Source organism: Misgurnus anguillicaudatus, chromosome 19 (genome assembly GCF_027580225.2).
Source record: "Misgurnus anguillicaudatus chromosome 19, ASM2758022v2, whole genome shotgun sequence".
Taxonomy (NCBI): Eukaryota; Metazoa; Chordata; class Actinopteri; order Cypriniformes; family Cobitidae; genus Misgurnus; species Misgurnus anguillicaudatus.
The window spans coordinates 40,894,721-41,028,680 of NC_073355.2; the positions used below are offsets into that span (position 1 = coordinate 40,894,721).

General features: G+C 39.5%; 5 protein-coding genes across 5 annotated transcripts; 1 reads left to right on the forward strand and 4 right to left on the reverse strand.

The window, feature by feature from the left end:
* Window positions 1-10,479: 10,479 nt before the first annotated feature.
* On the reverse strand, window positions 10,480-11,465 carry LOC129421525 (GTPase IMAP family member 7-like). The gene has a single exon (XM_055177140.2). The coding sequence runs from the start codon at window positions 11,425-11,427 to the stop codon at window positions 10,480-10,482; it is 948 nt and encodes a 315-aa protein (XP_055033115.2). The 5' UTR covers window positions 11,428-11,465.
* Window positions 11,466-12,347: 882 nt separating this feature from the next.
* LOC129425858 (GTPase IMAP family member 7-like) lies at window positions 12,348-13,375 on the forward strand. Its single transcript, XM_073856686.1, has 2 exons — window positions 12,348-12,366; window positions 12,453-13,375. Exons 1-2 carry the CDS (start codon window positions 12,348-12,350, stop codon window positions 13,373-13,375), a joined length of 942 nt encoding a protein of 313 aa, XP_073712787.1.
* A 19,367-nt stretch (window positions 13,376-32,742) lies between these two features.
* LOC129425806 (uncharacterized) lies at window positions 32,743-72,631 on the reverse strand. The gene is made up of 11 exons (XM_073856687.1): window positions 72,305-72,631; window positions 68,204-68,338; window positions 60,851-60,966; window positions 59,272-59,861; window positions 58,093-58,319; window positions 41,194-41,625; window positions 40,694-41,109; window positions 40,521-40,597; window positions 38,867-39,070; window positions 33,467-33,804; window positions 32,743-33,393 (listed from the first exon to the last, which is right to left on the reverse strand). Exons 1-11 carry the CDS (start codon window positions 72,629-72,631, stop codon window positions 33,199-33,201), a joined length of 3,057 nt encoding a protein of 1,018 aa, XP_073712788.1. The 3' UTR covers window positions 32,743-33,198.
* Window positions 72,632-75,526: 2,895 nt separating this feature from the next.
* LOC129436610 (NXPE family member 3-like) lies at window positions 75,527-93,169 on the reverse strand. Its single transcript, XM_073857650.1, has 8 exons — window positions 93,025-93,169; window positions 84,604-84,668; window positions 84,010-84,441; window positions 83,510-83,925; window positions 83,335-83,403; window positions 80,560-80,765; window positions 78,286-78,623; window positions 75,527-77,233 (listed from the first exon to the last, which is right to left on the reverse strand). Exons 2-8 carry the CDS (start codon window positions 84,640-84,642, stop codon window positions 77,039-77,041), a joined length of 1,695 nt encoding a protein of 564 aa, XP_073713751.1. The 5' UTR covers window positions 84,643-84,668; window positions 93,025-93,169; the 3' UTR covers window positions 75,527-77,038.
* A 26,861-nt stretch (window positions 93,170-120,030) lies between these two features.
* LOC141350915 (serine/threonine-protein kinase/endoribonuclease ire-1-like) lies at window positions 120,031-124,610 on the reverse strand. Its single transcript, XM_073856760.1, has 4 exons — window positions 124,166-124,610; window positions 123,897-124,060; window positions 123,461-123,687; window positions 120,031-120,270 (listed from the first exon to the last, which is right to left on the reverse strand). Exons 1-4 carry the CDS (start codon window positions 124,305-124,307, stop codon window positions 120,099-120,101), a joined length of 705 nt encoding a protein of 234 aa, XP_073712861.1. The 5' UTR covers window positions 124,308-124,610; the 3' UTR covers window positions 120,031-120,098.
* Window positions 124,611-133,960: the final 9,350 nt, after the last annotated feature.

Below are 133,960 nucleotides of genomic sequence, written 5' to 3' on the forward strand. Positions count from 1 at the left end.
GACAGATAAAGGACTGCACAATTTTGACAAAAAATTATCATAATCAGTGCCGCTGCTCTCATAACACGCATCACACGCTGTACATAGGGCACCAAGTGCTGAGGGAGCACCAAAAATAATAGCCTAATGAAAAAATATATAATTTTATTGCTCTAGTCTAGAAAGTATGCAACCTCGCCTTGGATAGTCTGCGGCGGTTGATTGTGTGGGCGCCTGATGAAGTTTGACAGACAATAGGCAACTTTTATGAAAATCCAGTGATCTTTTGCTTGTATACAGTGGATGTTTCCGCTGAACAGGTCTTGGTTATTCGATCTGTGTGGGCTGCAGTTTGAAACAGGTTACGACCCAGAAGAGTGTTTTCTGATGAACTCTCTCCTGCTCCTTGCTTACCCAACAAAACAATTCTCACCTCATCCATTGTAGCTCTCAGCTGAAAAATTTTAAAGTAAAAAAAAGGTGAAATTGTAGACAACGAGAGAAATTCTACAAAATTTAATCACACATAGATTTAACTAATAGTTTTATTGAAACATATTTTTTAATGCTATCAAAATATGTAATTCAGTAACACAACATTTTCTAATTTCTCTTTTTAAGAGCGCAATAAATTAGTAATCAGAGTACCTGTTTAGTTTCAGTGCAGTCTGTCTTTCTGGTTCTGCTAAAATGACAAACCGCTTTATTCTCAAGTTCAACGCTCAAAAAATGCTCCTCTTTTTTGTGTGATGTCACACGTGCTGTAAATCAAGAGCACCATTTGCTGGAGCTCATCCTAAAATGTATGATTCTGTATTTCACTTTACTGAAGCATGACTATTAAAATATCCTAGAATTAAAGTATTGTTGTATCTTTGTCCTTAGACAAAGAGTTGGAGTCTTTAGAGTTGGGACGACCAATGCGAAAGGGTGTTAATCGAACGGGAAGACAAGTCTTTGTTCTCCCAAGACTTAATCTGCATAGTTTGTTTAATGGAGAGATGTTGTTTCAATAATAACTTGGATTAACCTTAAAAGAATTTGATATCACTTAGAATAACATGAAGCATATCATTGATCAGGAAAGGAAAAAGGGGATTATTTAGAGTGTAGACAAGATATTATTTAAACACACATCAAATAATAATTTCATAATTTCATGTGAATTATGAGACATGCTAAGAAAAATATAACATCCCTATAGTGTTACAAGTAAAAATGGTACATTACAGATACAAACATGCAATACGAGGATATAAAATATACAATTTAAACCGCTTATTTTGGTGTTTAGCTGTGATCTCTGATGAAAGTGTCATGAGCAGACCTTATTGGTGACCTGGTGTTAAAACTCAATCTAGGGTCTCAGCATTACTTTGGTAACTACCAAGACCCAAGACCTCCAGCTGACGTCCAGCCATATGTTACACCCCTAAGCTCACAAGATCCAATCACTACCAAAGTCCTGTTATTATAACAATGCTTTGTTCTCTCTGGATTTTAAGGAAAATGGGTTCAGTGGGATTTTCTTTATTTAGAAATGAACCCCATGATGTTGTCTCCTTAAAATGTATTTTATTCAGAATCATTAACCATGCTGACTGGTTTTTCAACATTTGAGCCAACGGGTGTTTTTTCTCCCTACAATTAGTAAAAACAAAACATGGCTAATTCGCCTCAAGGTTACGTTGACAGTGACAACAATGACAGCCTATGAGGCAAAGTATATTTTCTGACATTTTTTAATCAAAACATTGACATCTACTCAATCTACGATATTTTTATTTCACATAAACACAGCCAACGTCAGTGTTAAAACTACACAGGTTTGAATAGTCTGACATAAACAATTTAAATCTGTCAGAAAAATATAACCACAGTCAAGCTTTAATTTCTTTATATCCAGGTGGCTCCTCTAGGTAAACTAATTAGTAGCTTGACAAACACTTTGAATATGCAAATAAGAAATATTGTTGGTAACCTAATGATACATTTAAACATGAAATTAAACCGCCAGTAGGTGGGGCCATATGGCCATCTTAAGGTCCTTAAAAAAGACTTTGGCAAAACATGGGGGAAGTGCCTGAAACAAATATAAAAACTTTGGTAGTATAGTCATTTTGATAGAATTTACCTGGCCAATTAATGAAATAGGGAAAGATTTCCACCAACTAAATCCCCTTCTACTCTTTTAAGCAAAGGAATGGAACATAGTTTAAGTTATATAACTGAGATAGATCTCTGGATATTTGTAGTCCTAGATATGTTAATTTATCCATATTCCAGGTGAAGGGAAAATTTCTAAGAGGCAATTGAGTAGCAGCTATATTAAGGGGCATGGAGATACTCTTATTTACATAAATTTTATAACCAGATACTGTATAATTCCATAATCTTGTAGTAGAGTTGTCAGTGCTGGTATAGAGGAGTTTACATTGATCAAATACAACATGATATCATCTGCGTATAAAGAAATTACATTTCGAGATTGAAGGGTTGTAAAACTCCTAATGACATCGTGCGAGCCGATTGCAATAGCTAAAGGCTCTATTGCTAGGGCAAATAAAAGGGGAGACAGTGGGCAACCCTGTCTCGTGCCCCGATCCAAGGAAAATAGGGTCGAGATTTGACTATTGGTCTCAAGGACTGCTGTTGGGTGGTTATAAAGCATCTTAACCATATTAATACATTTAGCACATTCTGCTTCTTTAGTGGACAGCATATCATATTCGAGCCGCAATGTATTTAGTTTCTGAAACATATTTTCATCTCCATAGCCAGAACAGTTATGTTCCATTTTTTATGTCTTTAAAAAAGTAAATTCAGTTGACACTGATGTTTTTTTTTTCTTTTTACCAGATGAGTATGATATAATTATTCCCCTTAAATAGGCCTTTAATGACTCCCAAACCACCTCGGAGAAACAGAACCCACATTAAAGTAAAAAAACTTTCTATATTGTCATTCAAAAAAGCAATAAAATTAAGGTCATTGAGGAGATACTTACTGAACCGCCATCTTCTAAGATGTGTTCTGGTAGTAGGAGCATTGACTGTAAGAACTAAAGGGGAGTGGTCAGATAGGGTTCGTGGAAGGTATTCACTTGAGTCAACTAAGTATTCCTGTGTTTAGTCAATTCTGTCAATTCTGGAAAAACTTTTATGTGGCCGAGAGGAAAAAGAGAAATCTTGTTGGGTCTTATGTAAAACCTTCCAAATATCTACCAGCTCTATTTCAGCCATCACAGCTCTTGCTGATGATGTCAAGGTAGAACATTTAACAGGCGATCTATCTGTTGGATCTAGGACCAAGTTAAAGTCACCTCCAATGATTGTACAAGGCAAAAAAAGTTTAAAAAGTAAATTATTGAAAAATTGAGGTTCATCTTGATTAGGGGCATAGACATTTGCTATTGTGATATTTTCAGATGCAATATATCCTTTAAGTACAACATATCTACTCAAGATATCTGAAATCCTTAAGACAAGCTTTAAATGACATTTATAGACACAAATTATTAAATAACAGATATGAGATCAAATTCAACCTCCATTGTTAACTTACGCATGCTTCATTTTGTTGCACAGAGCAGACCATGCAAGTCCTCTGGGAGCTTTTTGCTAGTGTTATTCCATATCTTTGAAAGCTGTGAAGAAACAAACAACCTCAGTCATTTAAAGATGTTAACCAACCTTCTGGTGTCTATCGTGAAGCCAACAAAGAAGTGACTTAAACTGCAATTCATTGACTAGAAGTGTAAGGATGGTGTCAAATCCTAACTAAAGGTAGCTGTAAAAAGCCTCCAAATGGCTGAATCCAGAGGGAAAAGTTTTTTAAAAACATTTAATCCTGTTGAATCAACATAAAACAAAAATATTTCTTAAAGAATTCACATCTACCTCCAAGACAACCACCCCACTTTGCAGAGACACACCTCACATCTGGGCCGGGTGTCCCAAAAGCATTGGCCAAGTAGATCGTAAAACGATCGTACGAATCATCTCAGAATTACAGGCCATTTCCCAAAGCTTCCTAGCTTAAGTAGCACTTGAAAATTATCGTAGATCTATGAGTGCTCTGGAGTAATCATTAATTTATTAGTGCATCTTAAGACAACAGAGTTACAAGGACACCTGCAGGACAACCAGCAAATTGCACTCCTGCAATGTATTTTAAATGTATATTTATTTGGGTTCTTCTTTGTTTCTTGATTAAATTACTTTAATATAATATATTTAAAATTCAAATGAGAAAACAAATTTAAATGACTAAACATAAATTAATAAAGAAGGAAAACGTATTTGGAACAATTTTGGTAAAAGTTGGTACAAGCAATTATATAAAATGGTTCCTACCAATTGCTTCTTTAATTCATTTACAGTAAAAAAAATTTTTTGAAGATAAATAGCCTCTGATTAAAGAAAACAAATAAATATGCAATAATCCATAATAATAAATAAACATAGATAATAAACAACAAATAATAATAATAATCTAAACTATAGTATAAAACGCAGAAGGCATTTTGCAGTGGGATGAGTCCTAACTAAATACGGAAAATAATATTTTATTATGCACAAATTATTAAAACATTTAAAAAGTCATTGAACAATAATGAAAAATATTATAAAAAATATTAGTGCACATCAGCTGAAGATCATTAGCCTAAACAAGCTTCTGGTACAAATTCAAGTCATTCTATTGGTGACACATCAGCACTTGACAAACGGATAGCAACTCATAAGTAGCACTTAAAACCCAGCTGCGAGCAATCTTTTTACGTTCATCTTTGGGAAACACACGTAAATAAACAGCAAATGTTCGTTAAGTAGCTTGTGGAAAGCGCTCTTAAGTGCTAAGTTCAATCGTTATCGGGAAACCCAGCCCTGTTTCTTGCATCCCCCTCTCCTCATTGTTTCAGCCCAGAGCACCTTAAAGGGACACTCCACTTTAAAAAAAATATGCTCATTTTCCAGCTCCCCTAGAGCTAAACATTTGATTCTTACAGTTTTGTAATTCATTCAGCTGATCTCTGGGTCTGGCGCTAGCACTTTTAGCATAGCTTAGCACAATCCATTGAATCTGATTAGACCATTAGCATCGTGCTAAAAATAACCAAAGAATTTCAATATTTTCTCTATTTAAAACTTGACTCTTCTGTAGTTACATAGTAAAAGTGGTACAGTGGTCTCACTCCTATAACAACAGAATTCAATTATAGAATGTAACAATAAATTAAGCCAACTTTAATCAATGTTGAGAGACATCTCTCACCTTAAACACATAAGCGCATGGGTTACAAGATCCAATCACTACCAAATTTCTATCATTATTTCAATGCTTTGTTCTCTCTATATATTTGTGCTTAAGACTCAGGTTCATGTATTTTATTCTACTTGAGGAATCTGTAGTCAGATGTCACGGTGTATTGACCTTTTGCCACGTATCCAATACCTTTGTTTGATTACAACTGTTTATGGATTTATGTTTTATATTTGAATTGAACTGTGAATTGGCTTTTGAATTATGATTTTCCTAACTGGCTTATAAATTGTTATGTTTGGTTTTATGCTGTGTTGCTCGGTAAATTGTTGACACTGCATGGATAGGATTGGCCTAAAACCCAGTTAGGCAATGCATAGTGGTGCATCAGCTGAGGATTTAAGAGATACGACTAGCACTTGGCGTTAGTTTAAGTGCACTTAGAAGCGTGGAGACTAACATTGTGTATTTCTGTTTAGAGTAACATTGAAATGCTGTCTGACCACTCTAAATAGGGGAAGTCTCAATCTCTGATTATTTCATCTAAGTGTTTAAGTGTATCTAAGTACATAGGAAACTATTAGCCTGACTACGTCAGACTTCGTACTTCCGCTAAATTTCATTACGCTTCTGTACTCAGTCTGAGATACCTCCCATTCAAACAGTTTTCCCCCGGTCTCAAAACGACCGTCCAATCAATGAACAGAGGGCGGGCTGAGAGCCGTGACGTAGACGCTAAACGTCGAGTCACGGTTGTAGTTTGTTGTGGACATGGAGACACAGAAAGCTATTTGCTCTGTTGTGGAGAACCGGCACTTGCCAACTAAAACCCGAACAAGAAAAGTGTTTGTTAAACATTTGAATGGAGATTATGTTGTTGCCCTGCTCCCGACAAGTTTTTGGAAAAGTTTAATTTATCAACTTTACCGATCGCCAGCGAGAAACTGTGTGCAGCACAGCTTGACGTGCACAACGATCGAGAAATCATGGAATGGAATTATATTGTTCACAGTTAATGGTGGAGGACGCGTGGGCAAGCATTCTTTGGTGACATTCCTGATTAACCAGAAAATAAGGTAGGAAGATTTAATTTACATATGGTTATGGTTGTCTGGTGGAAGAGTTTGAGAGGAGAGAGGGGCTTTCCTCCCGTTAGACGTGAGCAGGGGCGGAGTGGGACCAAAATATCTACCGGGACATTTCGTAGACCACCAGCCCTCCATGGTAGAAAAAAAGAGAAGGAAATGACTGCACAACATGAAATACCAAGTGTTATAATAATTATTATTTTTAAAAGATCTTTAAGTCAACAACAGTCCCTAGTTTTACGTAAGCTAAAGTTTAATTTGGTTGCCAAGCAGTTGCTTATAAAATGATTAAGCCTATTAGGAGAGAGGGATGTTTAATGTAACAAAATGTCAGTCATCGTGTGATAACGAAAATATAACGAGGCCTAGACTACTTGTTCTGAGCATGTTGTCAGTGAACAGGCTGTATGCTGGCTAAGTTGCAGACACTCTGTAACAAAAACGTTTTCACGAAAACCTAGGTTATGGCAAAAATTCTTCGTACAAGAAGGCCATTCCCAAATAACGAATCTTTGAAACCACATTATATGTGTGTACATACTCCATCAACCTGTACAAAATCATACTGATTGCACTGATGTACACTTACTGACAACAATACGGAAGCAATACAAATATAAAACAAAAATAGAAATCATGGTTGTTTAAAAATGCTTTTCAAATGTTGTAATTCTTAACTAAGTGCAACTCCAGCTACAGAAAAACTAAAACAAGATAATATCAAAACAAAACATACTGTGACATCTCTTCACAAATCTTGTCATTGCAACCGCCAATAAACACTTATAAACACACAATAAAGACTTTAAAATGATGTGATAAAGCACACGTAGTTAACCAACTAAGACTATAACACTAGTAAGTAAAACAGGGCTAAATGCAAAAACAAGTCTTACCTTTTGTAGTCGTGCAGTTTTCATTCCACAAGTGGCCATTCAAAAATGCGCGCAAATAATACAATTCACTTCGACTTCGCTACAATTTCCCGGTGAAAGAGAACATGTATATTTATTCACAGAGAACAAATCATATTACTTCTGGAATAATGTATGCAATATGCATGGCGCGAGTGTGGGGGAGAACCGAGTCTGTTTGAATTTTAAAACAAAAAAGGAATTTACTTGCGAAAATAAAGATTACAACAGCAGCGGTCATCATGAGACCTCCTGCAGGGAAAGGTTTGGGAACCCCACTGTTCAACTTCAAGCTGCGCTGCAGGAACGACAGGCTGATGACATCAAAGTACCGCGAGGGTGAGTCGAGAGATCATCGGAAGAGTCTGCATTCGAACCGCTCTCGCGGCACGTTGATGTCATCTGCCCGCTGGCTCCTATGTTATAGCATAAAGTCGAACACACGTGTAAATTATCCCTATTAGTGATGTACCAATGTTCAGATATGTTCTACTAAAAATATTTTAAATTATATTTAATGAGCATCATTATAGCCTGTTGATTTCTGGAGTTTTGTCTTCTCTGTGGGTGAACGAGGATAAGCTTTTTTATTGGTTGTTGCGTTAATATGTACCCAGATACAACAGTGCTATTTTCTGATTGGCTATCGTGTAGCCTCTTTCTTTCTTTTTGATTGGCTGTTAAGCTGCACTCTCGAATGGAACTCCGCTCAGGGGAGACGGCTTCTTGATAGAGCGATGCGGCCAGATAAATTTTGGGCGCTGCGGCATATTAAATATGATTAATAGTTTTTCTGCGTGAGACCGGCCCTCAAAACACTACCGGCCCACCGGGAAAAGTCCCGACTCTCCCGATTGCCACTCCGCTACTGGACGTGAGTGGAAAGCCACCGTAAGGATAGTGTTCAACTAGCTATGGCCCGATTTACTTTACATAATCTGCAAAAGTCGTTCATAGCCATGTTAACTCAGGTATTTCGCTCGATGGGTTTGTTTTCACATCATACGTGTATTTTACAGCAGAGATTCGATCGATGCGGCTGATCCGGCGCATAAAGCACATCATATCCAAATGTTATGTGTGATTGGCTTATGTTTAGACCAATGATTTTAAACTTCAGACAAGCCCCTCCCACGAGAAGGAAAACGATTGTCAATTGTGCCCAGCCAGACTCTGTCTATGAAGCGAAGCAAAATAGCAGAGGATGGTATTACCAGGCTAGGAAACTATGGCATGATTATACAAAGCTGTTTATTCTTGCTGTTTATTCTTGCAGTTTATTCTTGTAATAGTGTTCATGGCCTTGGTTAGAAATAATAGTAATTATTGACTCTGTAGATTTTTAAAAGTAAAAATTAATCTGATTTGTATTATACACAGCAACATTTTATCTGTTGGAGTCAAACAAAACGTCATCACCAGAAAAGACCAAACGTGCAAGAATTCTTTATCATGTCAATTGGTTTGCCGACATTTGGGCTAATGGGTGTTTTTTTCCCCTACAAATTTAAGTAAAAGAAAGCAGATAATTCTCCTCAGGGTCACATTGACAGTGACAACAATGACAGACAGCTTATGAGGCAAAGGATTTTTTATTACATTTTTTAAATCTACAATATTTTTATTTCACATAAACCCAGCCAAAGTCAGTTTTAAAGCTACACAGGTTTGAATAGTCAGTCAGAAACAAGTAAAATCTGTCAGAAAAAATAATAACCACAGTCAAGCTTCAATTTCTTTTTATCCAAGTGGCTCCTCTAGTTTAAATAATTAGTAGCTTGACACACACTTTGAATATGTAAATAAGAAATGTTGGTAGTAACATAACGATACCTTCAAACATGAAAATAAACTGCCAGTAGGTGGCGACATATGGTTGTCTCAATTATTGAGTCATTCATTCAAACAGCTGATGCCTGACAACAGTGTTTTATAATGGGATTAGCTCTTGATAGCCCCGATGCCCCAGACCAATTTAAAGGGATAGTTTGCCCAAAAATTAAAATTTGTACCATCATTTATTTACCCACATGTTGTTCTAAACCTGTATGAGTTTCTTTACTCTGTTGAATACACAAATATTTTGATAAATTAATTGTAAGCACACCGTATTGACTGCCATAGTATTTGTCTTTTCTACTTTGGAAACCATTGGGTACTGTCAACTGTGTGCCTACCACCATTTATTAAAATATATTTTCCAAGCAAAAGTAAACTTAAAAATTAACTTAAAAGTTACGTTTAAATATATACTCCAACCTGAAGATATTAAATAATGTATTTTAAGGATATGCTTTCTGTTCATTGTTACAATGATAACTTAAAGCATTAAGTTAAAATATACCTAAAATATATTTACAAATAAAGTTGAAAACCACCACTTCTTTACAAATATTGCACAGACATTTCATTTTGTAAACTATATTTTTTATACTAAATAATAAAAGTAGGTTTAAAATGTAGTTGTATTTATGTATTTTAAAATGCATCATTTAGAAATGTAACCTTTGACATTGCAAGCTTAAATAAACCATTGTGTTATTTGGCAACTTGAAAATGGAATTAAAAATGCAGTAATTGCAAACTGGAAAAGTTTGGAGCAAGATCAGTTTCCAGAAGTCACTGTGTGGCATTTTTTTAGTTCTTTTAATTTTAAAAGAAGTTTTATTCTTATAAAAATAAAAAGTTGAACTATAGCACTCATGTAAGAAACAAAATGTTTTTGTTTTCTGTGACTTTTATTTTTCCAAAGCTGCTACAAAACAATGTACATTGTAAAACATTGTAAAATGAAATTGAATAAAGATGTTTATTCTGCACCATCAAAAAATCTCCTTTGTACCATAATCAAATGTCATTCACAATCATTTTAATATATATTTTTTGTCTTTACAGTAAAATAAAACAACTTATGGTAGAAGCCCTCTATACTTAATGCAATTTAAGAAATACATTAATACTCAAAAAGACACAGCAAAAAGTCTAAAATGTTACCATTTACCATCTAGACACCCGATAATTAAGTATGTTATACATATCTTAGACTAAAGAAATACTTTAATATGTCTTTAATGTGAATTACACAATGTAGCTGATCAATTAAAGCAGAAATAAAGATACAAATTTAATGATTTATAGATTGCATAGATATTTTTCAAGCATGAGCTTTGTATTATGTTGATTGGCTGGAATTTTTACCTATTGAAGCAAATTTTGTAAATCTGACATAGTGCTTTTTATGAAATATTGCATCTTGCCCTTTCTTGGAGATATTGTCTTAACCATGCTTCCTTTTCAGCCTTTTCCATCTGCAACTGCCTTGACATTTGAACCATTTCTGCTTTCAACATTTCGTCTCGATTCATCATAGACATCATGGCAAAGCGGCCCATGCATTGTCTAAATCTTATTTCTTCCAGTAGTTCTGACTTCTCCCTTTGCTCATCTTCTTTGGCTTGCTTCTCTTTCTCTGCAGCTTGAATTTGCTCTTGTAATTTGGCTTCTCTTTCTTTGTATTTCTGCAATAGTTTGTATGTTGTGCTGGAAAAGCACAGACCATTGTTGTTTCTCACCATATCTTGGATCTTCTGAAGAAGTTTTGACACTTGGTGACGGCGTTTATCTCTGTTGTTGAAAACATGATATCTGCCTTCACACTGATCAACTAAAGCTTTGAGATCTGCTGTGGCTTCTCTTATATACCTATCAATACTTTTGTTCTCCATCTCCAGATCGTCTCCTCTTGTGAACAGAATCATTGTGTATTTGTTGGCATCTTCACCAAAAATCTCCTGTAATTTCTGAACTGTGTATCGCTCTTCTTTTGTAAAACGACCAATTTCCAGAACAAGCAGAAAGACATGAGGTCCAGGGTAGGATATGTCAATGCATTTCACTGTTTCTTCGGTCAACTCTTCTTCAGATAGTTCTGTGTCACACCATCCAGGAGTGTCCACCACTGTGATTTCTTTATCACCATTATTTTCTGAAGCCTTCTGACAGTGTCTAGTCACAGACTTGGAGGCTACATCTTTGTGAAAAACCTCCTTTCCAAGAATGGTATTTGCTGTAGTACTCTTCCCAGACCCTGTTTTCCCAACAAGGACAATTCGAATTTGTGCTCCTGAAAAAAATGTAACATTACTATATGTTTTTTCCATTTTGTCATGCATTGTCTTACCCATTGTTCATCTGTCTTAGCCACAGACCTGTAGGTTGTTGATCCATTTTCATTCAGTGTGACAGAGAATGAAAGAGAGAGAGAGAGTGGGTACACTATATGAAGGCAGGGTTTGTTCTATTCCGTTTCATGTGACTAGCTTGGCATTTTAAAACCTAAAACAGAAACTAAAAAACAAGTATATGTCAATTATATGTATCAATAAACAAGTCTTTTCCCAAACAGTTTTCTAACAGCTCTGTCTTGTTCTGTTTTATGGTTTTGTGTTGTTCTTGTGCTTTCAATCATCACAAGCATTTTTGTTCTTTTTGACTTGGTGTTAAATCTTTGCTTTTCTTTTTTCTTTCATTTTCATTGTCTTGTTGTCCAGGACAGAACACATTGATGCATTAGACAGTTTTCTAACTCAGTGACATATCTATTAAATATGTTGGATCAAAAAGGTGAGCCATATATCAGAATAAAGAATACAAGAATCAACTAAAGACAACAACAAACCATAATACAAATACTTTTATGATGGCTGGGAATTACATGGATATTAAGTACACAAACCGCCAATTTTTAGTGCCACTGATAGTAAAATTCTTTATCATATGCTTTTTCAATTTCGGAAACTGGTTGTGTAAGTCATTAAATTCAGCCTTATTTTAATGACGGTCTTGTTGCTTATAACTAAGCACCATTTTAAAACGTGCCAGAAACCTCTACCAACGGTAAGCCAGGCCTGAAAACATTTTTACTGTGTTAGAACTGAGGGTACAGTGCGAATGAAACAAGATATGTGCAGTAGAAATATAATTTGTTCTTGTTGTCTCTTAGTTTCGGTTTCATCTGTAAGCTTTAAAATGGCAAGTTATAGTCACATGAAATAGAACATGCCCAGCCTTCATAGACTCACTCTCTTTCTGATACACGCTGAAAATGGATCTAAAATTCAAAGGTATGTAACAACTTTGTTAATAATGCAGTACATTTGTGTAACACAATTTCACTAAAATTCAACTAATTTTTCTTTTGTGTAAGTAGATGAGATCAGGATTGTCCTAGTTGGGAAAACAGCAGTTGGGAAAAGTTCATCTGGAAACACCATTCTTGGAAAGGAGGTTTTTCACAAAGATGTAAGCTCTAAGTCTGTGACTAGACACTGTCAGAAGGCTACAGAAAATATTGATGATAAAGAAATCACAGTGGTGGACACTCCTGGATGGTGTGATACAGACCTATCTGAAGAAGAGTTGACTGAAGAAACGGCTAAATGCATTGACATATCCTACCCTGGACCTCATGTCTTTCTGCTTGTTCTGAGAATTGGTCGCTTCACAAAAGAAGAGAAAGAAACAGTGCAGAAATTACAGGAGATCTTTGGTGAAGATGCCATCAAATACACAATGATTCTGTTCACAAGAGGAGACGATCTGAAGAGCAAAAGTATTGATGAGTATGTAAGAGAAGCAACAGCAGATCTCAAAGCTTTAGTTGACATGTGTGAAGGCAGATATCATGTTTTTAACAATAAAGATAAAAGTCGTGACCAAGTGTCAACATTCCTTCAGAAGATCCAAGATATGGTGAGAAACAACAATTGTCAGTACTTTTCAAACACAACATCTAAAATGCTGGAGAATCATATAAAAAGAAAGGCAGATTTACAAAAGCACATGCAAGCTGCTGAGAAACAGAAAGAAAATAAAATGTCTGAGCCTCAACTACACAAGAAGGTGTTTGATCAAGACATACCACACCAAGAGCTGGAGGCTGAAAATCATAAGATGAGTTGTGCACCAATGGAGCTGATGGAACAAACACCTAAGCATTGTTTGAAGAAAGAGAAGCTGATGAGTGAAAGTGAAGAGCATAACAATAGAATGGAGATCCATAAGTTTCAACTGGAGAACCAAAAGTTGCAACTGGAGAACGTCTCGGTTACGGATGTAACCCTCGTTCCCTGAAGGAGGGAACGGAGACGTCACGTCGTGACCGACGAATTGGGAACTCGCTTAGAGAGACCAATCTGCTTCGTATACTACTAAAACGCCAATGAACTTGGCATTGAGATATTTGCATAATGCTGGCGTCGCCCCGCCAGGTGCGTATATAAGGCGCACGTGCAAATAGGGAAATCAGCTTCTGTTCGCTGAGAAAGCCGGAAGGTGACCGGCCTAAACAGCAGGTGGCAGCACCTGTGGCGACGGGACGTGACGTCTCCGTTCCCTCCTTCAGGGAACGAGGGTTACATCCGTAACCGAGACGTTCCCTTTCAGTCGGTCACTACGACGTCACGTCGTGACCGACGAATTGGGAATCCCTACCAAAACGCCACTAGGGGCTGACCTCTTCCAGTGTCTGCGTAAAGCCCTCCGGTTCCACTTAAGGATAAGGAGAATTAGGTTTTAAGGCAGAAGGCCGGGCACTAGATGTTCCTTTAACCCACAGTAGTGCCAGCGACTGGGAAGCGCCCTATCTGAGCGGTATAGGGACGCTGCGGAAGCCACCGCCCCGTTAAGGGCTAATGGTGGGCGAAAGTCAACCGTAGTTGAGGTATAAATGACAGCCGTGGCTGTGTAAGCAAAGCAGTGCTCTGCAAAGGGAAACGTGGGCTGGTAGGATTAACCCCACGGAATAATACTCACAAAGGAACCCGTTGGGACACAATGTGGGGCACTGGCCAAACACGTAGGTTCGTAAGAATACAGCTAGTGAAAGGCTGACAGCCAATGCTCCGCAACAAAGGCTGTCAAGGCAGTGGAGAGAGCAAATCAAACCATTACGCATTTTTGCTCTGTTAGCCTTCCATACTGAAACTCAATTTGGAGCCTCAGTCGGAGGCTGCAAGCCGACTTGCGAGTCTGCTCTCCGTGTCCTCCCTGGTGAGGACAGAACATGAGAGGATACAGGCTCGATACGAACATTGTAGAATCTAATGAACGTATTAGGTGTCGCCCAACCAGCAGCTCTACAGATGTCTGTTAGCGAGGAACCAGGAGCTAATGCCCAAGATGAGGCAACACTCCGAGTGGAGTGCGCTCTCAAATTAAGGGGCAAGGAATGCCCTGCAAATTATAAACCAGGGCGATAGTATCAACTATCCAATGAGACATCCTCTGCTTAGTGACAGCTTCCCCTTTCTGCTGGCCACCATAACAAACAAAGAGCTGGTCTGAGGTCCTGAAGCTTTGCGTGCGGACCACGTAGAATCGCAGTGCGCGTACGGGGCACAACAAAGCCTCGGTTGGGTTTGCCTGCTCCAAAGGCAACGCTTGCAAGCTCACCACCTTATCTCTGAAGGGAGTGGTGGGAACTTTGGGCACGTAGCCTGGTCTGGGTCTTCAGTGAGACAGCAGGACCAAACTAAAGGCACGAATCGTCAACAGAGAATGCATGTAAATCTCCTACTCTCTTCATGGAGGCCAATGCTAGCAGGGTCAGAGTTTTCATTGATAAAAACTTCAGACTCGCAAACTGCAAAGGCTAAATCGGAGACCTGAAGGCTTCAGCACCATGGACAGGTCTCAGGAAAAAAGAGGGAGGGCACGAGGGGTTTAGCCTGCGAGCGCCTCTTTAAAATGTAATAATTAAATCATGCTGGCCAACTGATCTGCCGTAGATAAGTGAGTGATGAGCAGAAATAGCGGCGATATCAATTTTAATGGCGGAGGGACAGCCTACCATCTAACCCATGTTAAAGATATAAAAGCATAATGTTAAAGGGCATTCTCTGGGTCCTCGCGTTGCGAAGAGCACCGGGTGACGAAAAGGTTTCATTAAGCGCGTAAGCCCGTCCTGTGGACGGTGCTCGAACCGCGTCGATGGTGTTAGATACCGCTTGCGATAAATCACCTAAACCTTGCGCGCGCTCAACGACCGTACATGGATATCCACAGGTCGGGGCGCGAGTGCCAAATGTGCCCCTTCCTAAGAAAGAAAGTCCTTCCTCAGGTGAATCCGCCAGGGAGGGCTGTCGCGAGGAGCATTAACTATGAAAACCAATTCTTGGTCGTCCAGTACGGACGATTAATAAAAGGCTCTCCTCGTCCTGCCTGACTTTGCACAGTGTCTGCGCAATAAAGCTCACTGGAAGGAATGCGTATTTACGCACCCCCCGCGGTCAGCTGTGTGCCAACCCATCCACGCCGAGGCTGCCCTCGGTTAGTGAGTAAAATAGGCGACAGTGGGTATCGTCCGGCGACGCAAACAGATCTATCTACGCACAACCGAACTTCTTCCAAATTAGCTGGACCGTCTGGGGGTGGAGTCGCCATTCGCCGGGGGCGCAGCTCGGAAGCGCGTACCACTGTATTGAGCGATCCCGGGATGTAAATGGCACGAAGGGACCTCAGATGCTTCTGACTCCAAAGGAGGAGATGACGAGCGAGATGCGACAGGTGACGAGAGCGCAAAACCGCCTTAACGGTAAATAACGCAACAGTCGCAAAGTTATCGGTGTCGACAAATACATCCTTCCCTCGCATCTCCAAAGCGGAGCGTACAAGTCCCAGATATACAGCGCACCGCTCGCGGCAGTTGGGGTGCTATGCACACCCCAGACTGCAGGCCCGTCATACGTGGCTGAACATCCCGTGCTTAGGGCATCGCATGCTACAGAATGCCAGGAGACCCCTCAGAGGCATATCTTGCTATCAGAAATGCTGGGTCTACTACGGGGAAATTTAAATGACACGCAGGTGTAGTGTTTACACAATGTATGCCGGTGCGCCACGCTCTCCTCGAGACTCGATCGTAAAGCCAACGCTGAAGCGGTCTCATATGACGCAGTGTCACGGCTGCAGCATGCTGTCATATGTCCAGGAGCTTCTGAAATTGTATCAGAGGGACCGCGTACTTCCCTCGAATTAAACCGAGGCAAGTCAGAACTGACTAGTTGCGCGCTCTTGTAAAACACGCCAATGAGTTGATCGAGTCTAATTCCATACTGAGAAAAAGGATCCTCTGCACGGGGCAAAGTTGCTCTTTCCCAGTCGACCTGATGACTTAAACGAGCGAGATGCCGAAGCATTAACTCTTTGTGTTCGCGCACGTCTGCCAAGAACGGGCTATTATAAGTCAACGTAAATAAAGCAGAATGTGAACAACGCTCTCTCTCTGATATTTTAATGCCGTGACTAGCACTTTCATGGAGACACGGAGAGAGAGAGACAGCTCGAATGGTGTACTTAATATTAATATGCCCACCCCATGACGCAGAGCGAAAAAACGGTCTAAGGCGAGGGGAGATGGACACAAAAGTACACGTCTTACAGGTCTAAAGCTGCAACCGATCTGAATATTGAAATACGAGCCTCGGCGTTATCATCCAAAAAAAGACCACCTTCGTAGAGCCGGGCGTAAATCAAATCGATCGTAACCCACCGCGTATTTTGGGTACTATGAGATAAAGGCTGGAAAACCCTATCATCATATCATCATCTCGGTAAGAGGGACCGGCTCGATAATCCTTCGCCAGCAGGACATCGACTTATGCACGCAGTACATGTGCATCGGATACTTTCACTATAGTGAAACGAAAGCCCGAGAATTTCGGGGTTGTGCCGGTAATTGTATTTCGTAACCGAGGCGGATCGTGCGTAAAACCCAACGAAACGGGCTGGGAACTGAAGCCAAGCACCCAGGCACCGTACGAGGAGAATTAACGACACTACCGGTGTACCCGCGGCGGGGCAGCGAGGCGGGACAGGCGGGACTGCCGGTGCGTCTGCCGTGACAGCATAAGCATCTACAGTATGTGTGTGTGTGACACTGACCTGAGCCCGCTGAGGGAAACGGTCGTCCGGTCTCCTCAGCTGAGGACGCAGACTCCGACGGGTTTGCTGGTGGTCCGGTCTCCTGAGTGGAGGGCTCGGACTCCTCAGAACACCCGCTGGCAATAGAGGAGAGGTAGGGTGAGCTGGTGTGTGCACGCTCACGGCTCTCTCGATCCTCTGGAGACCTGAAGAGGGAAGAGGAATGCACTCTGTGTGTGGTTAGTGGGCACCGGCTAAACAGCCGGTGGAACATATGCAAACCAAGAATTTTCCACCCGACCCTCTATCGGGGGAAGGAGCGAATCACCGTCTCCTGAAGAGTGATCCTCTGCCAATCCAGGTCGCCCGCTTACGGGCGGGGCGAGCTGCTGACGACCGGTTCCCCCGCGCTGCTGAGATGGGGTCCGAAGAGGGGAACGGAGGTGGTCGCCGCAGGACGCCGACGGCGAGAGGCAGACTGAGGAACCGGCGTGGTGGTTTTTACCAAGGGCAGCTCTCCTTCGCCGGGGCATGACCACAGAGATCGCCTCAGTCTGCGCAGCGGAGCTGTACGACTCCACGGCCTCGCCGAAGAGGCCGGTCTGTGAGACAGGAGCATTCAAGAAGATCTTGAACCACTGTCGTGAACATCGCACGACTGAAGGTCGCGGCCTCCCTCGTAAATCCTTGGTGAACCCGTAGCAACGTTATTGCGTGCAGGGCTGAAGCCGCCTCTCCGCATGCCTGACGGACAGCGCCCGTAACCGGACGACTATCTACAAACACGGGAGGGAAGGGTTGGGTGGTCCCTCCAGGAACGCAGCTGCATCGCAACCCCCCGCTCCACTGAAGGGTCCCTGCCCTTAGCAGCTCCATTGGTGAGGGAGGTGAGGGGTGAAAGCTGAAGCTGAACGGCCGGATGGCCGCAAACCACGTCAGCTCTTCGTGCCGTCGGGAAGAAAGGCACAGGAGCAGAGGACCGAGAGGCCCGAGCAGCTCCGAAATACCAATCACGTGGGCGGTACGGTTCGGGCGGAGAGGGGTTAACCCCTCCAACTCTACCGTTACCGCCGCTCGAGCGGGCACGGCCGCCATCTCCGGAACGACTCCACTTCGGAGGAAAATTGGACACCCCTCTGATGCTGCAGAAGTGAACGGGACCAGAAGGAGGTCCAATGGATTCGGCAGACATCGTAGAACACGACTCTGCCGTCTCCACCGGAACCTCAACCGGCTGAGGATGAAAGGCCGGTAGGTGGAGGACGCATCCTCCGTCCTCCTCAGCGTAGTGATGCGAAGAGCGTCATGCGAGCGCTTGACAGTCGCACCATGGTGGTGTCAGCACTGCAAAGACGCGGACAGCATTCCCGTAGAAACGTCAGTCGTCTCCGCAATCCAAGAGGGTTATGCTCTCACAGAGAGAACAAAAACTCTCCACGAGCGCAGCCTCAGAGTGCTTGATGCCCAAGCATGAAGACAGCGCTCGTGACCGTAACTGGAACCCTTATACCTCTCACATCCAAGATCGCACGGACGAAAAGCAATCCTGAAAAGGACGCTGATCTCCGAATATACGAGAGAGTGGCTGTCTTTAAAAAGACACAGAGCTGTCACGTATCACTCTTTTAGGGAAATCACTCTTTAGGTGCTCAGCTGATGATGCGCACAGGGAAAGGCAACGCACACACTAAACTCAAAACAAAAAATATGCAGAGCAGTGGAATACTGCGAGCGTCCGCTGTGTTAGTACTGCTTGTCAATCAACTTCAGCAACCGTTCCCAGAAGAGCAGATAGTAGCTTCTCAGTCAGATAAAGCCGGCTTTCGAAGCGAAAAAGCTGATTTCCCTATTTGCACGTGCGCCTTATATACGCACCTGGCGGGGCGGCGCCAGCATTATGCAAATATCTCAATGCCAAGTTCATTGGCGTTTTAGTAGTATACGAAGCAGATTGGTCTCTCTAAGCGAGTTCCCAATTCGTCGGTCACGACGTGACGTCGTAGTGACCGACTGAAAGGGAACCAGAAATTGTTGGAGAACCAGAAGTGGCAACTGGAGAATCAGAAGTTACAACTGTCAGAATCCTGCCGGATCCTGTTGGTATTTAGATCTAGTTTAGCATGGCAGGGTTCTGACAGTACATATGTTCTATGTGGGAAATGTGTGGTTGTAGTATTGGTTTATTCTGACCACGCATTTCCTGGGTCTCGTCACTTTTTCCCCGATCCCTTACTTGTGATTATTTTCCAGGTGTTTGTAATTTACTTTCTCCCTATTTAAGAGTCCTTGTGTTTGTTGTCCAGTGCGGGTTCGTCTGTTTTACTACGTTGGTCTTGCCAGTCAAGTGTTTCCAGTGTGTTCCTGTTTAAGTTAAGTGTAGTGTGTTCTAGTTTAAGTTTAGTGTTTTGTTTATATGTCATGTTTAGTGTAGTTCTGTATAGTTTAGTGTTTGCCCTGTTTGTTTGCCCCATCGTGGGTTTTGTTTTCAGTTTTGTTCAATAAATTATTATTTTGTCCTTATCCGTGTCTGCATTTGGGTTCTCTGTGTCCTGATTCCTGACAGAACGAACCCGCCACAACTGAACCCAGCGGACAATGTTTTCTGGAGACCCACAGTGGTGGGCTTGCATCTCTGCCGAATCACGTTCTGGTTTTGGAATGTTTCCGCACCAAAAGGGGCTCTCTCTGCGAGACTATGCCTTGAAGGTCGAGCAGAGAAAGGGTTGCTTCCCGGACCCCATGGTCAAGGCGTACTTCTTGGCTGGACTTAACGACCCTCCACCAGTTTCGGAACGATCTGACCTCATCTCTCTGCCCTATTGGGAGATCGTGGACCATCTCAGCCAACAGCAACGATCCCGGGATGAGAGGGTATCGGCCGGTCCGCGGTCGTCCGCTCCAAAGGGCCTCTTCATGGGGGCGATCACTCTGAGGGACCCGATTCTCGCCTCTCCGACCCCAGAGAACTCTTCCTCACCTGTCCTGCCCATCCCAGTGTCTGTTCTCCATGCTGCACTCCCCACATCGCGAACCAAGAAGAAAAGGAAAAAGGGAGCTTCTTCTCTTCAGTCTTCTGGGCCCAAGTTGGCTTCCCAGCCAGCTGAAGAACCCCATGGCATTGCACCCCAGCCGCAGCCAGAGTCTGTGCATCCGCCGATGCCCTCTGCGGATCCGCCTGCGCATCTGCCGACACAGCCTGCGGATCCGCCTGCGCATCTGCTGACACAGCCTGCGGATCCGCCTGCGCATCTGCCGACACAGCCTGCGCATCCGCCGCAGCCGCCACAGCAGCCTGCGCATCCGCCGCAGCCACCACAGCAGCCTGCGCATCCGCCGCAGCCGCCACAGCAGCCTGCGCATCCGCCACAGCAGCCTGCGCATCCGCCGCATCCGCCACAGCAGCCTGCGCAGCCGCCGCAGCCGCCTCAGCAGCCTGCGCAGCCGCCGCAGCCGCCACAGCAGCCGCCGCAGCCGCCACAGCAGCCGCCGCAGCCGCCACAGCAGCCTGCGCAGCCGCCGCAGTCGCCGCAGCAGCCTGCGCATCCGCCGCAGTCGCCACAGCAGCCTGCGCATCCGCCACAGCCGTCTGCCAGAACCAGAACTCATTACTCACCCAATCCCACCCAGTTTGGATCACCACCTGTCATGAACTTTGTTGTTCCCCCTCCCCCCCCTCCCTTGTTTGTTATTTTTGTTGTCTCACCCCAACCCATTTGTTATTTTTTCTTGTCTACCCTTGTTGTTATTTGTAATGTTTTCTTGGGTGTTGTCTGTTTGTCAGTCTCTCGTGTCTTGTGTTTAGTGTTCCCCCCTGAAGGCGTCGAGTAGCCGCCTTTTGGAGGGGGGCGTACTGTCAGAATCCTGCCGGATCCTGTTGGTATTTAGATCTAGTTTAGCATGGCAGGGTTCTGACAGTACATATGTTCTATGTGGGAAATGTGTGGTTGTAGTATTGGTTTATTCTGACCACGCATTTCCTGGGTCTCGTCACTTTTTCCCCGATCCCTTACTTGTGATTATTTTCCAGGTGTTTGTAATTTACTTTCTCCCTATTTAAGAGTCCTTGTGTTTGTTGTCCAGTGCGGGTTCGTCTGTTTTACTACGTTGGTCTTGCCAGTCAAGTGTTTCCAGTGTGTTCCTGTTTAAGTTAAGTGTAGTGTGTTCTAGTTTAAGTTTAGTGTTTTGTTTATATGTCATGTTTAGTGTAGTTCTGTATAGTTTAGTGTTTGCCCTGTTTGTTTGCCCCATCGTGGGTTTTGTTTTCAGTTTTGTTCAATAAATTATTATTTTGTCCTTATCCGTGTCTGCATTTGGGTTCTCTGTGTCCTGATTCCTGACAACAACTGGAGAATCAGAAGTTACAACTGGATAACCAGAAGTTGCAACTGGAGAACCAGAAGTTGTTGGAGAACCAGAAGTTGCAACTGGATTTCCAGAAGTTGCAACTGGAGAACGAGAAGTTGTTTGAGAACCAGAAGTTGTTCGAGACCCAGAAGTTGCAACTGGAGATCCAGACCAAGCAACAGCAACAACAACGTAGTTCTTGCATTATTTTATAAAAAGCTCTCTATCTAGACAATATTTCCAAGCTTTCAAAATTACATTTAAATATGAATTAAACATACGGTAATGTTATATATCTACACATATAATAGTAGGTACCCCCACCAAGCAAAATGTGACTTCTATCATTGATACATTTCTAAGGAAGTGTGATCTTTATTGTGATTATGAGAATATTAAGTTAAAGGCTATTCCATTTCTCTGCAAAATATGATATTATGTGTATTTGAAATCATTAAATACAGTTTCTAATAAAATTGACTTATAAACAAAAAATATGTACTAAAATATGGTATTTACCTCTAAAACCAGTATTTCTCAACTGTTGGGTCACAACCCATTTTGAGTGGGTTGAGAGAGTGCTATCAAAGGAACAACAAATTAGTATTATTTATGCTTTAACAGCAACTTTACACACCACCTAAAGTTTGAAAAATGGGAACAGAAAAAACCGGACCTTTAATTAAAAAAAAGTTTAGGACAGGCACTGCAGCGGGCTGTGAAGCCAAGAAAGGGATGGGGGCGCTGCAGCAGGCTGTGGAGCCGAGACAGGGATGGGGCACTGCAGCAGGCTGTGAAGCCGAGACAGGGGGCGCTGCAGCAGGCTGTGGAGCCGAGACAGGGATGGGGGCGCTGCAACAGGCTGTGAAGCCGAGACAGGGGGCACTGCAGCAGGCTGTGGAGCCGAGACAGGGGGCGCTGCAGCAGGCTGTGGAGCCGAGATAGGGATGGGGGCGCTGCAGCAGGCTGTGAAGCCGAGACAGGGGGTGCTGCAGCAGGCTGTGGAGCCGAGACAGGGGGCGCTGCAGCAGGCTGTGGAGCCGAGACAGGGATGGGGTGCTGCAGCAGGCTATGAAGCCGAGACAGGGGGCGCTGCAGCAGGCTGTGGAGCCGAGACAGGGATGGGGTGCTGCAGCAGGCTATGAAGCCGAGACAGGGGGCACTGCAGCAGGCTGTGGAGCCGAGACAGGGGGCGCTGCAGCAGGCGGTGGAGCCGAGACAGGGATGGGGGCACTGCAGCAGGCTGTGAAGCCGAGACAGGGGGCGCTGCAGCAGGCTGTGGAGCCGAGACAGGGATGGGGGCGCTGCAGCAGGCTGTGAAGCCGAGACAGGGGACGCTGCAGCAGGCTGTGGAGCCGAGACAGGGGGCGCTGCAGCAGGCTGTGGAGCCGAGACAGGAATGGGGTGCTGCAGCAGGCTATGAAGCCGAGACAGGGGGCGCTGCAGCAGGCTGTGGAGCCGAGACAGGGGGCGCTGCAGCAGGCTGTGGAGCCGAGACAGGGGGCGCTGCAGCAGGCGTATTATTTTTCCACTACAATTTGGCGACGAGGATGGGATCCCACTAACCCGAGGAAAGGGTCAACGGTTTGATCAACTCACCATAGATAGGAGAGGTGACCCAAACCCCCAGCTGAAGGGACGGTGGGCATTGACTATGATCCGAAGGTGATGGAATTGTACCCACCCGTAGATAATGGAAAACACGGGAAGTAGCGCTCCTCGTCCGAAATGGAACACGGAAAGTGGATTGTCTGTCAGAGATGAAACCGGTTTAATAAGAAAAAATAAGGGGAAATAAGTTTTAGTGTAATTAAAAATAAAGAGCTCAGAGACAAAATAATACAGAAAGATCATTCTACGAATAAAAGTAGATTGTTCATGTAATGGATATGTTCAGTAGAGAATCTAAAGTAAGATTGAATAAGCAGTATTTTAAAATAATGCCTTATAGTGACTCTTCTTCTTCCTCCTCCTGTGATGTATGTGACCTGAGTGGACCTGGCAATGTGGGTCGCACTTCCAGTCTCCTGTACACCCAAACCCTCTCCGAAAACAATCAATTACCTCCGAAGCCAACTACACCAATACCCCCTGCCGATCTCTATGACGACGCTGTGGCTGCACTGGACTCCTACGTGCAAACAACAAGACGGGGAGACCGTGAGTAGTTTCCTGGCAAGATAAAAAAAAAGACTTAACTGCATAACTGCAAAAATCCTCAATAATGAACCCCACACACCGTACAGTATGCACTTACCAATGTACTTCATGAGAAATCTAGATACTGAACTATCTGAACCTATCAAAGCTATATTGAACGGCTGGAGAATGGCCACATTGGAGGAAGTGGTGAGACATGCAGAACACAACGAGGAGACAAGTACGCCTCAAAAAGAACAGGGAGGCACAAGATATGAATCTCACCATGATGCAATGCACCCCTAACGATCGACAACAACAGGATCGTAACTCCAGTTTTCCAACACTTAACCTGCAGGGGAGAGGCGGCCACAGAGGAAGGGGCAGGGGCAGAGGCAGACAAAGAGGACGGGGGGCTCCACAAGGCTGTTGGGTGTGTGGATCGCTGGATCATTGGAAAGATCAATGCCACAAACCAAGAGTTCAATAACCTCATGCAGACTGAAATGTGCTAAATAGCGGGGAGGGGGCCGGTGGAGAGGAGACTGAAGTAAGTTCTTTTATGCTCTGTCGCAATGAAGAATGCTTGGCAGAGGTAAGAAGTGCTTTTCCTACTTTACTCTGTGATACTAAATAATCTTTCGCAAGGAAACCATTGGAAAGGTTACAATATGTTTTATTGTCTATCTCAGGCAAAAAGATTATTTTTATTGTAGATTCAGGGGCCACCACTTCAATACTGCGTGTTGATGATATGCCCAAATCTGTAAAGATGACAAATGTTAAAGAACGCTCCCTTAGTGCCACAGGGCATGTTGTTGAAGAAACTTTTTCTCAACCTTTACAATGTATATATGAACATAATCAAACTTAATTTTTTACCTCTTTTCTAATTAGCAGAACTTGCCCATATAACTTGCTCGGTAGAGACATCATGTGTAAACTGCACATGACGGTACCCACACAGCAAAAGGACTCCGTGGCGGATCAGTCGCGGAGGTATCGCGGCTTCCGGAACGGACCCGTGAAACGGACCCGTGTCGGCATCCACTTGCGCGCAGTGACGGATCCGCAATGAAGGCGGATCGCAGACCCGCCGTGGCCTCGGGCTGCATACGCTCCGCATCCGTGGTGCAAATTCATTCATATATCCGCCGCGGACCCGCAACTGACTCATTAAAAGTCTGAAATAAGCTCCGGGAGGGATCCGCAACGGATGCAGACCGGAGCTACTGACTCCGGAGCGGTTCCGTTACGAATCCGCTCCGGAGCTTATTGCTATCAGGACCGGGTCCGTTTTGGACCCGTTTATCTCACTTTCAAATTCAAAATCCCTTCTTACTGTAGGCTAAAATAGGATAAACTAAACTAAAGGATAACACCAAAACTATCACTAGGCCTGGCCACTGCAGCAATATAGAACCTTAAATCTGCATTGCCTTGTATTTTTAACCTAACAATATTGTAAATAGGTCTAACAGAAAAGTTTCACTAAAATATATCAATTTAATGTACAAAAGTAATTACTACTCAATGGAAATATAAAATTGCCATTTACATTTATGGACAGTTATAGCATATTCTGTTTTTGTTTAAAAATATTATTTTTGTGGTCAAAACCTAATTTAGTGCTTTATAGGCCCAGGTCAATGCAAACATAAAATACTTGATCTATTAGGCTACAACTTCAATGAAATGCTGCACTATGCACAGCTAAAATATCTGACAAATGAATAACTGGAGAAAGACAAGTTGTTCAACAAAAATGTTTTTTTATTATTTAATCATTTCTCCCATTACACGTCTCCTCGTTGCCCGATCTGTTGTCAGGTTGAACACAGCGCCTGTAATCAAACAGACAGATATGGTATGTAGCATCCAAAGTCAAGTATGCTTATCATAATAACACCACCGAATGAAGAAAAAGTACAGTTTTTTCACTAGAAATGTACTTGAATAAATGTATCCTTAAAAATCACTTTAAAAGTACTAGTTACCCAAAACTGTAAATGGAATTCGTTACACACCTCTGGTTAAATCACCCTGTTAACAGCCGCTCAAAATAACAGACGAGAAGATTGTCTTTACCAACCACACAGTCGCTTTGACTGACATCTGCATTCATTTAGTCACTGACTGACACCTGCATTCATTTAGTGTCACGACCGGGAACGGGAGCAAGGACACAAATGCAGGGTTCACACGAAAGGGTAACATTTAATATAAATAACATGAAAACAAACACGAGAAACAACATGGGACGGTAAGTACAACAACTGGAACACTGGAAACAAACATGACATAAGAGACAATCATCCGGCAAGTGCACATACAACAGGCAGGGGTATATATACAAACAGACTAACGATACACAGGTGGGATGAGGCAGGTAATTAATTAACAAGAGTCCAGGTGACGACAATCGGAACAGACACAAAACATGACACGGATTTCACCGTGACATTTAGTCACTGATTAGGTCACATGGCATCTTGCAGTGTGACCGTGAGTCTGAACCGAGTCAAACAATGAGTAAATTGCCAAAGATTAATTTTCATTATAAAGAAGATGGCAGATACACTACACCAAAATTGCCAACATGTAAACTTAATAATTCACAGCTAGGGCTAAACCATTATCCACGAGTGAACATGCTAAAGTTTTCCTAATATCAACGTCATTCCAATCATTAGTATAATTAAAAAACAATGTTTACTGGCACAATTATATCAATAAATCAATACTTACTCAAAAGAGGGTTCAGCTGAACCGTGTCCCAGCAAGAAAATCTTGATTGACAGGTGTGCATCGTTTAACCGTTCAGTAAAGGCGCGTCCGAGGATCCGACATGGGTCCGTTCAGGATCCGCTGTATGACAGTAGAATTTACAGCGCTGCCGGAGGCGGAGCTGATCCTCTGCGCGGCTCCAAAACGAATGTGACAGTCACGCGGGTTTGGCGACTTGAACGCGGATCCGCATAGGAGTCTCCTGCTGTGTGGGTATGGTGTGATGAAGAGACAGGGTTGAATGTGACACTGTTTAAGGAAGTGTGTTTGAGTGTATATGTGTGGGAGTGGCCTGAGAGTGACGTTTTGGTGAAAGCACACGAATGTACATGCCCATCCTCAGATTTTATGTCACCAGAAGATTTACACTGCACCGCTCATGTCACCTGGGAAATCGAAGCAGATTACCAAGCGGCATGGTCACAGCAGTCTGGCGATCAGTTGACCACAAATTGGTTGTACTGGAATGGGGCCTGGGCTGCATTGAGTGTGATGCTTCCTAAATGTGCTTCTGTGTTGTATGATGTTACAAATGCTGGTCCTCACATATCACTGGCCAAAGCTACAGATATGGAATGGAAGGACTTGGGCCCTTTAGTAAGTGCATGCACAAATGCCACAGATTGGTATATGCAAAATGATGACATGTCTTATTCTCCATCCTTAGGTGTGTGGAGAACCGCACACCAGAGCTATTCTCTACGAAAGCGCAGGGAATGGCAGCGACAGTTGGCAGCACACATGGGGTGGAATGGTCCACGGTGTCACTCCATCTGTGGGCCACAGATAGGTATAATGTGGGTCTCATTAAATCATGTGCGCCCGTACAGATCACACCAAAGAGTGATTTTCGCCCACGAAAACCACAATACCCTCTCAAAAAAGAAGCAGAGGACGGCATCAAGCCAGTTTTCGATTCGCTACTCGCAAGGGGAATTATTATTCCCTGTCCGTCGTCACCGGTTAACAGCCCAATTTTTCCGGTAAAGAAAATCAGAGACAAAGGTGAGCCCACTGAGTGGAGATTTGTGCAGGATCTACAAGCAGTAAATGCAGCTGTAGAAGCCAGGGCTCCGAACGTGCCCAACCCATATACAATCCTGTCACAAATACCACAGAACACCGCATTTTATACGACCGTGGACATTTCCAATGCGTTTTATTCAGTGCCAGTACATCTGGACAGCCAGTTTTGGGTTGTGTTTGTGTTCGCCAGCCGCAGATTCATGTTCAGTCACCTTTGCCGGGGCTATCGTGAGTCCTCCGATTTACCACGAAGCCCTGGCAAAAAGCCTGTCCACCCTAATCCTGCCAGATGGGTTGGCTTTGCTACAATATGTTGGTAAACATAAGTAGTGAATTGTTACTTTCGACCCCACCTGCAGGGACGGAAGTAACACACAGGTGTATAAAAAGTTACACTAAAAAAGATAGATTTTTGTGTTACATAACTGAAAATAAAACATTTACATGAATACTATATTAAAGATAGAACCTTAAAAGAATTTCAAACTTGTCATAGATGGGTCTCTATAGACGGTTTCAGCAGTAACAACATAAGCAAGCGGCTGTCGCGATCCGCACGTAACTTCCGGTAAACTCCGCTAAGAATAAATAACAACAAAGTTCTTTAAACTTTATAAGTAGTTTATTTATATAACAAGCAAAAAACAACACAAAGATTACCTAGGAAACCAAAACATTTGTTATTTTCGACGAGGCATTTGTTCAATAGATCAGTTTAGTAACTAGTCAGATCATTAAAAAACGAAACCAGAAGTAAGGTTCAGATCCAGACGTGTATCACGTGCGTCCGATGAAACCGTCTAAAGAACCTGCCGTTAAAGTTACCCAGCCTAAACCCAGCTAAGCTGTAGCGTTGGTATCGATAGTGGTTGAACAATCATTTTAAACCAGACTGTTTATACCTTACAAACCGTACTATTTCAACATGTTGTGTAAGTGTTTTATGTTTAATAGTAATCCTGAAATGACATGAAAGAGTTTAAAATGTGGAAAATAACTGGGCTGATACATGTTACAAGGCATTATAGGGATCTGTATGGTTCATCTATTAAGTTTTGGATGTACATATCTCTTTTGAATTGAAATGAAATTCTTTCTTTTTTATTTTTTTATTTTTTATTTATTATAGGGACAATGCATATTAATAGACATTTAAGCCAATATGCCAGAGTTAGCCAAATGGCTATTTTTCACCTGTAGTCACTAGACAGATGGTAATATTCACCCTAAAAACAAGAAAATTGATAAAAGTACATATTTAAATAACAATAAAACCACTTCAGTATATTTACACAAAATACTATTAAACTAAGAATGTTCATTAAAAACACAATCAACAATCAAACAAACATCAGCCAAATACTTGAACACACACACACAATAAGCAAGAAACCGTCAGCGGGCAACAAGAAAAGGTCATAATGTAAGCTAATGTTGACAGCTCTGGTTATTAAGTAACCATTTCTTTAACTGGATCTTAAATGTACTGTACGTGTTCAGGTTTCTGATGTTTATAGGAGTAAGGTTCCATTCAGTAGCAGCTGAATGCAGCTCTTTCTGTGTCAGCGTGGGTTTACTCCGGGTACTCTGGTTTCCTCCCACAGGCCAAAAACATGCAAGTTAGGCGGATTGGACATGCCAAATTGTCCCTCCCCGAACCTGTGTATGGATCAACTTGTCTGAACAAAACTTGTGTATGGATAAACTTGTTCTCGCCATGAATATAGCCATAGATGCTGGAATGTAGATGTCACCGGGTGACTATGATAGGGCGGAACCAAAAGTGGCGGAGAAAGGTTCCGCCTGAAGATGGTTTCCGCCCGGGCTCAATTTTTAACTGCACCATTTTACTTCCTGGTCTCCCTAGCGACACAGATTATGGACAAACGAGCAACAGGTGTGACAGATCAAGCTGGGAACTCATGATTGGAGGAGGGAATAGAGGCAACGCACATAAAAAGGCCCAAAGAAGCCCAAACGGCAGAAGTTGTTTCGGGCACGCGCTCCTTTATTGCCTAGGGCAGACCCAAACACACGCTCCGTCCTTGGAGGAGCCGGAGGGCGCCGTTGATCCACGGAAGCGTTTATAGCGCATGGAAAGAGTGCGGCAGCCAAGAGAGGCGAAAAGGACAGAGCTGTGACATTTAAAGGAGCACTACACCGGGGGTGCTTGTTGGTGTACTTTGTGCACGCTGTGTTGCTGCTGTGTAAACCGCCGTATTGATTTACGTCGATCCCTTGGGGAAGAAAAGAGGCAAAAGGTGACTAGGTGAAGAGAATTGGGCACGGATTTACTTGTGAATGTGATGATTCAGAACCAACGAGTGCAGTTAAACCCCAGGTTGTGAGATCGAACAACGAGTGAGTAACCGCTGTTGCATGTGTATGCTGTATTGACAAAAGGCTGCTAGTGTGTATTCTGAGTGTGTTAAAGGTACCTGGCCCCACTGTGAAGGGAAGCGTGGGTGAGCCGTGGGACAACCGGAAGTGCGAACCGGAACGACTTGGGAGCTGACGCTGTAGGTCGTCTGGCCCTGCGGATACAAGAAGCGTGGGTGAGCCAAACGGGTAGCAAACAACATACAGGGGTTGTGCTGACTGTGCTCTATTATATACTATACTGTCTCTCCTGCGGTGAGGGCGATGCCCAGCCAGCCTCACTGACCGGTCGAGGCCAGGTGGTCCAGTCCAGAAATTCACGTGAGAGTGTGTCGAGTGCTGTGGGGTGAGTGAATTTATTCTTTTGGTGTTTACACAAAGCTTGCCGTGTGTGCTGTGTCTGTAGCGACCAGAACCGACCCCGGCTCGGACGGCTCGTGAGGAAGGGATAACACATCGTGGCTCGCGCCCCATGTGAAGAAGAGCTCAGACCTTTCGGCCCCCTGTGTGTCAGCATTAACCACCTCACTTTCGAAAGCAGACAGTGGTGAAGCCCAGCGCTACGTTCAAGTGAGTAGCAAACTAGGTGCACTGTAAGGATTTTGGGTCGTAGTAGTATTCAGATTTATTCCACAGAAGCCCTTGGTGTGTGCGGAGCCTCATCGAGAGTTCGCCCCAGCTCGTGGCCCCCAGTTGTCCAAGCAAGGAGGGAGAGCCAGGGAAGCATTCGGCTCCGTAGCACTCGACCCAGCCGTCCCCACGACACCCCGAAGGCGTAAGCAGACGGGTGAAGGTATACAGTGCACGAACGTTGTGCGAAAGCCCACTGTCCAACGTACACGAGAAGTCCATACCTCGTGGGTAACTAAATTATGTGATGTTATAACCTACCTGTACTTACAGCAGCGCCCTGAGGAAGAAACGAACTGTGAAGCGAGAGTGACATACCTACCTTTGTCCTAGTGCACCGCCTTGAAGTGAACGAGACAGCCTAAGCCCCGTGAGTAACTTACCTGTGTGACGTGTTAACCTGTCTGTGCTTAAAGCAACGTCCAGAGGGAGAAACGAACTGTGAAGCGAGAGTGACATACCTACCTTTGTCCTAGTGCACCGCCTCGAAGTGAACGAGACAGCCTAAGCTCCGTGAGTAACTTACCTGTGTGACGTGTTAACCTGTCTGTGCTTAAAGCAACGTCCAGAGGGAGAAACGAACTGTGAAGAGAGAGTGACATACCTACCTTTGTCCTAGTGCACCGCCTCGAAGCGAACGAGACAGCCTATCCCCCTTCACGCCCGGAGGAAGAAACGAACTGTGGAGAGAGAGTGAAATACTTACCTTTGCCTTGTTACACCGTCCCGAAGAGAGCGAGGGGCCCCCACAGGAAAAACCTAAGAGTGCAGGAGATACGGATGAAAAAGCAGGCTAGTTGCTGTCCCGTATCGAAATCAAGTCACTAACAGTGTTTTACCTGTTTTGCCTCCAGGAGGAACGGAGGGCGCCACGGATTCAAGGACCAAGACGTAAAAGAGCCCCTGTCCCCATTCCTTGGTCCAAACTGCCCTGGAGGCGAGAAGAAGTCTTATTAGTTTTAATTGCCCTTTCCCCTTTCCCTTCTTCTTTTAACTATTTAAATAAAGCTATACTTTTAAACTGTAGTATACTTGTCTGTCTGGTCATTGGAGTGGTCTTGGGAACCTCCTCGAGGTGGAAGTTAGAGAGAGGCGTGGCCTCTTAGTCACCTTGGGTCCGCCCCCGGCCGTGACATAGAGAAGCGTAAAGAAATAAAGAAAGAAGAAGATAAATGGTAAAATAACCAAAATTATTGTTCAGTCTTACTTGTAATAGAGAAATCCTATTCAATCTGGTATCAATACTGTGCCAGTTATTGCAACCGTAAGATGCACAAAATATGGGCATAGTTGTTTGCCCTCCGTTGACTTCGATTAACTCTGGTGCTAGCTTATAGTGAGGAAACCCAACCAATATGGCGGTGACGCTGGATTAAGGCCGGGTATACCTTTTTAAGCGTCCGGCTCGCGCGTGCACATGTCCACGCAGCTTTCCAAGTAGACTCCCCGCAGCTACACACGGATGGCCGCAGAAATTAGGCTCTGTTTTTTGCACAGGCCTACTAAAGGGTTAATGGTGCCACATGGTGATCTACAGAAAAACTTACACATTTTACCTATTAACAAAAGGAAAAATCGCCAACAATCAAGAATGCATGATAATAAGGTGTCATTGCTTTGCAATCAAAAAATGTCATTATAATGGAAGTCAATGGGGCAAAAAAGCCACAAACAAATAATTGGGGAGAAAAAAATAAAAACTGATGCTGCAAAAAAACTAAAAATGCATTTTACTAATCTTTGGCATGCCCTAGACTGTGAAAAAGGTAAGTCCAAAATCACTTTTTATATTGAAAATCAGTAATTTTGTGTGTGTTTTTTTTTCATCAAATCATTAACACCACATATGAACTTGGCAATTAAAGAGTTAAAATCATGGAAATTTTGTGGGCATTTGGTGGTTTTGGTCGGTGCTGAGGGTGATTGACAGATTTATGAAAAAAAAATGAATCTAAATTAAATGGCTGTAAAAATGTATCAAAGGTTTTTTTGTACATGAACAACTCGAAATGGTAAATTTGCCCACGGTATATTGTTGAGTTTTTGAAAAAAATTTCAAAGCATTTTCTCAAAATATGTGAAAATATAAGATTTGTCATCAAAAATCATTCTATTTACTGAAACACAAAGAAAGTTGTAGCCAAATTAAGACATTAAAAAAAATGGCCTCAACAACTCATAAGGGTTAATCTTTGTTAATGTTAATACAATTATTTATCTTAGTTCATTGTGCATTAACAAATACAACCTTTTTGTGAAGTGTTACCAAATAATTAAAAGAAAGCCACACCCAGATGAGAGAATTAGGAAAGATTGTGCGATCCATGTGCCTCAAATACTGGACATTCCGAAATGTTCGTAGATGCAGAATCCACGGATGCAAAGGAGAACATTTGTGAGATGAAATAAAAGGAAAATGTTCCTATGTGTCTCCAATAAGTCAGAATGCTACAATGCTATATCATCTTCGATCAAACATCAAATTTAAAACTCATAACCTTTAATTGCACATTGTGGTGAACATGAAATTGAAAACAAAAATGAATGTAAAAATAAAATAAATGTGAAAATTTAATGAAATGGCAAAAACACTAAATCAAGTTTCTTGTTTCTTGAACTTTTTTCCTGGTTCTCAGGAGGATAGTGTATTACCATATTTAACACATTCAAGATATATAAAATAATATAAAAAGACTATTCCTTTTACCTCCTGATTGCTACTGATAAAATCATTCAGGGCAAATGAAAGAAAGGAAAATGTCTATCTCATTTTTGATGATGACAGGACCTGGATGAATGTTCTCTTTGTTGTAGTGACAGGCTGTCATTTGCCAAACATCCAAAATATAAACATTAACATCCTGAAAAGCCCACCGTATGATTCTGTCCAACTGCAGAGAATACCAATCACTGCCAAACACATCCTATTACAAAGACAGAAATACACCTTAGGCTAAATATACATATGATTTTGTTTGATATTATTGACTTACTTACCTTATAGCCGGTGTTGACAGTCTTGATTATAAAGGTAGTGTCTGGTGCCCGTTGTAACATATCTAGCACAGCTTTGCGGATCCTCAACACTCTGCGGGTGTAGTAATCGAGAGGGTATGTTGTGAAGTGTGGCCCCAGATTAAATACAATAACAGTGTGAGGTCCTCCAGTCAGATCGTCAATCTCATTACTGACGTAGTGCAGATTAGTCACTTCTGTTTTCAGACAGCGTAGAGGAAGACCGTGAGACCTCCAGTGTAAGTCAATGTTGTTCTCCACATCCACTGCTAGAAGAGGCCCTGCCTCATATTGAACATGCAGGTTCATCCGCTTTAAAGCTGCAGGGAAAAACACCAATAATGATGATACACAAATTTTTATTTGTCATTTGGTATCGACATATAAACCATTGGTGGGTGTAGTTACTAAGGAATTAGTTACTGTAATTATTTTTTCCTTGAAAAAGCAAAGTAAGGGATTACTCTTATGTTTCCAGTAATTTAATTACAGTTACTTCTAAAGTAAATAAACTAAATGTTGTCTATGGACTGTAGAACAATTACCTTATTTTCCGGACTATAAGTCACTTTGGAGTAGGTCGCATCAATCAAAAATGCATCATGAAGGTGAAAAAAACACATATAAGTCGCAGTGGACTATACGTTGCATTTATTTAGAAAATTGGGTCACAAAATCCAAGCCGAAGAACCGACATTTAATCTGGAAAGGCAAGTTATTCAACTAACAATGGCACACAGAACAGCAGGCTGAATAGATGTCCGTGCGTTAACGTAACACTATTAGTTACTTTTACACGATACACAGTACCATACAGAACATGGCTGAAAAGGCTAAATGAACACAACAAGCCAAACGCGCATCAAGTTCGCAGGCTCGTCATTTCACATCACTGAATTCATTGAATTTCATAAATACCATAGCGTATAGCAGCATATAGCGGACTCTCGCGGCTGTAGAGTGTAATGTTGTCTCTTGGTTCATATATGTCAAAATTAATTCATACTGACTTACAAGTCGCACCTGACTATAAGTGACAGGACCAGCCAAGTTTCGGTACTTTATATATAAAATATAAGAGTGGATTTAACATACAAATTTAAAGTATAAGTTTAAAATGCATGTTTTTATGAATCCTTCTATAATGGTAACACCTTTTACAATTCTCACTATTAACTTTGTTGGTTATTAGCATTACTGAAATATTGGCTGTTTATTACTACTTATAAAGCACATATTAATGCCTGATTCTGCAAAAGCTTTTTCTACATCCTTAATCCTACTAATACTTAAACTTAACAACTACTTTACTAAGTATCAATAATTGGACTACATTGAGGCAAAAGTAGTTAATAGTTAGTTAATATTGAGAATTGGACCATAAAAAGTATGACCACAATAATGAGCTCTTTCCCTGCCATTGACGAGTTATCTCATCAATTAAGAAAAAAACATTTCCCTGCCAATAACTCTTTCCTGACGAATTTTTACGGTAATTTGTAATTCCACTATTATCCTTTTATCTTACCCAATTTATAAAGAACTAAAGCAGAAACGAATGTAATAAATTCTAAACTTTGTATGTTTTTTGTATGTGTATGTTTTGATCTTCGTTCAGAATTGGATCTATAACAAAATTCCTTTACAAAAATGCAATTATTTTAGTTTTTGCTAAAATTTGGTATTTTTGAAGAAACCTACTGTAAGGTTTTGTCTTGTATTTTCTTGTATTTTGTGTATTTTTGTTATTTGTTCTTGTATTTTGATTCTCTGCTCTGTTTGGACTTTTATTTTGAAACTCATCATGCCATGTCACGCTTCCCACTTCCTGTTTGTTTTGTATATTAGTCACTTCCTGTACACCTGTTCCCGGCTGTATATTACATTCGTATGCCCAGCCCGCTACCTGTTTATCTGTTACCTGCTACCCTGTTTTTGTATCTGTATCTGTATCTGCCTGTTTTTGACCCACGCCTGTTTTATTGGATTTATCGCCTGTTTGCCGCCTGCCTTGATCTTTCGCCTGTTTGTTTGGATTTATGATTGTGTCTCTGCCTGCCTTGACCCCTCGCCTGTTATTTGGATTACGTGTATTGGATTTACCCTGTTTGGATTTGGTTGCTGGCCCTTTATTGGGATTTTACAATAAACACCTTTTGCACATGGATTCTCACTCACTTCATTTGAAGCATTCGTTACAGAATATACAGCCCAAAACCGGAATCCAGCAAAGGATAGTAACTTCCCACCAGCACCATGAAACCCATCTACACTCTGCTTGCACTTCGTCAAAACCACCGCCGCATTGAGGATTATGTTCAGGACTTTTTGGATTTAAGCTATCAGGTACATTTCGACAACACCACACTCAAAAGTCTGTTTTATAATGCCCTGGATGAACATTTACGTTTACTGATGCCACAGGATATGGATGCTTGGACACTTGAGGAGTATATTGACTTTGCACTATTGTTATGTGGTTCACCGTTCACTGTGGGTGTTGGGGATACACCTCCGGTGAGCACCCATAACATACATAGCCATGATCTGCCCGTTCAGCCCAAGTCAGTAAATACCATGCCTGTTCATAAAATGGCCGCCACCCTGCCTGTTCCCAAAATGGCCGCCATCCTGTCTGTGTCTACACCTGCACCCGTTTGTGAGAAAGCTATCACCATTCCTGCACCTGTTATTCAGAGGGCCATCGTCACCACCACACCTGCACCTCGGAGAGCTATTTTTCACCCTGCACCTGCCGTTAAGATGGCCGCCATGCCTGTAACTACAGCTGAGGTATGTCTCCTGGACTATAGACTTTCTGAGTTTGCCATAGCCCTGTGGTGCGTTTGGTCTGCCTGCTGCTCGTTTGTCTCTTGTGTTTCTCAAGGCCCTGAACCCGAACCCCTGGACTCACCTGACCGGCCTGATTCACCTGACCGGCCTGATTCACCTGATCTGCCTGATTCACCTGATCTGCCTGATTCTGCCTGATTCACCTGATCTGCCTGATTCACCTGATCTGCCTGATTCACCTGATCCGCCCGACTCCTCTGATTCTACTGATTCATCCAACTCATCTGATTCATCCGACTCATCTGATTCATCCGACTCATCTGATTCATCCGACTCATCTGATTCATCCGACTCATCTGATTCATCCGACTCATCTGATTCATCTGATTCATCTGATTCATCCGACTACTCTGATTCAATCGACTCCTATGATTCATCTGATCTGCCCGACTCATCTGATCTGCCCGACTCGTCTGTCCTGCCCGACTCATCTGATCTGCCTGATTCGCCTGATCTGCCCGATTCATCTGATCTGCTCGACTCATCTGATCTGCTCGACTCATCTGATCTGCTCGACTCATCTGATCTGCTCGACTTATCTGATCTGCTCGACTCATCTGATCTGCTCAACTCATCCGATCTGCCTGACTCATCTGATCTGCCCGATTCATCTGATCTGCTTGACTCATCTGATCTGCCTGACTCATCGGATTTGTCTGTCCGGCCTGATTCACCATCTGAGACATCGCCACCTGGGACAGTGGGAGCTTTCCCAAGTTTTTTTTGGGGGGGGTAGTACCCGGACACAGGGAGGAGGCAGAGGACACCAAGGCGGAGGCCGAAGTGTGCTCGGACCCTTCCTCTCCTTGTGTGCCAGGTCTATTCCTGCCCCATGACCCAGGTCCCAGCCTGCCCCATGACCCAGGTCCCAGCCTGCCCCATGACCCAGGTCCCAGCCTGCCCCATGACCCAGGTCCTAGCCTGCCCCATGACACAGGTCCTAGCCTGCCCCATGACCCAGGGCCTAGCCTGCCCCATGACCCAGGCCTACATCTGCCTCATGACCCAGGCCTACATCTGCCTCATGATCCGGGACCATGCTGGCCCCACGACCCTGGACCATCCTGGCCTCATGACCCAGGACCTCTTACGAACTGCCCTGCCTTGCCAAGAGGTCCTGGCCCGCCCGCCCACCCTCTATTTGGACTTTGTTTTGTGAATGTTGGGCTCCGAGAGTCGCCCTTTAGAGGGGGGATTCTGTAAGGTTTTGTCTTGTATTTTCTTGTATTTTGTGTATTTTTGTTATTTGTTCTTGTATTTTGATTCTCTGCTCTGTTTGGACTTTTATTTTGAAACTCATCATGCCATGTCACGCTTCCCACTTCCTGTTTGTTTTGTATATTAGTCACTTCCTGTACACCTGTTCCCGGCTGTATATTACTTTCGTATGCCCAGCCCGCTACCTGTTTATCTGTTACCTGCTACCCTGTTTTTGTATCTGTATCTGTATCTGCCTGTTTTTGACCCTCGCCTGTTTTATTGGATTTATCGCCTGTTTGCCGCCTACCTTGATCTTTCGCCTGTTTGTTTGGATTTATGATTGTGTCTCTGCCTGCCTTGACCCCTCGCCTGTTATTTGGATTACGTGTATTGGATTTACCCTGTTTGGATTTGGTTGCTGGCCCTTTATTGGGATTTTACAATAAACACCTTTTGCACATGGATTCTCACTCACTTCATTTGAAGCATTCGTTACACCTACCAAAATTCTGAGAGGTTATAAAAAGAGAACAAATAAATATGGGATGAAACGTTTTTTCCCCCATTTTTTGTTTGTTTGTTTGAAAGCAGAGGGTCTGTTATTTCATTTGATATATGTGTATGTTTATATATTTATAAGAGAACATTTTGTGAAAATCACAAAAAATGCTGGCGTGCAACTTTTTTTAAAAAAGGGCTGGTGGGTAATGAGTTAATCTACTTTTATATGATTTTTTCCAGCCATTTCAAACCTTATCTTTGTATAATTTACTAAATAGGATTAAGAAAGTAATTAGTGTGGGGGAAAGTTACTTTTAAAAGTAATGCATTACATTATTAAGTTACTCCCCAAAAAAGTAACTAATTGCGTTACTTAGTTTGCCTATTTATATGTGACTATGTTCAGTTTAATTATTAATAATCATTATATATATATATATATATATATATATATATATATATATATATCTTTTTTTTTTACTGAAAGTTAACTTGCATTACTTTTTTAAAAAGTAACTAAAATATTAATGTGTACATTTATAAAGTAATGCGTTACTTCAGAAAAGTAATATTATTACGAAATGCACGTTAATTGTAATACATTACCCCCAACACTGGTAATAAGTAATTAAATACTTTTTTGGAGAGAGTAATTTGTAAAGTAATCTAATGACATGATTGAAGATGTAATTAGTAGCTAATTACTTTTTTTGAGTAACTTACCCAACACTGACCATGACTGAGTCAAATTAACTAATTAAGCTCAAATCTTACTGAACCAGTAAACATTCAATGCTTTTAATTTATAGTTATTTAAGAGAATCTCACTTGGTTCTGCTTCCCGCAAGAAGTCAAACCACTGTCTCAAAGAAGAGTCTCCCATCAGGTGGATGTGTTTGTCTTTCAGGCACTGTGCTATTGTTCCAGCAGTAAAATGACGGGTCCTACACACAAAGGACTCCCAAACATCATCCAGGTAAAACCCAGCTGGAACTGGTGAGTGCAAACCAGGACGACATTTCTGTGTTACATCTGCAGACAAAAGTGAAACTGAAAGTTGAAATTGTATTTTCATAATGCCAAATTAAAAGTCCCGTTCTTCCTGTGTTTTGTTTCTTTGAATGTGTTTACAGTGCACAATATAACATGTGTTCATGTTTCATATGTAAAAAACGCATTATTTTAGCAGTTTAGCAGTGCAGAGCCGTTTTAGCCAAAGTTGGAGACTGATGTATTCCTGTGGGCGGAGTTTAGTCAAAAACTCTTATATTGACGCCATTCAACCAGGAAATAGAGGGCTGTTATCCAAACCGTCTGTTTGCTGTAGGCTTTGAAAAGGGACTTCTGTTAAATAAAATATATCGCCTGGCAGTGAACTTTGAGCTTTATCATTTTGCAGGTATTATTTATGCTCTAACAGCAACATTACACACTAACTGAAGCTAGTGAAAAATGGGATCAGGAAGAACATGACCTTTAATTAAATGGGTTAAGTAAACGAAATGCATTTCTACAAGTCACAACTGAAATTGATAAAGTAAAGCTATAGAAGCTAACAATAAAACTAGTTTTTTAGCTGCAGGGTTTTTACGTTAATTAAAACTAGTGCTTGGCAAAGATTAATCGCGATTAATCGCATACAAAATAAAAGTGATTTTTGGCATAATATATGAGTATGTGCTGTGTGTAATTATTATGTATAAATAAATACACACACATTCATGTATGTATTTAAGAAACATTTACATGTTTATATATATTTATTTATATTTTTATATATTCTATATTAAAAATAAATTAAAAACAATTATATATAAGTAAAACAATTCTGAAATGAATATATGAATGTGTGTGTGGTTAAATATACACAATTATTAGACACAGTACACGCACATATATTATGCAAAAAATCACTTTTATTTTGTATGTGATTAATCGCGATTAATCTTTGCCCAGCACTAACCTGAAAATGCAGTATGAAGGAATAAAAAAAGTCCATACTGGAAGAGTCAAATTATTTACTGTAGTGCTAGTGTAATGAGTCCTGTCTGTGTTTGCCCTGTGTTTCTGTCTGTTGTTTTCTCTCTTGTTCATTTGTAGCTCCGCCCCCTTGTTTGTGGCCATGGACATTTTTTGAACTCTTTCATACATTAGCCCTTTTGTGTTCTCATGGTGTCTGATTGTCTCTGTTTAGTCATTGGTTCTTGTCTCATATATACATATATAGCTCGTGTTTCCTGCCTGCCTTGTTTTCTTGTTTTTGTGTTTATTTAATAAATTGACAAAACTGCAATTGGATCCTCACCTTGTTTTAGCATTGACCGTAACAGCTAGCTCAGTCTCACAATATTTTATTTTATATATAGACAGCAATCACAAATGCATAGAAATCCATTGATCAATTCTTTACGTTGACTTTCTGACTCCAGTTGTGTTGCAGGCAGTGTAAATTTATCACATCAGGTCTAAAAGGTTGCCATACCAATTCGCACTGTTTCATTGGAAGGAAGAATCTTGATCGGTGTTCTTTGTCCATTGATGTCTTTGTTGGTTTCACTCCTGTCAAAAATAACATTACTGATTGGTTTTTCCCTTCAGTGTTCAAACTAAATGCTAAAAAAATGCTAAATAGGATGCAAAAAAATGTATTCTTACATAAACATTGCTTCTTTGTCAGTCACACGATTGTAATACCCGCCCATGGAGTGATAGACGTAAGCGCTGCATGGCAAGGAATTTGGTCTCTGACAGCGCCATTCTTCTCCACTGCGAGGATCTTTATAATCACAGCAGCAATCTCCAGTCCCCATCCTCTCCAGTCCATTCTTGTCCCACTTCACATTACACGTCACTGTTTCTTTCAACTTGTTTTCATTTGGTCCTAGTCCTTCAAAATATCCATTAAAGTAAACTCTGTCTGAATCCGTGTCTCTGTGATGCTTGAGGACCTGCACCCCTTCACTGGAGTGGATCAGACGCACAGCCACCTGTGCCTGTCCAACCCACGGCAGAAGAAAACGCACAGAGTAAGAGCCATTGAGCAAATCCACCACCTCCCCAAACACACTGGCCTGTGACAGAAAAACATTAGGTCAGATAAAGATCAGTACTCACTAAACATCACTGATACAGCAAACATGTAAGAGGTACAGTACCTTTTGGGGATTTTCGGATGAGAAAAGCTTTGCTTGAAAGAAATCTCCTCCATAACGTTTAGATTCATTGTTAAAGTCTCTGGCATGGATAGTAACAAAAAGCTCCTCTCCTATTTGGTAGCTGTCTTTCAGGTTCTGAATGATGAAAGTGGAGTGAGCAGAACTTGTACTCATAGACACATCTGTGATTGATCTGTCAGGTTCAGCCCAGAAGAGTTCCTGCTGTAAACTTGAGTAACTTTCTGAACTGATTCCAATTTCAGAGTAAAAGGAACTTGAACTTGACTCTGAGTCTTCTGAATTGATTTCTAGCAGAACATCAGCAGGAGTGGTGGAGAAGTTTCTGGAGTTGTTAAGTTTGGCAAAGTGCTGAAACAAAATGCTGGTTGGAGTTTGTTTCACTTCTTTACTTCCAAAGTAAGTCCATACAACCTACAAGGTTAATAATCATACTGCTATCAAATGTATGCAAAGTAGGCTATAGAGCCTTGCATGTCTGATCATGTACTGAATAAGATACACCTACAGTACATGATCAGACATGATTTTCATATCCAAAGTCGGATATTCAAAAGAATGATTTCTGGTCTTACCAAAAATCCTGTAATTCCGATGAACAGGCCAGTAAACAACAACTTTAAACATCTCTCTCTGCGAACTGTGAAATGAAAATTTGTCATTGACATAGTGTTCATTAATTAAATGTTTGTAATTCTTTTGAAATATCATAACACATGTTAAAATAAAAAAACATTCAATGATAATAAATCTGCAACTTTTCAAGAATAAGACAAGCAGGCATGTGCACAGATAGGGCTCAACCTGTGTATATATCGTCGCTGCCCGATGAAACTCACGTATGTCCAAAACGGTTACTTTTCAGGAAGTGAAAAAAACACCGTATATCAAAAGCAGTTGAATGTAGCAGTGTCATACTTGGTACGGCATATTTACATGTAACCATATTCTTGCCAGTGTAATGATATAATACACATTTGACCAAAATTGAGTTTAAATGGACATGCGTGCATATTTTACAGTAACTGTGATCGATACGCGTTCTTCCGATCATTAATTAGAATGGCCAAGTTGCGTTTCGTATTGACAGATGAATACGCTCAGTTTATTAAATAGCCTACGTCTTAGTTAAATACGCTTACTTTATTTAATATTAATTATAAGTGTATTAAATGTCTCTTGCAAGCTATGAAGGGACAATGAATCAATACACTGACAAAGTCCCTGCAACACCAGCTCAACCGAATATGCCAAAGCACCACAACGTAGAAAACAGCAGCGCGTTTAATAAATGATTACAATGAATTTCATTACATATGTACAAGAAAACACACCATCAGCATACAACGCAACATATGTGACCCTGGACCACAAAACCAGTCTTAAGCATCGCTTGATTTTTCAAAACATTTTAACCAAACGCCTTCAAAAAGCGGTGGGATGTCCCCAGCGTAAATAATAACACCAATGCTAGACAGATACTTTGTTTGCACAGTCCTACCGTAATTTAGTCACTCCTAGACGTACGTCTGGCATCAGGGGGAACGTTTACCTCGATGAAGGAAAGATATTGTCTCACATTCGTCTGTTTATTCGGCTATATCCATTGCTGCGCTTCAATGAAACTTTACGAGGCCGGCGAGACGCTTCACAGGCGGAAGATACGCGGCGTGATTGACAGCTTTGACACCAAATGGATATACGTTAAAATCAGATGACATGATTTCACAACTTTTCATTGGCCATTTAGGTATGTGACGCATACTGTATATGGAAATGAACCTGGACATTCAATCTGTCGAAAAATCTCAAAATCGGCAAAATGAACATACGTGAGTTTCATCGGACAGCGACGATATATATATTAGGGCCGGGACTTTAACGCGTTAATTAAGATTAATTAATTACACAAAAATAACGCGTTAAACATTTTTAACGCATTTTAATCGCACTTAATTTTGCACCGCGGAACATTTCTCACGAGTTTCGGCGGATCGATTATACTGGAGCACCAACTAGCGTTCATGACTTCACAACAAACCACAGTGAACATGAACCAAGAGGCTGATGAGATCGCTTTGGTTGGCCCCGTGGATGGGAATTTTTTTTATAAAAAACGAACGGATGTAAGCGTCGATAAAAGCATGGTTGTGTGAAAGCTATGCAACAAGGAATTCACATATCACCGCAGCACATCGAGCATCTCAATGCTAAACATACAGCAGCTAGCGTGGACATTAGCCCGACTCCGGGCACAACGACTTAGTCGGACGGGATTAGTTTTACATAGGGATGTGGGGTAAAGCAAGTTTTTATTAGAGCTTCTCGGTGATTTTAGTCCAGTCCGAATGCTCCATGTCAGTAATCATTACGGACAATGTCAGTAAAGATTGCGGCGTCTTTTACCTTCTGTAAAAAGGTCCGGAGAAATTACATCAGGTAATACAAATCCAGTGCGAATAGACCAGCTGTAAATATACACGTAAATCGCGTCATTTCCTTTTAATTTGCGGGTTTCTTTTAAATATAAAAGCGCTTAAAGAAGCATTTACTTGCGTTCTAGACGGAGAAACAAGTCAGTTACAAGTCAGTTTCTGAATAAAACACGACACAAACTTAAAAAAAAAAAGTCAAATTTACTTCTCAGAGGCATGGAACTGTTTATGAAACTGACGTTCTCCCCAAAATGAAATTAAACACAGTGTTTCACGTTTTCCATGTCTGTGTCATGTTGTTTGCACATCTGATATCTGGAAGCAAGGTAACGTGCATGTGAAGACGAGAGGTGACGCGCTGCGCCAACGAGTTACCCCTCCCACTTCTGAATGTTTTACAGAGATTTCTAATCCCGTCCGAATTGATCATTAATATTACCGACGTCCTGTGGTAAAATTACATTACGCCATCTACCCCTGTAAAACTAATCCCGTCCGAATAGGGCTCAATAAACAATATTTTGTTGCTTAAGCTTATGTATTCAGTCATTATTCATGGTACACTCTAAGAACGAATGTGTTAAAAACAACACATTAGTGTTGATTCTGGGACAACACACTAACTGCGTCGTCCTGGAATCCACCCATCTCTGTGTTATTATTGAAACAACACATTTTGTATTACTTTTAACACAACATGTGTTAAACTTGAACACAAAATCAAGACAAAATGACTCATAATGTGTTAAAATTACACATAATGTGTTAAAAGCTTACAGCACAATGATGTGTATAAAATTAACACATCCTTTCTAAGAGTGTATACTAAAATCCATGTAAAAAAATTACTTCTTAATGTTCTCAGGTCAAATATTTATATGCGATTAAAATGCGATTAATTTAGATTAATTAATTACAAAGCCTCTAATTAATTAGATTAATTTTTTTAATCGAGTCCCGGCCCTAATATATATATATATATGTGTATGTATATATATGTGTATGTATATATATATATATATGTATATATATGTATATATATGTATATGTATATATATGTATATGTATACACTGTAAAAAATAAATAGTTGGCTCAATGAATTATTTTTTAGTAACTAGTTCCACAGAAATTTTACGTTCACTCAATTTCTGACTCCAAAGTGTTACCTGGATTGATGTTCTTTAGTTGGCCCAAACTTGACTCAAATATAAAAAGTATGTTTGCTCAACTAGCTTTATAGTTCATTCAACAAAAATGTTTTAATCAGTTGAATCTTTAAAAACTTACAGCAAAGACTCTGCCAATCAAAACCCAAGCATTTACTCAATGTTGTATGTGTTACCTCAATCAACATCTATTATTTGGGAATTTTTAAGAAACTTTTTTAAATTATTTATCAAATAATTTATGCTGGTGTTGTTAACAAATAATTAACTTTAGTCACATAAAAACTTTATTCACTTATCATACAGACTGAACATACAGAATTAGGTCTTCTCTAAATAGAGGGCATAAAACAGTCCAAAAGGCACTCCAAAGTCAGTCAGAACATCTGCAGGGCCATTTAGGAGAACTTCTTTCGTCATGTATCCCTCTGGTCTCCCTCTCCACAACATCACCGCTCTGGTTTGATAAACTGAGGAATATAAATACACACACACACACACATACATAAATACATGTTTAATATAATAAAGCTTGACGGTGAAAGATTTTATACCCTAAAATTGCCAAATTTCCCTCAGACATCACACGTAATTGAATTAAACACTATTGGGCGGTTTTCTCGGACAAGAGTTATCACTGACTAAAATACTGACATCTCTTAACATATGAGTGCTATTGTTTTGTCTCAAAAAGCACCCCAGTATTGTATTTTATAAGGTTTGTTTGTAAAAAATGTCCCAATTATAATTAAGACAAAGTCCTAAACCCTGTCCGGTATTATCTTAACTAAAATAGCTCCACTTTAACTCGGACACATAACATAACACACACTTTAACTCGGACACATAACATAACACACCTTTATGTAACTTATATGTTTACAAAAACGTCGAGTATTTGCGTCTTTGCCAATTAATATAGTCTAAAATTAACATTTATTTACAAACACTTACCTGACGTGACCTTGAGGAAACGGCTGATGACTTGTGTCGTTGTGGGAAAGAGTAAGTCCAGCTGTTACATGCGGAATGATCTCAGATGAAATGACCTGTGATTCAGATCCTTCCGAGTTAAGACATTTTAAATTAAAAACTCACGCACATACTGTACATACACACGCGCGCGCGCACACGGGTACACACACGGTAGTTTTATTTAAGATTGTTATGATATTGGGACTATTTCTCCACCCGCTCCTTCAGCTCTGAAGTTCAAATTCGCATGCAGTCCGGTTATAACAAATGTAAAAGTTATGAAACATCACTCAACAGCGATATCAATTAAGTGCAATCCTAAAATATGATTTAAAACATAACCATTTCATTGTTAAGTATGAGAAATTAAAATGAATTAAATCGCATGTTTAAACGCCACAGAGATATGCAGTCTGATGGGCTTGCCGAGGCGAGGCTGCGCTGGGCGGGGTGTGAGCGCTTAAGTGTCTGTGATTTTCTGGAGCTCATCTGGAGCTCATCTACGTCCCAAAGTGTCCGAGCACATTTTTAAATAGGCGCTATCTTTATTAACCGACCGCATATTTAAACTTTAAGTACATACATTCACGCTTGAACAACTCTTACAATTACATTTTGTGACCAAATAACAGTAATATTATGAGCATTTTGTTGTCAGGAAACATAGCTGTCATAAGTCCACATATTGACCAGATTTGTCTTAATTAGTTCAGTCAACACTAGCCATTCTGAATGTTGACTGGATTTGAAAATAACCATTCATTTAATATTTTAAACACAGATTTATCTAGACTTAAAATAATATGTCTTCTCAACTAGCTCAAACAAAAAAATTGGTTTAACTTATATATTTTTGAATCTGATTGGCTAAGAGCTATGCGATATTGTGCTGATAACGGCACTGTAACCGCTTCACCTTTCGTATCATTCCGCCACCTAGTGAATGGAGGTCCTAAGCAGGCTCATCTCTGAATGGAAAAACACAGACGCCCTGATCCATTACGCATATGCGCAAGGTATACAGTAGGTGGCAGTAATACTCCCAAGGAGTGAGCAGCCATTAAACGAAAAGAAGAAGAAGCAGACGCCCTGTTTTGAATCACTCTCCGTGTGTCTCATTATTTTACTAGCTCATAAATCAGTCTGTGAATACCCAATCGGAAGTTATTATTCCGTCAAAGATCAGCGCTCTTGGATGTTACGTTAAAGTTAATGGGAGAAATGTCTTGTCACATCGTGTGGACGATTAACACTTGGAAAGAGGAATATAAACACTCATTTTTTTCAGGACCTATTATCTCTTATCAGAACGCGAAAACACCGTGGAACTGCAGGTAAGCACCGCAGCTTTTAAATGTGGACATTGATCATTTACTTTATCGTGACGTGACTATTAAAACATCTTATGAGATATCGCCACTGGTATATTTATAAACAGCATGCAAAAACATCTCTCTGACACTTATAAAAAAACGTTTTATATAGTACTGACAAGAACAAAGTTAAATAATAATAATCGAGTGCTCGTATCGCGTTAAGAATAAATGAGAAAGCAATAGTAACGTTATACAAGTATAGTTTTATTCACTTTTACCTCGCGGCAAAACAATAACAACACAAAAGACACTAAATATGAATAAAAAACAAGTAATAGTTTGATCATGACACCAAATACTGCTGATTTGATCTCATTTTGACGATCATAAACAAACCAGGCCAACATGAGAGCCGGGGAATCCCTGTCAGAGATGTAGCCCAGAGAGGGCGGTGGTCAGCGGGGCGAGTGAACACTGACGTCCGCTCATGCTTTGGTTCTCATTCGTACCGAATCTCACTAAGCAAACGTTCAAACAGGCGCTATCTTTACTAATCGACTGCAGATTTAAATATAATACATATACATTCTCGACTGAACTAATCTTAAAACTACACTTTGTGACCAAGAAACGGTAATATAAAGTAACGGCTTTTCCGTCCATTGAGTTGTTATGAGCTTCAAAGCAGCCGAAAGTGTTTCCTGTCATTCTGGCCAACCTCCAAATCCGTGGCGGAAGAAGTAGTTCTCAAACAAAGAGGCTTTTAATATAACTCCGTTGTTGTTTTCTAATTTTCGTTTTTCAAACGTGTGCCGTCGAACTGTTGTATAAAAGCAATATCGCTCTCGGAGTCGTGTGATATAGCTCTATATCATCACGGCTGTGATTGCCTCCGGCACGAGGCCTACGGCCTCGTGCCTCTGGCCTAATCACAGCCGTGATGATATAGAGCTATATCACACTCCTACTCGAGCGATATATATAAATTAATGCTATTGGTAACCATTTACGTCTGTCTGTCTGTTTTACAAGTACATTTATAAAAAAAATGTATTAAAAAAAACAAAATCTTTTTGGATCCGCTCAAACTGTCAGTCAAGCCTCTTAACTCTGCCCCCTGAGTGCAGCGAGCTTCAAGTTCCACAGCAGTCAGAGCAGCTGAACGTCTTGCAACGGTAAATAAATATCTTGTTGTTTGAGTACAATGCTGTCTCATTAAGAAAGTAACACTAGTGTGTCTATAACGATGTTTTATAAATTTGAGCAGAGCCGAATTACCCATAGACGGGATTGGGCAAGAGGGCAATCATGGGGCACCAAGGGCTCCAAACTGCGACCAAATGGAATTTTTGACAGTGCGAGCAGTTTTTTTAACAAGTGTTCATGCATGTGAAGGGCACCCGTGACAACAATACAGAATGCAGGGTCGGGTTTTTACCGCTTTTTTGCATGGCGCGTCTGAATCGTTTAACTACGCAGCCCGGGAAGTCAAAACATCTCACTCAGAACCGCGAGAAGACGCACCCGCGCAGGTTTAAAACACTGCAGAGATGAGAGATAGAGAGAACTTCTCTAGCCTACACTAACACCAAAAACATTACAGATTAGAAAGGTCTTAGACATTAGATGCCCAGTTCAGGAAAACTGTATATAAGACGAGAAGCGTGTAAAGGATACAAGTATGTACAGTATTATATTGCCCTGCCACTCATTACAATATGCTATCTGGATATAACTTATTGTCTTATGCCTTGAATTAATCAAGGGAGTTGCATGATTATTTGGTTCATAACTTTTTATTCTGAAATCAACTGCATAGAGTTAAGTCTATTTAGTATTTAGTATATTTTTCAGTTATGCAGTTATTTGTACCTTCTAAAGACCAAGGTCTGGTCCTCAGCACAGTTTTTGCCAGGTAGGCAGATACATGTTGGATATGCTAATGGCTCTGGCTAGTATAATCTCCTATTTTGATCTTTAATCTCCTATTTTCCCCTTTTCTCAATGACATACATAAAGATGTTACCCAAATAATAAATATTACCTTATAAAACCAAACAGAATAGCTTTTTTTCTTCAAACATATTTTTATTAAACTTTATGTATGTAAGCAGAGGAAAAAAATTTAAATTAATATATTCTACAATTAAATAAGAGCGAGTACAGTACACAAGAGCACTTCACAAACACATGACTACAAATAGGCCTAATACAGACAACCACCCCACTAAACACAGGACGTCGAATAGACGTGCAGATCGTGTCTATATTGGGTCCGTCGGTCCATGACCAATTCTGGACATCTATTCGACGTCCAAACTAGGTCCACTATTTGGACGTCCAACCATGACCCTACTTGGACGTCATATTTACGGCCAACATTTGACGTTTAAACTGGGTAATTTTTTGGACGTCATTTGGACGTCATATTTACGGGCAACATTTGACGTTTGAACTGGGTAATTCTTTGGAGGTCATTTGGACGTCTATGACAGGCCTATGTCTGTATTACATGATTAGGCCTATAAAAAATTTTTTATTTACAAATATCAGCATTATTGTACCAACATGATTAATACTTACGAATAGTCTATATTATTTTATACAGTACTGTGTTTTCTGCTTTCTTTATTTATATACAAATTCATCTAAATGTACAATTAAAAATCTGTAATTAAATGCGTAGTTCGCTATATTACAATATATGATCATACTAACAATTTAACATGAAAATATTCTCACCTGTTCTCATAATGTTGCGTTCGTGTTATGAATGCAATAAGTGTGCCTTATATACAAAATTAACATATGGCCTTGTGGCTGAGTGGTTAGCGAGATTGGCTTGTAATCTAGAGATCGGTGGTTTGAAACCCGCGGCCGGCAGGAAATGACTGAAGCGTTCGGTGTTGCAATGGATGGGTGAAGTGCAGAGACAATAATTTCTTTTCGCTTTTTTCATGTCTTTTTTCCTTACACGGAGGTCCTACGGATGTAAACATTTAGACGTGCAGAAGACGTCGCAAAAAAGACGTCGCCTGGCGTTACAAAACAACCCCTTTTATGTACCGAATTCGGACGTCCAAAAATTCCATGAAAAAGACGTCATTCTGACGTCACTTTGCGCAGTGGGACCCAGGATGTAAATTGTTAAAGCCAACTTACATGTCCAGATATCCATTGCACTGTATAATGTCAAGCTATCATAAAATGTCATTTTTCATTCATTTATAGTGATTTTTTTATATAGCTTTTAAACTGACTAACTGCTCTACAGAGAGCATTTGTCACTATGTTGTCTCAGACAATGACATGTTTGTCCTGTGACGGCTACCGTAGCTTCTCTATATCCTTCGAAAGGGAGGGTTGCAAGTCGCAACCTCACCACTAAATGCTGCTAAAATATACACACTGCACCTTTAACTTAACTCAAACCATTTGAGGAAACCGATTGCCTCAAACCATGTGTTTTTAAACTTAAAGATCGTATTTTTCAAACTTAAGTTAGTTTGTAATGTTGCTGGTTGAGCATAAGTAATAACTGCAAAATGATAAAATAACTCAAAGTTCAATGCTAAGTGGTATATTTTCTTTAACAGTAGGGGTGTCACGATTCTCCAAATCCTCGATTAAATTACATTTTCGATTCTAAGGTCACAGTTCGATTCTCAATGTTTACTTTTTTTGAAGGAACAGGTTGCTATGCCATTTTTAGACTAGACTTTTATGAAATATAATATCTGACCTTGAACCTGGAGATGCCCTGCCATGTTAGTCGTGCTGCCAGTGGAAAAATTTGATACACGCACACCTAATAAAACAAAACTTTCTGTCAGTACTTTGCAGCTTAAATACGCTGTTTTCATAACTCTTATGTAACTGAAATAAGTTGTTGTGAAACCGAAACAGATCTCAGTTCAGAGAACGACTGGTCCTGTCACAGACATTCATTTCACTATAATTTCAATCTATGACATGACATTACTCAGACAATATTAAAAAAATTAAGGTAATTTTTTCACAAAACGTTCTTAGATTAGGCTGATTTTATGTCGATAACAGTAAATCTAGAAAAAAAATATGCTGGGTTTTTACAGACAGGGTCACAATTGATCCCTAAAAACAAAGGGCACCAATCATTTGATTAGAATAAAAGCACCTAACATCACTAGGAATTTGTATTAGAATGTTAAAATATTAAAATATTAAATATTATTTAAATAAGTAATATACAAATTAGCATTTGTGTTATTCTTGAGGTCAGTTTACTGTTACTCTATAATGTGGACAAAATAGCCTACTTACACTTCTTCTTCTTTGTATGTAATCACAAACCATTCGCACAGTCATTCAGGTGATCCATGGTTCATGTATCAGCTGTTCATTGGACATTAGTTACTAAATGAAAATTGGGATGCACCCATAGAAATAGTTTTCTGGCTGGATCATTCAAAGGACAGAGACTTTGAAGGCGAGGACGAGTTTTTGATAGATGCAACAGCCGAAGTCCACCAAGCAAACCGAAATGAAACGTAGATTTAAATGCATCCTTTTAAACAATCAGGTAGCAGCCGTCCTCACCATCCTACATTTGGAGTATTGCTTTCGTGATATACTGTTTGCACTGTGCAATGAACGGGTGATACATAGGCAAAGCAAACAATTTCTATTATGCATTTGGTAAATTGTTTCCCAGATACGCTGTTTGTTTAAATCCCTTTTATTGAAAGTAATCCATAAACAGCGGCAATGAGTGATATGTGCACTGAGAAAACAATAAGCTTAGCTTCCATGACAATAGAAAAGAACAGGGCCGTGTAGAGACCATTGGAGGGGCAGGTGCTCAAAGAATAAAAAGGGCACTTTGCTCGCTGATACGCAAGCACACAACTGAAACAAATAATAAAGTAATACAGAATAGAAAGATGATTTTAAGTCTAACGTTTTTCTTTATTTTCCTTGCAAATAGAGTGAGAAAGAAAAATCTATATAGACTGAGTTTTATATCTATATATTTATGCATTTGGCAGCCACTTTTATCCAAAACGACTTACAGTGCATTTCATTTTGTGTTTGTGTGTGTGTGAACAGTATGCAGTTTTAAAATTATATGATATTATTGCATTGTGACATTAAGATATTATTACGTTTACAGGCTTGTGTTTTTGTTGTCATATTTAAAATATAATTCTATTCTAATCCTGTTCGAAATTTGTATACAAAGAGAGTACATATTTTAGTTTTGAATCGTGTTTGTGTTGTGTTTTTGCACACTTTGATGCCTTGATGACAGGGCAATAAAATAATGACATTCATCTCTCCTTTCATTTATTTCATGAAGCCTCTAGTACTTTCTTTATTTATAGGTAAACTAAAACTGGTTGCAAAAGCTGGAGAGTTTTTGACTGAGTTAATAATTTAGCACGAGTATAGCTATATTACCCAACATCAGCTCCCATTGTCTTTTATCAAAGGCGAGTCCAGGAATCGTAAATTCAATATGATACAAAAATTAAACGAGTTTTTTACCGTATTCATCTGATCTTGCTCTTCCAACAAACTCCGCGTGACAAGTGACATTAGAACAGCTCGAGAGCAATTTGAAATCAAACTCCTCCGTATGATTTCCCGAATATTTCTCGCGGTAGTTTGATGATGTCATGTGCGTTTCGGTTCTTGCATTGCTGCGTGAAGTTGAGCACACCTAAAAACTCGAGACAGCTACCTGTATGAACTCCCGGCAGAGAACGTCCCTGCCTTTGCTTCATCCATTGTTTTTATATGGGAAGAATGTTTTCTTTTCAGCGTGAAAAATGCAAGGTGTGGCGAGTAAACTGGCTGAAATGCGTGTGTCTCCCGCCGAATGCGTGAGACTTGAGAGCCCTGTTTGCATCTAACGTTCTAGAGATGTTAATACACACAGACAGCAATAAACAAAACCTGTGCATGCTCTCCTCACATTGTTCTTGTAAAATAATAATAATATAACACGCATCGCTTCGGTTCAATGCCGGCTCGAGGAGGATCCTCCCTCTACTGTGCACCGTGTCGTGCACGTGTGGGCGCTGCTAGCGCTGTGAGCTAGCTAGTGATCGTCCCTAAAGAGATTGTCCAATGAAAGGTCAATACCTCATCATGTGACTAATTTTATTTGCGTCTAAATTATTTTTTATTAATTTTACTAATAGTTAGATTGGGCAGGCCTTCACAAAAGGGCATTTAATTACAAAAAAAATGCCTTGACAAAAAGGGCACTTTGGTCATCCAGGGGTAAAGGGGCAAGTGCTTGGGCACCCACTGCCCCCCCCTGCACGTGCCTGGAAAAGAACCAATATACTCACAGTACTCTGATATATTTAAAATCTGGCAAATCTTTAGCACTCCATGGTCTTATGGGACAGAAAATGGATCTTACATCCACATTTTGAAATTTCTGCACAAGCAGTTAACCATCTGAGTATTTCTTACCATTTGTTTTATGAGCAATTGAACACATTTAGGAGTCTGATCATATCGACCTGGAACATAAATCAATAGCAGGGGGTGGCCTCTTTTTTTAACCTCTTACCTTAGCCAGTATGTTGTTGCGGTGAAGCAAGGCAAGACACGGTGGCGGATCCAAATGCAATACTTTTTATTAAAAGCAATCCATAAACAGGGGTAATCCACAATGAAAATCCATGAACAGGCAGAAGGTCATACACAGGTACTCAATCCATAAACAAAACAAGAACGACAACGAAGAAACAGGAACAAAACCATGCAGGCTGACTGCAGGAAACAACTTCAATACGGAACAATGATGGAGACAATGAACAGGTGTCACAAATAGGCAGAGCTAACATTGATAATGAGACACAGGAGTGAGTTCATGCAAAGGGTTGTGGGAGATGTGGTAGTGTATGATGTGGTAGAGTGCCCTCTGGTGGAGCATATAGCTAGTGTTGATTATAACTGTATTTACTTTGTGGATCCTCATCACTCTATTGGTGAAGTTATCAAGAGTGAGGTGAAGGGGATTGAGGCCCTCCAGTCAGGTCATCCAACCTGATCTTACAAAGTTCCGTGGGATAGTCACAGAATTTTTTGCTAAAAAACGGACTGTCTTTTTCCGTGGCATTCTCACGGACTGGTTACTCAACTGCTTTTTCTTATTTTCAAACAATTTTCGCTTCGGTTTAGGGTTAGATTTGGTGTTTGCATTAGTATGTCACTTTAACTATTGGTTTATACTATTTTTTCTGATATATTCTTTTATATTTTTTAAACTTTAAACAGTTGTCGCCTGGCATTGGGGTTAGAGTTGGGTTTGGGTAGATATGTCATTTTATGTCAATCTAACCCTAAACCGAAGCGAAAATGGTAAGAAAATAGGACAAAACAGTTGAGTAACCAATCCGTGAGAATGCCCCGGAAAAAGACTGTAGCAGGGCCACGGAAAAATGTGGAGATCCAAGAGAATGCTTCGAAAAGAATTCCATGACTATCCCACGGAAATTCGTGAGATCAGGCTGGGTCATCAATCTCAATACTGATGTACTACAGATTAGAAATCTTTGTTTCACAAATATTCGCAGATTATCCACTCCCATCAGTGCTTGAATTGAATTGACCCATTTAGTAAATCTGGCCCTTAAAAGGACAGTAAGTAGGATTTACCCCATCTAGTGGTGAAATAGTATTTTGCATTCAAATGAATATTGCTCTCCAGCGCCTCGCTTTTCCAGATGTATGTTGCAACTACGTTAGCCGTTATGAACTCACTGATCTCCTTGTCCGTTTCAGCCATTTTATGTTTTCTGAATGAAAATGTGTTGGTAGGCTATAGTGCTTTTTGTCCCTCTCTGCTATTATAGTTTATTAATACAGCGAAACGACATGGAAGCCTCCTTGGAATTACCCCTTCAGTGTAAATACAGAAGCTTATACAGGAGCTTATAAAGAAAAGTCAGATCATTGGCAAAGGTCATTTGACACCAAAGAGGAGATATTTATGAATAAAGACCTGCCCGCTTTGACCCTGATTGGCCTTGACCCGATCCTGACTGTAATAAACAAACTATTTTTTAGCACCATCTAGTTGTAATACTGTGAATGGCAACCAACGGCTCGGCTCACCCCTCCCTTTCGAACCGCATAGTAAAGCTACCGTAGCTGCCACACGACAAACATGTCGTTGTCTGAGATAATAAGTGTTTCTCAAATGCAAGGAGGGCTACATATCTCGGCTGCCACGTCATCACGCCTTATCGAAGGGCATCTCAATCTAAAAGATGCTTCGAAGACTCTGTTTCATGCCCTTGATCCTTTGCACATAATCAAAAAACATCGCAAGAATCAAATTAGCACTTTCGTCACCAAATTTCATTCTAAAATATAAGCTAAACATTAGTAGGAAACGAGTGGGCAAAGAGCTCACCCAATTTCAGTATGAAATGTAAGACAAAAAAAACATGTTTTACGCACAAAGACATTTATGTTTTTCTTGATTTTTTGTAAATTAATCACAATGTTAAACAGCAAATTCTGTATGGAACTGGGAGATATATGATTCTCATTCACAGTACTGAATTAACGTTTTGTGGTGATACATTGCATTTTCTTCAACTTCTCACTTTAAAGTTTTCATGACAACACAATGGGGGACCATCTCATCCTAGCGTTGTGGAGGACTCTCACCTTGAACTGTGAGGACTTTAGCCTACTAGGAAGGAAACAGCCTTCCTAGGGCGCATCCTCATGTTTGAGAAACACCCAACATAGTGAAAAAACGTGCTCAACAGTTTGTCCATTTAGATACAATGTGCACGCAATAGCGACTTCCAGAACCGGCGGTATAGGTAAAAACGGCTTATTCTAAGTTAATAAAAACAAAAAAGTTTGTCTGACCAACAACCATCGTCTGCTCCCATTTAATATACTGCAATTTGATTAGTTATAGGCAATTTAGGCTTACATTTAAATTTACACAACACATTGACTGAGAGGCTAGAGACAGACAGAGTATACATATAGTGACACATTAATAGATACATAGATATAAATATATATAGACAGCTAGATTAATAGATATATACATACATAGATAGATTATAGATACATATATAAATACATAGTGTTAACAGAGTAGACGCAACGATGTGACTGACTTCAAACGCACAGCAGCAGCTGCGCTCACTCAAGGTGATTTTATTAACACTCCAATCACATTAGGTACACACCCACATTAACACTCACAGGTGTCTGTGTAGAATCATTCAATTAAATAAGCAAAACAAAACAAAAACATAATACAAGTTGAGAGCACACAGTTAACACCCCCACTTGCTCTCACATGACAATGAAAATAGTGCATTTAAAGCAGGGCTTGTTTGGTGTCACACAGTACATGATGGTAAATATATGCAACATCATTTCCCGAAAATAAATGCAGCAAACTTCATCAGCTTACACTTGGTTGCAGGCTTTGTCAATACATCTGCTACCATTTCATTAGATGGACAATACTCTAACAAGATTACACCATTATTTACAGTAGACCTAATAAAATGATACTTGATGTCTACATGTTTGCATCTTTGTCTGCTTACGGGATTTTTTGCTAAAGCTATTGTACCTTGGTTATCTTCATATACTTTAGGTGGTAAGTACTGACATTGATCAAGATTTTCTAACAGATGTTTAAGATAGAGACATTCTTGGATGGTTGTGGCTAGTGCTATATATTCTGCCTCACAAGTGGACAGTGCGACAGTGGGCTGTTTCTTGGTCTCCCATGAAATCAAAGCACCACATTTGGTTAGACTCACACAATAGCCTGTTGTACTACGTCTGTCATTACTAGCTGCCCAATCTGCATCACAGTATGCTTTTATTCCCAGTGTCTCATTACATTTTGTATAACACAGCTCTTTGTCAATTGTACCTTTAAGATACCTCAGTACATGTTTAACTGTGGCCCATTGCTCAACAGTTGGCTCTGTGAAATACTGTGCCAGTTTGCTTACCACAAAGCTTATATCAGGTCTAGTACAGATGGTCAGATAGATAAGGCTTCCCACTGCCTCTCTATATTTTTTCACATCAGTCATCTTTTCGGCATACTCAGTATAGTCTAATTTTTGTTCACAGGGTGTCGATCTCGGTTTGCAATCCTGCATGTTAAACCTTTCCAATATTTTTCCCACATATTTTGTTTGTGACATTTTCACACAGTTTTCACTCTGGTTAAAATCAATTCCCAAAAAATGCCTGAGTTTGCCCAAGTCCTTCATTTTGAATTTTTCTGTAATCATGTCCTTCACATTTTTGAGTACATTTTCATTACTTGCAGCAATCAACAAATCATCAACCCATATAACAATTATCACTTTTTCATTTTCTGTTTCCCATGTGTAAACACAGTGGTCAGCTTGATTCTGCTCAAAATGGTTTTTGGTTAGGTACTCATGTAGTACTTTATTCCAATTTCTGCCAGATTGTTTTAGCCCGTACAAAGATCTTTCCAATTTACAAACCAATTTTTCATTTGTGTCTGATTTCACCTCATAGCCTTCTGGCTGTTCCATGTAAATTTCATGGTCTATTGGTGCGTTCAGGTAGGCAGTTTTTACATCCATTTGGTGCAGAATCAGGTTTTCTTGCGCTGCTTTTTGCATTATCACTCGGATACTTGTTAAATTAGCTGTAGGAGAAAATGTCTCCTCATAGTCTACACCTTTCTTCTGACTGTATCCTTTTGCTACATAACGTGCTTTGCACTTTTCAGAACCATCTATGTTGTTTTTGATTGCATAAACCCATCTACCCCCCACTACTTTCTTACACTCAGGCAATCTACTTAGGTTAAATGTGTTATTTTCTCTAAGTGACTGCATCTCCTCATCCATCGCAGCAACCCACTCTTTTGATCTGTCTGAGGTTACAGCTTCTGTGAAAGTTACAGGTATGTTAAATGTCACTCTATAACAGTAATCTATGTTAATCTGTACCTGATCAGTTTCCTCATCAGATGCCTGTTGAGAAACATAGTCATGGAGATAGGCTGGCCTCCTCCTCTCTCTAGAAGGGTACCTTGAAGGCTCAGGCATAGCTTCAACTGTCTGGGTCTGAGGACTGCTACTCACTTCTTCCTGTTTGACTGGAACCTGGTCATTTACTGTATTTGCATTCAAATTCTGCCTAGTCCTATTGGCCCTCTGCTCCAGATCATCATCATCTACAATGGTGGTCTGAGTATATTGCTCAACACAGGTCTTAGAAATAAACCTGACTAACCTGTGCTTTTGCACTTTCCTGCTGTCAGGGAAATAGATAATGTATGCTGGACTGCTTTTGTCATAACCAATAAAAACACCTTTTTCACATCTTGGATCCAGTTTTCTTTTATCTTGTTTATAAGTAAAACACTCTGAACCAAACTTTTGCATCTTGGAAAGATTGGGCCTTCTCCCTGTTAACATCTGTACTGGTGTCTGTTTGGTGCGTTTGTTAAAACACCTGTTCCTGATTATGGCTGCTGTCTGCACTGCGTAAGGCCACAAACCTTTAGGTAAACCACTCTCTATCAACATGCACCGTGCCATGTCAAACAGTGTGCGCCAATTACGCTCCGCTGTACCATTTTGATGGGGAGAATAAGGTGCGGAGGTTTCATGTTTAATACCATTCTTAACCAAAAGTGTTTTGTAATGTTTTCCAGTAAACTCAGTACCATTATCAGATCTAAGGCGTTGAATTTTACCATATGGGGCCATATCTGCAAGAAACCTCTCTGTTGCTTGCAGTGTGTCACTTTTATTCTTAAGGGCATATATAAACACTGCACTGGAAAAATCATCAGTGAATGATAAGACATATTTGTACCCTTCTCTTGAATCTGGGTGAATTGGACCTGCTAAATCTGTGTGCACTAACTCTAAAGGTCGTTTAGCCCTCACATCAGGTTTTCTGTTTCTAGTTTGTGTAAACTTGCCTTGGGTGCACACTTCACAAGATGGAGGTTTGTTCAACAATACCCTCTAAACTTTTAACATCATCAAAATTACAGTGTCCCAATATCTCATGCCATGTTTTAAAATCATAGCATCCCTTAACTCGGTCATCACATTCAACAGGTACTGTATGCAAGTAATATAGTCTATCCTGTACATGTATTGGAAATTTTGTACCGTCTTTGTGCATCAGAATGTCCTCGCCTTTCTTGAAAGTCACCGTTGCTCCGCTGTCAGCCGCTGCTTGCACCGAGAATATATCTTGCGGGTAAGAGGGAATGTACAGCGCCCGTCTCAGCATAGTTTTGAGGTGGCGTCCTCTGCTGTCCATCAAGAAGACCTCTGCATCACCTCGGCGCTCTGCCACTCCTTTGCACTTTGTGCCGTCAGCCAACTCCATGCAATGTGTCCCGGCTTGGAAGTCATCATCAAACCTCTTGAATTTGGCGATATCTGTGACAATATGCGAGGTTGCACCGCAATCGACCATCAGGCCTCTCGTGTAGATACCCTGGCTCCGTGGCTGGGATCCTGCCGCCCCATCGGTCACCAGGAATACATACTCGTCTGTCCCTTCCTCTGCGGCCCTCCACGTTGCGTCCTGACGCCGTCTCCTTCTGCAGGTTGAGTCACGGTGAGTGTTGTTTTTGCAGTGACTGCACCACAGTTTGCGCTGGCAAGCGCGAGATATGTGTCCTTTCAGACCACACCTGTAGCACACCACGTCCGCTGCAGCCTGCTCAGCTCCACGTTCAGTTGAACTTGCGCTGGCAGGTATACAGGTTTATTACTCGTGGCTTTCCTTTACCTGCATAATAGTCTCTCAAAATCTTTAGCGCTGCACGCCCATCATCGGCTGCCTCCCGCATCACTAGCGATAAACTTTTATCGTCCAAGAATTGTATCAATTCTGCATATGTCTCAGCATTTGACGCCGCTTCCTCCGGTGTCTCAACACCTTCGGGCTCCGAAGTGATAATCCTTTTCAGTCCTTGCAGCCGGAGGTGACCCAAAAAGTTTCCCAGAGTTCATAATTTTTCTCGTCCCCATCGAACAAAAGCCGCGACCAGCGACCGCTATGTTCTGACGATCTTCTCGCGTTACTCATGGTGCTACTTCAGCACACTATAAAACAAAAAACGCGGTGTATCTTGACTAACTCTGGGCCCATAACCTGTTAACAGAGTAGACGCAACGATGTGACTGACTTCAAACGCACAGCAGCAGCTGCGCTCACTCAAGGTGATTTTATTAACACTCCAATCACATTAGGTACACACCCACATTAACACTCACAGGTGTCTGTGTAGAATCATTCAATTAAATAAGCAAAACAAAACAAAAACATAATACAAGTTGAGAGCACACAGTTAACACATAGATTATAGATACATAGATAGATTCATAGATAGATTTGGATAGATAAAATTGAGGCTCCCCAGAAGAGATGCCGTATATCTGTGGTGTGGGAGCATTTCCATTTAGAAACCCCAAATAAAGTGAGATTTGTGTATTGTGATCGGTATAGTCTACTGCAACAATACATCATCTATTATGCGCCATTTGAGGAGCACTCATCAAATAATGAACCAGAAGGGTATACTTTTAATAGATGTGTACTAATTGAAGCTTGCACAGCAAAAAGGAAATGCAACGCCACAATGACCATACTACCCATGTAATTGGCCATAACTGTCATATTATTGTCATATTATAAATATGCTTTGTTTTCTCCTGTTTTGGCTCATAGGCTCACATCTGCAAGAAGGTCTGCACTCCAGATGTGGAGGTTATGAGAGTTTTAGAGCCTTGGTCACACTGCTGGACCCAAGGGTCAAAAATGTGGCAAAGATGCTGCCAAAGTCCAGGAAGCTGAAAAGCACATCACACTGGGGTGTGAGCAGTTTCAGTCTCTGTTATGTTATGTAATCTGAATCATGTAATATATACTTCATATATGCCGTCAGTTTAGGATTTGTGACTAATTGCTGTTTTCATTTTTATTCAGAGCCAGAAATGTCAACATCTGACCCATCAACATCAACACCAGTAGAAACACAGGACAGTTTATGGGAACTTTTTGATACTCGTATCCATCAAACCCAGATGATACACAATGCTGATGCCACAGAATACATCAACGATGCATATTTGCCCAGAACTCATGAACTTACTGGAAAGAGAGAGCAGTAATCTTTCCTCATTTGTATGTCCTTCCTAAAAATATATTTGTATGCCAACAACAAGTGTCCCTTGTGAGAGGATTTTTTCAAAGGCTGGAGAAATTATCTGTAAAAAAAGTAGGCTAAGTCCTCCCACAGCAGAGAAATTAATATTTTTGAATAAAAATATCTTTAAAAAAATACAATATTAGAAAAATACAATAATAAAATAAACAACACATTTTTTTGGCTCAACACCTGTAAGTGACCACTAGGTGTCACCGTTGAGACGAGAATCGGATTAATTCGAAGCCTTGAAACAATTGGCGCTTTTCCATTGCATAGTACCCCACAGTTTAGTTTAGTTTGGGTCAGGTCTGCTCACCTCACTTTGGCTGGGTTAGCTTTTCCATCAAGTTTGGTAACACTTCGAAGTGGGAAGGATTATAGGTGTGTCGTTATATTTGCGCTGCATACTGCTGTAATATCATACAAGTGAGAGCGTTGTTGTACATTCCCATACATTTATTTATTTCTCAGTCCGCCACAAAATTAAAATTGGTCACCACAAATAGATGTTTGCACATCACGTTTATCACATAACGTTACCTCAGTCTCACATGACAGTTTCTTTTCAAACACCCGCGGGCGTCAGCCGACGGCGCTCCACTAAGCCTCATTGAAGTTGCATTTAAGCATATATAATGCTGGTGTGCTTGTCGCGAATGCTCCGCCACAAACTGCAAGTTTGGAAAAAACTGGTATCTTATCATTACGGTGGGTTCCAGTGTTAAGAGAAAGCTTTACTTCCTGTTTTTTTCAAAACAATCGCATCTTAATGACAAAAGCGCGCCCGGACTCGGATTGATAAAAGTACAGTGCTCTAGGGCCCCAGGCAAGGACTGTGCCGCACACGCAACCCCCTTTAGCAGAGCCCTATTAGCTCCGCCCCGTCTTTACTCTGCGTTTTAGCGCCTTCTTTAATCTAGTGATGGGCAGATTAAGGCTTCGTGAAGCAATGAAACAGTTGAACCAAATGGGCCATATTTGGCGCTTTTCCATTGCATAGTACTTCACAGTTTGGTTTAGTTTGGTTCGGGTCAGCTTACTTTTGGGAGCTTTTCCATTGGGTGCAGTACGTAGTACCCAATACTTTTTTTCATACCACGTCGGTTGGGGTTCCAAGCGACCCGAGCTGATACCGAACGTGACACGAAAACACTGTAGGTCACTTATTGGTCTAAGAGAATCGTTACTACAGCATCATCACTATAATGTAGATTAGCTTTACCTGTGCTAGCTTGTGCTGTCTCGAGCAAAAATGTTGTCATCTGTGCTCTGCTATAAGTTCCCAAACTCCCTTTTAGCAATGAAAAACATCCACAGGTTGAGAATCAGGGACACCAGTATGTGTTTTTTATTCTGTGTCGTTTGGTGTGCGATTACAGACAGCCCTCTCACATGTCATCATATTGCTTAGTTGATCTGTCACGTATGCAGCGCGGACATTCACGTAACCCCATGATGGCTTTGGGGGTCAAACGCGCTCGAGCGCGGTTTGGTTTGGACAGTGTTAGTGTGCCCTGAGTGCGTGCATCTGGGGGAGTAGGGAGGGGTGACAGTCGCGCTGGGGCATGGTTCATGGATCCGAAGGTGACCCTTAGTTACCATATATACCGTCGCAGTGGGCCCCAATTTGCAAAATCCTCAACTGTGGATAATATAATTATGCCGCAATAGTTAGTCTGTCTGAAACTAAGCTGATTAAACCACATCACTGTGTGACACTTGCATTACATGTGAACGGCCCCTACGCTAATATGATTTTGTTTTTCTCTCCCTATCTCGACCCCGAGGACAATGAGACAAACAGACCCAGTTCCGGTAGATGTGAAAGTCGGCACACCTCTGATCTACTGGTCGTCCTTCAACGTGATGCCCAGCTGATGCCTGACCAACGATCACCGGCAGAACCCACTATATCTCCGCTTAATCTCCTTATCCGTTTATATGTGTGTATATACATATATATATCCCAAGGGTTTTTCCCTCCTAGGACTTTTTTTTATTTCCTTGGCTAAACAACCAGGGTTTTTTTTTCTCTTAGGGTTTTTTTTTACCCCTGGGAGGCAGCCTTCTTGGGCTTAACTTAGCTTCCTCTTCTAGACGTTACATTAGTAATACGCTCGCTTATGTCGAGTCATAGCCGCAGCAAATTTGACTTCTTATGCTATCGTGTATGTTGTGCTATCTGTCGTTTTTCTGTGCTTTTACTGCTTCTATTAATGTAAAGCTGCTTTGAAACAATTAACTATTGTGAAAAGCGCTATATAAATAAAATTTTATTGAATTGAATTGAAAAATGGTTTGGTTTGGATAATGTGAGTGCGCCATATTTCACGTTTCAAGTGAATAGGCGCAAAAATGAGGTTCTTGCAAGAGCTTTTGTAAGACTAGTGCCTTTTCTTAGTGCCAGTCAGCCCCGAAATAAAAGTCTTTTGTTTACATGCATACACGTTCGTTCTTATTATTATTTATCCTTATGTAAGCGTATAAAATGTCGTTTCCACACCAGGAAATAAAACCTCACACAAAGATCGTTGGATTCGTTATCTAATTGGCTACAAGTTCTGTCTATCAATATTTTCCATGAAGTCATTGGAGGAACAAGTGAGTCAGATGACGTCACGATATTTGACAGCGCTGTTTGGATATTATGTATTATACTCTCACCTACTTTTACAAACCAAGCTTGACCGCTGGTTTTGAACGTGAGTCGAGTGTAATCTCATATACAAGTGTTACAATGTAAATAGTTCTCAGATTGTATATTATATTCTATTACAAGTCGTGCATGTGAAATCTGATGTAAACAATGGACAATATATCTATATTTCACGGATTATATGCATTTTTGGACAAAAATGGTCATTGGATGTATTTTATTGGAGAGTTTTTATGGGTTATTCACACATCTGAAACAGACTGGATTCGATTCGCGATCGTTATATCAACACAAAGGTAAGGAGTCCCGAGGGCTATTTCATAAAACTAGATTACAGAATAAGCCAGGCTTATTTTGTTAAGTCTGGCTTATTGCCGGTGGATTTCGTTTCATAAAACAAACTTGAACTAGTTCAACTCCGGTTACTATGGAAACTTATGCTTGGAAACTAGCCTGGTCCGGGGCAGGCTAACTGTCTAAGCCTCAACTGTTGCTTAACTAGACTTCCACTAACATTGAACTGTAAATGCAATGATATTATAGTTGACTCTTTGACATTTTATTTGACTTTATTAACCACTATTAATCTAACAATTAAAGAAAATCAACTTAAATATTAAATTTGATAAATTCTGTTACAATAATAGACATTTGTTTCATAATATGGTATGTTATAGGCCTGTCAAATGTTGAATATAAATGATCGTAACTATCCCAATATAAGAATAAAAGCCACAGCAGTAAAATTTGTATCTAAATTTAAGATATATCTAAATCCATATAATTGCTATGTATTGATGAAATATATATATATATATATATATATATATATATATATATATATATATATATATATATATATATATATATATATATATATATATCATTACGATTGTCTGGCATACAGAAAGGAGATTTAATTTAAATAGGCTATACAACACACACAAGTCAAGTACAGTCATTGAATTTTTTATGCCTGGTGTGCATAAAAATGCACATTATTTTAAAGATCGACAGTATTTGTATCTCTCTCTAGTTGTTAAATTTTTCTTGAAATTTAAAAAAATCGTTATGGTGTCTGCATGTCTGAAGGAACACAATATAATTATGTGATGGTATGCTCTTGGCATTTTGTTGTAATGACTTAAAACTCTTTTTTTTTTGCCTGTGATCCCAGAGAAGATTGTAAGTGTCCTGCAGACAATAATTGTTCACCACACAAGTAGGCTTGTACTGACTTACAGTATAGACGTACAGTATAATGTGCTTATACCTCAGGCTTCTCTTCAACTGATCCTCACCCTGAAACCATTCATAAAACTCTGTTTATCTATCAACACCTAACACTACACTGTTAAAAAAATTCTGTAGTGACAGTATTACTGTCAGCTGTTTGCCAGTTACTTACTGTAGATTTAAATGTATGTTATTTACTGGCAACAGTTTGTTCAAAGTTAAATGAACATTAAACATTAAGAAGTCTTTTTATCTACAGGATAAAACTATAAAATAACAGTCTCATGCAAAGCATTCTGGGAACCAAAATATGAAGGAAACAACAGAAAAAGGTTGATGAGGATTTCTGGTTCCCAAAATGCTTTGCATGAGGCTGTTATTTTATAGTTTATTCTGAAAAAAGCATAGACTTGTTAATGTTTAATGTTCATTTAACTTTAATCAAACTGTTGCCAAACTGTTACTGGTAAACAGCTGCATAACTACAGCTAATTTTTTAACAGTGTGATCGTAAACCAGTGCTGTCTACCCACCATGCTCTGAAAATAACCTGCTCCGGAGCAGGTTATGTTGCAGGGTAAGTTCATTTTAGTGAGGCTCCGGAGGATGTCTGCGCATGCGTGTACTTATGATGAGCGTGCAGCGGGCGTGGAAGCATATATTTTGCATAATATTACAATGTTAAAGCATTTATTTTATTACATTTACAGTGCAAATATTTATTGCTGTCTTAAAAAATTATGATATTTCTTTAAAGAAACACATTTTTAATAACATGGATTGATATTTGTTATTGGACTAATTACTGTACATTTAATTATGTTCATTATTAATAAAAATTGATTCATATTTGTGTTCGGACTAAATCCTATACATTTAATTATGTTCATCATTAATATATCTCCAAATATCAGTGGATGTATGAAACACATTTCCATCAGTTAATTAATGTTAACAATAAAGTACATTTCCATATCAATTTTGTCAATTCATAAATAACTTCATCACTCTCTTTCACTTATTAGATAATTTGAGATGAATCTAAAGTTCTAATAAATATGGAGCTAGAAGAGTCTCAATAAAGATAAATGCACACACTACATTCACATATGCACACACTGTCACGACAGGGTTGGAGAGACAGGACGCAAACGCAGAGTTCGAACCAATAAATAACATTTAATAATAAAACTGGAAACAAACACGAGGAGTAAAATAACAGGCATGTAAGTAACACAGAAACATCCAACGTGAACAGGAACAGACATGGAAGTAATGACAATGACAATCTACCGGCAACCGGTGTGACAGAAACAAGGCATATAAATACAAAGACAATTAAACATAAGACAGGTGTGGTGTATTGGCTTAATGAGTCAATGAGAGTCCAGGTGAGACGGATCAGTGCAATACACAAAACATGACACGGACTAGCCGTGACATAACCCCTCCCTCTACGAGTGGCTACCAGACACTCAAATAAACACAAAACAAAAACAAAGTCTGGTAGCAAGAGTCCAAGGGAGGGGTGGAGGGCTTGGGGACCCTGGCGAAGCCGGCAGCCGCCGGAACGAGACCAACAGGAACAGTTGGCCGGACTGCGCCAGGAGAACCGGAGCGATCGCTCACGGTGGTCCCCAAGAGACATCGGGGCTGATGGGGAATACACCCCGATGTCACTACTCCCCCTCGACGAAACTCCTGGGGGAGCCGCCCTCCGTGAACCCGCTGCGTCCAGTGCTGGCCGGTAGATTCTGTCACGACAGGGTTGGAGAGACAGGACGCAAACGCAGAGTTCTAACCAATAAATAACATTTAATAATAAAACTGGAAACAAACACGAGGAGTAAAATAACAGGCATGTAAGTAACACAGAAACATCCAACGTGAACAGGAACAGACATGGAAGTAATGACAATGACAATCTACCGGCAACCGGTGTGACAGAAACAAGGCATATAAATACAAAGACAATTAAACATAAGACAGGTGTGGTGTATTGGCTTAATGAGTCAATGAGAGTCCAGGTGAGACGGATCAGTGCAATACACAAAACATGACACGGACTAGCCGTGACACACACAGGATTCATAAATACACACGCAGGATACACAAATGCACACAAAATTCACAAATGCACACACAAAATTTAAGAAGCACAGAAGATTCACAAATGCACACAAAATTCAGAAATGCGCACAAAATTCAGAAATACACAAACAATTCAGAAATGCAAACAACATTTACAAATGCACTCAAGATTCACAAATGCACAGGACAAGATTCAGAAATGTATTTCTGATGCACACACAAATATGTCTTGGTTTGCAGGCTGTTTTTGGTCTGTGGACTTGCTGCATTTGCTGTATTTGTGTGTGAATTTTGGGACTCCCCTGACTTGGCTCGACACACAAATGCCTTTTTTTAAAAAGGGAATGATCTGCAACAATCAGATATCTCCCTTGTTTTAGCCAATCACAAGAACGCACCCCACGTGGGGGATTGTTTACTTATAAGCCAATAACATTACCTTTAAGCTGGTTTGCCAACCGCCAATAAAACCGAAGAAGAAGAAGTTTACACAGCGTGATATGCATGTGGTGCGGGCGCGAGCTAACGTTAACGCGGTGGAGTTCTGTCTGTCAGTTGGTTGGTTGAGACCTCAACATGGCTTCTGGCAACCACAGGGGAGCGGTACAGTATGTAGAACTTAAAGTGTTTAGCTAGTTATCTCCTTGTTATAATCGCCAAAAGCCTCAATTACAACTATCCATTTGTGCTTATTTTTGTGCGTTTCAGACGTATGTTTGGACACCAAATACAGATAATCGTCATTACAATATCAATGTGAATAATCTGCAATTATGATTTTTGTCATAATCAAGCGGCCCTTTTTTGTGACTTTCTGCTTTAGCAACATTCTTCACCTAAACATTTATGCCATTTAAGCTAACATGCCAATTAAACTAACATGACAATTAAGTACCCCCCCAAACCCCAAAAAGACTGCCTCCAGCCATGACTGCTGTACTCTCTCTCCCTCGTTTGGGGCCGAGGACAGCTCCTGGGCCAATAACTGCACAAAAGCCCGAGCTGCTACCTCGGCTTGGGGTGACAGACCCTGTTAAAAAGCCACTTAATTCACAAGAATTTCAACATTATGGAAAGATACTAGCCTGACCCTATTATAGCATGTAGTTGCGCTAGACTAGCTCGCTAGCTTATGTTGATAGTTGCACAATTAAACCGGTTAACATTAACAATTAAACAACATCTCATAACAAGGAGATAACTAGCTAAACACTTTATGTTCTACTTACCGCTCCCCTGTCGTTGCTGACAGGCAGAACTTCACCGCGCTAACTTTAGCTCGCACCCGCACCACGTGCATATCACGCTGTGTAAACTATCTCTTCTTTTTCGGTTTTACTGGCGGTTGGCAAACCAACTTAAAGGTCATGTGATTGGCTTATAAGTAAACAATCCCCCACGTGGGGTGCGTTCTTGTAATTGGCTAAAACAAGGGAGATATCTGATTGGTTGCAGATCATTCCCTGTTTAAAAAAAGGCATTTGTGTGTCGAGCCAAGTCGGGAGTCTCAAAATTCACACACAAATGCAGTAAAGTTCACAGACCAAAAACAGTCTTGTCCTGTGCATTTGTGAATCTTGAGTGCATTTGTGGATGTTGTTTGCATTTCTGAATTGGTTGTGTATTTGTGAATTTTGTGTGCATTTGTGAATTTTGTGTGCATTTGTGAATCTTCTGTGCTTCTTGGATTTTGTGTGTGCATTTGTGGATTTTGTGTGCATTTGTGTGTCCTGCGTGTGTATTTGTGGGTCCTGTGTGTGCGTGTGTGGGTGTGGTGTGTGCATTTGTCTTTGTTGAGACTCTTCTAGCTCCATAAATAAATGTGTGTGCAAATACATTGTCATTACAGATTTATGCACTTTATTTGCCACAACCCCTACAAAAATTAAAGCAACACTGTGTAGTTTTTTTACCTTTTAATAATGTCTCTAAAATTATTTCAGTGATAGAACAACTTTTAACTGGACAAATTGTACTGTTGCTGCAACCTGAGCAGCCTTCTAGCTGCTACAAGCACACTCTGAAAGTGGCGGTGGAGGGTAGGAAACACAGCCCGCCCCTCCCCCTGCCTGCAGAAGAGTGTCTGATACCAGGCACTGTTGCGCTTTTCAACCACATGGTGGAGCTGTAAGTAATTTTTACATGGAAACTACATAGTGTTGCTTTAACCATGGTTTTATTGGTGTAAAGTTGTAGTAACCATGGTTTTTGGTGCATTGATTAATATCAGCAAAAACATGGTTTTACTACACTAACCATGGTTTAACTATGTTTTTTGAAAAAAAATATTTTGTGGTTACCATGGTTTTACTGTGACCAGGGTTTTTTGGTTTTAAAGAGCCACACAGATCCAAAATCGAAACTAACCTTTATTGCAGTGTGTCATGTAGGTGTCCATCAATGTAAACAACGTGTAAAGTAGTACAACCAAAAAGTGCACGATTAATAAAGTTATTGGCTTCTAAAGCAGGGACTCGACCCTGAATCGCTGAAACGAGTCGTTATAGGGAGTGAGTCTTCTTCCTGATATTTTTGTCACGTCACACGAACGCATCCACGTCACATGAGATACTAATCTCCGCCTGCAGCCTTGCAGGCGGGAGAAACGAAAACTATCACCCGCCCACAGCTAGTTAGTGTGTGTGAACATCAGCTCACGCTGTGTTTTCAGTTTGTGTTGTTTTCACTACCAAAGGAGACTTTTTCAAGAAGGGATATACTAAACATGTCTGGCTGTGAAGAATCAGTGCTTAAAATAAATTTTTAACGGAGGGATTTAGACGTTTGGCAGTGAAAGATGGTTCAGTACCCACTTTATTTGGAACAGCATGTGTCTCCTAACCACAACCTGTAAGTATGATTATAGCTACATACTTGCTTAAATGATTTCATCATAATTTTGTCTATCATAATTTTTATTGCTTGGATTAATGATGAATGATGTCGTTGTCAGAGTCAAGTTAGCAAGCGGTTAACGCATGCTGCACTATCGGTTTTGCTATGACCCGGTTATTTTACATAAATGCTTAAATGAGTGTAAAATGTATATAGTCGTTTTTATTGCTTGGATTAATGATGAATGATATCGTTGTTTAAACTCTATATGCTGTCAGAGTCACTTCCCATTGCCTCCTCATGCCTGTATCAATGGGAAACCTTCTAATGTGAAGAAAAAACAGCGAGAGATCATGAGAGAGAGAGTGCCAGTTCCTGCTGAACATTGACATAATATTATAAATAATAACGTAAAATATACAAAATGATTGTTCAATCTTACTTGTGAAATGTAATCCCATGTGATCTGGAATCAATACTGCGCCGGATATTGCAACCATAAGCCGCACAAAATACGGGCATATTGCTTTCTTTCCATTAACTTCAATCGACTCTGATGCTAGTGTACAGTGAGGAGACCCATCCAATATGGCGCCGACGCTTGATGCGTTCCAGCACTTCATGAGGTGTCTACGTATATAATGTCTATGGCGCTGACATCTTGGGTCTTGAGTCTGTGCAGTAGCAATTTCGGGACCAGTCATGCGCAGTAGTGAGCAGGAAGTGAAGCCGCGAAAACACCCCGCCCTCGCTCTCGTAGAATGCGCATATCACACGATATCACAGCTGTCAATCATGACGTGACACCACTGTTTTTATATCATTAAATAACTAACTAAACACAAACCTATTTTAAAAACAAACATTTGAATTTTCATCAGCGTGATTAAAAACTACAGTAAATGACAGAAACCAGCTTCGGAAAAAAGATAATTGAAGTGTAATAAATTTTTTTAGTTGGTCTCAAGTCTCATTGAATAACATGGGGGAGGCGGGGTTTATGACCTATACTGGGACCAGTCACTGGGGGGCGATCGAGATGTTTTGGCATCAGTTTTTAGGCCTTGTGCGGCACGCTTGAGTAAAACCATTGTTAATTTTCGTTAGGGAAAAGATATTCATAATTCATATGTTTAAAATCATATATAAAATCTATGATTATTTTACAGGCTTTAAAATAATATTTTAATAATATTGTGTGTATTTTCGTTGAGACACATATAATATTAGACTTATATGGGGTAAAATAGGTTCGGATTAATTATTTAATTAATTAATTTTATTTGTTTTGTAATCACGCACTTCTAAGCCAATTATAAAACGTTGATTTTGTCAGAAAGTATTGGTTTATAATGTTATTTCTCATTTAAAAACTTTTAAGTTCTTCCATGGTGACTCGTGAAATCTGTGATCCATTGACAATGCCTTTATGTTGTTACCGTGAGCGTGCGTTAACTCTGGGTTACTTTCAGTGGGTTGATTGAACTAACTTTAAACCTGTGTTTCGGAACCGACATACCCCAAGTAAGCAAGTTATCTTATAGGGGTGGTTTCCCGGACCAGGATTAGCTTAATCCAAGACTAGGCCTTAGTTTAATTAGGAAATATAACTAGTTTTAACAAACATGCCTTACTAAAAACATTACTTGTGTGCATTTTGAGGTAAAACAAGGGGCACTGATGTATTTTAAGATATGTCAGAGCAAGTTGTTTTCAGTTTGGACAGCTTTTAAAAGTGTTTAAGTCTAGGACTAGTCTAATCCCTGTCCGGGAAACCGCCCCGTAGTGTATTACCATGTTTAACACATTCAATATATATATAAAATAAAATTGAAGACTGTACTTTTACCTCCTCATTGCTCCTGACAAAATCATTCAGGGCAAATGAAAGAAAGTAAAATGTCTATCTCATTTTTAATGATGACAGGACCTGGATGAATGTCCTCTTCATTGTAGTGACAGGCTGTCATTTGCCAAACATCCAAAATATAAACATTAACATCCTGAAAAGCCCACCGTATGATTCTGTCCAACTGCAGAGAATACCAGTCACTGCCAAACACATCATATTAAGAAGACAGAAATACACCTTATAGGCTAAATATACATATATAAAAGTTTCTCTGTAAATGATTTTGTTTGATATTATTAACTTACTTACCTTATAGCCGGTGTTGACAGTCTTGATTATAAAGGTAGTGTCTGGTGCCCGTTGTAACATATCTAGCACAGCTTTGCGGACCCTCATCACTCTGCGGGTGTAGTAATCGAGAGGGTATGTTGTGAAGTGTGGTCCCAGATTAAATACAATAAAAGTGTGAGGTCCTCCAGTCAGATCGTCAATCTGATTACAGATGTAGTGAATATTAGTAACTTGTGTTTTAACAAAGCGTAGAGGAAGACCGTGAGACCTCCAGTGTAAGTCAATGTTGTTCTCCACATCCACTGCTATAAGAGGCCCTGCCTGATATTCAACATGCAGGTCCATCCACTTTAAAACCTTTAAAAGTCGTTTTCTTTCAGTCATGGAAGTAAAATTAGCAGGCTTTTAATTGCTGAATGGATAGCCAAAATGATCTATGTTATCTGAAAAAATTATTTACAAATATGCAAGAAAAGGTTTGTACTCTAAAAATACTTTTATCTCTTGTTTGTTACAAATAAAGAATTTACAAACATGTGGAGGGCCTTCAGCACTTGGACAGTGCCGTGAGTTTTTTAAAAAGCATTACTTAAAACTCATCATATCCACAGGTACAGAGTCATCATATACAATAAATCTGTGGGGTAGCATTTAAAAAATATTTGCATTTGTTTAAAGCAAAACATTTAATTACTTACCAGGCTACAAGTGAAACAGCTCTTTACGCCTTCTAACATCTCATATTCGATCCTCATTTATGTCCACGAGACTCAATAATAATCTTTTACGTTTTAATCCTTTGATTATTCATGTTTTAAAACGTTTGTGTGCTTCTGCGCATCCATGTGTGTTTGATAAGCAAACGCGCATTGTCATCCCATTTATAGGCACATATTACTAACACACTCTTTAAATAACAAAAACAATATTGCGCCATTGACTTTAGACTTTAGACCAGGTTTTAGTTGGTCAATGGCATTGTAGTATTGTAGTTACCTCAAAATAGCAACGCGCCAACAATGCACACACCTCGTTTTCAGACCAGAACCCCCATGGGCATAAAATTGGCGCAGAAACTTTGTGTTCCAAGTTCACGTCTTATATTAAACTGTTATATCACATGATTTTCATAACAGAAACACGCAATAGCAAAGTGGCATCACGCATTATTAAGGTTCGGTTACTGGGTTCACGCGATGTACATGCTGCCGCGTTTATGTGTACTTTTAAATCATTAGCCTACTTAAAGCATTAAAATAGCGTTGTGCAATTTGAAAAAATGTGAAAACTTCTTCAGATTTCTCCAACTCCGCTTTGACTTTAATCGAGATAAAGTGTGAACTCAACGAGAGATGCTGTCCTCTGCTTTTTTTTTCGAGTTTAGATTTGAGCTACTGTTTAAACTGTTTCCACCAGTTGTTTTTTTCTGCGGGTTGAAGATGAAAAGACTTCAATCATTAGTTATTGTTATTTGGGCTGTGAATAGTCATTGGGATAATTTTGGGCTAGTTTTGAATGTCCATTTGGGATGGTTTTGATACGCAAATCTGGCAACCCTGGCTTGCGCACAAACCATTTTTCTCGTCGTTACATTAGCAAAAGTGGCATCAGACACGCCCATTTAGACCGTGCGCTTTAAACAATGCGCTTAGATCGTTAAAATAGGGCCCTATATGTTTTTTTGATAATCATCAATTGTTTTTTCCAACATGACAGTCTAGACTTAAAATTTATCAGTATTTCAGAAATGTAAAATAATTCTGACCCTTTCAAATCACAACTTTTATTTGACGTCCTTTGTCTTATGTTTGTTTTAATTCTTGTAATAGGCAGTTCTATCAGTTCAGTTCAGTTTCACTTTATTGTCCCCTAGGGGAAACTTGTCTTACAGCCAGGTAAACATACAACAGATAACACCACAAAACACTTACTGTAAACCACACAAGCAACAATTAAAAACTATTACACTACCACTCAATCTATTCAAATCATTCTGCAAATTTAACAACAAGGTTGCACTTGGTATAAAAGAGTTCTTTGTCCTATTTAGTTAAAACAAGGGACTCTGAATCTCCGGCCTGAGAGAAGAACTTCAAAAGAACAATGAAGGGGGTGGTTTACACAGTCCAATATGGCATCTGCTTTCCTCATAACCTGCTTCTCATAAATATTTGTCAAGGAAACCTGTGGAAAGCCTTACCAGCATCCTTCACAATATGGCTGAGGTAATTTTTCTCCCACAGGCCGATGCCCCCATACCAGGCAATAAAAGCAAAAGTAAGGACAGGTTCAATAAAAGATTTATAAAATAGAGACAAAATAACCTTGTCCACATTAAAAGAGTTAAGCTTCCTTAGGAAGAACAATCGTTATTGTCCCTTCTTAGGGGCCAGTCACACCAAAAGCGCCTTAAACGCTTGCAAACGCAAGGCGCGACGCACTGCCTTTTTTTAAAAAAAGAGCAGTGCGACGCGGCTTTTCATATTGCTAAGCAACCACCGAGTCAGCTGTCTTGTCAATCCAATATTGAAGCGTGAGCGCTCTTTTGCTGTTAACTCTCATATTAGCAGAAACTTTAAAAAGAGGACACTTGCTCTGACCTTGTTTGAGGGTGAGATGTGCACAAACACTCATGAGAGAGTGAGCGAGTGGAGTCCGGTTCTTCAAAGCAGCTGTAAACTTCCCTCACCACAACGTAAGGCCGCCTCTCCCCTCATTCGATTGGACAATGCAAAGACGCGAATGACGTCGAGCGCTTCTCCGCTCTCAGCGCTCCTTCAAAAACGCGTGCGCGGCAGGCGGCAAAAAACCGCAAGGCGCTCGGCGCGCATAAACAGCGCGCAAACGCGCCCTGCCCATAGAATATCATTCAAAAAAGGCGCCTGCAACTGCCATAAACACTTTTGGTGTGACTGGCCCCTTACAGATCATCTCTGTGTTTATATCAAATTTGAGTTTACTGTCTATCACCCATCTGTTCTATGACAGATGCTGAGAAGATTTTGAATAAAATAATTTGTAACACTTTACAATGAAGTTGTATTTGTTAACATTATTAAATGCATTAACTAACAAGCAATATAGTTTAACAGCATTTATTAATCTTTGTTAAATGACAAGTTCGGTATTTTACACTTAAAGCCCTGTTTTTAGATTGTTTATGATGAAGTAGAATGGTTTTGACTGAAATTTCGACATATGCGGCTGCCCTGAGAATTTTCGGGTGTTTGTGTTTCACCTCCCACCTCCACAACGGGTGCACAGGTGCACCGGAACAATCCCTCCCAAAATGCACCAAACCCCCGCCCACAAAGACGTGAAACACACCGAGTGGCCAGGGGTGCCCACCGACACGCCCACACGAAAATCGCTGCAAAAGCCTTCCAACAGGTTTTATCGTAGTTTTTGCCAACTCCATTGACTTGTATTAGATGTGCTGTGAGGTACGGTATTACTCCGCACCGGGAATTTTGTTTCTATTCTTGCAATTGGCAAAGACGGATTAGCGCCACCAACTGGGCTGGAGTGTCTATTATTCAAGCTCTCAGCGGAAGAATATACGGGTGTGAGGCGTTTGGAAAAATAGGTCCACAAGTTAACAACGAATGCTAAAACACCTGTAGGAAAGCATCTTTTGCAGCGATTTTCGTGCGAGCACACCAGTGAACACCCCCGACCACTCGGTGAGCCCCACGCCCCTGCAAACGAAAGCCCAATGCATTATAGGAAGGATTCTTCCAGTGCACCCACACACCCACCGCAGAGGTAGGAGGCGAAACACAAACACCCGAAAACCCCCGGGGCAGACGCACACGTCGAAACCCCAGTCAAAACCGCTCCACCTCACCACAAACAATCCGAAAACAGGGCTTTAACTCTTTCCCCGCCATTGACGAGATATCTCATCAATCAAGAGAAAACGCTTCCCCGCCAATGACGAGTATTTCCATCTTTCCGCAATACCGCTATTATCCACTATCCGCAACTTTTTAAACCCGTAAGTATTGCCCTCTGGCAAGCTGCTGCATGTCTGTTTTTAAGATCGCTCTGAATGGGATCTCTTTGAAAAGTCAGTCACAAAAATTTAATTATCTCTGCTTTTTGCTCAAAATGTGGTGTTTTTGCAGAAACCTACCCATATTAAAAAGCGGATTACAAAAGAACTACTCAAGGTAGGATGAAACGTTTTTTTTTTTTTTTTTTGAAAGCAGAGGGTCTGTTCTTTCATTTGATATATTGTATGTTTATATATTTAAAGAAGAACATTTTCTGGAAGGCATTAAACTTTGGTGAAAATCATGAAAAACGCTGGCGCTGGCTGGCAACTTTTTTAAAAAATGCTGGCGGTGAAAGAGTTAAGTGTAAAATTCCGAACTTGTCCTTAAATGTTAGTACAATTATTTATGTTAGTTAACAAATACAACCTTATTGTAAAGTGTTACCAAATAATTAATTAAAAGAAAGCCATACCCAGATGAGAGAATTAGGAAATATTGTGCAATCCATGTGCTTTAAATGCTGTACATTCCGAAATGTTTGTAGATGCAGAATCCCTGTATGCATAGCAGAACATTTATGAGATGGAATAAGAGGAAAATGTTCCTATGTGTCTCCAAGAAGTCAGAATGCTACAATGCTATCATCTTGGATCAAACATCTAATTTAAATCATAACCTTTAATTGCACACTGTGGTGAAAACAAAAATGAATGTAAAAATCTCCTTTTTTATCTCTTGATTGCTCCTGACAAAATCATTCAGGGCAAATGAAAGAAAGAAAAATGTCTATCTCATTTTTGATGATAACAGGACCTGGATGAATGTCCTCTTTGTTGTAGTGACAGGCTGTCATTTGCCAAACATCCAAAATATAAACACCAACATGCTGAAAAGCCCACCGTAGGATTCTGTCCAACTGCAGAGAATACCAGTCACTGCCAAACACATCCTATTACAAAGACAGAAACACACCTTAGGCTACACTGTTAGATTTAACTGTAATTTCTACAGTTACTAACCACAAAATGCCCAGTAAAATACCATCATTTTCTTTTACAGTTCATTACTGTAATATGCATTGCATTATGGGTATTAACATTTAATTTACAGTGATTTACAGGGGTTGGGGGGGCACGAAATTAGCAACAATAACTTGCAAAACAAAGCATTAAAACAACAAATACAGTGCGAGCACTCATACAACTGGTACAGACTGTCCACTTTTTTCCGTATAAAGTGCAGAAGATCACAAACTAATCAGTATTACCATAATCACGTCGCAATGCTGTTTACATACAGTTCACATTTAAGCTTGCGTAAATGAAAACAACGCTACACTGTAAAAACAATTCGTAGAAATTACAATGTTATTGGGTTGCCGGTAATTTACTGTAGATTTAAATTTATGTTATTTTTTTTATTTACAGTGTAACTTACCTTTTTAAAAAAGCTGAAGGCGGCGTGTGCGAACATTAAGCTTCCTTAAAACAGTGTCCTGTAGATTTGAAAATTCTGCCTCGACCTCTAATCTCCGAGTTTGAGCCAATCGGTGTTTGCATGAAGTCAGATGCAGCAGGCGGTGCTGGTTCGTTCTAAATGTTCTAATATTCATATTTTAAACGATCCATAAAATGCCGCGATAAACACGTTGCTAGTATCAAGTCACATTAATATGCTAAAGACGTAAAGACGCATGAGACGCCGCAATACAACAGAGAAACTGGTCTATTTTAATAAAAAAAACATATATCAACTATATTCTCCTCATTTGATTACATTAAAAGTCATGAAACATTCAATGTTTAATTTATTTTAATAATTTTTGATATATGTATTAAATTAATAAAAAAAACTGTGTAGGGGGGTGCAACAACCTCTTTGGGGGGCACGCCCCGCGAAAGCCCCCCCTTGACGCCGGCCCTGCATATACAATAAAAAGTCTAACAGTGTAAATATACACATACATGCAAACTATTTTCTTTGATATTATTAACTTCTTACCTTATAGCCGGTGTTGACAGTCTTGATTATAACGGTAGTTTCTGGTGCCCGTTGTAACATATCTAGCACAGCTTTGCGGATCCTCAACACTCTGTGGGTGTAGATATCGAGAGGGTATGTTGTGAAGTGTGGCCCCAGATTAAATACAATAACAGTGTGAGGTCCTCCAGTCAGATCGTCAATCTCATTACTGACGTAGTGCAGATTAGTCACTTCTGTTTTCAGACAGCGTAGAGGAAGACCGTGAGCCCTCCAGTGTAAGTCAATGTTGTTCTCCACATCCACTGCTAGAAGAGGCCCTGCCTCATATTGAACATGCAGGTCCATCCGCTTTAAAGCTGCAGTGAAAACCACCAACAATGATGATCCCAAAATTTGTATTTGTCATTTGGTATCGACATATAAACCATGACCAGTGTTGGGTGTAGTTACTAAGTAATTAGTTTCTGTAATTTATTTTTTCCTTGAAAAAGTAAAGTAAGGGATTACTCTTACTTTTCCAGTAATTTAATTACATTTACTTCTAAAGTAAATAAACTAAATGTTGTGTATGGACTGTAGAACAATTACCATATTTTAATAAGTTGCTGCGGAGTATAAATTGCATTTATTAAAAATAGGTGTTCGTATGTTAATGAATACAAACAGTTATTTACACGATACACAATAGCGTATTGAACGTACCTGGAAGGCTGAATCAAGTAAATCACAGTGTAAAACATAGCATTTCCTGCTGCCAGCAGGTGGCGCTCTAACTTTTACTCAATATTGCCATGTTGATGTGTTCAGGCCAGGACACTTATGAAACTTGTAAAGCGGGGTAAGATTGGACGTTTTAAGCCTGAGTTAGAACAACTTCCTGTTTTATTGCAAAACAGAGAAATTTGGCAGGCTGCCAAGGACACACCCTTCATCGAATTGTCAAGATCTCCGCAATTTAGCATCGCAAAGGCCTTTAGATGACACAGACCAAATATGATAATGATCTGATAAATTCTCTAGGAGGAGTTTGTTGAAGTACAAAGCCCAGAAATGGCAAAATTTGCACTCAAACTACAGAGAAAATAAAAAATGTCCCACTTCCTGTGGGGTTTAGAGCTTGGCTCCAAGAGACTTTTTTGTAGGTCTTTGGGTGATACATGATCCTACCACATTTCGTATCTGTTCATTTAGCGTGGGGGGGCTGCTTATTTAAATTTTTGTAGGTGGCGCTATAGAACCATTTTTACACCCCCAGATTTGAAGCCTATATCAAATGAAAATTTTAGCCACATTTAATACGTGTGACTTTTTGAGCTTGTTTAGGCTGTCAAAAATGCAATTCATTTAGCGATACTTTATGAGGCTACCACTGACACGCCCTTTAACAAAAAGTCAAGGTCATCGCTATTTATCATCACAAAAGGTCTTGAGATTAGACTGATAAAATATGATGTTGATATGGTTAAATCTCTAAGAGCAGTAGGTCACAGCGTAAAACATGGTATTCCCTGCTGCCTCTAGGTGGCACTATGACTGTTACTGAATTATGCCATGTTGATGTGTTCAGGCCAAGACCTTTATCAAACATGTGAAGTCGGGGGCAGATCGGACAATGTATGCCTGAATTACAACAGCTTCCTGTTTCATGTCAAAACATCACAGTTTGCCAGGCTGCCACAGACACGCCCTTTAACGAAAAGTCAAGATCTTCGCTATTTATCATCGCAAAGTCCTTAAGATCAGTGTGACCAAATATGATGATGATTTGATAAAATCTCTTAGAGAAGTAAATCACTGAGTAAAACATGGCATTTCCTGCTGGCTCTAGGTGGCACTATGACTGTTACTGAATGTTACTGAGTTGCCATGTTGATGTGTTCAGGCCAAGACCCTTGTGAAACATGTTAAGCGTGGGGCAGATTGGACATTGTATGCCTTATAACAACTTCCTGTTTCATGGCGAAAACGCAGAAATTTTTGTCAGGACACCACGGACACACCCTCCAACGAAAAGATTTAACATTTATAAAAATTCATAAAATTTTACATTTCACAAATCACGTTAGTGACCGCACCAGAGCAAGCACACTTTTGCAGTTCCTCTGGAAATGCATTTTTCTAGTTTGTAAAGTAATCTAATTACATGAATGAAGATGTAATTAGTAACAAATTACTTTATTTTTGAGTAACTTACCCAACACTTACCATGACTGAGTCAAATTAACTAATTAAGCTAAAATCTTACTGAACCAGTAAACATTCAATGCTTTTAATTTATAGTAAGAATCTCACTTGGTACTGCTTTCAGCAAGAAGTCAAACCACTGTCTCAAAGTAGAGTCTCCCATCATGTGGATGTGTTTGTCTTTCAGGCACTGTCTTGTTGTTTCGGTAGTAAAATTACGGGTTCTACACACAAAGGACTCCCAAACATCATTCAGGTAAAACCCAGCTGGAACTGGTGAGTGCAAACCAGGACGACATTTCTGTGTTATATCTGCAGACAAAAGTGAAACTTTACGTTGAAATTGTATTTTCATAATGCCAATTTAAAGTTAACCGTTCTTCCTGTATTTTTGTTTCTTTGAATGTGTTTACAGTGCGCAATATAACATGTGTTCATGTTTCACGTGTAAAAAAGCCACATTCTTTTTCACACAATTTATTTATCTCTATACCACTGCTTTCACTGTCCTAAAAACAGTCTTCCTTGATCTATGAAGTCCGAAATATGTAACGAGTTCTGTAACAATTGTGTAGTTTGTTTAGTGTGTTGTGATTCGACAGCAGCATGCAGAGCCGTTTCAGCCAGAGCTGGCGACTGATGTATTCCTGTGGGCGGAGTTTAGTCAAAAACTCTTTTATTGAGGATCTTTAAAGCAGGAAGTATAGGGCTGTAGTCAAAACCGGCTGTTCGTTGTAGGCTTTGAAAGGGGAATTTTGTTAAAGAAAATATATCGCCTGGCAGTGAACTTTGAGCTTTATCATTTTGCAGGTATTATTTAAGCTCTAACAGCAACATTACACACTAACTAAAGTTGGTAAAAAATGGGATCAGGAAGAACGTGACCTTTAATTAAATGGGTTAAGTAAACGAAATGCATTTCTACAAGTCACAGTTGAAATTGATAATGTAAAGCTATAGAAGCTAACAATAAAACTCGTTTTCTAGCTGCAGGGTTTTTACGATAAATAAAACCTAAAAATGCAGTATGAAGGTTTAAAAAAAATTCCATACTGGAAGATTCAAATTATTTACTGTAGTGCTAGCTAAGTTTCACAATATTTAATTTCATATAAAGATAATCATATTTATTAAATAAAGCTAATCACAAATGCATAGAAATCCATTGATCAATTCTTTACGTGGACTTTCTGACTCCAGTTATGTTGCAGGCAGTGTAAATGTATCACATACGGTCTAAAAGGCTATCATGTCAGGATCCTGCCAGAGTCTTGTTTAGTATTAATATCTAGTTCAGTATGGCAGGGTTCTGACAGTACAATGTTTTGTGTGGGAACGCGTGGTCTCAGTATTGTTTTATTAGACCACGCTTTTCCCGTGTCTCGTCACTGTTACCCCTCTCCCTTGTAATCATCTTGTCTTTATTGTCTAATCATTGTCACCTGTTCCTCTCATTAGTTCTCCCTATTTAAAGTCCTTGTACTCTGTGTTCTGTCTACGTTCGTTTTGCTTTGTTTCTTGCCCGTAAGTTATCCTGTCTAGTTTAGAGTCAATTGTAGTTTTTGTTAGAGTTGTGCGTGTAATTGTCTAGTTCAGTGTTTAGTCTAGTCCTGTTAGTGTTTTTGTTTCATCTGTATTATGCTGTTTGCCCCCTCGTGGGTTTTGTTTTCTTGTTTTTTGTATAATAAAGTTAGTGTTGGTTCATCTCTGTCTTCGCCTGGGTTCGTTCCTCAGCCATTCCTGCCGCCGCAGCCAGCTCCGCAGCCGCCGCATCCTCCCTGTCAACCTCATAAGTCGGTCTCGTTTTCTGTCCCGTCGTCACAGCCTGCAGCAGCTTCCCCTGTCTTGTCTCCGCTGCAGGCCGCAGCAACCCCTGTGTTGCTCCCTGTTTGCCCCCCCTTGTCAGCCTCACCCTTGTCGCCCTGTCAGTCCTCTTGGTCTTCGATTGCTGTGTCCATGCCTTCGGGAACCTCATCCCCTGTCCCAAGCCAACCTGGATCACCCTCTGTTTCTGTCTCGCCCACGTCTGTCCAGTTTCCTGTTTCCCCTCAGCCGGTAAACCCTGCTCTGTTCCCCTCTGTCCTGCCACCCACTGTTACCCCTCCTAAGAACCTCATCAAGCCTGCCCGGACTCCTCACTCCCAGCCCTCAACTACAACTCATGCCCCACCCAGCCTGGACCTCATTCCAACTTTGCCCCCCCCCCCCTGTTTGTTATTTTTATTATCTCAACCCATTTGTTATTATTGCTTGTTTACCATTGTTAGTATTTGTAATGTTTTCATGGTTTCTGTCTAGTGTTCAGTCTGTCTTGTGTCTCCCCTTGAGTGCCGCCAGGTGGCGTCCTTTGAGGGGGGGGTACTGTCAGGATCCTGCCAGAGTCTTGTTTAGTATTAATATCTAGTTCAGTATGGCAGGGTTCTGACAGTACAATGTTTTGTGTGGAAACGCGTGGTCTCAGTATTGTTTTATTAGACCACGCTTTTCCCGTGTCTCCTCACTTTTACCCCGCTCGCTCCCTTGTAATCATCTTGTCTTTATTGTTTAATCATTGTCACCTGTTCCCTTCATTTGTTCTCCCTATTTAAAGTCCTTGCGCTCTGTGTTCTGTCTACATTTGTTTTGCTTTGTGTCTTGCCCGTAAGTTATCCTGTCTAGTTTAGAGTCAAGTGAAGTTTTTGTTAGAGTTGTGCATGTAATTGTCTAGTTCAGTGTTTAGTCTAGTCCTGTTAGTGTTTTTGTTTCATCTGTATTATGCTGTTTGCCCTCTCGTAGGTTTTGTTTTCTTGTTTTTTTTTTTGTATAATAAAGTTAGTGTTGGTTCATCTCTGTCTGCGCCTGGGTTCATTCCTCAGCCATTCCTGACATATCATATCAATTCTTACTGTTTCATTGGAAGGAAGAATCTTGATCGGTGTTCTTTGTCCATTGATCTCTTTGTTGGTTTCACTCCTGTCAAAAATAACATAACTGATTGGTTTTTCCCTTCAGTGTTCATGCTATATGCTTAAAAAATGCTAAATAGGATGCACTTTTAATGCAAAAAAATGACTCTTACATAAACATTGCTTCTTTGGCCGTCACGCGTTTAATATACCCGCCCATAGAGTGATAGACACGAGCGCTGCATGGCAGGGATTTGGGTCTCTGACAGCGCCATTCTTCTCCACTGCGAAAATCTTTGTAATCACAGCAGCAATCTCCAGTCCCCATCCTCTCCAGTCCATTCTGGTCCCACTTCACATTACACGTCACTGTTTCTTTCAACTTGTTTCCATTTGGTCCTAGTCCTTCAAAATATCCATTAAAGTAAACTCTGTCTGAATCAGTTTCTCTGTGATGCTTGAGGACCTGCACAGCTTCACTGGAGTGGATCAGACGCACAGCCACCTGTGCCTGTCCAACCCACGGCAGAAGAAAACGCACAGAGTAAGAGCCATTGAGCAAATCCACCACCTCCCCAAACACACTGGCCTGTGACAGAAGAACATTAGATCATATAAAGATCAGTACTCAGTTAACATCACTGATACAGCAAACATGTAAGAGGTACAGTACCTTTTGGGGACTTCTGGATGAGAAAAGCTTTGCTTGAAAGAAATCTCCTCCATAACGTTTAGATTCATTGTTAAAGTCCCTGGCATGGATAGTAACAAAAAGCTCCTCTCCTATTTGGTAGCTGTCTTTCAGGTTCTGAATGATGAAAGTGGAGTGAGCCGAACTTGTACTCATAGACACATCTGTGATTGATCTGTCTGGTTCAGCCCAGAAGAGTTCCTGCTGTAAACTGGAGTAACTTTCTGAACTGATTCCAAATTCAGAGTAAAATGAACTTGAATTTGACTCTGAGTCTTCAGAAGTGATTTCTAGCAGAACATCAGCAGGAGATGTGAAGTTGTTTCTGGAGTTGAAAAGTTTGGCAAAGTGCTGAAACAAAATGCTGATTGGAGGTTGTTTCCCTTCTTGACTTTCAACGTAAGTCCATACAACCTACAAGATTAATAATTATACTGGTATTAAATGTATGCAAAGTAGTACAGAGCCTTGCTTGGTCCCAAAAGTATATATAGAATAATGACTGAATAAGATACACCTACAGTACATGATCAGACATGATTTTCAGATATTCAAATGACTTATTTCTAGTCTTACCAAAAATCCTGTAATTCCAAGTAACAGGCCAGTAAACATCAACTTTAGGCATCTCTGCCTGTGAACTGTGAAATAAAATTTTGTCATTGACATAGTGTTCATTAATTAGATGTTTGTAATTCTTTTGAAATATCATAACAGATGTTACAATAAAGAAAAACATTCAATGATAATAAATCTGCAACTTTTCAAGAATAAGACAAGCCCATAGCATTTTAAATATGATTTAATGAAAAGTATTTGATGAAAAGAAATGTTATGAAAACAATTGGTAAGATTAAGAGATTAAATAGGCTATGAAAATTAACATATTTTGATGTACCGTACAAAATCTCAATATTACAAAAAAAGGCATACAGGATCCCAAAGCAAGTTGTTTCATGAATGAAACCAAATGAATTTAAGAAAATATTTTATGCGTAGCCAAAAATTTTGGGAAATATTTTATTTCCCAAAATAAAATATGTTAAAAAAATTTCATCTGGTTAACAATTATACGACTTGATCTTATCTAAAAAAAAGACAGCAAAATGACTTAGACTAATAGATTGTTTTATTAAATATATTTATTGTTACATTTCACTTTTTTTGAAAATATGCTCATTTCCAGCTCCCCTAAAGTTAAACATTTGAATCTTACCGTTTTGGAATCCATTCAGCTGATCTCCGCGGGTTTGGCGCTAGCACTTTTAGCATAGCCTAGGACAATCCATTGAATCTGATTAGACCATTAGCATCGCGCTAAAAAATAACCAAAGAATTTAGATATTTTTCCTATTTAAAACTTGATTCTTTTGTAGTTACATCCTGTATTTATTATTATTATTATTTACTGTTGCCTATGGACAGAATATTAAAGTTACGATTTTTCCTATTTAAAACTTGATTCTTTTGTAGTTACATCCTGTATTTATTATTATTATTATTTACTGTTGCCTATGGACAGAATATTAACTTGTTTGACTCTGTGGACCCTGTACCAGGTCCAGAATTATCTTATTTTGACTTAATATAAAATATTCCTTTAATTTTGAATGGTCTGTCATGGACCCAGTACCACATATGAGGAACTGTTTGAAAGCTTAGACTCTCTACTTTCTGCAGATATGCATCACTTTGAGATATGTTTTACTGTAAGAAAGTTAGTTACACTTAATTTACACTATCACCCCCCCATATTTTTTAATATCATTTAATATTCACATATTTCATATGTGAAATATACTCTCAAACTGGTGTAATAATCAAGGACTTTACGCACTGCCCGAAAATATTACGCACTGCCCGAAAATAGTCATCTTGGTTACTTTCAAAAGCAAGGGACTATTTTTTGGCGACTGCGTAATATCACACGCCGGCTGTAGCCATGTTACAGCAGCAAAGTCCTTTGCTGAGTCCCAATTCGCCTACTTATACTACAACCTAAAAGTATGTACTGTTTTTGTGAGGAAAATGTACGTACTTTTGAGTGTGTAGCAAAAGAGTATGCACGTTCTGGGACGTACTTCGATGACGTCATGCAACGTGAACGACAACGTGGTTGCCTAGTTACGCACACCAAACGCAGGTCGTTTGTGAGGCGGCTGGTTATGATGTTCATGTGCAACAATGTGTGTAACGAAAGCTTATTTTAAAGTCAAAATAGTTAAAGTTTAAAGTATAACTATTGTTTAACGTATTTTATGCTTATTTTATACTTATGTATGCAAATCAAAAATACTGCGATGAAAATGAACCATGCTTTTACTATAGTAAAAGTTTAGTAACCATATTTCTTAATAAAGTTAACATTTGTACAGCCACAGTATTACTACAAATAAGTCAGTGTGGTTAAACTATGGTTAGTGTAGTAAAAGGTGTTTATTTTCATAAGGGTTTATAGTAAGGTATAAATCTAAGACAGAAACATAAAAAGAAATACATAAAAAGACACATGCATGACACAGTACAACAGCCATGGTACTTTATTTTCACAACATCAACCGAATATTACGACACAATGAAAGATAACTTTAATTAGGGTTAAACATTTGAATTCTTACACTTAAAAGCTGAGGGCGCATCTCCGCTGCTGCGTCTGGCTGCCATATTTACATCACCACAAAGCTCCTCCCTCCCGCACGCAATGGTTTGTGGGCAATATTAGCCGTTAGAGTGTGGATCGATCTGCACTTCGAAATCTAACCGGAAATAGTAGACCATCCGGGTATCTTTGGGATACTCATTTCAACATACTACGTTTTGGGACGTACTAATTCTAGTTTCCAATACTATTTAGGATGGATAGTATGCTTATTGGGACTCAGCACTTGATTATAATGCCAGAATAAGAGTATAGTTCCTAGCCATATCTGCCTAGAAAATCACAACTTTTAATTTTCTGTCGGTCTAAATACAGGATGTAACTGCTGAAGAGTCAAGTTTTAAATAGGATGAAATATCAAAACTCTTTGGTTATTTTTCAGCGTGATGCTAATGGTCTAATCAGATTCAATGGATTGTGCTAAGCTATGCTAAAAGTGTTAACGCCAGACCCAGAGATTACCTGAATGGATTTCAAAAACGGTAAAAAAACAAATGTTTAACCCTAGGGGAGCTGGAAAATGAGCATATTTTCAAAAAAGTGGAATGTTTAATGTTATTAAAGTATTTTATATAACTTACTGTATAGGCTGCATGTTTTGAGGTCCATTTTGTTACTTAAAGCCATGTGTAACTTCAATGACATTCATGTATCAGTGTTTATGAGTGACATCGAAATCTGCGTCATCGTGTCTTTATCCAAACAATCGAAACATTTTAACAGCGTCCCTTGGAGCTGTAAGACTGACACCAAATGGCTGAATCCAGAGGGAACTATTATCTAAAAAAACATTAAATTCCTGTAAGAGTCAACATCTGAAATCTTTCTCAAAGAGTTTACATCTAATTCCCACTGTTTGGAGATACACCTCACCATCTGTTTCTCGTCTCCCCCTCTCCCTACGCTGTCAAACCTGATAAGTTACAGGTGCAGTGTGCAAATTTTAGAAGGATCCTTTTACATCAATGCAAAATAATATACTAAAACTATATCATGAGTGGTGTGTAAAGATGACAGTATAAAATGAACTGTATTGTTTTTATTACCTTAGAATGAGACGTTTTATCTAAATACACCACGGGTCCCCTTACATGGAAGCCACCATTTTGTGCCATCATGTTTCTACAGTAGCCCTAAACGGACAAACTGCTCTACAGAGAGCATTTGTCACTAGGTTGTCTCAGACAATGACATGTTTGTCCTGTGACGGCTAACGTAGCCTCTCTATTATGGCGCTCCAAATGACTCTATTGGAGAGGAGACTGACAAGGACGACAGATAACACACGTGTATGTGTGCGTGTACGTCTCCATTTGTTTTATATGGAGACGTACACGCAAGTATCACGTCGCATAAACACGTCAATAACGTGTAGCTGTTGATCTATACAGGCGTCACGTTAGAAATCACCGTGTGGATAACGTCTGTAAGTAGAAACGTCTGAAGGACATGCGTCTGCCATGCTCGTGGAGAACGTGCTTCTGTCTGGCGCGTGAAGACGGTTTCAGCAGTAACAACAAGAGCGGCTTCCGAAGAATAAATAGCAACAAAGTCCTTTTAAAGTAGTTTATTTATATAACAAGCAAAATAAACAACACGTAGATTACATAGGAACCCAAAACATTTGTTATTTTCGACGAGGTATTTGTTTAAGAGTTCCGTTTCAGCAACTAACGTTTATGTAGGACTACATTTGATTATATCTAATGCTGAATTTCTGTTAATGAACCATACGTCGGGTATCCCAATGTTAGATGTTACGTTGTTATCAAAGTGTTCTGTCATGTATTGTCATGATACGATCTGCTGAGGGTCAAATAAAACATGCTAATAAAATTCAGATAAAGTGTTTTATTATTGTATTAAACTAGTGTTTTATTTTTTTCTGATTGCTACTAGGCTACTACTGAGGATGTAATGTCATTACATTTAAAACTGTTTAAGATAAATGGACTGTTTAATAGAGCTATACACCAAATACTGAAAAATCCAGCCAAGACCAGCACAAGCTGGTGAGCTGGCTCCAGCTGGTCTCCCAGCTTGGTTTTTGCTGGTATTGCTTGTTTTGGTCACTTTTTAAGCTGGTCTAGCTGGACTTAGCTGGTCAGGCTGGAAGACTAGCTGACCCACCAGCTGGGAGGACCAGCCTAGACCAGCTACTGCCACCTTAAACCAGCTAAAACCAGCTACCAGCTTATGCTGGTCTTTGCTGGATTTTTTTAGTAGGGTTTAAAATTTGCTGTTATTATGCAGCTGGTTGCCAGTAACTTACTGTAGAAGATAAAGATTGTAAATGTTTCATGTTCATTTAACAAACTGTTGCCAGTAAATGACATAAATGTAAAATCTATAGTGAGTTACTGGCAGCTAGTTGCCAGTAATACCCAGTAATACTGTAATTTCTACAGAATTTTTTTTACAGTAATCTTTGGAATGTTGCTCCAGGATCAAACAGGATTTTACTTCATAAAAGCATATTCCCTCAAACTCTAGTAAATGCTGGGCTGTTTTTAACTCAGGCCTGGTACTGTATTATACAGTACAGACCCTAAAAAATATTTCAGGGGATCTGTTGCCACTACTTCATTTAATGCATTAGTGCAAGTTAAAACTTCTAAATAATTGATTTATTGAAACTTTTTTTATTGAGTTGTCCAGATATAATAATGTTGATATTTACATTAACTTAATATTTAATAATTATCTGTGTTAGTTTGTTTGAAACATGCAACTTGCTCAAAATCCTTTGTTCATGTCTCAAAAGTATGTTAATTAACATATCAGTGCAAACAGAATGACAAGTCCTTGTGTCATTGTTTACAAACAAGTTAAAATGCTTAGTCATGTTGTCAACATAAAAGTGTACCTGAGCAGTATTTTCACATTGGCCATAAGGTTTTGATGAACAGACAGTTATTTAGTTAGCTAGTTAGTACTTTATCAATTAATAATACATAAAACACTCCATATGCAACTGCACAGGTAACCAGAAACTGACTAGCAAAATGTAATGATGATGGATCATGAGATATTATATGATAGACTAGTAAATATGGATTAAGTATGTTTAAAATCTCTAGCCTGGTGGGCAGGACATGAATGGATCAAATCAGCAGATTTGCAAGGATTATTTATCTCCACATATATCATAAATAATAATTAGCAGGTAAACTTTGCAGTATACCACATTATATTTTTCCTACTGATGTATGTGAATTCCATATTATAGATGAGAGTATTCAACGGCAATGGCAATACATATCCTCACAACATTATTATTGATCAAAACTTTGACAAAAATTATTTTCAAAGGAACTGTATTCTTACTCTTATTCAAAGATGCACAAATTATTTTGCATATGATTTGAATAATAGACGAGAGTATTCATATAACGGCAATGAACGTCTCATATGGCAATAAATATCCATATATAACTTAACACAAAAGCATAATGACATTAATAAACGGACAAGGAAGCAGGATTGACATGTAAATTGTATTATTATTACCGGAAAAACAGCAATATTACTGAAATAAACTCTGTTAACCGCATTAACAAGTCTAAGCAATTAAAGTGGAAAAAACATTATTATCTCTTAAAACTTTTTATGACAAAAATTATATTTAAAGGAAATGTATTCTTAGAGTTATTTAAAGATGCACAAATTATTTCCTGTTTAAGAGCATGTTCGTCTCTGGCCTCGCTCTGTTATGTAATAGCTGATTGACAGGTGCGCATCCTCGTCTTTCAAACAGGTATCATTATAACCTTTATAACAATAAAGTAAACTTTATACTTCCACTGTGTTTGTCTATGAATTACATACGTCGGCAAAATATTATTATTTGAAAATAATATTTATTTATTATTTGCAAATTACTATCTTATTTGAATAAATTTGTATTGCTGCTTCCACAGACATCAGTGTGTAAACTTAATGTAGGCTATTGTCTTACCAGTGCTTATGTGTATTTAAATGTCTGAAATCTAAAATAAACATTATGAGGTTGAAAACACTCCATAGTGTTGATATATGACAGCGCTGAGCTCGTCCGTCTGGCTCAGCATCAACCAACGCGAAAGGCGTTTGAATCTGGCAGTAATGTCACGACACTGAACATTCTAAATCCAATATGGGGATAAGGTTGAACATTCTAACCATGAATACAAAAATGAAAAAGAGGGGGCACAAATCAGATCTGAGGGGGCAATGCCCCCTTTTGCCCCCTCGTGCCTGATATCTCCCTTATTACACACATGTTTAAATCTTCAGCTCATTAGTAGAGACTGCAAGACCTGAACTGGGTGTGTAAGGTAACTGAATGAGGTGTGTCACAAAAGGTAAACATGCAAAATGTGCAGAACTAGACAGGTTTGAAAACCCCTGTTATAGATAATTTACAGCCAAGATTGTGTAATTAAAACATTACAATATAACATGTCATATGAACCAACGACAGCGCTTATAATTACCTATATTTTGAATGTATAATGCAGCAAATTTAAATTCACATGTTTCAACTCTGTGTTTTTAATTTGGAAAATAATTTTTAAATGAAAATCTGCCAACTGAGACAAAAATGTGAGTTTTTTTTAATATTTACAATTATGTTCCTGTAGTAAGTAGTTTACATCTTTAAAAATTCATTAGAAAATAATTTTGTCCTTTTGAAAGAGGTGGAACATTTGCCAATAAGCGATGCCTTGCCGCCACCTACTGGCGGTCTTATTTTTTATTTACTTTTATATATGTTTGGTTCTCTTTCATTTTGGCATTGACAGTCAGTTTATATGAGCTTGCTAGGAGTTCATTGTTATATTAACACATATACAGAGCATAAGGATGCCCGGCCAGTTTATTTTATTATTCATTTTAGTATACTGTACTTCCTGTCCCAATGCATGCATTTGTTGTGACAGTACTTTTTTGATCACACATTGTATTGTCTTGATTTTTCTCAAGGATGTTAAATATTTATTTTACAAGTTTAGAAAAGGCTATTTTAAATAGCTATTTATATGATATTTCTATCTGCTATTGAAATTACTTAATCTAATTTAAAAACATCTTAAATGATCGGATTTTCCAGCCCACACTGTTTGAATGGTGTCTTAAATAACACAAGCCCTTCATACAAGTAACTGTGTAACAGTTTATATGTGCACTATTTTGAAATTAGACACGGTAGGTATATGACGTTAAGACGAACGCACGTTCTCCACATGTATGACAGACGCTAGTTCTCCACACGCATGTCATTTTGTTGTGAAACTGAAACAGATCTCAGTTCAGAGAACGACCGGTCCTGTCACAGACATTAATTACACTATGTTTTTAATCTATGACATGACATTACTCAGTCAATATTTAAAAAATTAAGGTAATATTTTCACAAAACGTTCTTAGATTAGGCTGATTTCATGTCGATAACAGTACATCTAAAAAAAATATGGGTTTTCACAGACAGGGTCACAATTGATCCCTAAAAACAAAGGGCACCAATCATTTGATTAGAATAAAAGCACCTAACAATGCTAGAAATTTGTATTAGAATGTTAAAATATCAAAATATTAAAATAATATAAAAATTAGCATTTGTGTTATTCTTAAGGTTAGTTTACTGTTACTCTATAATGTGGACAAAATAGCCTACTTACACTTCTTCAGACATTAACCTTTGTTTGTAATCACAAACCATTCGCACAGTATGTTTTCATTCAGATCCATGGTTCATGTATCAGCTGTTCATTGGACATTAGTTACTAAATGAAAATTGGGATGCACCCATAGAAATAGTTTTCTGGCTGGATCATTCGAAGGACAGAGACTTTGAAGGCGAGGACGAGTTTTTGATAGATGCAACAGCCGAAGTCCACCAAGCAAACTGAAATGAAATGTAGATTTAAATGCATCCTTTTAAACAATCAAGCAGCCATCCGCACCATCCTACATTTGGAGTATTGCTTTCTTGATATACTGTTTGCACTGTGCAATGAACGGGTGATACAATTTCTATTATGCATTTGGAAAATTGTTTCCTGGATGCACTGTTGGCTTAAATCCCTTTTATTGAAAGTAATCCATAAACAGCGGTAATGAGTGATACATGCACTGAGAAATCAATAAGCTTTGCTATGACTGGCAAATCCTAAGCACTCCATGGTCTTATGGGACAGAAAATGGATCTTACATCCACATTTTGAAATCTTAGCACAAGCAGTTAACCATCTGAGTATTTCTTATCAACTATTTTATGAGGAATTGAACATATTGAACACACATATTGGAGTCGGATCATATCGACCTGGAACATAAATCAATACTTAACCTCTTACCTTAGCCAGTATGTTGTTACGGTGAAGCAAGGCAAGACAAGGTGGCGGATCCAAATGCAATATTTTTTATTAAAAGCAAAGGGGTAATCCACAATCATAATCCATAAACAGGCAGAAGGTCATACACAGGTACTCGATCCATAAACAAAACAAGGAAACAATGAAGAAATGTTGTGCTTCTCTTTATGGGTTCTTTAAGAATAAAATACTCAAGCCGTAGGTTTCATTTTCAAAAGATAGACTTATTAACCAGACAAATAAAAGCCGAGCAGTCCTGGTGAGCCATCCTGAACAAAACCCAGGACAAAACTTCAAGACCAACTGAAACTATTTTCCCTGTACTACAGTATTTAAGCCTTGCTCACACGCAAGCCTTGACTTTACCTTCCCAAGGGTTTGTAATATGAAGCAGCATATGGTTTATATCATACGTATAAGAAACACATTCCTTGTCCCTCACCATGTACAACCCCAAACAAGGGCGTATGTTTGATTCTGGCATTGGTGGGGACATAAATAAAATGGTCGCATTGCAAAAACTGTTTATCATCGTTTACTTGACATAAACAACAGACAACTCAGTATGCACGTTACTCAGTGACATCTGACTCGCCACCCCCGGTGCCATCCCAAATTTAATGTACTATAATAAACAATTCGTTATGTCCTAGAGCCTAATAAACAGTAACTGTTAAAAAGAAAATCACTTTGTAACATATATGAATCCATATTTACTTTATAACATTGAAGAATATGCAATTAATATTTAATTCTTAATTTAATTTTGCCAAAAAAAATCCCAGTGTTGAAGTTGGTATGTATATCATGCTGTTTCCTGAACAACGTTTATTAACGTTTCTGTAGTTCACATTAAATCTTCTTTTCATTAACAGACAGTTAATCAGTGTGAAAAAAAATAGTTTAAGTTTAAAATGCAACCTTATGTCTATGTCTACATCTGTGCAAGTAATGACCACAGTGCAGTAATGTAAAGTATTCAGCAATCATGACATGAATTCATGTTTTTACCATGTTGGGGTTATTTTCTTTCATGGATTAGGGACCCCCTAAATAACCTTGCCACAAGGTTGACACAAGTTTGCAACTCCTCAGGTTAACATGGGATTGTCATGTATTGGTGAAAACACTGTCCTTGAATCATTATCTAACACAACTTGTTCCGTATTTTGTACAGTTACAGTGGGTATAATAATACTTTCTTCCTCACTTACCTGTAGCCCGAATAATCAAGCGTGTCTTGTTGAGTGAACTTTGGCGCGTTGTACAAAGTAAAACCATCCTATCACACTTAGCGAGTAAAAAAAAGCCTATCATAAAATGATGAGGTTAGAGAGGCGGGACTCAAGAAATGCTAATCCAATCATATTAGCAATGTGAGTTAGAGAGGTGGGACTAAAGAAATGCTAATCCAATCATATTAGCGATGTGAGTTACGAAGGCGGGCATTGCAGAGAACGAAAGCTGTTAACCGTTTGTGTACCACATAGAGCGTTATTTTTACAGAACGGGATTGCAAAAGATTTCTAATCTCATTTAAATGATTCCTGAAAATAATATAATAAGTAAAAAATAGAAAACACAAGAATAAGACGGACATCAGTGGTTATATATAAATACAGATAAATTTTGGTCGAAATTATTGCTAGGGACAATTCAGTCTTCCCTGAATATTGGTAAGGACATGTCCCTAGCGTCCCACCCTAAATCTACGCCCATGACCCCAAATCAGAAAAAGTTGGGACACTGTAGAAATTGTGAGTTAAAAAGGAATGGAATAATTTACAAATCTCATAAACTTATATTTTATTCAGAATAGAATATAGATAACAAATCAAATGTTGAAAGTGAGATATTTTGAAATGTCATGCCAAATATTGGCTCATTTTGGATTTCATGAGAGCTACACATTCCAAAAAAAGTTGGGACAGAGGCCAGAAAAGTTAAATGTACATATAAGGAACAGCTGGAAGAGGAACAATGTTTAGGAATAGGAATGTTGGTCTATTTTTGTCTAATACAGGCTTCTAGTTGCTCAACTGCCTTAGGTCTTTTTTGTCGCATCTTCCTCTTTATGATGCACCAAATGTTTTCTATGGGTGAAAGATCTGGACTGCAGGCTGGCCATTTCAGTACTCAGATCCTTCTTCTACGCAGTCTTGACATTGTAATTAATGCAGTATGTGGTCTGGCATTGTCATGTTGGAAAATGCAAGGTCTTCCCTGAAAGAGATGACGTCTGAATAGGATCATATGTTGATCTAGATCTTGGATAAACCTTTTAGCATTGATGGTGCCTTTCCAGATGTGTAAGCTCACACGCACTCATGCAACCCCAAACCATCAGAGATGCAGGCTTCTGAACTGAACGCTAATAACAACTTGGGTTGTCTCTTCTCACTTTTACATCTTAAGCTTCACGATTCCTGTTATAAAGCATTTCCTGTTGAATTTTCCTAAGTCTATAATTCCATAAGTTTTACATATTCTTGATTGTAATCTTTACTGTACCATTCTGAAATCTCTGTTTTTCCTTTTTCTATTTTAATGTTTTTGTTACAACGTTGAAACAACAGTGAAGTGAACGGTTGAAAAGAGACAATAAAATAATGTTTTATAATTTGTGAATCATTCAGGGAAAAAAATTAAAAACTCATTTTATGAAATTGATGAAAATATTTAAAAATGTAATCCGTTCATCCGCACGCGCAACTGCATCCAAAAGGGGGCGCCACGCGAGTGAGAAATTATGAAAACATGACGAGTAAGTTTCTAAATAATAATGCTAATCTTATTTTGACTCGATCATATTTGGCTTCTGTAGATGGACATTAGAAATGTTTTGTACAAAGCAGGGAAAAGGAAGCAGAAAGGAGAGATGATAAGTTTAAGGGAGGTAAGACAAACTACATCCACACTCAGTCAGTTCTCAAATACTAGAGGAAAAATCTCAGGAAAACCTTTTGTCAAGTCTATAGGATTGCATTGTTGCTGAGAAAATCAACAGATGTATGTGTTATACTGTTCTGTATTTCAACTGTAGGACACTACATAAACAGTTAGCAGTAACTGTGACTAGTATAGCAGTCATAAATAGACTGGTTTCTTAAAATATTCTTGCAAAGATAAGTTATCAATCATTGCTATCATTGTATAATGTAAAAAAAGTTTCTCTGCTGTCATTATTTCCAACATTTTATGCCAAATATGCCTCCAAACATGTTAATAATGTTAGGTATGATGAAGATTATACGTAAATATTTTTAAATACATATTTATCTTTTGCAGTACCTGTTGCACTGTTAGTCTGAAGTAAATCCTTCTCCCAGCAAAGCTGTTGGCTTCGCAGGTTCATGTGTTTTGGGGGCGTGGCTTTAGAAGAAACCAAGACGGGAGGGGTGTCGTTAGAGGTCTATACAGACACTCGATATTTATACTCTTTTTTTCAGAGTACTTACATTTTAATTATGTATTGGTATATAAAGACAGTTTAAACAAATTTGTAGAAAAGTTTTTTTTAGATAATTCCTGCCTTTCCTGCCTTTAATTCACATATGTTGAAAGTGTGACGTTGAAACAACGTCGTGAAATCAACGTTGAAATTTTTTGCAAAACCAAAAGGTAAAAGCCGCGTCTCTACAGTCATGTGACTTCCCGCGGTTCACAACAGAGCCAGAGGAGAAGACAATGCTTGCTATTTTTGGACCAAAATGTATTTTCGATGCTTCAACACTGTCACAGGTCGGAGCGGACCACCAATGCTGTGGGTCGCGCTCCTCCCTCTATTTCCACCCCGAGGAGTTCCTGAAATGCCCCAATGAGCAGACAGACAAGAGAGCTAAAATTATAATAAAGCTTTATTTATGTTAAAAGGGGAAAAGGGAAGGGGAATTTAAATATTTAAAAAGCTTCTGTGGCTGGAGGATACAGCTTGCAGCTCAGGACACCGGCGTCACTTCCTTAATGTGCAGGTGGGGGGATACAGGTAAGTACATGGGACTTTTAACTCCTTGGCTCACTGGTAGGCGTACAGGTCAGTGCTCGGGACTCGGTCTCTCCGACTCACAGGTGGACATACAGGCACGTACTTGGAACTTGGTCTCTTCGACTCACAGGTGGGCGTACAGGTAGGTGCAGGACTTTAACTCTTGGGCTTGCAGTTCAGTATATGGGCAAGTAAACAGGGCTTTAATCCTCGGGCAGACCGATGGGTATACAGGTGAGTACACAGGGCTTTGGCTTTTGGGCGTACAGGTAAGCATACAGGTGAGTACACAGGGCTTTAGCCCTTCGGGCATACAGGTGGATGGAGGCTTTTAAAGGGCGTTTGCCAGGTAAAATTTTTCAACTAATTTGTGCAATTTGCTTGTTGATAATAAACATTTAAACTGTTATCCATTGTATTTTATGTTGTTGGGTATCACAAAACCCGAAAAAGTATGAAAAAGTACAGCGGTTTGCAATGATTCTCCTTTCCCCCACAACGCACTGTATGACGTCACGCTGGGGAGAGAATTTACCAAAGCCGCCTTGAGAGCATTGAGAATGACTATAGAAAGACGAGTAAAGTACAGATCAATATCGCAGATTATTTAGATAGATAGATAGATAGAAAGACAGATAGATAGACAGATAGATAGACAGATAGATAGATAGACAGACAGATGGATAGGCTAGTATAGAGAGATAGGCAGACAGCCAGATAGCATAACGTTAGCATATCTTCGTGTAGAAAGTAAACAAACAATTAACATACTCGTGCATGCTGGCTTGAGGGGGTCCATGATCCTGCCTGAAATGGGTGTAACTTTATGCGATCTTCAGCAGAAACGGTTTTGGCAGCATGTCTCTAATCCTTGAAGGTGAGTGAAGCACGTCACATCTGTTCGCGGGTACCAGCGACCCAAACGCACTCACTTTCTTACAGCCAGTAGCGGAATGGCAATCGGTAGAGTCGGGACTTTCCCGGTGGGCCGATCTGATAATAGTTAATTTCGAGTTATATTAGCAACACCGTCTGGCGGCGTGATGTGCGGCCGGTTCCCGCAGCCCGCTGGTCAAAATGCAGCCTCTCTGCTCAACAAAGTATATAAAAGTGCTCAACCTGTTCGGCAGGTCCAAACATGTACAGGATTTATAAAAATACGGTGATCAATGAGCGGTTCCTCCTCAAATGGCATAGCCTGTCGTGATGTAAAAAGCAGCCGAACGCCTGTTTATTACAGAATGTATGCGGTCGGATCCGAGTGTGCTGCAGCTGCTGATTGTTGCTGCGTATAAAATGATCGTGTGATTCGTTATAATCGCATAAACAATATAACAAAGCATCCTTTTATTTCACAAAACAATATATTTGAGATATTATTTGATAGACTAGTAAGTGTGGATTAAGGATGTTTAAAAATCTCTAGCCTGGTGGTCAGGACATGAATGGATCAAATCAGCAGATAAGTTTTATTTATCTCCACATATATCATAAATAATAATTAGCAAGGTAACTTTGCAGTATAACACATTATATATTTCCTACGATGTATATATGATTTTCAAATTATATACGTAAGTATTAAACAGGAATAAATGTCTAATCTATCTTTATGGCTCTATCTGAGTCTTTCTCCACTTCTCCCCAACGTGACGTCATCGCAGAATTGCGTTAAAAAAACTGTTAATACCAAAAACGTAAAAAAAGTGGTCTTTAAGACCATTTTTGAGACATTTTAAAAATTATACACATATCTTGAGTGATTTATGTACCCATTAATCGACAGTGGTGGTTAACCTGCAACATGCACTTTAACTTTTCACCTACAGGTAGACGTACAAGCAAGCATTCAGGGCTTTAGCCCTTCGACATTCCAGAGAGCAGTCAGGTGACGGTGCAGAGATTTAGCTCTTTAGCATGCAGGCTGGTGGCAGAAGACACACAATTGAGTACACTAGTATTGACTCGGATGGACATACAATGGAAGATTCAGCACTTTAACTCTTCACATACAGGCAAGGTGGCAGGTAAGAACACTGAGCTTTGGCTCTTCAGCATGCAAGCAAACATACAGACCAGTGGCTGGTAGCAATGAGAGGAGACACGGCAATGTGCAGGTAAGGGTGGAGTCTTTAACTTTTCGGCTTACTGGTTGAGGGAGGCAAGCACCATCCAATCTCCTTTCTCAGACAGCTGAGCGTGGCTCCGAGTCTTGGCTAATAGTGCAGGTTTAGCCGTGGGACTGACACAGGGGGTATTGAGGTCACGAACAGGAGACTCCTTCCTCCTCCTTTGCTACCTCCAGCAAGAAAACACGGATACAAACAGACTGGGTGATTAGCAGACACTGATAATTAGATTGTAGATAGTGACACTTAAACACATTCAAACTGACCCACTGATGTCATATGGAACACTTTGATGATGTTTTTATTACCTTTCTGGACATGGAAACCGTACATAGATTTTCAATGAAGGGGACAGAAAGCTCTTGGACTAAATCTAACGTTAAAACATCTGAAACTGTGTTCCGTAGATGAATGGAGGTCCTCTGAGTTTAGAACGACATATGGGTGAGTCATTAATGACATTATTTTCATTTTTGGGCAAACTATCCTTATTTAGTAGTCACGCTGTTCCCTTTGGGAGCGGGGTTGAAAACACAAGCCACTTATACAGTATGTAAATATACATACAGTACAGACAATAAAGCCCCCCCCCCCGCTGCACGCTAGAATCTCCGGAAAACCAAGCTGATTTCAACCGCAAAATGTATGCTTGTAAATGTACATAAACTGCTATCTCAAACATGGAGAGGATTCTGCAATAAAAACGAAAATCACAAATTTTGAAAAAAAAACTTTGTTTCTCATTTTCTCGAAAGTTGGGCTGCCGACTTGTGTCACTGTTTTCTGTGACGGGTCACATTTTATTTTCCTTTCCTTCCTCTGTAGCATACCAAATTTTAAAGCTCTAATTGTACATCATGCCTCTCTTCTTTATCGGATTAATAGGAGTCTGATTTGATTTCAGAACAGGCAGTCACACCTCTTAACATAAGTTCTTGATCAGCCTTTACATTTGTCTAGCTGATTTTCTCAAATAGATTTTCTGTGTCTCTATGGATTTACTGGATCTTGAACATTGACAGGCTGTTCCACTCTTCCCCCTTTCACTCAAAGGCTGATACGATAGATATAGTCCAGTGTAGTCCAGTTTTTCTCTTGTCTCCAAGAACATTTTTGTCTTTGTGGGTCTCCTTCTGGATTCCACTCAGTCTTTTTGTTTTTCATCTTTGTAATTGTTCTTAAACATATGCGCAGTGTCCCCCTTCACTGCTTGAGATCATAGTCCCATTCATGAGTCCTCTGTCCAGCTTAAGAGTTGCTCCTCTCTTTGCTCCTCCAACACTTTGATGTCACACACAGTTTTTACCATTGTCTGTTTCTTGCCAGTTTTTTATTCACTTTCTTGAATGTCAAAGGATGTGAGTGTTCAGCCCAACAAGCAGGACTGGGGGTAAAACCAGTACTGATTACTAGGGCCCCAAGGAAATAGAGGGCCCTTGAAAAGTCTGGAATATACTTTATTTTATCTGGATATTTTCATTTCCTAATTAAATTTCATAATTAATGTCAGATGAAATGTAAAGTTAGTGTTTGACTGACTATATTTTGTATAAGTAAAAACTATCTAAAGTCTCACACCAATAAAATATGACTGAATCAAGTCTTGTTTGGTTATCATCTGCTTTTTCTTTGTATAATTTGTCTGTGTCATTCAACCTTTAATAATTGTTCTGTCTTTTTCATTTTTTAATCTTTACCTAATAATTTGGATTCTACTTTGTTTCTTTAATTTTTTTTCTTCTTCAGAGCGTTCTTCAACAGCTTCACTTTTCACTTTTTTAAATTCCCTTAAGCAATTGGAATTGACCCTTGCAGGTCACATCTGGTGATCATAAAGTACCTCTCCCTTTTCCTCTTCTCCTTCTCTGTCTCTCTTCAAGGATTTCTTAGGCTGTTAATTAATTCTTCTTTTTCTTTCTTTAAGTTTCTATTTTTATTTAGTTATATTTGTTCTCACACAATGCCACATCAAATGTTTCCTCATTTAAACATTTAAGCGTCTTCTAATTCTCCACACAATAGTTGTTCAATCCTACTTTGTCCATTAATCTGACTGCCATGATCTTTTCTTGCAATATAACAAACCTTATATTTTATAATTAGTTCTCATCTTATCCACTTCACAAACGTATTGTTTTAATTTGTCCAATTGATATATTCTCCCAAACAGTTAATCAGATTCCCAATGTGTCTTTAAAACAAGATTCTTTCAAATAATGTCAAACCCCATCACCCATTTTTGTCCCTTTTTGGACAACCTGTACTTTTCCTTTTGAGCACACTTATTTATTTTAATCAATCATTTAAATGAATTATTCAGATTCTAGAAGTGGCTGTGTACTTCACTATAATAATTAATATTTTTGGCTACAATAACTGCACAATATCTTCAAATATTATCTTTACTACCCAGCATTTGTATCGTATTCATATTCATACTTATATTCTTACTCATATTCACATACTTTCAAACTGTATTCCCTTTCCACAGAGCCACAGAAGAAAAACACACCCACTGCTCATGCAGCCCACACTTTTCCTCATCTCAGACGTGCACTCTCAGACTCATGCTATACACAGTACACTCTCACACAGAAACAAATACAATTAAATAACACAAAACTGTACTTTACCTAAAGTATAGGGATCGACCGATATGGATTTTTCAGTGCCGATGCCGATACCGATTTTTGTTTCATCAGCCTTAGCCGATGACCGATACAGGCTGCCGATTTTCTTGAGCCAATATTTGGAGCCGATACTGCTTTTGTTCACTCAATTTACATCATAAAAATTATGTAAAAAATGGCATGTTTTAAAAAGAGATGTTATTAGTTTGCACAGTTCTTACATTTATTGTAGTCTAGGACTAGTCTAATCCCTGTCCAGGAAACCGCCCCATAGAGATGAAAAAAACCCCACTTTGTTCAGCTATGATCAGCTGTTAAGCCGAGCTTTCAATGTTGTCGTGAAAAGGTTGGTTGTTTTTAGTCACATGACCTGCAATCGCTTGCGGGTTCCAGCACTCTGTCTGTAAATTATGCCGGAAAAATCGGCAAACACAGCAGCCATGTATCGGCCGATGCCGATACACATAAAACTCGCAAATATCGGCCCGATATATCGGCCGACCGATATATCGGTCTATCACTACTAAAGTACCTTGCTAACTAAAACAAAACTAAAACAAAATAAATTAAAGAACAATTTCTTAACAAGAAGACTTTTAAAGTGCAAATTTTCAGAGCATCGGTAAATACAGAACAAAGCAGTGTCTAAAAGAAATTAAAATTAAGACATTATTAATGCACCTGTACAGAAGGCAATGAATATTTATTTATGACATTTTCACTATTATATTAGTAGATAAATTAATGTGTATCTATTGTTAGGACCCTGCCGGAGTCCTGTTTGGTTATTATATCTAGTCTAGTGTGGCAGGGTTCTGACAGTACAATGTTTTGTGTGGGAGAACGTGGTTTTAGTGTTGTCTCATTAGACCACGTTTTTCCTGTGTCTTGTGACTTTTCCCCGCTCCCTTGTTTTCTCTTGTCATTGCGTGTCGTCATTTATCCCCGCTCCCTTGCATTTTCTAGTCTTTGTTTTTATGTCTTGTTTATTTAGTGTACTGTTTTCTTGTGTGTATATATATATATATATATATATATATATATATATATATATATATATATATATATATATATATATATATATATGTATATATATATATATATATATATATATATATGTATATATATATATATATATGTATATATATATATATATATGTATATATATATATATATATATATATATATATATATATATATATATATATGTGTTTTGTCTTGTTAGTGCTTTGGTTGTCCTGTGTTTTTGTGTTTGTTTCACAGGTTCATGTGTGCTTCCCTCACAGGTGATCCTGCTCTGTGTGATTTCCTCATTATTATTTTCACCTGTTCCCCTCATTAGTTCTCCTATTTAATGTCAGTGTGTTTGGTGTTCGTTGCTTGTCCATTGTCAATTTTCCTGTGAGTAGCCTACTTTGTCGGTTGAAATGCCTAGTCAAGTTCTTGTATATTTGTAGTTAGTGTTCTGTGTTGTTTTTGAGTCTAGTTTAGTTTATTCAGTGTATTGTTGATCTTGCTTGTTTCATTTTGCCCCCTTGTGGGTTTTGTTTTTCTGTTTTGTTTAATAAATTCAAGTATTTTCTACCACTGTCTGCAATTGGGTTCGTGTTCTGCTATACCTGACATCTATAAAGTATGAAAACTAATAAATCATAATTTTGGCTAAATTAAGTTGGATAGATCATTTTTAATCAGAAAGATTTGTCATCATTTCAGAACAAGTTAAAATGAACTTGCATTACAAAACAACTTACATTATATCCGAGTGTTACTTGATCAAAAATATGTAGAAATAAAAAAATTACAGAACAAAAATGTTTAGCTCACGTGGACTAAACGAAAAGCCGTTAATTAAGCGGACCCTCTGTAACAGGGTGGACCTGCTGAAACAGTCGAGCTGCAGGTGATTTTCAATGTTTATTATGTTTCACGCAGATACTGTTGATGAAAAACTTTCATATCTAAATGTCCAGGTAAGAGTCAAGTGTTCAGTCATTTAATAATAAAGCCACCGGCGTTTTTTGGCTGCAGCTCTTATTCACGGAGCGGACGCTGTATACAAAGAAAAAACCTATAAAGGTTTTTATTTTAAGTGGTTTTAATGCTGGTAAGCAATCAGTTATATTATGGCGCTTTGTATTTGTGTTGATCAGTTAAATTAAAGTAATTTAATTTACGCTACAGTTATTCTGTCATCTAAGTTTCACTTTTGCATATAGGCTATTACATTTTAAATAGAAATGTACGAAAAACAAGTTACTCTCTTAACAATCTATTTTGCCTTTATTGTATATGATGTGGAAAATAAGAAGGGCATAGGATAGCTATATGTAAGGGATAATGTAGAGGCAGCCGGTAGTTATTGGAAAATAAGCCCCGACAGTGTGATCAGGACCCGACGCGAAGCGGAGGGTCTTGTATCACACTGAAGGGGCTTATTTCCCATTAACTACCGGCTGCCTCTACATTATCCCGCTTATTACACGGCTACTTGCCACATAAGAAAAAAAACTGGACATGAATATGAATTTTAAAAATTGTATTGGCATATTTGTTTTAAATTAACATTTTTATCCTTCCGCGAAACTTTGCACAGATGCATAAAATGATCGTAATACCTTATTAAGATCCTCTGCTTCATACTTGTCTGTCTCCATTTTTTCTCTTTTACCCAGTCTTTGAGAAGTTTTAATGCACATTCTGTATTTTTGTGTGTGTTGGCTTCGTAGCTGTCATGCTCTATTTTGTCAAGTTCAGTCTCAGTAAGCTGTCTGTGTCTTGTCGTGGTTGTCGAGTGTTTGTCACAAGATGGCGCCAAACAGACAGTAATCTTTATTGATCTTTATTGGCGCGGAGCGATTTCACTCGCGCAAGTAGTCCGGCTGTGCGTTATTAATTTGGAGCGGTTATTATTTGAAAAGAGTGAACCTGCAAATGTCTCAACTGACCAATCAGAATCAAGCATTCCAGAGAGCCGTGTAATAAATGAATTTAATGTGAAAAGCGCAGTTGTTCATCCATGCGGTTAAGCTTCTCAGTGCTGCTGCTCATTGGTTACAATAACACTTCCCTACTATTCGACTATGAGGTTCATAGTCGAATCAGACCTTTCCGAATCGATTGAATCCTCGACCATAAGAAGTCAGCCCTAGTGCATGCACATATTTCCTTTGAAAATAAAACCCTTTATTCTTATCATTTAGTCTAATAATTGTTCATTTCTTCTTTTTATTCTTAAATTTGGAAGAGCATTTGTGATTCATCTTACCACCACAAGCCATCTCAGGCGAAAAATACAATCTTTAAATAAGCAAAACTGCTTACCTCTTTTAGGTGGCCACCTGATTCTATTGCCCATCGAGAAAAAACTTCTTCAGAAACAGGAACAAAACCATGCAGGAAACAACTTCAATACTAAGCAATGATGGATACAATGAACAGGTGTCATAAATAGGCAGAGCTAACATTGATAATGAGACACAGGAGTGAGTTCATCCAAATGGTTGTGGGAGATGTGGTAGTAGAGGGAGCCATAGAGGGAGTGATGGCATATAGCCAGTGTTGATTATTACACTAACATTTCTGTAGAAATGACGGTATTACTGGGTATTACTGGCAGCTGGTTGCCAGTAACTTACTGTAGATTTAATATTTATGTTATTTACTGGCAACAGCTCGGCTCACCCCTCCCTTTCCAACCGCATAGTGAAGCTACCGTAGCTGCCACAGGACAAACATGTCCTTGTCTGAGACAATGAGTGTTTCTCAAACGCGAGGATGCATCATAGAAAGGCTACTTATTTCGGCTGCCTCGTCATCACGCATTATCGAAGGGGATCTCAATCCGAAAGATGCTTCGAAGGCAGACTCTGTTTCATGCCCTTCATTTGGCCACTTTTTAAGGATGCACCCACAATCCTTTGTACATATTCAAAAAAGCCAAACATTAGTACTGTAGGGAATGAGTGGGCACAGAGCTCATCCAATTTCAGTATGAAACATAAGAAAAACATGTTTTACGCACAAAAACATTTATGTTTTCTTGATTTTAATCACAATGTTAAAGGGACATAACACTTTTTTTGAAAATATGCTCCGCTAAACATTTGATTTTTACCGTTTTAGAATCCATTCAGCCGATCTCTGGGTCTGGTGCTAGCACTTTTAGCATAGTTTAGCATAATCCATTAAATCTGATTAGACCATTAGCATCACACTAAAATATAACCCAAGAGTTTCGATATTTTTCCTATTTAAAACTTGACTCTTCTGTAGTTACATCGTGAACTAAGACCGAAAGAAAATGAAGGTTGATAGGCTAGGAACTATACTCTTATTCTGGCGTAATAATCAGGGACTTTGCTGCTGTAACATGGCTGCAGGAGGCGTAGTGAAATTACACACTGACCGAAAATAGTTCCGATGGTTACTTTGAATAGCAGTTGAAAATCGATTCGATTCTTTGACTTTCTGAATTATACAGAATTATAAATGACTTTATTCTGTAGGGCAGACCTCAGAAAGATGCTTCTCCTCTTGTGTCACATATGCAGCATCATTTTGATATCTACTGGAGCTTTTCTAAAACAAGATGAAATGTATAATTCTGTACATTACATTTTCCTTTTTTAGCTTGCGAATGCATTACAATTATTATATCTTGGAACTTAAGTATTGTACTTTAAATATTGTGCATCTTATAGGGAGTCCTTAAAGCTGTTACATAATGGGACAACATATTTGAGTAAGCATTTTTTGAACCCTATACTGCCATTTTTGTTTAACGATACATAAAGCTAAAACAACAAAGCTGGTGGTGGTGGCCTAAAACTTTTGCACAGCACTGTATATTATAAATGATTAGGGTTCAAACCTTTCAAGACCTTTAATTCTGTAACCACCAAATGTAGTGATGAAGAAAATAATAATTAAAGGAACAGTATGTAAGAAATTGATACCAATTAATCATAAAATGGCCCTGATATGTCACTAGACATTAAGAAATCATTTTCATTTCAAATACTTATATCACTGACAACAGTGGTCTGGCCAGGATATTGTCATTTAAAAAGTGGAGTTGCAGCCCTCAACTGATGTTTATGTTGTCATTTTGTGTATTGCCCACCAGTTGTGTGATTGCAGTACCAGTTTTGGCCACAAGTTTTGTGATTGCAATACCAGTTTTGGCCACAATCCTATACTGTTCCTTTAACATTTAGCAACTGTTACAGTGACACCTACTGCCCAATCAATAACAAGTACATGCTTATTTAGATCATATTGGGTCAGTTGCCCAACAGGGTTTAAGTTTAATCCCAGACTAAAACGCATGTTTAAACTCTTAACTGAAAACAGGATCTCATTTGCAATTAAATACACACACAAAACAGCTTGTTCTTCTTCCCAGCTAGAAAGGGGAATTTAAGGCAAAGTATGTGGTTGTGTTTTGAGCTGAAATTGCATTCTTCCTCAATTAAATACAATTGTGCAGACAAAAAGTAAAGTAAAAATTGTTGTAGTGTAACTATAATTCATTTGTGTACAAATGTTAATCCCTCAACTATGAATACTGCATTTACTATAGTACAAGCATGGCTAAGTCTCCAGGGTCACGTTGGCAGTGACAACAATAACAGCTCACAAAGTCGGCAAAAGATTTTTTGTCTTTCTTTTGTCGAAACCTTGACATCTACAATACTTCTATTTCACATGAATACAACCAACGTCAGTGTTAAAGCCACACAAGTTTGCATAGTCTGTCAGAAACAATAATAAACACTTACTATAAAGAAATTTAAGCTTGTTTGTAGCTCCTCTAGTTTAAATAATTAGTAGCTTGACACAATGAATTTTTCAACACTGTATCTAACCTAATTTGTTTCTAACCTTTTTGAATATGCAAATAAAAAATGTTGGGGGTAATGATATATTTAAACATGAAAGTAAACCGCCAGGTGGCGGCATATGGCCGTGTTAATAATTGAGTCATTTATTCACAGTTGATGCATTAGGAGGGTGTAATGGGATCAGGATAGGCCCACTTCCCTGGAACAATTGTAAGGGATAATTCACCTAAAATGCCTCACCCTTATGTTGTTTAAAACCTGTAAGAGTTTCTTTATTCTGTTGAACAGAAAAACAATTATTTTGAAACATGATGGTAACCACATAGCTCACAGTGCCCCCACTGACTTTCACTATATTTGTTTTCCTACTAAGTCAATGGGTACCGGCAGCTGTGCTAACCATTTATCAAAATGTCTATTTTAGTGTTCATCAGAATAAAGAAACTCATAGCATGAGGGTGAGTAAATGATGACAGAATTGTATTTTTGGATTAACTATCTCTTCAACCACTATTGGTTACCGGTATTGTGAATTTGGGTCTTTTTTATTAATCCTTTAATTACATCAGAACTTCATAGATTTTTCTGTAATCTGCTTACATTTAGCCATGGAGGGTTCCCACCACTTTTAAAAAAAGAAAATGTGATTTCAACACAATGGTCATACATTTAAACACTTAAACATGTTTAAATAATATAAGCATAATCCAAGCACAAAACAAAATTTTCTTTAAAATTAAGTTTAAATATAAACTGTAACCTTAAGATATTAAATAATTTAAAGGATATGCGTTCTGTGCATTGTTGCAATGGAAACTTTAAGCATACAGTTAAAATATACCTAAAATATATTTTAAAATAAAGTTAAAGAAGTAACTTTCAAAAATATATTTTTAGAAAATAAACTAAATTACAAAAGTATTGTGACAATAGGTAATATACTTTGTATAAATGCATAAATTGTACACTTTTAAGTTTATTTGCAATTTATAGTGAAACAGAACAATATACTTTTCTTACCAGGGCAAAGCCATTAAAAAGTGTTTACCCTAAACCTTGCAAATTTAAATGAACCATCTTTATGTTATTGGGCAGCATGAAAATGGGATTAAAATGCAGTAAATCCAAACTGGAAAAGTGCAGTTTGGAGCAAGATCAAATAAGTTTCCAGAATTTGAAAATGTCTTGTTGCACTTACATTTTAAAATTGAATTATCTCGGAATTACAATTAATTTCAACTTTTTTGAGTAGTGAGAAGTTGCTATAAATAGTAATAAAGATAATAAAGATAAATTGACATGAATTGTAAATTCAAGTTGATTAAACTTAAAAATGTAAGTGCAACAAGGAATTTTTAACAGTGTACTTGTTGTTTATTGAAATAGAAATTCTGAAAAGTGTTTATTCATTCAAATGTATTCTTCTTTAAAGGAACAATATGTAGGATTGTGGCCAAAACTGGTATTGCTATCACAAAACATGTGGCTAAAACTGGTACTGCAATCACACAACTGGTGGCCAATACACAAAATGACAACATAAACATCAGTTGAGGGCTGCAACTCCACTTTTTAAATGACAATATCCTGACCAGACCACTGTTGTCAGTTATTTAAGTATTTGAAGTGAAAATGATTTCTTAATGTCTAGTGACATATCAGGGCCATTTTATGATTAATTGATATACATTTCTTATATACTGTTCCTTTAAAACAAAACCAAATAAAAAAATTACCTATAGCTCACAAATTGTCACATATGTTAAACAAACAAACAAAAAATATTTATTGTATCACAATAAAACAACAGCAGAGATTGTATGTATATGCTTAATAAAAAAACGATTTCATGAACAGAGCATGATTTAAATAAACCAACTGCCCCTTATGAATAACTATTGCTCTAAGGATGATTAAATGGCCCATTATAGTCTTAAAAAAGTACTTGTTGTTTTAGTAGATTACAGATTGACATTGGCACAATTTGTATCCTAAATTTGTATTTTGCATGTAGATATTTAGTACGTTTTTCATTTTCTGTGACTTTTTTATTTTTTCATTCAGTGTGATAAAAAAGAAAGAAAGTGAGTCTACGAGAGCTGGGTTTGTTCCATTTCAGTTTCAACTCTAAAACAGAAACACCCCGTGGATGTGTTTATACTTGGCATTAACATCCGACTATTATTAAAGCAAGTCTAAACGAGTTTGTGATCGGAATGTTACCTATTCTGTGTGTCCTGATGCAGAGGTAGTCGGGGTCATTGTCAACCGAAACCCCACCTATCATTATTTCCATGAAATATTATTAACGTTCCTAGATCATTTTTTTATAAAACAGGTCCCCTCAGATACCAAATCTAAACCGTTTGAACTCTGTAATGACATCGAGTATGACAAGTTTAATACAGTTCTTGATCAATATTATTCATGGTAAACTTAACAGTTTGTAACCAGAAACACATCAGACTGCCCACGTGGATTGGTCAGCTTAACTTTTCTCATTCATTTGGCACAGTCATATTTTAACACGCGGTTAAAATAAGCATAGAGAGGCTGGATCAAGTGCATGCAAAAGGGGTTTAATACATCTAAAAGTACAATATAATTCATTAACATAAACAATGAAAAATACATACATTAACAAGAACCATACAAGAATCTAAATAAAAGGCAAAAACAAACCATAACACACATACTTATTATGAGGGCTGTAATTTTAATAAAAAACTGGGACAAAAAAGTGGCACTGTCATTTTGGCCCAGACCGGCCCACTACATAGGATCACAAATCTTTGTGCAATCTTGACTACTAACTCCATATAATGATTAAGTAGAAAAGTATAAGAGCTGACATGTGACACATTTATTACAATAAATGCATGCACTGTAAAAGGCATTGCATGTTTTTAAAAAAATCTGCTAATTGTCTTAGCTAGTGAGTGTGCACAATGTTTAAACTAACCATTTTGATCACCTTATGATAACACCGAGACCTGATAAATGTTACAGTGAAGTCGCAGCAGAGCCACGAGTCCCATTACAGTGTGTGCAGAATATTTTGATCACTTTTGTTCTGAACACCTTTTAACAATTCAAAAGCACAGTAATTTTAATAATCATCATTCATTTTTGTATACATGTTTTCCTTTCATCCTATTTTATGACCTTGCTGCCCGAATCAGGATTTCTTGTATAATGGTCACACCTAAATTTAGCAAATTTTCATGCATAGCATATGGACATCAAATAATGAATTTCCAGTGTGTGTGTTAAACTTTTTTTTAAATGTAAAAGAGAATGTGCCTAATAATTCTGCACACCTGAATATGCCTTTTTCTCCAGCCAGCCATCATTAACAATAATTTATTACTTATTAATGCTTTATTTACAAAATAAATAGTAGTCATTAAGATTCATTTAGTTTGGAAATAGTAAAATATGTTTGATAAAACTGTGAGCAAAGTTTGATGTAGCTACCTAATAATTCTGCCCACACTGTATTTTATTGCAGTATAATCACTTTCATTTTGCAAACAGCCATTGGTCTATCACTTGTGTTTTTGACTGCGTTTTATCAAGAGGATATCTAACGACAGTGTTGTAAAAGCAGTTCTGCTTCATAAAAAAGCCAGAAAAGTTGTGATTGGGCTAGCCAAATGTTAAATAAAAAAGAACCAATGGGCTGCTTATTTTGTATCTCCTGGGCCCATCTGTCCGGAAAAAAAAAACATCTTATGCTAACTTTTTTTGGAAAATGCTGTACATTGCCACTGCGCCTTTTAGCTACATAATGAATAACATAAAAACATAAAGAAAGAAAGAAAGAAAGCAAGAAAGCAACGGGCCACGTTGCGCGATGTATGAATGTTATGGGCTGGTCACACAAAAATAGTGAGAGATGTATACGTCTCACAAAAATAGTGTGTATGATACTCTTCCTCTGTTTCTTGTGTCAGATGCTGTCCACACTGACTGTCTGCATCTGACACAAGAAACAGTGGGGAACGAGTGGAGCCTGTCAAGAGATGATTGGGCCAGCCCAGTGTCAGTATGGAAAACAGAGCCGGCGCCAGACCATAACTAACAGGGGGGCACTTGGCTTCCAATGGAGGGGCACGCAATAGCAACAATAACTCGCAAAAACAAGACATTAAACACAGCAAGCACACATACAACTGGTACAGACTGTCAGCTCATTTCCCGTGTAAAGTGCAAAAGACCACAAACTATGCGCCGCGGCATAACTTTGACTGCGGCGTGAGCGCAAGCTGAGCTCCGCTGCGCTCGCGCTTTGCTCGACGCAACAACAAACCGCCCTCGCGCGGCGCAAGCCATTGAAATGAATGGGTTTCATGGCGCAGCGCACACCGCGTCCTAGCTTTAAAAAAGCCGCTTTACCATAATCACGTCATAATGCTGTTAATGGTCTACAGCCACACTTCACATTTAAGCTTACGTAATTTAAAACAATGTTAACTTACCTTTAAAATAGCTGAAGACGACGTGTACGAACATTAAACTTCCTTAAAACAGTGTCCTGTAGATTTGTAAATTCCACCTCGACCTCTAATCTCTGAGTTTGAGCCAGTCTGTGTTTGCATGAAGATGAAGCACGCGGTGCTGGTTCGTTCTAAATGTTCTAATATCCATATTTTACACAATCCATAAAATGCCGCGAAAAAACATGTTGCTAGTATCAAGTCACAAATATGCTTAAGACGTAAGACGGGTGAGATGCGGCAATACATCCAATCAGGGAAACTGGTCTGTTTTAATTAAAGAAAACATATCAACTATATTTTCCTCATTTGATTACATTACAAGTCATGAAACATTCAATGTTTAATTTATTTTAATTATTCTTGATATATATTAAATTAATAAAAAACTTTGTAGGGGGGGCACAACAACCTGTTTGGGCGGGCACTGCCCGCGAATGCCCCCCCCATGACGCCGGCCCTGATGGAAAATGAACCAATGGACCGCTGTCCATGCTTTATGGGCCAGTCGTTGGCCAATGTAAAAAAATCATATTATATCCACCAGCCCCCAAGTGCTTTTGCCCACTGGGTATGCCAGATTGCCAGTCCAGCCCTGTCCATATATCAGGACGCATCTCGATATGCGTGTCAACTGCAACCCTAACCCTAAGACTGACAAATGAAATTTAAGTATAGTGAGATCAGACACAACTTTTACTAGAAATAAAAAACACATCAAGGCTTCAAAATTCATGAAAGTTGTGTTCATCTTTGATGATTCTCTTGTTGGACAAAAAATGCAAGTGTCATAAACTTTTGATAAACACAGAGATTATTTTTTGCGAATATCCAAAAGTCTGGGAAAAAAGAATTGGATTTTAAACAAGGGAACCACTAACTTCCAGGCTTGGCCTACAAAAATACATCATCCCTCCCTCTTCAGTCTATGCTTTCAAATGGTTCTAGCAGCACAGTGATGTCACAAACAATTCGGTCTGTTCAGTGCTGCATAAAGTTAAGGTCAATGGGGGCCCCCAGTGGGTCGGGGCCCTACGCAGCTTGCGTATAGGGAGGATCGGCTCTGCCTGACAAAAAACAATCACAAAGCAGAGACAATAAGTAACTCTGACGACAAATAGGCAGTAGGTAGAGTACGACTGTGTCCCAATTCGAAGGCTGCGTCCTTCAGAGTACGTATTCTAAGACCAATTGCATCACTGCAGTGGAGTACAACTGAAGGCTAGTAAGACCGTCCCAATTCAAAGGCTCCTTAAAATGAAGCCTCAAAATGCGTAATTTCTCTGCACTGCTAAGAATAGAACAAATGGGTCCTTCACAGCCAAGGCTATCCCGAGATGTATTGCGCGCCTGAAACAGCTGAATATAACTGATGTATGTTTTAAAATAAATGGTGTATTTAGCAGAAACATTTTTTTTAAATAAAACTAATATTTTTCTTGTTCCATATTTATTCTAATGCTAATGAGTCAAAAACGTTGGGTCCCACTGACAGTAGGCACGTACAGCAGGTGACGCAACTAGCTCTGAAGGCTAGACCATCTCATTTTAGTTGTCTCTGTGGACTGCAGAGGCTGTGACCTCCAAAGCTTTCGAGGACGTGTCTTTCAAAAGACCCAGCATTTGAATTGAATTTGAAACAAACGAGAGAACAGAACAGTAGAGAGAACATGGCATCAACAGAACATAGAACTAAACTTCAAAATAAAATGCCAAGACAAGACAGGGCAAACATGGCAAAACGATATCAAGGGTGAACCATTGCTAAGATCCTTTGTAAAAAAAAAAGTGTAATGAGTAAAACAAATGCTTCTATAAAGAAGCGTGTCTGTTCATGGTTTTTCTTCTGCGTCATCAATTTTCCAGCTCAGGTCTTTTGCCAGCCCGTATAAACTTATGAAGAAATCTGGAAAATGATTCAGCATATTCTCTCCTTAAATTCATCTTGTCTGTTGGACAAACAAAAAAGGCAGAGTGAAAAGCACCTAAATACTGAAGAATTAGAGTGATCTTATATCTAAAAATGTATACTGAGGGATTTATACAGTATATGCTTCATAGTTGCAGGTAAAGTTTATATCACAATATTATAGGATTCTCAGTAAATAAAAAAAGATGTAAAAATGTAAAATAATATTATATCACACATATTTAAGATATCTTAAATCCCTCAGGACAAGCTTTAAATTAGCTTAATAGACACAGAAATGACTAAATAACAGATATGAGATCATAATTCAGGTACCCCCCCCCCATTGTTAACTTACGCATGCACCATTTTGTTACGCAGCGCACGTAGCAGGCCAAGCGTGTCATCTGGGAGCTTTTTGCTAATGTCATTCCACATCTCTGAAAGCTGTGAAAAAACACACAACTCCAGTCATTTAAAGATGTTAACATATAGGGCCCTATTTTAACGATCTAAGTGCACGGTCTAAACGGGAATGTCCAATTCCACTTTTTTGTATAAAAAAACTTTAAAACTCATTTTCTTTCAGTCATGGAAGTAAAATTAGCAGGCTTTTAATTTATTTTTTATTTATTTTAGTTTATGTGCTGCTGCGCATCCATGTAATAAGCAAACCGTATTGTCGTCCCGTTTATAGGCACATATTAGCCTACTAACGTGCTCATTAAATAACAAAAATAATATTGCGCCAAATGTAGACCAGGTTTTTGTTGGTCAATGGCGTAGTCTATTTTAGTTGCTTCAAAATAGCAACACGTCAACAATGCGCCTGAACACACCTCATTTTCAGAAGAGAACACCCCTGGGCGCAAAATTGGGGGCAAATGAATTTGCTATTTAAACAACTTGGCGCTAAATGTGAAAATGATAATTGAGTGGGGTTGAAACTAGCAAAAGACACTTGCGTTGCACATTGCACCGGGTATTTCATAGTGTAAAAACAGTGTAAAAAACATCATACTGTGCTATTCTGTTAATATCCACAGGAGACCCTTGATATAACCAAAATATTTCACAATGTTTAGCTGGGAAAGAAAAATGTATCATCCATGCCTTCACTCACCTTACTTTTCCAGTTAGAAAATGTTTTATTCTCACTGTACTTCTTTGCAGTGTCACAAAGCTGTAGAAGTTTTGTTGAATCTTCACCCACTATTTTAAGGATGTCCTCCCTAGAAAGAAAAATGTGCAAGTAAATGTAGCAAACAAAACAAAGTTGTCCCTTTTAATACACACCAAGCCCCACTAATGCCATGTATATGTAGGGTAGACATAAAATAATAAAAAGATTTTAAAGGTACAGTGTGTAAATATAAGCGGCATTTATCGGATTGCAACCAACGGCTCAGTCCACCGCTCACCCCTGCCTTTCGAAGGTTGCACATAGAGAAGCTATGGTGGCTGAAACAGGACAAACATTGTGTTGTCTGAGACAGCAGAGAGTAGATAGTCAAGCAATGAGGTTTCTTTACAAAGATAAATTAAGAAATTATATTTACTCAATTATTAAGTAGAACGATATGTTTTGAATATTATTTTTACTTCATATATTATGTTCATAATTGTGTAAAGTCTCTGACTTTAGGAGCTTTTTGCATGCTAGTTAGAACAACATAAGAATAGTGAAGCAGACAGCTTATGGTAAATACGCAGTTCAAAACGTTTATTTGACAGCGAGACGTTTTTCTCCCCATTTGCTGAGTCTGGAACAACCAGAGTTCTTGTTCTTTGTGCGTACTGCATCTATAAGGGGCTAATTACAACACAAGCGCTTTAAAAGCTTGGAAACGCAAGGCGTTTTTTAAAAAAGAGCAGTGCGACGCAACTTTTTATATTGCAAAGCAACCACCGAGTCAGCTGTCTTGTCAATGAAATATTGAAGCATGTGCAGAAACTTTAAAAAGAGGTTGCTTGCTCTGACCTTGTTTGAGGGTGAGAGGTGCACAAACACGCAGGAGAGAGTAAGGCCCGCCTCTCCCCTCATTCAATTGGACAATGGAAAGACGCGGATGACGTCGGGCGCTTCTCCGCTCTCAGCACTCTTTTAAAAGTGCGTGCTGCGACTGGCGGCAAAAACCGCAAGGCGCTCGGCGCACATAAACAGCGCGCAAACGCTCCCTGCCCATAGAATATCATTTAAAAAAGGCGCCTGCAACTGCCATAAACGCTTTTGGTGTGTCCAGCCCCTAAGAGTGCTTTTCGCCACTATGTTGTTCTTCTTCTGTGTTTTAAGAGCAGTTTTCCCTTTTAGGGATACTGTAAAAACATTGTGCCGTACTGTAAAATGTCAACCCGTGGTGAATGTCGATAACGGCTCATTCCAAGGTAATAAAATATAACGGTTCATTATGTTAGGCCTTTATACAACAGTAGCTGTGTTTACATGGACAATTGTAATTAGTTTAAATGTTCAATCCGATCAAAAATGCTCCATGTAAATACCTCAATCAGAATTAAAAGGGACAAACCAATTAAAAATCTAATCTGTTTAAGAGGGGTGGTTTATACCTTTTGTAATCGCTTAAAAGGACATGTAAACACTTGATCGGATGGATATCTGAAACTGGGACACTCTAGTTGTGTCCCAAATCCAGGGCTGCGACCTTCTAAGGATGTATTTTAAGACTGACTGCGTCACAGCAGCGCAATTTGAGGCTAGTAAGGTCGATCCTTAACAGCCGAGGCTATCCCACGATTAAGTGCGCGCCTGCAACGGCTGGATATTCTAAAATAAACAATTAAAACTTTTGTTAAATAAAAATGGTATTTATCAGAAAACATTTTCTTGTCACTGTTTTAGTATAGACCCTTTGCAAACACGTGACCTAGACCACGTGACGACGCCATGCTGGACGGCAAAATCACTGACGCACTAGGTTGATTAGTAATAGACGAGCGGGATTTTTGATTAGTTTTAAACAGTTTAAATATATATTTCACTAAAATACATGGCTTCTTATATTAAGGAAGTTGCTGTGCCGTTATCGGTCGAGGTAGGGCATTTGGTAGGTCCTCACAAAAAGCGCTATTTAGAGAAGTTAGAGATAGCGGGACTGGATACCGACCCTTACCTTCTTCCTCCTTCAATTTTCACGGACCTCATTAAACGCAGAGTCTGCCCGACTTCAGCCCGCATGATTTGTACCACTATGTGGTAAACGGGATATCCCCATACACTTGTGCTGATCTTAAGGCTTTCAAAAGTCTGCAGAGCTGCCAACTTCTGAGTTCAGCTTGGAGTGAGATTTTTTTTGGGGGGTGGGGGTTTGTGGTAATAATTTTTTATATAAGTCCTAACCATTTGCCAATTGATAATAGTGTGGATTTTAGCTATTTCTGTGTTAAATAGTTGGAAAAGACTGCGTTAAAATGGTTCACAATACAAATCGAATCATATTTTAGAAATTAAATTGAAATAAAAGCTTTTACTGAGTTTAAATGCCTGGGATTAGAGTCTTTACTATTATTTTATACACTTCTATTATGCTTTCCTTCTGATAAAAGTGCCAAAAAAGTTGTTAAAATCTAATGAATAGGCAACTGGTCTCTGTAAAATGTATAACTGCAGATAACAGCAGCTTTGATTCAGTTTATCCAGTGAGAAAGAGAAGCGTAAAGTGATGTTTGTGATTGGTGATAGAGGGACTGTCACAATCAAATAAACCAAATGAGTAGTTTAATATTAAACTAAAGCAACAGATAATGTGTATGTCAAGACCATATAATTATATTTCGTAGGCTATATATTATTGTTTATAGATGTCAAATATCAATTTACTTTTTTCTCTTTTATTAAAACCTGTAACCGCAAACATCACGCAGGCTTGTACTGCTTGCAAACATGCACACGCGAGTGATGGTTGATTAAAATAGCTGTTTTCTGAGGGTATCTGCGTGCGTGGAATCCGGGCAATTCTCTGCTTTTCATCCAGACCTTGACGCTTTGTGTGTTCGACTGGTGCGGAGCTGACTGATCGGCGTATGACATCAGAGTAACGCGAGAGCAAAGGTAAAGGCGGACCCTTTTGTAACATTTCGACTTGCTCTCGCGGTACTCTAATGTCCTCGCTGCCGAACTTCCTGCGCAGCGCCACATAAAGTGAAATGCTCTTTGACTCTTTGCAGCAAAGTACCAGCAACATGGGAAGGTGGCACGCAAAAGACAGTGAAGGTACGCTAAAATATAAAAGTGTCAGTACTGCGAGCACTGGTTTAGCTACTTACATCGTGAAAATGGTTTGTGGCGTGAGAATGGGGTCAATTGCGTGGGTCTCACGGTGAATGCGTAAGAGTTGGCAGCTATGAAATGTATGGTGTCACTGCAGCATTAAACAATAACATTCATGTAAAAATAATGTATTTATGCCACTTTTCTGTAATGGTAGGTGCATCATAGCAACACGAAATAACCATTTAATGACCCTAACGAACACAAACACGTACTTGTTCGGCTTGCCGTCCGTCTACAACATAGCACTTCCGCCGTCCATCATGGCGTCCATAATTCGCGCGAGTAGAGCGTGACGTCACGTGCAAGGGGTCTATTATAAGATATGTTTTGTGTTAATATTATTCTGTTTATGTTGCGTATTTCTAATGTTAATTAATTTGATATACTGTTGGTTAGTTTAATCTACATCAACGTGTATTATTTTATAAAATAAATTAATATTTTTCTGATTCCATATTTTTAAGTCAGAAACGTCTCTGCTGTGTCCTGCTGACAGGCGCGGTGGGCGTGTGCAGCAGGTGACGTAAAATTATGTGTCCTCCGAAGGTTAGACCGTCTCATTTCAGTTCTCAAGGTTGTATGCTTAGAAGGTTGCAGCCCTTGAATTAGGACAAAGCTTCTGTGCATGTGCAATCTTCTTTTTCTTTTTTAATGGCGGTTTGCAAACCCACTTAAAGATGCATTTCTGACATCTACTGGACTGGAGTGTGGAGCATGGAGCATGTTCAATGACGTAGAAGTGGCGTAATGACGTCTGATGCAAAGAATGTAAGTGTGTTGTTGAAGGAAGTCACATGAAGTGACTGTCTTGTCAGTCTTAAATTTTCCTAATTTCCTTTCAATCTTCTGTGAAGTGATATGAGGCTGCATTGTCCGGCCAGTCCCTGATTTATTCTCTGATCCTCAAACGCCACTGTAGCTTTTCCTGATCTTTCCTCTTAACCTGAACTTGATCACTTTTTCTCATCCGTAGTTCAATGTGTGTTGCATTACATCTCCCACTCTCCCTACCTATAAGAGGTGTTGCTATTGAAGGTGTGACTTGGCGTGAACTATAGACCCGCTGCAGCTCTTTGAGCTGAGTAGCCCCACAGAGTAATGGATCTTCTCCGGACGAAAACTCCAAAGTCCCGACAAGATTAGCTGATCGAATGGTGACATGATTTGATTGACATGAGGTGAGGTGCAGGTGAGCAATTAAAATCTGATCACGCATTCCGTTATCCTCGCCGTCACGGAGAACGCGCTCATGGTTGCGAAGCAACAAAAGACGCGCAAATTCTCATGTGCTTTGGAAAGAAGAAAGAAGTGCTTTAACACACGTTTTTAGACGCAACTGTGAACGGCTCCTTAAACGTTTACATCAATAATAATAAAAAAAAATGAAACTAAATAAATAAAAATCTTTTTGTGGGCCGGATTATGTTATATTTTTGACACTAAACGCGGGCCGTATTGGGGGGGCACAAATGGCTCGCGGGTCTGGAGTTTGAGACCACTGATGTAAACGCTATAATAGGATTTATCAATCAGAATGATTTCATTCTGATGGAGGTAAAAGGTGTTTCATGTAAACGTAGCTAATGATAAAATACTTATGTTTATTATATTGCATTTCTATCAATAGATCCTCCTAAAATCTACACAATGCACCTTTAAATGTCTTCATAAAACCTCATAAGTCTTTAAACATCTGACAAAAGTTTTAATTTTGACCATAGGCCACCTGCTCTCCAGATATCACTGTCATCCACTACTCTTATTAACTTACCTCCTTTTAGCTGGGATTTTATTACAAGCCTCAGTGATCTGTTCTGCTGTTGGGTCTTTTCCGTCACCGTTCTCCCTTCCGTTATTTAAGATACTGTAAAGTTTTCCTAAATCCTCATAATATTGAACTTCTTTTCTCTCACCCAGGTTGCTTAGAACAGTTTTTTTCCTAAAGGAAATACAATTGTGCAAACACAGAGTAGGTAAGCAATGTTTTGATCTTGTGGCAATATTGTTCCAAGTCTTCTGAAGTCATACAAAAACAGACCAAAATGTTATTCACTGATAAGGTGCTCAGAAATGTACTACAAAAGTTGCACAACTGATGATATTGAAGTCATACATCACTGTGTCTTGCATGTTTCATGGCCACATCACTGACCTCAAACCAGATGCAGTGCTTTTCTGTTTGTATTAAGCAATTATTTGATGACAGAAAAGTCATTTTGAGGTGAATTGTTTCTTCTAAGTTCTCAAACTTAATAATAATAATAATAATAATAATAAAAATAATAATAATAATAATGTTTTATTTGTAATGCACTTTATACATGAAGGACACATCTCAACGTGTTATAGGTACACAGATAAAAACAATACAACATAAAAACAATCAAGAACAGCATAAAAGCAAAATTATATTAAGAAAATGCAATAAAAAATAAGTATGTCTTTAATTTATTTTTTAAAAACCTCTAAAGACTGTGGCGACCTCAGGTAAGTGGGGAGGGAATTCCACAGTCGAGGCGCAGCCTCCTGGAAAGCCCTATCTCCCATAGTGCGGAGTTTGGACTTAGGGACCCGGAGTTTGTGGCTATCAGAGGAACGGAGATGTCGGGTTGGATTATGCCTATTGATTAGTTTTTTGAGGTACAATGGTGCACTGCCGTAGACACACTGATAGGTAAGGAGACAGATCTTGTACTCAATCCTAAACCTAACAGGTAGCCAGTGGAGTTTATAGAGGATGGGTTTTATGTGCTCAGTTTTACGCACCCTCATCAGGACCCTGGCAGCGCAATTCTGGATGTACTGCAGTCTCTGGATGCTACTGCCAAGGATCCCGATGAGGAGTGCATATCAGTAGTCAAGTCTTCAGGAGACAAGTGCATTAACCAGCTTCTCTGCATCCGAAAGAGAGAGAAAGGGACGAAGTTTGGAAATGTTCCGGAGGTAAAAGAATGCACTCTTACAGATAAATTGGATGTGGGTGTTAAATGATAGGTGGGGGTCGAATCGAACCCCCAAGTTTATTATAGAGAATGTAAGAGGAATATCGAGGCCAGATTATGAGTAAACTGTCAGGGGGGAGGATCACAGTTGGTGTGGGGTCCCAATGAGGATACCCTCAGTTTTAGAGGTGTTTAACTGAAGGAAGTTATCAGTCATCCATGCCTGCGTCTCCTCCAGACAAGTAGTTAGAGTGAAAAATAATGATGCAAAGGGTGTGGGGTCCAGCCTAACATAGAGCTGGGTATCATAAGCATAGCAGTGGAAGGAGACTCCATGCCTGCTGATGATGTGGCCCAGGGGGAGCATATAGATGGAGAAAAGGGAAGGGCTAAGAACCGAACCCTGAGGCACTCCACATGTAACTGTGTGTGGCCTCGACCTGGCTCCCCCCAGGGTCACATACGCAACTCTATCAGTCAGGTCTGACCAGAACCACCAAAGTACTGTGTGTGAAATACCAATAAAGTGTTGCAAGTGGTGGAGAAGGATGGCATGGTCAACAGTGTCAAAGGTGGCTGAGAGGTCCAAGTGCAGAAAAAGAGATGGAAAGCCCTGGTCAGCAGCCACAAGCAGATCGTTTGTGACCCTGACCAGAACTGTCTCTGTACTATGGGCGGTGCGAAAACCAGACTGGAATTTTTCATAGAGACTATGTGAGCGAAGGTGATTGTGGATTTCAGTGTCGATGACTTCTTCATTGACTTTTGAAAGAAATGGAAGGTTAAAGATTGCCCGGTAATTTGTGAAAATATCAGGATCTAGAGAGGGTTTCTTAAGCCGTGGGTTGATAAGTGCAGTTTTCAGAGAGATCGGAAGATGGCCAATTTGCTGAGAAAAGTTTATGATGGTTGTGATGAGAGGGCTTAAGAGGGCCATATTTGATTTTATAAGGGAAGTGGGAAATGGATCCAATGAGCACGTTGAGGGTCTCATGTTGTGTATGAGAGTCTCAACCTGTCTGTGTGGAGAGTGTAATGAGAGAATGTTGGTGCAGTTGTTAGGGGAGTGGATGGAATGACGTTGTCAGGTATTAGATTAGAGTTTATTATACATTTTTTAATCATAATAGTGAATATTCAGATGTTTAAAGTGAAAATCACTGACATAATTTTGGGCCAGATTTACTAACAGCTTGGGTCAGTGCAAACCATCATTTTGTCGTTAAATAACAACTGTCGAGATTTACTAAACACGTGCAGTGGAAAATAAGCACGGCAAAGACACAAAATCTATGGAAGGATAGTATTTAAATGATTCACACAACACGATTTACTAAGATTTGCGCTTGTGAAATTACTGCCATTTTACTTAATGCCCCTACTCAGCCACTTATGGCGAAAAAAGAATGTCTTAAAACATTTTTTGCTTGAAATGGCTGCAACTGTTGCTGCTAGTAGGAGAGATCAGAGAGTGCATGGTAGAAGGAGATTCTTTTTTTCCGCACCAGAAGAAAAGATTTTCCATATTGTTTGCCAAGCCATGTTATTATTCATTTGCTGCAGAAAATGAAAGATGACATGAAGCCCTCAACTACAGTAGAAGTCACACAATACCAGTTGTTTCAAAACTTTTGCAACCCTTAATTTTTTGTCCTCTGGTCCTTTTCAGTATAGTGTGGGTTCATTGGCTGGGATTTTCCCTTGCGCTGTCCATGGTATTGAAGTCACTGATGAAAATAGTGCATAAGTATATAATATTTCCATATTGCCCAGAAGATAAAGAAAATATTGCTCAAGAAAATAAAAGGTTTTAGGCCATGTCAGGTTTTGCAAGTGTGCTTGGGTCAATTTATCAGCTTTTCTGCGCAAGTTGAAAGTATTCAAAATTTGCATGACACAAAGTTAAATCTTGGGACTAATCAGGAGTGAGGAACACGTTGCTTTGCGTTTGCAGCATTACAATACAGTATGTTTGCCATTAATATTTTATTAAAAGCCTCAATCTATCTAAAGGGGCGTACAAACCGCAAGTAGATTACATACAAAGTCAACGCAAAGACAATGTGAATGACGCAAATTGTGTGGGGCACTTGCCGCAAAAACACGTGCTATTTGCCTCAAACGCATCTTTGCGCAAGTTGAAATATTCAACAGAAAATCTGTCCCTTAATGTCATTCATACATTACCTGACATCATCCCAGAAATAAGGGTGATTTAAGACCTCATGAATGGTTGGTCTCTCTTCCGGGACTTTGTTGATCATTCTCTCGATGAGATCTTTTGCCACAACATCATCAACTTCATCAAGAGAGTAATTCCCTTTTCTAATTTTAGCCTCTTGCTCCCATAGGCCATTTCCTTTAAAAGGATGTTTCCCATCAGAGAGGATGTAGTACACTAACATGCCAGCAACCTAGAATACATGACAAACTGTATGAAGCACATGCTGATCTGACAGTGAGTATATAACTATATCAAGATATGACATTAAAGCTTTCCATATTTGCTTTCATTCGCACATCTGTGGCTTTCACTTTACATTACTGTACTTTCATTGTATATAAATGCGTTTTAGTGTTTAGATTATAATGAGAGATTATAATCAAAAAGCTATTCAAAAACCTGGACATCTGAGCACATTTTGTATCCAGTTTCTCCAGATTGATCAAGGGTCTCCACTGCCTCCCAGCATTTGGTACCAGCTCTCGCAGTGTACACTGTACTTTTATCATCCTCCAGTCTACGGCTTATACCAAAGTCAGCCAGTCTTGCATTTTTTCCTGAATCTGTTAATTATGTTAGAGTTTTGATTTTACTTTATAATATAAATAAAGTGTTAACAGTATAAGAAAACTAAAATAAAGATTATTAATCCTAATAATTTTTAATACCTATCAAAATATTTTGAGGCTTTATATCTCGATGTATCACTTTAGCACGATGAAGAACCTGAAGGCCAAGAAGCACCTCCTTCACTACATTCTTCAAAGCAGTGACTTTGATTTCAGCTTCTTCTTTACGCAGCTCATCCATGTAGCCCTCTAAATCATATTCACAAAGCTGTAGCGCAAGATAATAAAAATCATCATCCTTTGCTAAGTCCACATATCTGACTATGTTTTTGCTCTCAAGCTTTAAATCTTGTAAAATCTTCACTTCATTTTCAAAGTTTTCGTCGTTTCTTATAATTCGTTTGATTGCTACTTCAGTACCGTCTTCTTTCAGACCAAGATAGATTTGTTTTCCACTGCATTTTGGGACAATTAGGTATTTGTCATTTTTAGAAAAGAAGATGCTGCCAATTTGCTTTTTTGATATGTCTTTCCGAAACTCCTCTATTTTACTTCTGTGCTTATTAGAGGAGCTTTTCCACCTGATATGAATGCCAGGAGAGGTCTGTGAGGAAGATCCTAGACACCCAAACCAACAGGAAAGATTAAACAGAGTTCCTTATTCAGAATCAATTACTGTTTTAATTACTGCTACAGTCTCACCTTCAAGTTCTTTAATGAGGATAGGCTCCTCCTCTTTTAGTACTTTGAAAAAGTATGATTTTAGGGCAGCTCCTCCAGAATTCACAACAAACAAGAGATGTCTTGTTTTGTCTTGATGTGCAACTCTGGCAGTGATCTCCGAGTACTTCTCCTGGGACATCATTTGTTTTTCAAGCAGCTTATCAGCGATAGGCATCACAGACTTAACTTTAACAAGAGCTGAGAAGTGTTTTTCCACAAAATCTGAGAAAACAAGACAGACATTTAATTTAATAAATAAAAAACTCCAGGGGCGTCGCTAGACGTCCTTTACTGGGGCACGTCCCCCAATGTAAATCTTAAGTTTACATTTTAGCAGTTAACTTATGTATTAATTAACAAAGATAATTGCGGCAAAACGGATCTATATGGAATGTAGTTAGCCTAACCAATTCATGTTTGAAAAAGCGGTGCAGCAGTCGCACTAACGCGTACATGCACCAATTCATGTCCTTGCGCATACAAAATGCCACGCGATTGAGTTGGCGTATGAAAACATGATGGGGCGGTTTCTCGGACAAGGATTAGCTTAATCCAGGACTAGGCCTTAGTTTAATTAGGAAATATAACTAGTTTTAACAAACATGCCTTACTAAAAACATTACCTGTGTGCATTTTGAGGTAAAACAAAGGGCACTGATGTATTTTAAGATATGTAAGTGGAAGTTGTTTTCAGTTTGGAGAGCTCTAAAAAGTGTTTAAGTCTAGGACTAGTCTAATCCCTGTCCGGGAAACCGCCCCGATGAGTTAGCAGTAATGACTGATTATTTTAGTAGCAGTCATAAAATAAAAAATATCCTTGTAAAATAATATTTACATAAGTTAATTAATCATTGTTATGTTAAAAGCAAATGTACATCAAAATATTTTTCTGCTTGTGTATTTTATTGCAAACATGTTAATAATGTTAAGTAGGCTATATGAAGATGATACTTAAATATTTTTAAATACATGTTTATCTTTCCCAATTAGGGAAGCAATTTTGGGTCCTATGAAAGAAGGTTGGGCCCCCTACCATACCCATTTCGCACCAAACATACAATCCAACCTGGCTATTCAAAATCTTTGTCTGCAATTTAATAATACAAAACTATTTCTTTTGCTATTGTTTTGACCACAATTATCATTAATAGAGACTTACAATGTCTGCAGCTAAGATAATTTATTGTGCTAATGTATATTTAATTGAAAAATACTGTAATCAAATATTCAGAGAAAATGCAACATCCTTAAACAAAGATTAAAGATAAATGTGACCATGCCTGCAAACCCAGCTGAAGTATTTATTTGTAGTTTACTGTTTTCTACATAAAATCATCCTATATAATGCAAAGAACATTTTGTGAAATATAAACTTGATATCTTTAATACTGACAGAGTAATGTCATGTCAGCGATTGAAATCATAGTGAAATTAATGCTTGAAATTAAACTGTGATGCTTTTTATCTCACAATAAGATTTGAGACTTTAATCTGATTTTTAGAGACAGTCTTAGTGACATACTGTATACTTCAGCTGTTACACACATCAACGACATTGTGACATTTAAAAATGGGTCAAAAATGCTTGACCAAAGCTTGTATTATAATTATTAGCATTATTTATAAGGTAAAGAACAAGTTTCACACACCAGCAGCTTCAGTAAAGCAAAAATAACGACAGATCATAGAAACCGTGAACTTGAGAGAACAGCTATACTGTTATTAAATGATTATTTAGACTGTTTTTTAATCAACGGGACTCTAAAATGAAATGAATGACAACTATAGCAGATTACGACATAGATGTCCATTGATTTCTTAAACCTGTTGCAAGGTGAGAAGCTTTAATATACATAAATGGACTAGTTTAGCCTTCGTTGCATTTCTTTTTTATCACAATCAACTCGATTCTCGACTGCCTAAAAATCCTTCTTTGGCATATTGCGTTACAAAACTTTGGAGTGTGTAACCGATCGCATTTTTAATTAGCGTATATGGGCTATGTTAATTAAAACAGCTTATATGGGCTGATTTCGCGTTAGAATTATAACACAAAACAGGGAACGTAAATCACCTTGTTTATTTTTAAAATGAGGTGAACAGAGCGAAGACTTTACAGTGGAAAGAAAACTGCATTGTATTGCTTCAGCGTCACATTGTGTAAACCGCATTTATAGTAAGGATGCGCACATATGCAGATATCATAGCAAATAGCAGTAAATACACACACCTTGTTCTCTTCTGAAGTTCACGCGCACTGTGAGACCGTGGATTAAAGAAGGCGCTAAAACGCAGAGTAAAGACGGGGCGGAGCTAAGAGGGCTCAGCTTAAGGGGGTTGCGTGTGCGGCACAGTCCTTGGCCAGTGCCCCCAAATATTCATGGGCCCTTTGAATCATCCTAACTTCCCCCCCTTACGGCGCCCCTGTTCCCAGTACTTGTTGCAGTTTTGGAATAGTGGGTTAAGCAGAGGAAATTGTATTGAAGTGTTGCACACTTCTTGCACACCGCAGGCTTTTAAGAAAAAAGTCGCACAAGAAATGGGGGGCCTGTGCCCCAGTAGAGCTTTATGTCTATCAACGCCCCTGGAAAACTCCACAAGCTGTCTTTGTAAACTTGCTCTCGCATTTAGTACACATTTTTATTTTTATCCAGTAATTTAAACAGAACCTGTCATGACAAATTGAAAATATTGTACAAATTAATATCAAATAAACAGTATGTTGCATGTTTTAGTGAATAGAAAACTTACCCTGGTCTTTCATTGTTTTCACTCTCTTCCTGCTCTCAAGCGTTAAATCTTGTAAATGCTTCGTTTCATTTTCAATGTCTTTGCTGTTCAGTGGATTCTTTCGTGTTCGTTTGATGGCTACTTCAGTACCGTCTTTATTCAGACCTAGACACCCAAGCCAACAGGAAAGATGTCAGTAACAGAGTTCCTAATTCAGAATGAATTACTGTTTTAATTACTGCTACACTCTCACCTTCAAGTTCTTGAATGAGGATAGGCTCCTCCTCTTTTAGTACTTTGAAAAAGTATGATTTTACTTTAGGTCCTCCAGATTTCACAAAATACAACAGCAGTCTATTTTTCTCTTGGTGTGCAACTCTAGCAGTGATTTTAGAGTGCTTCTCCTGGGTAATCATGTTATTTGCAAGCAGCTTATCAGCGATAGGCATCACAGAGGTTACTCTTTCGACAAGAGCTGAGAAGTGTTTTTCCACAAAATCTGAGAAAAAAAGATCAGACATTTCATTAAATAAATAGAAAACTCTGCAAGCTGTCTTTTAACTCATTTTCGCATTTAGTACACACATTTTTTATTTTGATCCAGTAATTTAAACAGAACCTGGGTTAAAGTAAATTCAGTTTCAGATGTGACTAGTGCTGTGTCCCAATTCAAGGGCTGCGACCTTCTAAGACTGTGGCCTCAAAAGACGAGCACTTGGTCTTTGAAGGTGGCAGCCTCAGCCCATGAATAGAACTGAAATGAGACGGTCTAGCCTTCAGAGGATCCATATTTGCATCACCTGCTGCACGCGCCCACCGCGCCTGTCAGCAGGACACAGCGGAGATGTTTCTTACTTATTAAAATAAACATGGAACTAGAAAAATATTATTTACTTTAGAAAATATGACACGCTGATGTAGTAAATCAAATTAATCAACCTTAGAAATATACGCAACATACACAGATTAATATTAATTAACTTTAATACTAAAAGCGACAATAAACTTTTTTCTGCTTAATACATACTTTTATTAAACAAAGGTTAAATGTTTATTTTAAGATTATAAAACGGTTAGTTCCAATCCTTGATTCTGATTGGTCAATAGGTGTGCTTTATTCATGATAAAACACTGCTATGACCGCTTCACCCAACTGTTCTATTTAATATCACTGCGCCCTTAGCAACACCCTTAGCAACACATAAACATATAATGAGACAAAGTTTGAGAACAGTTTGTTGTTTTTATTTGAGCTTTCATGTTATTGTTCGCAGTCAGGGACTATTTTTTTCTAGCAGAAGGAATGATTTTATTGATTTAACTTCATGAAAGTTGCACAATTTTTTTTTTACTTTAATATTGTGTAGTAACCGTTTTATAAAAGCAATAAGGTACCCGAGGCAAGTGCTGTAACGTGAATAAGTAACGGCTGAAGGGGTTGCAGGCACTCCGCTTCGCGTCGTGCCTAACAACGCCCTTCAGCCGTTACTTATTCACAATACAGCACAGCCTCTCGTACCTTATTGCTTACATATCCAGCCTTTATATTCAGCCGTTACAGGCACACAATAAATCTCGGGATAGCCTATGAAGGATCCATTAGTTTTATCCTAAACAGCATGGAGAAATATGGAAGCATTTCGAGGCTTCATTTTAAGCATTCTTCGAATTAGGACGGCCTTACTGACCTAAAGTTGAGCTGGTGTGATGCAATTGGTCTTAGAGTATGTCCTTAGAAGGTCGCAGCCTTCATATTGGGACACAGCTATAATGTACAACAATGTTAATTTTGTTGACGATGACGAAAAATATTCGTCAACAAACCTTTTTCACGGACGAAAACTAAATAAAAACTAAATAAGTGTCAATATGATGACGAAAGCTGTGTCCCAATTCAAAAGCCGCAACCTTCTAATGACGTATTTTAAGACAAATTGCGTCACAGCAGCGTGACTTGAGGCTAGTAAGGCCGTCCCAATTCAAAGGAAGCTTAGAATGAAGCCTCAAAATGCGTCCTCATTTCTCCGCTCTGTTAAGGATAGAACAAATAGATCCTTAAAAGCTGAGGATAACCCAAGATTTATTGCGCGCCTGCATTGGCTGCATATAACGGCTGGATTTTCTAAAATAAACAATTAAAACCTTCATTAAATAAGTGTGTATTTATCAGAAAACATTTTTCTTGTCACTGTTTTAGTATTAAAGTTATTTTTTGTGTTAATATTATTCTGTTTATGTTGCGTATGTTATGATTTTGGTCTTATTGGCTGCTTTGTCTTTGTTTCACTATGTGTTGTGTTTTTGTTTTGACAGCTCCACACGTGCGCGTCTTCCACCTGGTGATCTCATTAACTCTGACTTCTCTCACCTGGGCCCGCACCTGATTCTTATTATTGTCCAATCCGGTTTGATTTAAATTCCCCTCGTTTCCTTTGTTCCTTGCAAGTTCGTCTTTGTATGTACCTGCCCGCTAGCTTGTCTAGTTCTAGTCCTGTCGTGTCAAGTATCTGTTTCTCGTTTATTGGATTATTCACCGAGCTCTCTGCTACCTTTGCCTCTTCAGATTTCCCCGTCCTGCTGTCAGTCTCTCCCGGTTGGTGTGTCTACCATCAAGCCTCTGTGTACACTCTGTCTGTGGATTCTCTGAGCGCCTATCTACACCTTGCGCTGTCCAGTCGCAGTGCGCTCTCCGGCGGGTAATTCTGCGTAAGACTCGGACTGCCGCTGTGCGCTGTCCAGCACGGACTCTGCTGAAGACTCTGACCGCCTCTCACTCTCTGTACCCCGCCAGGAAGCTCTCTCTGTGCCCCGTCAGGATTACATTGAAGTGTCTATGGTGTAAAGTGGATGTCTTACAGCCCCGCTGTGTTTCCCACGTTTGAGATCTACGAGAGGACTTCGCTGTGTTTCCCTCTCCAGTGTTTTCCAGTTCATCGCACCTTTTACACACGGACTTTGAGTGATTTTGCATTACATACATACATACATTACATGAGGACATTGAGTGTTTTTCTATTATACATACCCACTGACAACACTGTGTTATACATCATTAAAAACCCTCTGCACTGGGATTCCAGAGTTGTGTCGTTCCTAACAGGACGAACTTGCCAAATATGGATCCCGCGGAGGTTGATGCCCTTCGATCTGCTCTCGCCCAGCAGGGTTCATGGTTGGGCCAACACTTAGCCCGTCTCACCTCCACTTCTCAAGAGGTCGAGGATTTATCCACCCGCATGACTGACCTTTCCTCCCGTCTTGACCAGGTTCGGCAGAGCACCTCTCAAACCAGTCAGCAGTTAGAGACGGAGCCTCATGCCACAGCCCCACCACCCTATGATGGCAATCCCGCCTCCTGCCGAGCGTTCTTGTCACAATGCTGCACATCTGAGCGCACCCGGGTTGCGTTTGTTATTACCTTGTTGATTGGCAATGCCGATCCTTTAATGAGTTTCGCGAGGAGATGGAAAAGCTCTTCGACCGCTCCGTTCGCGGGGACGCCGCTGCGGCTCGGTTGGCACATCTGGTTCAGGGAAGACACTCAGTCACCGAGTACGCCATTGAATTTAAGACTCTAGCGGCTGCCTGCCACTGGAATGAAGCGGCTCTTCGAGCGCAGTTTGTTGAAGGGTTGTCAGACGGTCTTCAGGATGAAATCGCTGTTCACGATCTTCCCCCCACTCTTGATGCCATCATTGATTTAGCTCTCCGGATCGAAGCCCGGAGGATGCTTTGCAGTCAGCGCCGCTCTCTGCGCCAGCGCGCACTTTTGGATGAGACCTCCACTTCTCCCTCTGCCCCGACGTCACCACCTGTAGAGTCGGAACCTATGCAACTGGGGCGTATGCGCCTGTCACAGAGAGAGAGAGATAGGCGGCTGCAGAATGCCCTCTGCCTTTATTGCGGGAAACCCGGACATTTTGCTAAGACCTGCCCGTTAAAAGCCGCCGCCCATCAGTGAATACGGGAGTCCTGGTGGGCGCCTCCTCTTCAAAACTCTCCCCAGTTTCCAGTACCCAACTCCCCGTCATGTTGTCCTTCGCTGGGCGTGACTATCCATCCACTGCCCTTCTAGACTCTGGCGCGGAGGGCAACTTCATTGATGAAGCGCTGGTTCGTGCCTGGGGTGTCCCGGTTGTCCCTCTCCAATCCCCTTTGGATGTCTGGTCCCTTAAGGGGCAGCAGATGGTGCGGATTACACACTGCACTTCTCCTGTGAGTCTCTCTGTGTCTGGTAATCATCGTGAGGAGATTGTGTTGCATATCCTTCATGCTTCTCTATCTCCTATTATTTTGGGGCATGGATGGTTAGCGCAACACAATCCTCACGTTGATTGGCAGAATAGTATTATCTTGTCTTGGTCCCAGTCTTGTCATGTGTCATGTCTTGGTTCTGCTGTTTCTGGTTCTGTTCTTCCTCTTCCTCAGGTTCCGGCGGTCGATTTGACCGGGGTCCCAGCGGAGTATGCGGATATCGCTCAGGTGTTTAGTGAAGCCCGGGCCACCTCCCTTCCTCCTCACCGGCCATATGATTGCGCTATTGATCTCCTCCCCGGCACTTCTCCGCCTAAAGGTAGACTTTATTCTTTGTCGGGTCCTGAGAGAGAGGCTATGGACCAGTATATTAATGATGCCCTGCGTGCCGGTCTCATCCGTCCCTCCACCTTGCCCGCAGGGGCGGGGTTTTTCTTTGTTGAAAAGAAAGACGGCTCCCTGCGTCCTTGTATTGATTATAGGGGTTTGAATGACATTACTGTTAAGAATAGGTACCCCCTTCCTTTAATGTCTACTGCGTTTGAGTTTTTGCAGGGACACAGGTCTTTACTAAGCTAGATTTACGCAATGCCTATCACCTGGTGCGTATAAGAGAGGGAGATGAGTGGAAGACAGCATTTAATACCCCTACTGGACACTTTGACTACTGCGTTTTGCCTTTCGGGCTTTGTAACGCTCCCTCAGTCTTCCAAACTCTGGTCAATGATGTGTTGAGAGACATGATTAACAAATTTGTCTTTGTGTACATAGATAATATTCTCATCTTTTCTCCCTCTATGCAGAAACACACTCAGCATGTCCGCTGAGTCTTATGCCGGTTGTTAGAGAATAAGTTGTATGTTAAGGCGGAGAAGTGCGAATTCCATCGTAAGTCAGTTTCGTTCTTGGGTTTTGTTGTCGCCCCAGGTGAGATCCGTCCTGACCCAGCCAAGATCAAAGCGGTTGCCGAATGGCCAGTCCCCGAGTCCCGTAAGGATTTATTAAGGTTTCTGGGTTTCGCCAATTTTTACCGGCGATTTATCAGAAATTATGGTCAGGTTGCTCAGCCTCTTACTGCTCTCACTTCCACTAAGGAGAGGTTTGTCTGGAATTCAAGTGCTCAGGAGGCCTTTGATAATTTAAAGTCCCGGTTTATCTCTGCTCCTGTTCTCTCTATTCCAGATCCGGCTGCTCAATTTATTGTGGAGGTGGGTGCTTCGGATGTCGGGGTAGGCGCCGTTTTGTCTCAGCGGTCTGTTAAGGATGGCAAGGTGCATCCCTGTGCCTTTTTCTCCCATCGGTTAAACCCAGCAGAGCGAAATTATGACATAGGTAATCGGGAGCTGCTGGCGGTCAGACTGGCTTTGGGTGAGTGGCGTCACTGGTTGGAGGGGACCTCGGAGCCCTTCCTGGTCTGGACGGATCATAAAAATCTCGAATACATCCGTTCAGCCAGGAGGTTATCTTCTCGTCAGGCTCGTTGGGCACTTTTCTTTGACAGATTTAACTTCACCCTCTCGTACCGGCCCGGTTCAAAGAATACCAAGCCCAATGCTCTCTCTCGTTTGTTCGAAAGTCCCGGTTCTGCTGGGGACGAAACCATCCTCCCTGAGGGGAGGGTGGTGGGTGCCCTGCGCTGGGTAATAGAACAACGGGTGAGACGGGCTGGCCGGGAGGGGGAAGTGCCAGAGGGGTGCCCAGCGGGTCGATTGTGGGTGCCGAATGCGCTTCGCTCCGAGGTCATCCGGTGGGGTCACGAGTCCAAGTTTGTTTGCCATCCGGGGGTTTGGAGAACGTTGGCTACCGTACGTCAGCGTTTCTGGTGGCCCTCTATGGGTCCCGATGTCAGACAGTTTGTGTTAGCCTGTCAGGTTTGTGCCCGCAATAAGGCCTCTCATCAAGCCCCTATTGGTCTGCTTAAACCGTTACCCATCCCCTCTCGTCCTTGGTCACATATCGCCATTGATTTTGTAACCAATTTGCCTAGTTCTAAGGGAAACACTGTTGTTTTGACCATTGTGGACCGCTTCTCCAAGGCGGTTCATTTTGTCCCTTTGCCCAAATTACCCACTGCCTAGGAAACTGCCCAGGTAATGATCGAACACGTCTTTCGCTTACATGGTCTCCCCACAGACGTTGTTTCAGATAGGGGTCCTCAGTTTATTTCTCGTTTCTGGCAGGAATTTT

Coding starts and splice junctions, on each gene's coding strand:
- LOC129436610 (XM_073857650.1), bottom strand. CDS start 84,642: ATGTTTACTGGCCTGTTACTTGGAATTACAGGATTTTTG. Junction 84,442..84,603: donor TTGGAATTACAGGATTTTTG/GTAAGACTAGAA, acceptor TTAATCTTGTAG/GTTGTATGGACTTACGTTGA. Junction 83,404..83,509: donor GCCAAAGAAGCAATGTTTAT/GTAAGAGTCATT, acceptor TATTTTTGACAG/GAGTGAAACCAACAAAGAGA.
- LOC141350915 (XM_073856760.1), bottom strand. CDS start 124,307: ATGGATGAGCTGCGTAAAGAAGAAGCTGAAATCAAAGTCACTGCTTTG. Junction 124,061..124,165: donor GCCTCAAAATATTTTGATAG/GTATTAAAAATT, acceptor CATAATTAACAG/ATTCAGGAAAAAATGCAAGA. Junction 120,271..123,460: donor TATTTCTGGGATGATGTCAG/GTAATGTATGAA, acceptor TATTTCCTTTAG/GAAAAAAACTGTTCTAAGCA.
- LOC129425806 (XM_073856687.1), bottom strand. CDS start 72,631: ATGGACCTGCATGTTGAATATCAGGCAGGGCCTCTTATAGCAGTGGAT. Junction 58,320..59,271: donor CATTCTGATGCACAAAGACG/GTACAAAATTTC, acceptor CCACCATTGTAG/ATGATGATGATCTGGAGCAG. Junction 41,110..41,193: donor CATCCGAAAATCCCCAAAAG/GTACTGTACCTC, acceptor TTTCTGTCACAG/GCCAGTGTGTTTGGGGAGGT.
- LOC129421525 (XM_055177140.2), bottom strand. CDS start 11,427: ATGGGTAAGACAATGCATGACAAAATGGAAAAAACATATAGTAATGTT.